Genomic DNA, 138,037 nt, shown 5'->3' with positions numbered 1-138,037 from the left:
CTCATCCTTCTTCTTCTTTCAAACATGGTGAGGGGAGTTTAAAAAAAACCAAAAGCTCTATTTTTGTCTCATCAGACCACATGAACTTCTCCCATTCCTCCTCTGGATCATCCAGATGGTCATTGGCAAACTTCAGACGGGCCTGGACATGCGCTGGCTTGAGCAGGGGACCTTGCGTGTGCTGCAGATTTTATCCATGACGGTGTAATGTGTTTACTAACGGCATGGATTAAAATCCTGCATTTTTTTAAAAAGCTGTGAATGTGGAATGTGTTTTGTTGTTGATTGAAAAACAACTTTTTTTTGTTGAAAGAACATAATAATCTCCAGCACCATCACCTCCAACATCAACATGTGTAAACAACACAATCAACATGTTTAAGCCAGGTATTTATTGCAGTCAAAAAGATAGAAGAAGATGCATGTTACCAATGACAGAAACACTGCCATAATTCTATTGTCCATCATGTCATTGTAATACTGGAGTGGGCGAATCATGGTCACACAGAGTGTTTCTTGTAGTCTTCAAAAATCTACTTCGAAAAACAAAGGTAACACCTCACACAAATGGTTAAACACCTGTACCATGGTCAGATATACAGTTGAAATGTATACCATTTTGAGTTTGCATCCCACACTATATACATCACGACAACTGAGATATAACAAACTTTCTTTTTCTTATTTACTATTGCTACATTGTAGAATTATAGTGAAGACATCAAAAACTATGATTAACACATGGAATCATGTACTAACCAAAAAACTGTTAAACAAATGAAAATATATGTTTTAGATTTTAGATTCTTCAAAGTAGCCAACCCTTGCCTTGATGACAGCTTTGCAAACTTGGCATGCTCCTCAACCAGCGTCACCTGTAGTGCTTTCCCCAACAGTCCTTGAAGGAGTTCCCACATATACTGAGCACTTGATTGCTACTTTTCCTTCACTCTGCAGTCCACGCATCCCAAAACCATCTCAACTGGGTTAGGTTGAGTGATTGTTGATGCAGGTCATCTGATGCAGCACTCCATCACTCTCCTTCTTGGTCAAATAGCTCTTACACAGTCGGGAGGTGTGTTGGTCATATTCTGTTGAAAAACAAATGATAGTCCCACTAAGCGCAAACCAGATGAGATGGCGTATCGCTGCAGAATGCTGTGGTAGCCATGCTGGTTAAGTGTGCCTTGAATTGTAAATAAATCACTGACAGTGTCAGCAGCAAAGCACCATCACACCTCCCCCATGCTTCACGGTGGGAACCACACATGCGGAGATCGTCGGTTCATCTACTCTGCGTCTCACAAAAGAAGCGTTGGTTGGAACCAGAAAATCTCACATTTGGACTCATCAGACCGGTCTAATGTCCATTGCTTATGTTGCTTGGCCCAGCAGTCTTTTCTTCTTATTGGTGTCCTTTAGAAGTGGTTTCTTTGCAGCAATTCGACCATGAATGCCTGATTCACACAGTCTCCTCTGACCAGTTGATGTTGAGATGTGACTGTTTCTTGACTGCAAAAGGGCTGCAATCTAAGGCTGGTAACTCTAATGAACTTATCCTCTGCAGGAGAGGTAACTCTAGGTCTTCCTTTCCTGTGGTGGTCCTCATGGGAGCGGTTTCATCATAGCTCTTGATGGCTTTTGCGACTGCACTTGAAGAAACTTTCAAAGTTCTTTACATTTTCAGAATGACTTACCTTCAGGTCTTAAGTAATGATGGACTGTCGTTTATCTTTGCTTATTGGAGCTGTTCTTGCCATAATATGGACTTGGTCGATTACCAAATAGTGCTATATTCTGTATACCCCATCTACCTTGTCACAACACAACTGATTGGATCAAACACATTAAGAAAGAAAGAAATTCCACAAATGAACTTTTAACAAGGCACACCTGTTTAATGTAAGCATTCCAGTTCCTCATGAATCTGGTTGAGAGAATGCCAAGTGTGTGCAAAGCTGTCTTCAAGGCAAAGGGTGGCTACTTTGAAGAATCTAGTATATACACTTTTTGGTTACATAATGATTCCATATGTGTTAATTCATGTAGAAAATAGTAAAAACAAAGAACAACCCTGGAATGAGTAGGTGTGTCCAAACTTTTGACTGGTACTGTGTATATATATATATATATATATATGTCATGCAATAAAATGCAAATTAAATACTTAAAAATCATACCATGTGAGTTTCTGGATTTTTGTTTAGATTCCGTCTCTCACAGTTGAAGTGTACCTATGATTTAAAAAATTATAGACCTCTACATGCTTTGTAAGTAGGAAACACTGCCGATTTTGCAGGTTATCAAATACTTGTTCTCCCCACTGTATATACAGTGCCTTGCGAAAGTATTCAGCCCCCTTGAACTTTGCGACCTTTTGCCACATTTCAGGCTTCAAACATAAAGATATAAAACTGTATTTTTTTGTGAAGAATCAACAACAAGTGGGACACAATCATGAAGTGGAACGACATTTATTGGATATTTCAAACTTTTTTAACAAATCAAAAACTGAAAAATTGGGCGTGCAAAATTATTCAGCCCCTTTACTTCAGTGCAGCAAACTCTCTCCAGAAGTTCAGTGAGGATCTCTGAATGAGCCAATGTTGACCTAAATGACTAATGATGATAAATACAATCCACCTGTGTGTAATCAAGTCTCCGTATAAATGCACCTGCACTGTGATAGTCTCAGAGGTCCGTTAAAAGCGCAGAGAGCATCATGGTGGCCAAGGTGGCATAGCAGTTCAGACGTCTTTTGTCCTCGTCTTGTCGTGTCCTGTATATATATATATTTACAACTTTTTCACATACATTTTATTTTTATTTTCCATCAACTCATCTTCAAAACACTCTCCTGCAACCCGCCTCACCAATGTATATTTATAAAAAAGTATTATTTACCTCAGATCTGTAATCCTCCAAGAAGCTAGCCAGAAACTCCAAGAAGCTAGCCTGAAACTAGCCAGAAGCTAATCCAGAAGCTAGTTCAGAAGCTAGTTAGCTCCTTTACTGGCAAATCGTTAATATTCAGCTAACCACGGTTTGTGGTCATCAGCTATCCTTTAGCTCGAAAATCTATCGCCAGTTCTGTACGGCGCAGCGCGGCTCGGAACGGAACATACCGGACCAATTTTTCTCTCCATGTCCCTGGATTTCGACTGCTCTCTGGACATTCATACCCGGATCTCACAGCTAGCTAGCTGCTATCCGTGTGACTATCGGCCTTCGTCGATTCCGGAGCAAACATCAATTATTCCGGAGCTAGCAAGCTCCGTCAATCACTCCTGAGTTCCATCAATCACACCTGGGCTGCAGTCACCTATCCGGACCCGTTTTACTGCCTTCGCGGAGCCCCACCGGGCCTTCACAACTGGACTGCCGACGTTATCTACCCGAAGGAGTTATTCGGCTGGCTCCTCCGTCGCGACGTTACCTGAACGCCCATCTGCGGCCTGCTAACCGTTAGCTGTCTTACCGGCTGCTATCTGAATAGACAATCGGACAATTTTTTATAATTTTTTTTATTTTATTTTTTATTATTATGTTTTCTTCTTGGGCCTCTATAACTATATCTATTGTTTTTATTTTTGTTGTTGTTGTGTGATTTGGATTAATCCCCTCTACCACACGGAACCCCACTAATCTACTGACGGAACGTAAGGGGTGGCTAACAGACCTCCATCCTATGCTAGCTTGCTACCGATGCCCTGGCTAGCTGTCTAAATCACCAACCAACCTCTCCACTCACCGGACCCTTTTGATCACTCGACTAAGCATGCCTATCCTTAATGTCAATATGTCTTGTCCATTTCTGTTCTGGTTAGTGTTTATTGGCTTATTTCACTGTAGAGCCTCTAGTCCTGCTCACTATACCTTATCCAACCTATTAGTTCCACCACCCACACATGCAATGACATCTCCTGGTTTCAACGATGTTTCTAGAGACAATATCTCTCTCTTCATCACTCAATACCTAGGTTTACCTCCACTGTATTCACATCCTACCATACATTTGTCTGTACATTATACCTTGATGCTATTTTATCGCCCCCAGAAACCTCCTTTTACTCTATGTTCCAGACGTTCTAGACGACCAATTCTCATAGCTTTTAGCCGTACCCTTATTCTACTCCTCCTATGTTCCTCTGGCGATGTAGAGGTGAATCCAGGCCCTGCAGTGCCTAGCTCCACTCCTATTCCCCAGGCGCTCTCTTTTGACGACTTCTGTAACCGTAATAGCCTTGGTTTCATGCATGTTAACATTAGAAGCCTCCTCCCTAAGTTTGTTCTATTCACTGCTTTAGCACACTCTGCCAACCCGGATGTTCTAGCTGTGTCTGAATCCTGGCTTAGGAAGACCACCAAAAACTCAGACATTTTAATTCCAAACTACAACATTTTCAGACAAGATAGAACTGCCAAAGGGGGCGGTGTTGCAATCTACTGCAAAGATAGCCTGCAGAGTTCTGTCCTACTATCCAGGTCTGTACCCAAACAATTTGAACTTCTACTTTTAAAAATCCACCTCTCTAAAAACAAGTCTCTCACCGTTGCCGCCTGCTATAGACCACCCTCTGCCCCCAGCTGTGCTCTGGACACCATATGTGAACTGATTGCCCCCCATCTATCTTCAGAGTTCGTGCTGCTAGGCGACCTAAACTGGAACATGCTTAACACCCCAGCCATCCTACAATCTAAACTTGATGCCCTCAATCTCACACAAATAATCAATGAACCTACCAGGTACCTCCCCAAAACCTTAAACACGGGCACCCTCATAGATATCATCCTAACCAACTTCCCCTCTAAATACACCTCTGCTGTCTTCAACCAAGATCTCAGCGATCACTGCTTCATTGCCTGCATCCGTAATGGGTCAGCGGTCAAACGACCTCCACTCATCACTGTAAAACGCTCCCTGAAACACTTCTGCGAGCAGGCCTTTCTAATCGACCTGGCCGGGGTATCCTGGAAGGATATTGATCTCATCCCGTCAGTAGAGGATGCCTGGATATTTTTTTTAAATGCCTTCCTAACCATCTTAAATAAACATGCCCCATTCAAGAAATTTAGAACCAGGAACAGATATAGCCCTTGGTTCTCCCCAGACCTGACTGCCCTTAACCAACACAAAAACATCCTATGGCGTTCTGCATTAGCATCGAACAGCCCCCGTGATATGCAGCTGTTCAGGGAAGCTAGAAATCATTATACACAGGCAGTTAGAAAAGCCAAGGCTAGCTTTTTCAAGCAGAAATTTGCTTCCTGCAACACTAACTCAAAAAAGTTCTGGGACACTGTAAAGTCCATGGAGAATAAGAACACCTCCTCCCAGCTGCCCACTGCACTGAAGATAGGAAACACTGTCACCACTGATAAATCCACCATAATTGAGAATTTCAATAAGCATTTTTCTACGGCTGGCCATGCTTTCCACCTGGCTACTCCTACCCCGGACAACAGCACTGCACCCCCAACAGCAACTCGCCCAAGCCTTCCCCATTTCTCCTTCTCCCAAATCCATTCAGCTGATGTTCTGAAAGAGCTGCAAAATCTGGACCCCTACAAATCAGCCGGGCTAGACAATCTGGACCCTTTCTTTCTAAAATTATCTGCCGAAATTGTTGCCACCCCTATTACTAGCCTGTTCAACCTCTCTTTCGTGTCGTCTGAGATTCCCAAAGATTGGAAAGCAGCTGCGGTCATCCCCCTCTTCAAAGGGGGGGACACTCTTGACCCAAACTGCTACAGACCTATATCTATCCTACCGTGCCTTTCTAAGGTCTTCGAAAGCCAAGTCAACAAACAGATTACCGACCATTTCGAATCTCACCATACCTTCTCTGCTATGCAATCTGGTTTCAGAGCTGGTCATGGGTGCACCTCAGCCACGCTCAAGGTCCTAAACGATATCTTAACCGCCATCGATAAGAAACATTACTGTGCAGCCGTATTCATTGATCTGGCCAAGGCTTTCGACTCTGTCAATCACCATATCCTCATCGGCAGACTCGACAGCCTTGGTTTCTCAAATGATTGCCTCGCCTGGTTCACCAACTACTTCTCTGATAGAGTTCAGTGTGTCAAATCGGAGGGTCTGCTGTCCGGACCTCTGGCAGTCTCTATGGGGGTGCCACAGGGTTCAATTCTTGGACCGACTCTCTTCTCTGTATACATCAATGAGGTCGCTCTTGCTGCTGGTGAGTCCCTGATCCACCTCTACGCAGACGACACCATTCTGTATACTTCCGGCCCTTCTTTGGACACTGTGTTAACAACCCTCCAGGCAAGCTTCAATGCCATACAACTCTCCTTCCGTGGCCTCCAATTGCTCTTAAATACAAGTAAAACTAAATGCATGCTCTTCAACCAATCGCTACCTGCACCTACCCGCCTGTCCAACATCACTACTCTGGACGGCTCTGACTTAGAATACGTGGACAACTACAAATACTTAGGTGTCTGGTTAGACTGTAAACTCTCCTTCCAGACCCATATCAAACATCTCCAATCCAAAGTTAAATCTAGAATTGGCTTCCTATTTCGCAAACAAAGCATCCTTCACTCATGCTGCCAAACATACCCTTGTAAAACTGACCATCCTACCAATCCTCGACTTTGGAGATGTCATTTACAAAATAGCCTCCAATACCCTACTCAACAAATTGGATGCAGTCTATCACAGTGCAATCCGTTTTATCACCAAAGCCCCATATACTACCCACCATTGCGACCTGTACGCTCTCGTTGGCTGGCCCTCGCTTCATACTCGTCGCCAAACCCACTGGCTCCATGTCATCTACAAGACCCTGCTAGGTAAAGTCCCCCCTTATCTCAGCTCGCTGGTCACCATAGCATCTCCCACCTGTAGCACACGCTCCAGCAGGTATATCTCTCTAGTCACCCCCAAAACCAATTCTTTCTTTGGCCGCCTCTCCTTCCAGTTCTCTGCTGCCAATGACTGGAACGAACTACAAAAATCTCTGAAACTGGAAACACTTATCTCCCTCACTAGCTTTAAGCACCAACTGTCAGAGCAGCTCACAGATTACTGCACCTGTACATAGCCCACCTATAATTTAGCCCAAACAACTACCTCTTTCCCAACTGTATTTAATTTTTATTTATTTATTTATTTTGCTCCTTTGCACCCCATTATTTTTTATTTCTACTTTGCACATTCTTCCATTGCAAAACTACCATTCCAGTATTTTACTTGCTATATTGTATTTACTTTGCCATCATGGACTTTTTTGCCTTTACCTCCCTTCTCACCTCATTTGCTCACATTGTGTATAGACTTGTTTATACTGCATTATTGACTGTATGTTTGTTTTTACTCCATGTGTAACTCTGTGTCGTTTTATCTGTCGAACTGCTTTGCTTTATCTTGGCCAGGTCGCAATTGTAAATGAGAACTTGTTCTCAACTTGCCTACCTGGTTAAATAAAGGTAAAATTAAAAAAATTAAAAAAATGAAGAACAAGGAACACACCAGGCAGGTCCGAGATACTGTTGTGAAGAAGTTTAAAGCCGGTTTTATATCTTTATGTTTGAAGCCTGAAATGTGGCAAAAGGTCGCAAAGTTCAAGGGGGCAGAATACTTTCGCAAGGCACTGTATACACTGCTCCAAAAAAGAAAAGGAACACTAAAATAACACATCCTGGATCTGAATGAATGAAATATTCTTATTAAATACTTTTTTCTTTACATAGTTGAATGTTCTGACAACAAAATCACACAAAAATTATCAATGGAAATCAAATTTATCAACCCATGGAGGTCTGGATTTGGTGTCACACTCAAAATTAAAGTGGAAAACCACACTACAGGCTAATCCAACTTTGATGTAATGTCCTTAAAACAAGTCAAAATGAGGCTCAGTAGTGTGTGTGGCCTCCACGTGCCTGTATGACCTCCCTACAACGCCTGCGCATGCTCCTGATGAGGTGGCAGGTGGTCTCCTGAGGGATCTCCTCCCAGACCTGGACTAAAGCATCCGCCAACTCCTGGACAGTCTATGGTGCAATGTGGCGTTGGTGGATGGAGTGAGACATGATGTCCCAGATGTGCTCAATTGGATTCAGGTCTGGGGAACGGCAGTCCATAACATCAATGCCTTCCTCTTGCAGGAACTGCTGACACACTCCAGCCACATGAGGTCTAGCATTGTCTTGCATTAGGAGGAACCCAGGGCCAAATGCACCAGCATATGGTCTCATAAGGTGTCTGAGGATCTCATCTCGGTACCTAATGGCAGTCATGCTACCTCAGGCGAGCACATTGAGGGCTGTGCGGCCCCCCAAAGAAATGCCACCGCACACCATGACTGACCCACCGCCAAACCGGTCATGCTGGAGGATGTTGCAGGTAGCCGAACGTTCTCCACGGCGTCTCCAGACTCTGTCACGTATGTCACATGTGCTCAGTGTGAACCTGCTTTCATCTGTGAAGAGCACAGGGCGCCAGTGGCGAATTTGCCAATCTTGGTGTTCTCTGGCAAATGCCAAACGTCCTGCACGGTGTTGGGCTGTAAGCACAACCCCCACCTATTGACGTCGGGCCCTCATACCACCCTCATGGAGTCTGTTTCTGACCGTTTGAGCAGACACATGCACATTTGTGGCCTGCTGGAGCTAATTTTGCTGGGCTCTGGCAGTGCTCCTCCTGCAGGGCTCTGGCAGTGCTCCTCCTGCTCTTCCTTGCGGAGGTAGCGGTCCTGCTGCTGGGTTGTTGCCCTCCTACGGTCTCCTCCACGTCTCCTGATGTACCGACCTGTCTCCTGGTAGCGCCTCCATGCTCTGGACACTACGCTGACAGACACAGCAAACCTTTTTGCCACAGCTCGCATTGATGTGCCATCCTGGATGAGCTGCACTACCTGAGCCACTTGTGGGTTGTAGACTCCGTCTCATGCTACCACAAGAGTGAAAGCACCGCCAGCATTCAAAAGTGACCAAAGCATCAGCCAGGAAGCATAGGAACTGAGAAGTGGTCTGTGGTCACCACCTGCAGAACCACTCCTTTATTGGGGGTGTCTTGCTAATTGCCTATAATTTCCAGCTGTTGTCTATTCCATTTGCACAACAGCATGTGGAATTTATTGTCAATCAGTGTTGCTTCCCCCCCCTTTGCCCCCAACAGCCTCAATTTGTGGTGACATGGACTCTGGATACATCAAAGGTACCCCAGTAAGAACATTGGGGGCAGAAAGTAAGAACAAGTAGACATAGATGTTTACTGCAGGGTGTGATGAAATCTTTCAACTTTCACTTTATTCCTGACTAGCTTCACTAGAATAAACTGTGGCTGCTGTTCAGAATTCTCTGGAAGCCTCTTCCTGTTGGCAAACAGTCTGAAGCTTGTGAGGGATTCTCTACATTACATACAGTCTCTGCCCTAGCCTAGTCATTCAGCTGCCCAGAGATCAGGTTACTCTGCTGAATTTGAGTGATGAATGGAGAAATAGTGCTTGTTTAAAGGCCCAGTGCAGTGAAAAACATGAATTACCTGTGTTTTATATACATTTCCACGCTATGAGGTTGGAATAATACTGGCCCCTAAGACTTAAACAAATGTTTACAGATTTGATTTGATTCTATGCACCATTGAGAGAAATTTCGACACTGAATAGCTGTCTACCACCCGGTTACTCAAACCTGCACCTTAGAGGCTGTTGCCCTATGTGCATAGACATAGAACACTGGTCACTTTAATAATGCTGCATACTATTCTACCTACTTCATATGAATATACTGTATTCTAGTCAAGGCCTATCCAATAGCTGTACAAATACTATTCTATCCTACGTATTCTTCAGATATACCACATTCTATCCATACACTGTCCATAAGGTCTTTACATCCCATCATATATACACTACCGTTCAAAAGTTTGGGGTCACTTAGAAATGTATTGTTTTGAAAGAAAAGCACATTTTTTGTCCATTAAAATAACTAAATTACTATTGTAGCTGGAAACGGCTGATTTTTTAAAATGGAATATCTACATAGGCGTACAGAGGCCCATTATCAGCAACCATCACTCCTGTGTTCCAATGCCACATTGTGTTAGCTAATACAAGTTTATCATTTTAAAAGGCTAGTTGGTCATTAGAAAACCCTTTTGCAATTATGTTAACACCACTAAAAACTGTTGTTCTGAATAATAAAGAAGCAATAAAACTGGCCTTCTTTAGACTAGTTGAGTATCTGGAGCATCAGCATTTGTGGGATCGATTACAGGCTCAAAATGGCCAGAAACAGGAAGCAGGTGAGCTGGATGTTTTGTGGTGGAAGAAAATAGCCGGTCAAGCAGAACACGTCAACACTGTTACCCATTGATAGACAGGATAGAAATGTTTTAACGTACATTTTTTGGGTGAAGCTTGATTTCAATTGCCCCTCCCTGTGCACATAACAAGCATCCATTCCTTCTGTCACAAGGGAATTCATGGCTGATTTAAGATTAAATCGTCAACCCTGTTACGGTCAACACAAGTTACCGTCAACCCTGTTACGGTCAACACAAGTTACCGTCAACCCTGTTACGGTCAACACAAGTTACCGTCAACCCTGTTACGGTCAACACAAGTTACCGTCAACCCTGTTACGGTCAACACAAGTTACCGTCAACCCTGTTACGGTCAACACAAGTTACCGTCAACCCTGTTACGGTCAACACAAGTTACCGTCAACCCTGTTACTTTATTTGACACATAAGATGTAGTTTTTTCTTGAGGTGAGAAAACAACATGTTTTTTCTTTTAGTTGAACATGTGCTCTTTATGACAATGTGAAAGTGTGAAATAAAAACATTTGAGGACCAAGTTACACCACCCAAAAGGCACTCAACTGGTGGACCGACCCAATTATCATAGGAATAGCCTACAATAATTTACATAACATATTCAAAACCAATTATATTTTCCCATTTAAATGTACAGAAAATACACATTTCAGAAAACCATGTGGCTCCAAATGTGTTAATTGCGTAACTTAAATGTCCTTTTGATTTAACATGGGATGTGAAGTTGACGCTTCAATCTTTATATGTGAAAAAACAAAAGTACAATTTTACAAAATCACGTGCTTTTAAATGTCTGAAAGTGGCTTCACATATTTAGTTTACATTTGACCTTTCCATTAGGACAATGAAAATAAATGAGGGTTGTTATTTCATAATAGTATATCTTATAAACAACCTTATTGTAACGTTCGTCGTCTTCCTCTGATGAGGAGTAAGAGAGGTCGGACCAATTTGCAGCGTGGTAAGTGTCCATTTTAATAAGACAAACTGAACACTACAAAAATACAAAGTGAAACAAACAAAACGGTCCCGTGTGGTAACAAACACTAACACGGAAAATAATCACCCACCACTCAAGAGTGAACCCAGGCTACCTAAATATGGTTCTCAATCGGGGACAACGATAAACAGCTGCCTCTGATTGAGAACCATACCAGGCCAAACACAGAAATCCCAAAACATAGAAAAAGGAACATAGACAACCCACCCAACTCACGCCCTGACCATACTAAAACAAAGACATAATAAAAGAACTACGGTCAGAACATGACACTTATGTCTTTGATGTCAGTATGCACATTAACCTGTATAATTTGTGGAAAAACAAGTGAACATGAATAAAACTTACCCTCCTCTGTCCGGAACCACACAACTGCTCTTTGTCCATTTGAGACTTCAACTAGACAATCACCACCGTTGGACTTTTTACTCTGGAAATATTTGATCAACTTGTTTTGTACTTTGGGGACATCATGGTTTCCTAGCTCAACAAGCAGAGAGAACGAGTATGCTTCTGCCATTGCTGCTGGCCATCAAAGAATGAACAAATATGTAGGCTGCTGTAGAGATAGACAGCGCATTCACTGCAGGGTGAGGTGTGTTCTTTCTGGTTTCACTTTCGCTTATGTTTTTGTGAAAAAAGATCTTATTTGACAATGAAACATTATATTGCAGCAACATAACAAACAGTAGATTACAAATAAACAGATCACAGACATGATTCATTCAAGACAATGAAAAAACAACAACTAAGGGCTGTGTAGTAAATCCTTTATTTTCAGGAACGCACAAAAATGTGTGATACTTGGTGACAAAACTGCTGCAGACAGAATTTGTCAGCAGAATTCGTCAAGACTTAATTTTGCCATGTGGTGCCTTATCTTAGCTGTAAATCAAACTCTACACAAAGTGAAACTAAAATGTCATTTTAGGCATTAATCCTGAATGGTTAGGGATAGGGTTAAGGGATAGTTTAGGTATAAGGTTTGTGAAAGGCTTAAAACAAAAAACAGTATGTAATACTAATCTATTTATATGAGAGAACTCGTTTTTTTTATCACCTTTTTATTTCATTTTATTTACCTTGTGTTGATGAATAAGTATATGAGAAACGAGACCAAGTCGAGACGCTGGACAAGGCGGATACGGTATAGTAAAGGCAGTTTATTCAAGAGTAATGATATCTGGCAAAACGTGCACGGCTCCGTTTCGTCAAGTTCTCATGCGAACCATTGGAAAAAAAGAGACCGGACACATATCGTACAGTTCATTTTATACATTGAAATGACGTAGGTAGATTCTGGTAGTCCTGGCTTCTGGTAGGTTGTTTGTAGATGATAGACAGTCTCCTCCAGCCTGGTGTCAGTATCCCATTGGTTCTCGACAGAGTTCTTTGTCTTTGGAGCCCATCCAGAAGGGGAGGGGCTGCGTGTGTGTAAGTGTGTGCGTTCCTGTCTTGGCAAGTCTGTGTGTCTTTTCAGTGAGTGTGTGTGTGAGAGATATCCTGTATGGGCCCTACCATGTTTTACTGTGAAAATACGTTGCTATGTGTTGTCTCAGTTATAGCAATGCAATAGCAGTAAGCTGGTCATTTGCATAGGAAATAGCACTTCATTACACTTGTCAAATTGAACTAAGATAAAAGGAAAGAGTTGTATGCTAAACATCCAGCAGTGGTTCGCAAATGGTTTTGTTTTGGTCTGGAAAATTCACCTGTGTCACGTTCTGACCTTTATTTCCTTTGTTTTGTATTTATTTAGTATGGTCAGGGCGTGAGTTGGGTGGGCAGTCTATGTTTGTTTTTCTATCATTTGGGTATTTCTATGTTTCGGCCTAGTATGGTTCTCAATCAGAGGCAGGTGTCATTAGTTGTCTCTGATTGAGAATCATACTTAGGTAGCCTGGGTTTCACTGTGTTTGTGGGTGATTGTTCCTGTCTTTGTGTTTTGCACCAGATGGGACTGTTTTAGGTTTTCTCACATTTGTTGTTTTTGTTAGTTCTCGTGTAGTTTCTTTATAAATTAAAGAATATGAATAACCACCACGCTGCGCTTTGGTCCGCCTCTCCTTCAGATGAAGAAAACCATTACAGAATCACCCACCAACCAAGGACCAAGCGGCGTGGTAACGGGCAACGGCAAAAGCAGCAGCAGGAGAAGCAACAGAGGCAGCAGCAGCAGGAGCAGCAGCAGTGGGAGAGGTTGCACTATTTGGAGAGATGGACTTGGGAGGAGATTCTAGACGGTAAAGGACCCTGGGCAGAGCCAGGAGAATATTGCCGCCCCAAGGCCGAGCTGGAGGCAGCAAAAGCAGAGAGGCGGCATTATGAGGAACTAGCACGGCAGAGCGGATGGAAGCCCGAGAGTCAGCCCCAAAAATTTCTTGGGGGGGGGCTCACAGGGAGTATGGCTATGCCAGGTAGGAGACCTGTGCAAACTCCCTGTGGTTACCGGGGGGCAAGAGAGACCGGGCAGGCACTGTGTTATGCGGTGGAGCGCACGGTGTCCCCAGTGCGGGTGCACAGCCCGGTGCGGTACATTCCAGCTCCGCGTATCGGCCGGGCTAGAGTGGGCATCGAGCCAAGTGCCATGAAGCCGGCTCTACGCATCTGGTCTCCAGTGCGTCTCCTTGGGCCGGCTTACATGGCACCAACCTTGCGCACGGTGTCCCCGGTTTGCCTGCATAGCCCAGTGCGGGCTATTCCACCTCGCCGCACTGGCAGGGCGACCGGGACCATTCAACCGGGTAAGGTTGGGTAGGCTCGGTGCTCAAGAGCTCCAGTGCGCCTGCACGGCCCGGTCTATCCGTCACCACCTCCACGCACCAGCCCTCCGGTGGCAGCCCCCCGCACCAGGCTGTCTCTCCGGCCCATCCTTACAGGGGCTCCCTCCTCTCCAGCGCTGCCGGAGCCTCCCGCCTGTCCGGCGCCGCTGCCGGAGCCTCCCGCCTGTCCGGCGCCGCTGCCGGAGCCTCCCGCCTGTCCGGCGCCTCTGCCGGAGCCTCCCGCCTGTCCGGCGCCTCTACCGGAGCCTCCCGCCTGTCCGGCGCCTCTGCCGGAGCCTCCCGCCTGTCCGGCGCCGCTGCCGGAGCCTCCCGCCTGTCCGGCGCCGCTGCCGGAGTCTCCCGCCTGTCCGGCGCCGCTGCCGGAGTCTCCCGCCTGTCCCCGGTTTGCCTGCATAGCCCAGTGCGGGCTATTCCACCTCGCCGCACTGGCAGGGCGACCGGGACCATTCAACCGGGTAAGGTTGGGTAGGCTCGGTGCTCAAGAGCTCCAGTGCGCCTGCACGGCCCGGTCTATCCGTCACCACCTCCACGCACCAGCCCTCCGGTGGCAGCCCCCCGCACCAGGCTGTCTCTCCGGCCCATCCTTACAGGGGCTCCCTCCTCTCCAGCGCTGCCGGAGCCTCCCGCCTGTCCGGCGCCGCTGCCGGAGCCTCCCGCCTGTCCGGCGCCGCTGCCGGAGCCTCCCGCCTGTCCGGCGCCGCTGCCGGAGCCACCCGCCTGTCCGGCGCCGCTGCCGGAGTCTCCCGCCTGTCTGGCGCCGCTGCCGGAGCCTCCAGCCTGTCCGGCGCCTCTGCCGGAGCCTCCCGCCTGTCCGGCGCCTCTGCCGGAGCCTCCCGCCTGTCCGGCGCCTCTGCCGGAGCCTCCCGCCTGTCCGGCGCCGCTGCCGGAGTCTCCCGCCTGTCCGGCGCCGCTGCCGGAGTCTCCCGCCTGTCCGGCGCCGCTGCCGGAGTCTCCCGCCTGTCCGGCGCCGCTGCCGGAGCCTCCCGCCTGTCCGGCGCCTCTGCCGGAGCCTCCCGCCTGTCCGGCGCCTCTGCCGGAGCCTCCCGCCTGTCCGGCGCCTCTGCCGGAGCCTCCCGCCTGTCCGGCGCCGCTGCCGGAGCCTCCCGCCTGTCCGGCGCCGCTGCCGGAGCCTCCCGCCTGTCCGGCGCCGCTGCCGGAGTCTCCCGCCTGTCCGGCGCCGCTGCCGGAGCCTCCCGCCTGTCCGGAGCCTCCCGCCTGTCCGGCGCCGCTGCCGGAGCCTCCCGCCTGTCCGGCGCCGCTGCCGGAGCCTCCCGCCTGTCCGGCGCCTCTGCCGGAGCCTCCCGCCTGTCCGGCGCCGCTGCCGGAGCCTCCCGCCTGTCCGGCGCCTCTGCCGGAGCCTCCCGCCTGTCCGGCGCCGCTGCCGGAGCCTCCCGCCTGTCCGGCGCCGCTGCCGGAGCCTCCCGCCTGTCCGGCGCCGCTGCCGGAGCCTCCCGCCTGTCCGGCGCCGCTGCCGGAGTCTCCCGCCTGTCCGGCGCCGCTGCCGGAGTCTCCCGCCTGTCCGGCGCCGCTGCCGGAGTCTGAGGCGCCAGAGCCCCTCAGCCCAGAGGCGCCAGAGCTTCCGCCCCTCTGTCCAGAGCTTCCGCCCCTCTGTCCAGAGCTTCCGCCCTTCTGTCCAGAGCTTCCGCCCCTCTGTCCAGAGCTTCCGCCCCTCTGTCCCGAGCTGCCCCTCTGTCCAGTGGGGTCATTGAGAGGGGTGGCCATGGTTAGAAAGCCACGGAGGCGGACAATGAGGCGGACTAAGACAATGGTTAAGTGGGGTCCGCGTCCCGCGCCAGAGCCGCCACCGCGGACAGACGCCCACCCAGACCCTCCCCTATAGGTCAAGGTTTTGCGGCCGGAGTCCGCACCTTTGGGGGGGGGGGGTACTGTCACGTTCTGACCTTTATTTCCTTTGTTTTGTATTTATTTAGTATGGTCAGGGCATGAGTTGGGTGGGCAGTCTATGTTTGTTTTTCTATCATTTGGGTATTTCTATGTTTCGGCCTAGTATGGTTCTCAATCAGAGGCAGGTGTCATTAGTTGTCTCTGATTGAGAATCATACTTAGGTAGCCTGGGTTTCACTGTGTTTGTGGGTGATTGTTCCTGTCTTTGTGTTTTGCACCAGATGGGACTGTTTTAGGTTCTCACATTTGTTGTTTTTGTTAGTTCTCGTGTAGTTTCTTTATAAATTAAAGAATATGAATAACCACCACGCTGCGCTTTGGTCCGCCTCTCCTTCAGATGAAGAAAACCATTACAACCTGGTCGCCTCAGTCGCCACCCGATATTCATATTGCGGGTGGGAAAAATCCAGTAAAATGCAACATGGGAAATTATTTACTGAAAAATATATAAATGCAACATTTAAAGTGTTGGTCATGTTTCATGAGCTGAAATACAAGTTCCCAGAAATGTTCCTTATGCACAAAAAGCTTATTTCTCTCAAATTTTGTGCACAAATTTGTTTATCCCTGTTAGTGAGCATTTCTCCTTTGCCAAGATAATCCATCTACCCGACAGGTGTGGCATATCAAGAGGCTGATTAAACAGCATGATCATTGCACAGATGCACCCTGTGCTGGGGACAATAAAAGGCCACTCTAAAATGTAAAGTTGTCACCAGAACAATGCCACAGATGTCTCAAGTTTTGAGGGAGTGTGCAATTGGCATGCTGACTGCAGAAATGTCCACCAGAGCTGTTGCCAGATATTTAAATGTAACTTTTTCTACCATAAGCCTCCCCCAACGTCATTTTAGAGAATTTGGAAGCACATCCAACCGGCCTCACAAGCGCAGACCACGTGAAACCACTCAAGCCCAGGACCTCCACATAGGGCTTCTTCACCTGCGGGATCATCTGAAACCAGCCACCTGGAAAGCTGATGAAACTGAGGAGTATTTCTGTCTGTAATAATGTCCTTTTGTGGGGAAAAACTCAATCTGATTGGCTGGGCCTGGCTCCCCAGTGGGTGGGCCTGGCTCCCAAGTGGGTGGGCCTATGCAAATGTATTATATAAAAACAGAAATATCACATTTACATAAGTATTCAGGCCCTTTGCTATGAGACTCGAAATTGAGCTTAGGTGCATCCTGTTTCCGTTGATCATCCTTGAGATGTTTCTGCAATTTGATTGGATTCCACCTGTGGTAAAATTCAATTGATTGGACATTATTTGGAAAGGCACACACCTGTCTTTATAATGTCCCACAGTTGACAGTGCATGTCAGAGCAAAAACCAAGCCATTAGGTCGAAAGAATTGTTTGTAGAGTGCCGAGACAGGATTGTGTCAGGGTACAGAACTTGGGAATGGTACCCAAATATTTCTGCAGCATTTATGGTCCCCAAGAATACAGTGGCCTCCATCATTCTTAAATTGAAGAAGTTTGGAACCACCAAGACTTCCTAGAGCTGGCCACCCGGTCAAACTGAGCAATCGGGGGAGAAGGGCCTTGGTCAGGGAGGTGACCCAATGGTCACTATGACAGTGCTCTAGAGTTCTTCTGTGGTGATGGGAGAACCTTCCAGAAGGACAACCATCTCTGCAGCACTCCACCAATCATGCCTTTATGGTAGAGTGGCCAGACGGAAGCCACTCCTCTTTAAAAGGCACATGGCAGTCCACTTGGAGTTTGCCAAAAGGCACCTCAAGACTCTCAGACCATGAGAAACAAGATTCTCTGGTCTGATGAGACCAAGATTAAAGTCTTTGGCCTGAATGCCAACCGTCATGTCGGAAGGAAACCTGTCCCCATCCCCAAGGTGAAGCATGGTGGTGGCAGCATCATGCTGTGGGGGTAATCAAATGGTTACTCAGACTACCTGCATTGACCATTTTTTACACTGACTTTATGCCCACACAATGGACTCTACCCACACACACACTCACACATGCATACACTGACACCCCAACACGCGCACACATGCATACTGACGCCATACACACATTGACACACACTTTCACACTCACCACATACGCTGCTGCTACTGTCTTATCTATCCTGTTGCCTAGTCACTTTACCCCTACCTATATGTACATAACTACTTCAATGACCTTGTAAACCTGCACGTCGACTCGGTACTGCTACTTCCTGTATATAGCCATGCTATATTTACTTGTTTTTGTTATTCACTGTGTAATTGACTCTGCACACTGTGCTACAATGTAGATGGGTGAATGGGTAGGCTGCTTGTGGAGTGAACTGTACTGGCCTCACAGGTCAGGTCTATGCTTAATATTTGCCTTCCAATTTATAGAATGAAAAGCGGCATGACTGATAAGTGTAGCATTTTTTGAAGTGTGTATTGACATCTAGTTCCGCTTGCTAGGATACATTTATTGGACTCTGCCGACACCTCGTGTGTGACTGGTGTCTTGCTCAGAAGCACGAGAGGCTTCCACGTCATCTTTACTGGGGTGGTGTTTATAACACATATACCAGGAAATTGCACTTTTTGTCAACTCACGAAGCATGGAAAAGTAGCTAGTTGGAGCTGTGGTGACATTGAAACGCATAATTAGAGGACTATAGAGTCACCAATACGTTTAGAAATGGATGACGATGTTACCATTGAGGACGAAGGTGGACCAGAAATACAGAAGACACCCCTTGGAAACCAGGATTTAAGTTTCCTGCAACAAACTGGTAAATTGGCTAGCTAATATCAGCTGCACATCTGTCAGTTTTCTGGCTTGTTTACCAAGCCTAGCTGGCCTGGCTAGATATCCTTAAAGCTAATAATGCAGCTAGCTAACGTTGTAGCAGTGGTTGTAGCTAGTTTAGCTAGTGTAGGCTAGGATGGCTAGCTACAGTAGCTCGCTAGCAAAATAACCAGATACAGAGACGCCTCATTCATTGACAGGGCTGCCAACTTTTGAAGAAAGCAAATCTAACTCCGAGCTATGTGCATTTAATTTCCCCTGGCACACTCCTAGATGGGAGAACGTTTTACTGTTTTAAAGCTCTTTCCTGCAATTCGACGTATTTTCACATGGTTTAGGCCCATGACCAGGGTAACAAATAACACCGGTTCGGTGTATTCAGGAATCAGGATGCTTAGAAAATTGAATGAACAGTCAACATTTTACGACTAAAGTAGGCAAATATATATATTTTTTAATAAAAAAATTGTTTGACACTATTCAGACAGTAATAAGATGGGGAGACAGTGGAGAGGTTGGAAGCAGGAGATTGGAAGCAGGGATTGATCCCTGTTCTCAGGTGGAAAGTACGGGAGTGTTATCACTACACTAAAGCTTTGCACAGGAAATTCTAATGTTGATGGCAGTGGGTAACCAAATCCTAGATTGTAGTCTCCTTGTCCATAGACTGCCTTCAAGGTAAGGACACAAACGTTTTCAGTATTTTGTAATTTGGGTGAATTCTCTTTAAAATATGTCTCGAATAAATTCCTGCTTCATTTCTCCTGCTTCAATCACCCAACCTTCAAGGAAACATCTAATAAATATCAATATGGGTTCTGGCCATCATCTTACTCTATGTAGACAAAATATGTGTTTATGAGTTGAGTCCCCCTACCATCTCTGCCTAGCATGTGCACCATACTAGAATGTGACATGTATTTGATTCCTGGAACATTTCATAACAATGCTTTTTTTGTATGATCTATTCAAGACTGTCCATGAATGGCTGCAAAAATACATAGCCTCGTACAATTCATTTTCAAAGACCCAAGTAGTCATATCAGATTTTGAATCTGTGATTACACTGGCAACATTGGGAAGAAGTGGAATAATAAAATAATTGTTGGGAATGACATTTGTGTTATTGCTGACATCACATTAATTACCCTGTATTTTAGCCCATTGTTAAGAATGAGAATTTTTACACTGATCAGTCTATATAAAGTAAGTAGATAATCAAATCACCTGAAAACAAGATTACATTAATCTGCCCCCACACCCTAACCAAATATGGGTTTTATTTATTGTCCCCCCTCTAGAACCAAATTTACACATTTGGGTTCACAATCTGTTACACTCTTTTTTTTTTTTGTTTTTTTTTTTTTTTGTATCGTTCCAAATCAGGTCACCCTACCAAACCTCCCTGCTAAAACATAATGTAGGTCTGTCTGCTGTCACAGCCTCAATACTCAGGGCTGGCTCTAGCCTTTTGAGAACCCTAAGCAAGATTTGATTGGGGGGGGCCAACGCGTGAAAAAATTTGTGGTCCCCCTTTTGATGTTGGAGAAAAAAATGTAGCGTTTTAAGTTAATTTCCTGCAGTTCTACACATTTTGCCGTAGAGGGGCCGTAGAGCGAATGTTGCCGCTTTAAAGCAAGTTTTCTGCCATTCTACGCTTTGGTATGGAGAGAACTTTGCAATGTTACAACACATTTCATGCAACATTTTTCCCCTGCAATTATACACATTTTGTAATGAATTATGCCATGTTAATAAAATATGAGTGTGCATGACTAACCAAATCAATAGGGGCCCCCTGTAGGTCAGGGCCCCTGGGCATGTTCCCTTCATGCCCGGTCCGTATTCGGCCAGGATTACTACTTGTTTCGATAGATAGATAGATTGGTTGGTAGTTAGCTTAAACTAAAAATTGTTAGCTGACATGGCTAAAAGAGAAAAGCTGATGAATTCTACTGTTTTTACACTCAATAGTAAGTTGAGACCTCAACATAATTTCCCTTCCTGTCCACAGTCGGACCATTGGTGGCAGAATATGGATGGTATCTGTTGTTCATGTGTGTGGGGGTCTACCTGGTGGTCCAGCACCTGAGCAAGAGGAGAGCCAGCCAGGGACAGAGCAGCTCGGCGTCTGGAGCAGTGCAAGGTGAGTGGCCGTAACCAATAGTTTTTTATTTAACCAAGGAAGTCACTGAGTTTGACAAGTACATTTAGTCTCTTATGCATACACACCGTCAGACACACACGTGCACACACACACCTAGGACATGAGCATTCTTGTTGCAGCTCCAACAATGCCACATATTCTCAAGACAATGACAAGCTTGCTGAAGCAGAAACCAACTGGCACTCACAGGCTAGAGCCAGCTCTCATTCCATCCAGGCGTCTGACACATCAGGAACGGAATCTCGGAATGCCATGGAATTAATGGAGTCAGTAATATCACCCAATAATTTTTTTTTATCTGGCAGATCCCAATGCAGTAGTGAGGAGACAAGAGGCACTGGAGGCGTCCAGGAGAAGAATGCAGGAGGAGCTGGATGCCAAGGCGGCCCTCTTCAGGCTGAAACAACAACAGGTATAAAGTGACACCTTTCACATAGACGAACCGTACATAGACCATGGACGGACCGTACATAGACCATGGACGGACCGTACATAGACCATGGACGGACCGTACATAGACCATGGGCGGACCGTACATAGACCATGGGCGGACCGTACATAGACCATGGGCGGACCGTACATAGACCATGGGCGGACCGTACATAGACCATGGGCGGACCGTACATAGACCATGGGCGGACCGGTCCGTACATAGACCATGGGCGGACCGGTCCGTACATAGACCATGGGCGGACCGGTCCGTACATAGACCATGGGCGGACCGGTCCGTACATAGACCATGGGCGGACCGGTCCGTACATAGACCATGGGCGGACCGGTCCGTACATAGACCATGGGCGGACCGGTCCGTACATAGACCATGGGCGGACCGGTCCGTACATAGACCATGGGCGGACCGGTCCGTACATAGACCATGGGCGGACCGGTCCGTACATAGACCATGGGCGGACCGGTCCGTACATAGACCATGGGCGGACCGGTCCGTACATACACCATGGGCGGACCGGTCCGTACATAGACCATGGGCGGACCGGTCCGTACATACACCATGGGCGGACCGGTCCGTACATAGACCATGGGCGGACCGGTCCGTACATAGACCATGGGCGGACCGGTCCGTACATAGACCATGGGCGGACCGGTCCGTACATAGACCATGGGCGGACCGGTCCGTACATAGACCATGGGCGGACCGGTCCGTACATAGACCATGGGCGGACCGGTCCGTACATAGACCATGGGCGGACCGGTCCGTACATAGACCATGGCTTCTTAGCAAAGAGCAATTTCTCAAGTAAGAATTTTGCTAGGACTGTCTTGAGTTGGGAGGGGAAAACCATCTGTTATTGGCAGAGAGGTTTGGAACTCTTTCTTATTGGCCTATTAACTAATTTAACGCCTGGTGATGTCACCAGACAGGCCAAAATGCCGTCCCACCAAAACAGGCGGAAATTTCAGGTGGATGTTTCAAACAGCTCTCACACTAAAAGGGAAATATCATCGTTTTCACAGTATTATTCTAACCTCATAGTGTGGAAATAAATATGTAAAGCACAGGAAAGTCACGTTTTTGACTGCACTGGGCCTTTAACACCGATCTGAAACCCCAGGCACCATAACCAAGTTTGCCCATTGTCCCTGCCAAATCTGATCTTGAAGACTTTTTGGTACTTGTCTTTTGTTTGATAGCTGGAGGAGGAGAAGAGACAACAGAAAATTGAGATGTATGACAGCATGAAAGAGGGGAGGAGTTACAGAGGAAAAGCAAAGACAGCCCAGGTAAGATGCCTTCTCTATCATAGGCCTACATACCATATGCCATTTAGCAGACTCTTTTATCCAAAGCAACTTGTATGCATTTCACATATGTGTGGGCCTGGGAATTGAACACAGCCCTGGCATTGCAAGCGCCATGCTCTACCAACTGATTCATACAGGACCACCATACATAAAATGCGAAGTAAATGCATCATTTGATATATATTATGGCAGAGTCAGGAGTTTTTTTACGGGCAGGTCACAGGGTCAGAAAAATCTCTTGGCAGTGATAAGTCGTGATTAGCACCCAGAGTTTTCCCTGACCATGTCCGTCCTGACCATGAAGAAACTCCTCTCTCAGACATATTACATAAGTCGTAGTGCTTACATGAAACCCATGAACAAATCTGAGGTTTCTTGTCTGTACATGAAACTAGCTCATAATTATTATTATGATGTAACATTTCAGAACACTGAAGAGGCCAGCACATCGACTACAGTGTTGAAACCAAAGACTGACAAGAAGCCCCTACGGAGCAGTGGTATGTTGACATATTTGATGACGAGAGCAGTATTGTAATTTGGGGCTTCCAGAGGTATGTTTGTAATGGCTGGGAGGGTGTGTAAGCAACACAAAAAGGGGGTTAAGTGTAATTACATTTTTATGATTGTATTTCCCTTGTGACCCAATAATAAAACGTAAGACATCATGCTCACTGTTAAAGTAATTAAACAGGTTCTGAATCCTACTAGATCTGTTTCTGCCTCCATGCAATGATGAGCCACTTTCATAGTGATGCAAGGCACTAATCTTACTGTAAATTAAAAGCTCTGCTATTCTTACTGAAACCTATTCATATGTTATACATTTAACATTTACACCTGCAAATGGTGACAAATATAAAGTACATACCAGTAGTAACGAAGGAATGAAATCCACAAAAGAAAAACAATTGAACACTGTGCAACGCACCTTTGTACTGCAACTAGTTGGTCTTGCTAGTTATGTACATCTGTCTGGATTATGATGCAGGAAAACCGATAATAGTGCTAATATTTTGTACTTTAGCGATACAAAATGTCCATCCTTGCAACTGATGTTTTTTGGATTATGATCCGGTAAGAAGTAGTACTAAGCTTTTTTTTGGGGGGGGGGGATATCCAAACAATGTCTTTAAAAAAACAATGGCTAAACTGTGACGTTGCTCCTTTAAGGAATAAGTAGTAGGTAGGTGACTCTGGCGTCCTCCATCTCCTCTCTGTTCCAGTAACCTACATTCTGCTCTGCTGTGTGTATTTCAGGCTTTAATCCCCTGAGCGGAGAGGGAGGTGGATCCTGTGCGTGGAGACCAGGAAGGAGAGGGCCATCAGCTGGCGGCGGATGAGGTTAAAGGAGGTCAGAGACACAGGCTCAGGGTAGACATCTCCCCCTTAACCCGGATCTAGGATCAGAATATCCTACTATCGTGCCTAACATGAACTATTAGGAGGATGGAAGAAATATCTGACCCTGTATCTGTGGCTAGGTGTGACTTGTGCCTACTCTGAGGTGACCTGTGAACTCTGATATTTGACCCATCCGAGTCACACACACTGACTCACTGAAGGAAGCTGCCAGCAATCTCAAAGCCCTCTTAGTTATTGATCTAAATCAATCTGTTATTTGTTTGGGTTTAGGGATTGGTTTCACAACGGTCTGTGTTTTAGATCATGTTGCCTCAGTAATATTAGCATTATCAAAAAATACAATGTGTTGCCATAACGATGGATCCTTTCTGTTTTAATGCCTTTGGACAACTTCTAACTAACCAGTGGTTGAAAACGATTGTCTTGTTTCCACATTCAAATTGACACCTGAGAAGGACTTCTGAGTACGACAGTTTCTAATGATGCTATTCCTGTAAATGGCACCTGTGCCAGTGGGTTTGGCTGATGACTTTCAGTGTAACTGTGTGTATGTGTGTTTTCTTGTCTTCTTTTGGGGTTGGCATCTGTGTAAACTTTCAAATGTGCGCTGCCTACCAAGGCTTCATGTTGCGAGAGTAGATGCTAGCCAGATGGCTTTAGTAGTGCTGTGCACCGTACTGCTTTTTATACAATTACATAAATCAGATGTAAATCAAATCAAATCAACCGTTAGTAACCGTTAGTCATCGTGTTATTTATTGGAATATCAATGATCATCAAGCAATTTTAGTTACTGAGAAATAAACTGACCTGCACCTTTTTATCACAATAAAGATATTATAGATAAGTTGTCTACGTATCTGTGAAGTTTGCTGGGGAGGCTGACTGTGACGACACACAATAGCTAATGTAATGGTCCAGTGGCGTAATCATACACCTGCCAACTCCATGTTGCCCACTAGATGGCGGCAGTGTAATGTAAATGAAGCCACAATCATAACGGTATAGTTACATATTCTCTAAACTGTATTGCACTGATTTCTATTGCTGTCATATACATTATTGTTGTAGTCTTGCTCTTAAATTGATAAGAATTTTATACAATCATTATAAACTTTATGTTAATTTTCTGCACACCATTTACATTAATTGAGTTCTAGAGCATTTTGTGGTTGGCCTAGTCGGTTATGATGTCTCAGAAATTGCTTTTTCATTTCACTATCAGTGCCGCATATTAACTCGGCTGACGTTTAATTTCAAGGTTCAACAATGCTTGCTCTACTTTTTTGCATGTCTGCATGCATGGTCTTTCACTTTCACCGGCTCATCACCAGGGCATTCTCAGCTTGTGATCAGACTTGCACGTCAAATACTGGAAGGAAAAAAAGCTGAGACCACTGCGTAATCACACACCCCAGCCAGTCAGAGCGCTCCTACGGAGTATCCACTAGGTCAAATCACACAGTTAAGCCGCGTTGCTGCTAAAGCGTTTTCGACATTCTCACAATGGCGAGGTAGTGGAAAGAATGGGTTGGCTACGCGTCTCTGGGCGAAGAAGAAACCATACATTTTGTTGAAGGTCGCAGTTTTTTGTCATTTATTGATAGCGACGGAATGCTTGCTGATTAGTAGGGCCACATGAAGAGAGGAGTGTACGTTCAGGTGGTGGGTTTATGGAGACTGCTACGTATGCAGCAGCCAGCTTACATCGGGACCAAAAGCGGGTTGGAGAAGAAAGAGGCTTTCCTACCATGAGAGCGAGTTAACCCCGTTTTTTTTATGAGGGAGAAACAATTGAACCAATATTGCTTTACAAAGACGCTGTGTTGGCAACAGCGAGAATAGGCTACGAGGCAAATCGGAGTTGGGTCAAGTTTTGGGGAATGGCAGGTCGAAGCCGAAGAGCATGGTTTAGTGTTCTGTTGGGGCTGGTTGTCGGGTTCACCCTGGCTTCCAGACTCATATTACCGAAGGCTACGGAGTTGAAGAAATCCGGTCAGAAACGCAAGGCGAACCCAGCCGGTTGCGGGTTGAACGGGGGTCTGAGGAGAGAATTCGGTGGGATATTATGGCCCCCGCAAGATAACGGATTTTCGGCGACCGAGAAGCCAGTTCCGAGGTCCAACAATTTCCTTTACGTCGGCGTCATGACTGCCCAAAAGTACCTGAATAACCGCGCCATCGCGGCACATAGGTAAGTTATGTGTAGAAATAGAAGGAATGTTGCTTTTTCTCTTTAACAAGATACCATTTTCAGCTATTAGTTTTCTGTCCCAGGGTTTCAGTACGCATCAGTTCTGTTCATTCCTCTCCCCATTCTGAAATTGTCAGCCTACATTTTACATAGGCACTTAAAGATACATATTGTTGCTAGTTTTCTGCCAAATAGGGATACCGAATTTCAACAATGTTGCCTACACTCTTAAGTCTTATGCAAAATTGTTATTAATCTAATCGATACAAATGTTGCTAGTCGCCATTTAACAGTGTATCAATGCCATGTGTGGCTGTGGCCTGTATTATGATAGACCTTTTTCTTGTGAGCTATTAAACACCTCAACGTTAGGCAGATCATGTCCTATAAGTTGGCAAGACAAAACCTTGTTGGATATACTATTATAGATGATATACAGTCACTTTAACGTGTCCTAAGTGACATTTAGAAGTCTTTGTTACAGGGTCTATGTTATAACATGCTCTCAACATTCACATTCACACCCACATTTACCCTACAAACATCATACTTCAATAGGCAAACTCTTCTGTTCAGTTTTTCAGGCCTTTGCCAACTCTGAACACATTCGCTTCACAATTGAGCTGTATCATTCTGTGGTGATGGTTTTGCCATCAGATGAGCTGCGTGGGCTCTTTGGTAGGATAGTTTTTAATTAGATTTAGTAGGCAATGGCTCCATCCAAGATATCTCCAATTGTGAGGGGTTTCTGTAGGTGTTTCGTTGTAGACTAGCACTGATGCTATTAGTATAGCTCTAAATGTAGAGATGTCTGTTTGGAAAGAGTAAATGTTAATGTCATTAGCCTTGAAATGTCTTTCATCTAGGCCCGACTGAAATGCAGTGAATGTGAAGCTGAAGGTTTTATGAAATGATGGGTTGGACCGAGAAGACAGCCTGCAGACTCAACAGTGCTATCTTTTCATTTGTCCAGTCATGTGGAAGATTCAATATAATTCAGGGGAAATGTGTTTGCACATCTGCAAACACATACAAGTATATCTGTATTCAATCAGATTAATTAGTAGAGTAGTTTATTTAGTCTCCCTCGAATGTCCTTTCAATGGACCGATCATGATGAACGTCTAGAGACCTGAGAAGGAGATATCTATCACAGTATTTTACATCCACTCCCATGTCTTTATTTTGGACCCAAAGTAAAGTCCCATTTAGTTTATTTTCAGTGCAGTGTCTCAGTTGTTAGTTAATTACTAGATTCCCCATTCAAATACAGTTCTTTATCCTAATGAAACATTACTGGTGCTCAGTTGGGTAGGGCTCAAGTCAGTGGGCTCAGTGGGCTCAAGTCAGTGGGCTCAAGTCAGTGGGCTCAAGTCAGTGGGCTCAGTGGGCTCAAGTCTGTGAACCTCTTGTAAATACAGGTTATAACACATGTTGTGCTGTGTTATTACATGACGTTCCTCCATCTATTTGACATTTTAGTCATTTATTAGACTCTTACAGTAGTGAATATTAGAGGTCGGCCGATTATGATTTTTCAACGCCGATACCGATTATTGGAGGACCCAAAAAGCAGATACCGATTAATCGGCCGATTTAAAAAAATAAAATAAATAAAAATATTTTTTTTATTTATTAATAAAAAATAAATATATATATTTGTAATAATGACAATTACAACAATACTGAATTAACACTTATTTGAACTTAATATAATACATCAATAAAATCTATTTAGCCTCAAGTAAATAATAAAACATGTTAAATTTGGTTTAAATAATGCAAAAACAAAGTGTTGGAGAAGAACGTAAAAGTGTAATATGTGCTATGTAAGAAAGCTAACGTTTCAGTTCCTTGCTCAGAACATGAGAACATATGAAAGCTGGTGGTTCCTTTTAACATGAGTCTTCAATATTCCCAGGTAAGAAGTTTTAGGTTGTAGTTATTAATAGGACTATTTCCCTCTATTCCATTTGTATTTAATTAACCTTTGACTATTGGATGTTCTTATTGGCACTTTAGTATTGCCAGGCTAACAGTATAGCTTCTGTCCCTCTCCTTGCTCCTCCCTGGGCTCGAACCAGCAACACAACGACAACAGCCACCACACCGAAGCAGCGTTACCCATGCAGAGCAAGGGAAACAACCACCCCAAGGCTCAGAGCGAGTGAAGTTTGAAACGCTATTAGCGCGCGCTAACTAGCCAGCCATTTCACTTTGGTCACACAAGCCTCATCTCGGGAGTTGATAGGTTTGAAGTCATAAACAGCGCAATGCTTGACGCACAACGAAGAGCTGCTGGCAAAACGCACGAAAGTGCTGTTTGAATGAATGTTTATGCGCCTGCTTCTGCCTACCACCAGTCAGATTGTATGCAACGCAGGACACGCTAGATAATATCTAGTAATATCATCAACCATGTGTAGTTAACTAGTGATTATGATTGATTGTTTTTTATAAGATAAGTTTAATGCTAGCTAGCAACTTACCTTGGCTTACTGCATTTGCGTAACAGGCAGTCTCCTTGTGGAGTGCAACGAGAGAGAGGCAGGTCGTTATTGCATTGGACAAGTTAACTGTAGATTGCAGGATTGGATCCCCCGAGCGGACAAGGTGAAAATCTGTCTTTCTGCCCCTGAACAAGGCAGTTAACCCACCGTTCCTAGGCCATCATTGAAAATAAGAATATGTTCTTAACTGACTTGCCTGGTTAAATAAATATTAAATAACAAATAATACATATAAAAAATCGGCAAATCGGCGCCCAAAAATACCAATTTCAGATTGTTATGAAAACTTGAAATCGTCCCTAATTAATCGGTCGACCTCTAGTGAATATATATATATAAACGTTTTCCCCCGTGGGAATTGAACCCACAACCCTGGCGTTGCAAGCACCATGTTTTACCAACTGAACCACATTGGACCATCTATCTATGTCCTTTGTGGGCCCAGACTTGTGTGTGTGTGTTAGTACTCTTACCCACTCTCCATCCTATAGAGTACCTGACCTCTGCCTGTGTCTCTCTCTGTAGAACGTGGGCTCAGACCATCCCGGGCCATGTGGAGTTCTTCTCCAGCGAGGGTTCGGACACCACCATCCCCATCCCCATCGTGGCGCTGCACAACGTGGACGACTCCTACCCACCGCAGAAGAAGTCCTTCATGATGCTCAAGTACATGCACGATCACTACCTGGACCAATATGAGTGGTTCATGCGGGCCGACGATGATGTGTACATCAAGAGCGAGCGCCTGGAGGGCTTCCTGCGCTCGCTCAACAGCAGCGAGGCCCTCTTCCTGGGCCAGACGGGCATGGGTGCCCGCGACGAGCTGGGCAAGCTGGCGCTGGAGCCAGGTGAGAACTTCTGCATGGGTGGCCCCGGCGTGATCATGAGCCGCGAGGTGCTGCGCCGGATGGTTCCTCACATCGGCCAGTGCCTGCAGGAGATGTACACCACGCATGAAGACGTTGAGGTGGGCCGCTGCGTGCGGAGGTTTGCCGGCGTGCAGTGTGTCTGGTCCTACGAGGTAAGAGCAAAGATGGCGGCTGGTCGTATTGTATACTGCAGTTAGTCCATCTATCACTGCTTTTGAAGGTTTATTTTTAATTGGTGTTATACAATAGAAGGCTGGGTAGAAAACCATCTGAGAATGAGGATGTAGTCGGTAGAAATGTCCTTCAATGTAGTCCGTCTGAAGTGTACTAAAATGTGAGGGGAATCGCCAACAAGACGCCTATCTTGGTTTGAAGTACTCTGTGAAGTGAAAGACATCATGCAGTGGATTTCCCACACACCACAGTAGTGTCAAGGGCATAAGTTGATAGTCAGTAGATCTGGCACCTTCAGCAGGCAGTCCTTAGACTATCTCCTGGCAGATTTACTATTCACAATATATTTATGTGACCATATGATTGCTTGACAGTTCAAAGAAAGGTACAATTCCATTAAATGATGCTGAGACCAGGGCTCTGAAGTGCCATTTTGGTTGCATATGCTCCCACTGTATATATTTCTCTGTGTGACCTGACATGTTATTTTGGGAGCCCCAGTGCATCTAGGAGAAAAATGAGTCCGATATGAATTGCTGTAATGATTAGGGTTTGCTGTACCGTCGTTCCCCAGTGACCTACTGTAGAGTAAAAACCGAGCACATATTCGTTACTGTCATGGCTGCACCTTTACAACAGAGAAGATGGACTGTTTCAAACACAAACAGGTAAAACGATGTGACCCATACTACTGGCGAAATATTTGTTTCTTCCTGTGGTGGGATTGGTGGGCTGCATTCGTAAACCATGAATGTTTACACCTTGTTCCGTCATGTTACCTCATTATCTAGCGAGCTAACAGCCTGGTTACTTCACCATTCTATCCACTACACATTAGAGGCACAGAAAGAAAGGAAAGGGGTGGCTTCTTCAGCAGAGCAAGGATCACACCAATGAGTGAATGACTGATCTCTTGCATGTCGTCACCCACAAACTCGACGTTTTTAAAGAGACCCTGTACAATTCTAATGTTTTGCATCTCAATAGGTATACAATGTAGAACCCAAATTTTTCAATGGCGGGTTTTTGTTTCAACATTTAGCTTTTTATAATAAACAAATGTCTTTACACTGTTAAATATTCATTTACATAGCACAACGTGTGCTTCATATATACTGTATCTCAATCAATTTAAACTTTATTTTCTGGCCAAACAATATTTTTTTCCCCCGCTTATACGGCAATCAAACTTCCTTGTTTCAGACTTTTGCTTTCTAACGTGCGTTGTTCTAAAATCAACCCCATTTAAGGTTCTGCAGGCGTAATTTAACAAGGTTCTGCAGGCGTAATTTAACAAGGATCTGCAGGCGTAATTTAACAAGGATCTGCAGGCGTAATTTAACAAGGATCTGCGGGCGTAATTTAACAAGGTTCTGCAGGCGTAATTTAACAAGGTTCTGCAGGCGTAATTTAACAAGGATCTGCAGGCGTAATTTAACAAGGATCTGCAGGCGTAATTTAACAAGGTTCTGCAGGCGTAATTTAACAGGGTTCTGCAGGCGTAATTTAACAAGGTTCTGCAAGCGTAATTTAACAAGGTTCTGCAGGCGTAATTTAACAAGGTTCTGCAGGCGTAATTTAACAAGGTTCTGCAGGGGTAATTTCGGCTATCAGAGATTATGGGTTGCAGCCTGGCAAAAGGTGTCCGTTTTCTGACTGACAGCCTTTGTTAGTGTGTTCATCTCACAGTAACTGTGGAGCTTTCGTGCTGCTGTCCTCCTCACAAGCATTAGACAGAGACTAGAGAGGGAACTGTCAGAGTCTTAATTAAACTGTCGATCAATTCATGTCTTTATTCATTAGGACCACTTGATCTGACGTGTGCGTTTGCTTACGCCCCGGCGCCCCGCTGGTCCTTTGATATCAAGGTTATTATGACCCAGAGTCACTTCGGTGTGTGTGTGTGTGTGTTTATTGACCAGTTTGTAAACCATAACAAGACATGTTCTGTTTGCAGTTGTCCACTGGGTTCCTTTGCCAACTACCAGAAACAGTATGTTGTGTATTTTGGCAGCAGACACAAGGCCCGGGACCCACCCACCATACGGTTGACTTGGCATTCTTCATTTCAGTTAGTCATTTAGCCATAAATCAAGTCACGGGTTCCATAGTCACTGTTGAGACATGCAGCTAAATGCACATTTCCCCCATCCAAATAAATCTGCATATAATATCAGGCCTGTGAACAAATTGGTAAAACACAGCATCTGTTCAGTTTTTAAAGCTGCTAATTAATCTGGTTTGGCAGGTGGAATGAGACAGACATGTCTACTGTCTCATATACAGAGTTCAGTCCCAGCCACCTTTACGACCTGCCTGGGGCCACTTTTAAACAGCCATTTGATGTGAGTTTTAATTACAGCTTATTGTTTATCTAGTTACAGAGAGCAGAGCCAAGCAACTGCATCATTAATATCAGTGAGAGTGTGTGTGTGTGTCTCCGTCTCTCTGTCCTCTTCCTCCTAAGTGTGTGTGTCTGTGTGTGTGTCTCTGTCTCTCTCTCCTCTTCCTCCTAAGTGTGTGTGTGTGTGTCTCTCTGTCCTCTTCCTCCTAAGTGTGTGTGTCTGTGTCTGGCTGTCCGTCCGTCCCTTCCTCTCTCCTCATCACATCTCCATGGTGAATCTAAATGACTGTTTAACATGACATTGTCTGAAATCTCAGACAATTTCCACATTTTGATGATTCAGTCCATTGGTAGGAAAACATGCTGACATCACAGTGGAGGACTTTACTACTAAAATACAGATGAAAAGTCTCTTCTGAAGATGTATTCCTTCAATAAGAGGCAGTTGTTTGGTCAGCCAAGCCATCAACAGTGTGTTATGTGGGAGCGTTTGAATGAATGTCTGTTCATTAGTCTATTTAATGTGGTGAAGGAAGAGAAAGAGGTGTGACCCAAACCAAGGCTTATTATTCATCTAGGAGTCCAGTCTTAGATGTGAGACACAAAGCCTCTCTTTGTGGTACTGCTAATAAAACACATCCCACTAACTAGTTGAGGGGTGGGATGGATGGATGCAGGGGTGGGATGGAGGGGATGGATGGATGGAGGGGATGGGTGGGGTGGATGGAGGGGTTGATGGAGGGGATGGATGGAGGGGTGGATGGAGGGGTGGATGGATGGATGCAGGGGTGGGATGGAGGGGATGGATGGAGGGGTGGATGGAGGGGTGGATGGATGGATGCAGGGGTGGGATGGAGGGGATGGATGGATGGAGGGGATGGATGGATGCAGGGGTGGGATGGAGGGATGGAGGGGTTGATGGATGGAGGGGTTGATGGATGGAGGGGTGGATGGATGGATGCAGGGGTGGGATGGAGGGGATGGATGGATGGAGGGGTGGGATGGAGGGGTTGATGGATGGAGGGGATGGATGGAGGGGTTGATGGATGGAGGGGTGGATGGATGGATGCAGGGGTGGGATGGAGGGGATGGATGGATGGAGGGGTGGGATGGAGGGGTTGATGGATGGAGGGGTGGATGGATGGATGCAGGGGTGGGATGGAGGGGATGGATGGATGGATGGAGGGGTGGGATGGAGGGGATGGAGGGGATGGATGGATGCAAATAATCACATGGGCTCACAGTGAAATATGGTCACGTGATTGTGTCTGTATAGGCCCAGGTCTCACTCCCTGACCAAAGGACCATATCTGGTTTCCTCAGTAATGCCTGCCTGTGGAGTTAGTTGCTATGGTAGCTGTGCATCCATGTCTCCCTTCACTACGAGTGAGTCAGTGTTGAGAGTCATTATCCAAATGGTGTTTTAGAAGAGCCCTCCAGTGATTCAGAAAGAGCAGCAGAACCGCCATCACTGGGCTTTGAGTCTATTGATCCTCTATCACAGCCACAGAACCCAGGGGTTTCTGTCAGACTAGCTGTTATCATACACTACAAGTATGTGGACACCTGCTCCTCGAACATCTCATTCCAGAATCATGGGCATTAATATGGAGTTGGTCCCCCCTTTGCTGCTATAAAAGCCTTCACTCTTCTGGGAAGGATTTCCACTAGATGTTGGAACAATGCTGTGGGGATTTGCTTCCAGTCAGCCACAAGCATTAGTGAGGTCAGGCATTGATGTTGGGCGATTTGGCCTGGCTCGCAGTCAGCATTTCAATTCATCCCAAAGGTGTTTGATGGGGTTGTGGTCAGGGCTCTGTGCAGGCCAGTCAAGTTCTTCCACACCGATCTCGACAAACCATTTCTGTATGAACCTTGCTTTGTGCACAGGGGCATTGTCATGCTGAAACAGGAAAGGGCCTTTCCCAAACAGAACTGTCTAGAATGTCATTGCTGTAGAATTAAGAGTTCCCTTCACTGGAACTAAGGAGCGTAGGGTTGTTGGTGACCATATTACTGCCACAACCTGCGGTCACCAGTCATGAAGGCAGTCAAATTCCACGTGACCATTTAGTCACAGTAGTTAGGCTTCTCCAAGCTCAGATGCTGCTGCTGGTCATTAGTAACCTACCAAACTTGCTAACTGCCTGGTTCTCAGCACTCTATTGTCCCTCTAATCACTCAGACATCAATGTAAATGTAATGGAAGATCTAATGATACTCTTCATTAGAGCTCATGTTCACAACATTTCTATAGGCTATGCAACTGTGTGAGAAAACATTAAATAGAGAAGGATCCCATCAGCTTTCTAAAGGCCAGGCCTACTATATTCTCAACGTTCCTGATATGAAGCACATTGCTTCTCTTTACAACAGGAGTACAGCCTACCTGGCTGGCATGAAAAACAAAGCAGAGATCATGACTTTTCGCTTCATGCAGCCTTACAATGTATTAAAAATCCAAACATATAGCCCAACGTTTGTAGAACAACTATAGTTACATGAATAACTCTACATTAAGCCTATAGGAGGACCTATTTCTTTGTTAACCACTCAACACAGAATAGCTGCATGTGGCCACTCCCCCATATCGTTTGGAGAAAATATTATATTTTATTCAGCTTTGTTCAATTGTATTCTTCATACTATAAAATAGTGCCATGGAATTCTAAGCAAACCTTGTCTGCTAAATGAACTAGTGTAGCCCACAGCCATTTGGGATGGCCAGATCAGGGCCTAACATCAGCACAACTCAGAGTATGTTATTCTGTTCTTCTGAAATAGACTCCACTCCAGCTGACGCTTGGCATTGCACATGGTGATCTTAGGCTTGTGTGGGGCTGCTCAGCCTTGGAAACCCATTTCATGTATCTCCTGTTGCAGCTCGGCAGTCCCGTTTTGTGAGCTTGTGTGGCCTACCACTTTGGTTGAGCCGTTGTTGCTAATAAACGTTTCCACTTCACAATAGCAAAAAAAAAAGAGACTTGTTGGAAAGGTGCCATCCGATGACAGTGACACGTTGAAAGCTCTTCAGTTCGGGCTATTCTACTGCCAATGTTTGTCTATGGAGATTGCATGGCGGTGTGCTCGATTTTATACACCTGGTTGCCGCAAGTGGATCTTCCATCGAGACAATAACCTCAAGCACACATCAAAATCCCCAAAGAAATGGTTCATTGGCACAAAATCTACATGTTGCAATGCCCATCTCAGTCTCCGGACTTGAACCCCTTTAAAAACCAGTGGTTTGAATTGAAGAGGACAGTCCATAAGTACAGATGAAGGATATCAAGGATCTGGAAGGATTCTGTATGGAGGAATGGTCTAAGATCCCTCCCAATGTGTTCTCCAACTCAAACATTTTAGAAATAGACTCAGTGCCGTAGTACTCACAAGGTGAGGTATTGATAACTCGGGTGTAAATAATTGACCCCTACCTTTTTTTCTTTCTTTTTTTTATTACTTGTTAAAGAATTGTATTAGTATTACATGTCATTTCCCTCCAACATTTCTGCATACAGTAATTTTTGCACATCTTATAATAATCCTTTTGGACGACACTATTTGGTTTGTGGCACATGCAAGGAGTTAACCCTGGTGTTACAAGCGTTATGCTCCAATCAAATGCGCCATTGAAATGATGTTAGGAAGGTCAAAGGGTGTCCTGCCAAGGGGAGAGAGGGAGGTTCTAACTTGAACATCCACACCTTCCAAGTCTTCCATTGATGATACGACTGCATGATTTACACAATCTCACGTTAGGGTTCATCCCAGAGAGGCAGCAAGTGGGAGGGAAGGGAGGGCTCTTGGATTTCACAACATGTTTGTTGGTTCTTTAGTCTGTTTTTCTTTCGGAGGAGAACCAGTATTTCAGAGTATTTCAAGATAAGGCAGGACTTCTCCTCCTGCCAGATGAATCCACAGGAAGTCAAACGCCCACATCTGTACTTTACTGTACAATGCCTCAACATGCTCTCTCTCATACTGTCCCATGCTCTCTCTCTCATACTGTCCCATGCTCTCTCTCATACTGTCCCATGCTCTCTCTCATACTGTCCCATGCTCTCTCTCATACTGTCCCATGCTCTCTCTCATACTGTCCCATGCTCTCTCTCATACTGTCCCATGCTCTCTCTCATACTGTACCATGCTCTCTCTCTCATACTGTCCCATGCTCTCTCTCATACTGTACCATGCTCTCTCTCATACTGTCCCATGCTCTCTCTCATACTGTCCCATGCTCTCTCTCATACTGTCCCATGCTCTCTCTCTCATACTGTCCCATGCTCTCTCTCATACTGTCCCATGCTCTCTCTCATACTGTCCCATGCTCTCTCTCTCATACTGTCCCATGCTCTCTCTCTCATACTGTCCCATGCTCTCTCTCTCATACTGTCCCATGCTCTCTCTCTCATACTGTCCCATGCTCTCTCTCATACTGTCCCATGCTCTCTCTCATACTGTCCCATGCTCTCTCTCATACTGTCCCATGCTCTCTCTCATACTGTCCCATGCTCTCTCTCTCATACTGTCCCATGCTCTCTCTCTCATACTGTCCCATGCTCTCTCTCTCATACTGTCCCATGCTCTCTCTCATACTGTCCCATGCTCTCTCTCTCATACTGTCCCATGCTCTCTCTCTCATACTGTCCCATGCTCTCTCTCTCATACTGTCCCATGCTCTCTCTCTCATACTGTCCCATGCTCTCTCTCATACTGTCCCATGCTCTCTCTCATACTGTCCCATGCTCTCTCTCATACTGTCCCATGCTCTCTCATACTGTCCCATGCTCTCTCTCCTACTGTCCCATGCTCTCTCTCCTACTGTCCCATGCTCTCTCTCCTACTGTCCCATGCTCTCTCTCTCATACTGTCCCATGCTCTCTCTCTCTCATACTGTCCCATGCTCTCTCTCATACTGCCCCATGCTCTCTCTCATACTGTCCCATGCTCTCTCTCATACTGTCCCATGCTCTCTCTCATACTGCCCCATGCTCTCTCTCATACTGTCCCATGCTCTCTCTCATACTGTCCCATGCTCTCTCATACTGTCCCATGCTCTCTCATACTGTCCCATGCTCTCTCTCCTACTGTCCCATGCTCTCTCTCCTACTGTCCCATGCTCTCTCATACTGTCCCATGCTCTCTCTCATACTGTCCCATGCTCTCTCTCTCATACTGTCCCATGCTCTCTCTCATACTGTACCATGCTCTCTCTCTTTCATACTGTACCATGCTCTCTCTCATACTGCCCCATGCTCTCTCTCATACTGTCCCATGCTCTCTCTCATACTGTCCCATGCTCTCTCTCATACTGCCCCATGCTCTCTCTCATACTGTCCCATGCTCTCTCTCATACTGTCCCATGCTCTCTCTCATACTGCCCCATGCTAGCTCATACTGTCCCATGCTCTCTCTCAAACTGTCCCATGCTCTCTCTCATACTGCCCCATGCTCTCTCTCATACTGCCCCATGCTCTCTCTCATACTGTCCCATGCTCTCTCTCATACTGTCCCATGCTCTCTCTCATACTGTCCCATGCTCTCTCTCATACTGTCCCATGCTCTCTCATACTGTCCCAAGCTCTCTCATACTGTCCCATGCTCTCTCTCATACTGCCCCATGCTCTCTCATACTGTCCCATGCTCTCTCTCATACTGTCCCATGCTCTCTCTCATACTGCCCCATGCTCTCTTTAGCTCACTCTGTATCAGATAGTACCAACTGAAATACCCAACAAGTCTTCAACAATCTCTCTTTTTCTCACTGTCCTTCTGTCCTCTTTCTCCTTGTCTGTTGTTTGTCTCTCTCCGACTCTTCCTAACTCTCCATCTTTCTCAATTCAATTTCAATTTAAGGGCTTTATTGGCATGGGAAACATGTTAACATTGCCAAATCAAGTGAAGTAGATAATAAACTATGAAAATTAACAGTAAACATTACACTCACGAAAGTTCCAAAATAATAAAGACATTTCAGATGTGTTGTACAGTGTTGTGACGATGTGCATATAGTAAGTACAAAAGGGGAAAATAAATAAACACATGGTTTGTATTTATAGTGGTATCTTTTCTTATGTCAACAGATCTGTGATATCTCTCTCTCACACTGGTCTTTGAGACCTAGCCTATAGCATCTAGATTTAGTTGTCTTCACAGGCTCAAGTTATTACAAGGGGTTTTTCACACAGAAAATGACTGCCGTGAACAGCCTGCCTAAAGTGTAATCATATCACTGCTAGAAGAAGAATGGTAGTTCCAGCTGTAACCAACATGATCTTCCATCCTACCACTGGACTTCATCACCTTCTGGTGTGTCATGAGTTCAGAAGGTTGACCGGGCCAAATGCCATAAGACAATGCCACACCCAGTGAGCAGAGTCAGTCACCTGTTGTACGTCTGATTTAGGTTGATTTGGCCACGTTAGCCAGTTCTCCTACGGTAAGGTCCCTGTTCATGTCTTCAGTAGCATGTCCTCTATCAGACAGAGCGTTATTAGGGTTGCTAGTCTAGTGGATATCTGTAGGTAGGGCCTTCACAGCTTGGCACAATCTAAAGAGCTCCTGGTAGGATGTATCACTGCTAACCTCTTGGGCCATGTTCAGTTGGGCAAACTGTAGCAAAAATGAAACTATTTTTTACTTGAGAAGCCATTCCACTTCAAACCGTTTTCTCCCTAGTGAACATAACACTTCTCTGGATTTCTCTAGAAGCACGTGTGAGCTGTGGAGTGGATTAAGCGTCCTAGTATGGTAAGAGTCCTCTCAGACAGAGGGTTTCATCGTACTGTGTAGGAGGCTTAGCCTGGTGTCCCAGATCAGTTCCTGTTGTATAGGCTAGCCAACTCCTTGTCAGTGACAGTTGTAAAGCCTCTCTCTCTCCTCCTCTATCTCCGTCTCTCTATCCCTCTGGGGTTTTTCTCTCTCTCAGATGGCAGGGAATGTGGCGAACCTTGTGTATTTCTAGACATCCTGTGGCTGCTGGTGTATGTGTGTTCTCTCTTTTCAGCGTTGCCTCGCACCACGCTAAACTTAGACCCCAAACAAGCAAATAAATGTTGACAGAAATAAACACAAACAGTGGCCAAAAGAGATGGATTTTGCATGAATTACAGTGGGTTTTCTCGACATAAAATGCACCCTCTGTCTAGCTTCAGGAGATGCTAATGATAAGCATGGCAGTGACATGACTACTTTTGGGAGAAAATTACTTAGAATTAGATTTGATCTGCTTTAGTGAATCAAGAGTCTGTCTGTCTGAGGGCTGTTGGTCTGTCTGAGGGCTGTTGGTCTGTCTGTCAGTCTGAGGGCTGTTGGTCTGTCTGTCTGTCTGTCTGAGGGCTGTTGGTCTGTCTGAGGGCTGTTGGTCTGTCTGTCTGAGGGCTGTTGGTCTGTCTCTGTCTGTCTGAGGGCTGTTGGTCTGTCTGAGGGCTGTTGGTCTGTCTGTCTCTGTCTGAGGGCTGTTGGTCTGTCTGTCTCTGTCTGAGGGCTGTTGGTCTGTCTGTCTCTGTCTGAGGGCTGTTGGTCTGTCTGTCTCTGTCTGAGGGCTGTTGGTCTGTCTGTCTCTGTTTGAGGGCTGTTGGTCTGGCTGTCGGTCTGAGGGCTGTTGGTCTGTCTGTCTCTGTCTGAGGGCTGTTGGTCTGTCTGTCTCTGTCTGAGGGCTGTTGGTCTGTCTGTCTCTGTCTGAGGGCTGTTGGTCTGTCTGTCTCTGTCTGAGGGCTGTTGGTCTGTCTGTCTCTGTCTGAGGGCTGTTGGTCTGTCTGTCTCTGTTTGAGGGCTGTTGGTCTGGCTGTCGGTCTGAGGGCTGTTGGTCTGTGTCTGTCTGAGGGCTGTTGGTCTGGCTGTCGGTCTGAGGGCTGTTGGTTGGTCTGAGGGCTTTTGGTCTGTCTGTCTGAGGTCTGTTGGTCTAGCTGTCTGTTTGAGGGCTGTTGATCGGTCTGTCTCTCTGAGGGCTTTTGGTCTGTCTGTCTGAGGTCTGTTGGTCTAGCTGTCTGTTTGAGGGCTGTTGATCGGTCTGTCTCTCTGAGGGCCTTTGGTCTGTCTGTCTGTCTGAGGGCTGTTGGTCAGTCTGTCTGTCTGAGGGCTGTTGGTCTAGCTGTCTGTCTGAGGGCTGTTGGTCTAGCTGTCTGTCTGAGGGCTGTTGGTCTGGCTGTCTGTCTGATGGCTGTTGGTCTAGCTGTCTGTCTGAGGGCTGTTGGTCTGGCTGTCTGTCTGAGGGCTGCAGCTGAAGGATCTAGGCTGTGCAGTGTGTACCCATCCCCACCCTGCGAGAGAGAGAGAGAGAATTACACTGTCATTTGTTTGGAGACGTGTGCTGGGTGATTCTTGTTTTACACTCTCCTGTATACATGAGCTCTCTCAGCAGTCCCCTTACTCTCGCTTGCTCTCTCGCATTTAAACTAAGACTTGGTTTACATTAGGATGCATTTGAGCACTGTGTTGTTGAAGAAAACCGTCAGTGATTGTAAACCGTCACCCATTATTATGGAGCCTTGAGAGTCCTTCTTTATAATAGTCTGTTGTAACCATGTGGTTGTTGACCTCTGGACTTCCTCTCTGCCTCTTGTTGTACAGTTGTCATTCACATTTGCTCAGGCCTAAATCATGCATCGGGAGATACAAGATTTATGGGAAAATGGGAGTGGGCCTTGTCCAACCACAGTCAGTCAATCACTCAAAATGGGATCTGATCTCCTGTATGTAAGAGAACAGCTCTGTGTGTATCCAGTAAGTGAATTCCCATACCTTGTGTCAGCAGTAGCAGCTTTCCTTTCATACCAACAGAGAAACCTGCAAGAACAGGGCTGATGGGAATCACAAGCATCCCCTGCTGCGTGGTATGAACCCACCGTTTTAATCCGAATTTCTCCTGAGTGGCCTGCCTTCCTCGGGGTCCTTCCTACCTTCCTCTGGGTCCTTCCTGCCTTCCTCGGGGTCCTTCCTACCTTCCTCGGGCTCCTTCCTACCTTCCTCTGGGTCCTTCCTACCTTCCTCTGGGTCCTTCCTACCTTCCTCTGGGTCCTTCCTACCTTCCTTGTGGTCCTGTCTACCTTCCTCGGGGTCCTTCCTGCCTTCCTCTGGGTCCTTCCTACCTTCCTCTGGGTCCTTCCTACCTTCCTCTGGGTCCTTCCTACCTTCCTCGTGGTCCTGTCTACCTTCCTCTGGGTCCTTCCTACCTTCCTCTGGGTCCTTCCTACCTTCCTCGTGGTCCTGTCTACCTTCCTCTGGGTCCTTCCTACCTTCCTCGGGGTCCTTCCTACCTTCCTCTGGGTCCTTCCTACCTTCCTCTGGGTCCTTCCTACCTTCCTCTGGGTCCTTCCTGCCTTCCTCGTGGTCCTGCCTGCCTTCCTCGTGGTCCTTCCTACCTTCCTCGGGGTCCTTCCTACCTTCCTCTGTGTCCTTCCTACCTTCCTCTGGGTCCTTCCTACCTTCCTCTGGGTCCTTCCTACCTTCCTCTGGGTCCTTCCTACCTTCCTCTGGGTCCTTCCTACCTTCCACTGGGTCCTTCCTACCTTCCTCTGGGTCCTTCCTACCTTCCTCTGGGTCCTTCCTACCTTCCTCTGGGTCCTTCCTACCTTCCTCTGGGTCCTTCCTACCTTCCTCTGGGTCCTTCCTACCTTCCTCGGGGTCCTTCCTACCTTCCTCTGAGTCCTGCCTACCTTCCACTGGGTCCTTCCTACCTTCCTCAGGGTCCTTCCTACCTTCCTCTGGGTCCTTCCTACCTTCCACTGGGTCCTTCCTACCTTCCTCGGGGTCCTTCCTACCATCCTCGGGGTCCTTCCTACCATCCTCGGGGTCCTGCCTACCTTCCTCGGGGTCCTGCCTACCTTCCTCGGGGGCCTGCCTACCTTCCTCGGGGTCCTGCCTGCCTTCCCTCGGGATCCTGCCTGCCTTCCTCTGGGTCCTTCCTACCTTCCACTGGGTCCTTCCTACCTTCCTCGGGGTCCTTCCTACCTTCCTCGGGGTCCTTCCTACCATCCTCGGGGTCCTGCCTAGCTTCCCCGGGGGCCTGCCTACCTTCCTCGGGGTCCTGCCTGCCTTCCCTCGGGATCCTGCCTGCCTTCCTCGGGGGCCTGCCTGCCTTCCTCGGGGGCCTGCCTGCTCCCGTACACTAGGAACAAGAGAGCCCGTGTACTGGGGCTCTAGTAGGTATTTTCTTCAGGCCCCACTACTGCCGTTCCCCTACCTTACTTCAACTCAATTAGTCATTATTAATATGTCACTTTGTTCACGCCGTGTTGCACACGGTTCAGGTTTAATCTGATAAATGTGGTGGTTAGGGACGCTCTTCCTCTTCCTGTCAGAGGTAGATGTGGGGGGATGGAAAGTAAAAGCTGATTGGCCATGCGCGCACACACACACACACACGGCTGTCACTCTCTCTCTCGTTTTCTTTCTCACGTCTCTGAGCCCATGTAATGAATAGGTCTTCAAACAACAAAGAAGGTAATGGTTGGAGTTATTCATGTAGTCAGCCACTTTAAAGCTGCTACCATGTTTACTGATTCAACTGAAATGGTGTGGCTGTCACAGGAAATCAAAGTCCTCAATTACACGTTTTCAGGACCGGGAGTTGGAGCTTTAAGCCAGACGTGACTAAGGACAGGTCATGTGACTCAGGAAGAGTGTTTGGGTAGCAGCCTGGCTGAACTGCTTGTATTTCAGGCCTGTGGATCCGGTCCCCTTGTCCCCAGCATCAGCCTCTGGGAGATCACCTTGAACAACACAACGCAGCACAGCGATACATCACGCATCACAACATGCAGCACAACAGCAGACAAGGCGCGTGTACCTTCACAAGGCCCATAAATGAACATGGACATGGCCTTCCTGCTATGTCAGTTCTAGAGGAAACCCAGACTCCTCAGACCAACCGAAGCTGTGGAGACGAAAGCGTGTCATTAGCCCCTGTCTTACCGCCTTACCCTGTGTGCTCGGCTGATCCAGTACGGGGAATTATTGTCGACAAGGTGTCACATTCTCCCCCTGCCTCCAGGGCCCAGAGAACAGGGCCGGGGTTAACTCGGGCGCTCAGAGAACAGGGCCGGGGTTAACTCGGGCTCTCAGAGAACAGAGCCCCCCCACAGGGGCCCTCTGCACCACACAGACAAAGAGAGATGGTATGGCCAAGCCACACAGCCTGGAGGCTGGTTGAAGTGAATAAGGCTTGCCAGCCATGATTTTAGACTGATAGCGTTGATAGTAACTGCAGGTGGACAGCCATGCTAACTGGTGCTGTGATGGGCTAACTGGCTTTGTGCTAACTAGCCCTGTGCTAACTAGCTCTGTGCTAAATTGGCCTGTTAAACAGGCACTTTTGGCGAACCAGCTCTGTGCTAGCTATGTACTAACTAAGCTAACTAGCTCTAACTTAACTAGATTTGTGCTAACCAGCTCTGTGGCACAGGTCATGCGCATCAAAAGCAGTGCTTAGGTAGCACAGAGCTGCAGCCGTACGATCTGTTCTGGCTGTCACAGGGCCAAGAGGAGATATTATCTCTGCAATCAGTGATTTCTCTCACACCCTCTGGGTTTTGTTCAGGGACGGCATTAGCCGGTGCGGAGCTAACTGGCTGCTGCGATGCTGTTCAGGCGTTATGATCTGAGGAGATATTATCAGGAAGCAGCATCAGTTAGCCTATCAAACACCCCACTGGTTTATCTGAGGTGAGCAGAAGTTCTCTCACTACTGGATCACCTTCTCAGTGGTAGTTCAGCTATGAGGCTACTTGATTTCCTGTTTGTCTGAATCGACTTGACTGAATGATCGCTGTCTCTGTGGTTAGGCTAGTTGTTATCGTCAAGGTCTTCATTAGGTTTCTTTGTCACCTAACTTCTGACTTGCCTAGTTAAATGAAGGTTCAATCAAACATGTATAGAAATGTATTTATTTACCAAAGTAAGTTTAGTAATGATGGAAGGCAATTGAAACTCAATTCATGAATTGAGAATCCCTCATGGAAAGCATAGTCCATAGTGCTTTTCAATTCATGAATTGAGAATCCCTCATGGAAAGCATAGTCCATAGTGCTTTTCAATTCATTTCCTGAATGGACTTAATTGAAATGGAATTGGTCCTGGTTGAGATATACCTTGGTACAACACAGTGCTACACAATTGCCCAATTGTACCCACTAATCGCCCAAGCGATTAGTCTTTTGTCGTATCAACAAGGGTTCTGCTTTACCCTGTTTTGTCATGTAACTCTTGCTAAGTCATGTATTGACTTGAAAAATGAACAGTAAACATTACACTTATAAAAGTTCTCTCTTTCTCTGTCCACTTCTGCCTCTATCCTTTCTCTCTCTTCTGCACTTCCTCTCTCTGCCCACTTCTGCCTCTATCCTTTCTCTCTCTTCTGCACCTCCTCTCTCTGCCCACTTCTGCCTCTATCCTTTCTCTCTCTTCTGCACCTCCTCTCTCTGCCCACTTCTGCCTCTATCCTTTCTCTCTCTTCTGCACCTCCTCTCTCTGCCCACTTCTGCCTCTATCCTTTCTCTCTCTTCTGCACCTCCTCTCTCTGCCCACTTCTGCCTCTATCCTTTCTCTCTCTTCTGCACCTCCTCTCCTTTCTCTTTCTTTGTGTATCTGGCAGTTTGACACAGTCTGACAGGAAGTTGATTAGCTTGTCTGTTTGACGTGTCACTTCCACGACAGCCTCATCAAGTGATTCTGGACAAACCATTAGAGTAAGAGGCCTTTCCTGTTTAGGTTCTTGTTGTATTTTATAGCCCTTCAGCTCGTCTTTGGCTATGAGTCGGTGGGTGTTTACACAAGTCATTCTGTTTACCATGGCTACTCAATACTGCCACTCTGTCTGATATCATCATCAAGAGATGAATCATGTTTGTGTATTTTTTGTTGTTGTGATTTCACAACTTTTCCTTTGTACAAACAAATGTATGAATCACCCACTTCTAACTGAGACAGATGAAGTACAGTGTGTGTGTTGGGCACAGTCTTAACTGAATGAATGCACACGACCTTGACTCCCACGTCTCATGAGAAATGGGAAAGTTGTCATCGCAAAGACTCTTCACCTCTCTCTCACCCGCTATCTCTCTAGCTCTCTAGTCTGCTGTCCCCTCTCCTCTCCTCTCCCTGCCTCACCCAATCTTTTTTTACCAGTGTCTGTCTGTTTCTCTCTCTACATCTCCAGTCTGCTGCCCCCTCTCCTCTGTCTGTTTCTCAGATGACCGGTCTCTCTCTGATCCTCATGGGAACACCTGTACTGTGAGGTGAAGGGGCTGGCCATGCTTAAAGGAAAATTCCACTCAAACTCAAAATCTTTTGGAATTTATTTTGTTAGTCTACTGTTTATACAGTCATGTTTTTCATGTCAGCAATCAAGTTTTCAAGATCAAGAACTTTCAAAATACAGAAAGTGTCACAGTATGATGCATGTGTGAGTGTTTTAACATCACTGCTCCTCTGTCTCCCCCCTCCCCCGCCATGCCCTATGCCTGTGTGTCTGTGCTCCTGTCTGTGTCTATCCCTGTCTGTCTGTCTGTCTGTCTGTCTGTGCCTATCCCTGTCTGTGTCTATCCCTGTCTGTGTCTATCCTTGTCTGTGTCTATCCCTGTCGGTGTCCCTGTCTGTGTGTGTCTGTGTCTGTGTGTGTGTCTGTGTCCCTGTCTGTGTCTATCCCTGTCTGTGTCTGTGTCTATCCCTGTCTGTGTCTGTGTCTATCCCTGTCTGTGTCTGTGTCTATCCCTGTCTGTGTCTGTGTCTATCCCTGTCTGTGTCTGTGTCTATCCCTGTCTGTGTCTGTGTCTATCCCTGTCTGTGTCTGTGTCTATCCCTGTCTGTGTCTGTGTCTATCCCTGTCTGTCTGTGTCTGTGTCTATCCCTGTCTGTCTGTCTGTCTGTGTCTATCCCTGTCTGTCTGTCTGTATCTATCCCTGTCTGTCTGTCTGTATCTATCCCTGTCTGTCTGTCTCTGTCTGTCTGTCTGTATCTATCCCTGTCTGTGTCTGTCTGTCTGTATCTATCCCTGTCTGTCTGTGTCCGTGTCCCAAATGTTTCATGTTTGACACAATTAGGGTTACATCCCAAATGGCACCCTAGTCCCTATATAGTGTATTATATTTGAGCAGGGCACATAGGGATAGTGTTTCTAATAGGGGGCCGTTAATTACACACTAGAATATAACCTGTGTAGATAGTGGTCATTTTAACCACGTACCACTAGTCCTAACTTGTCTGAAACATCCGGCACTTCCTGCTTCTCACAGAGACAACAGTCCGTGTGGGTCTGTGTAAAGTACTGCAGGAGTAATACAACAGCACATACCCACCCGCTCTGCTAGAGTTTGGGAGAGATATCCACCCTAAATCAATCCTGATTGGGACAGCTATAAATACACTGGTGACATTGATTTGTTGTGGACAGTGGAAAGTGAGGCGGTGGTGGTGATTGAATGCAGACTGGCCTCTTTAACACGCTGTATGAAGTGGTTTATTAGATCAGAGGCTCTGTTCGGACGTGTCCTGTTTTATTACGTGGGCTGGCTGCTTCCTGTGACTAACAACTCTATTCAGTCTGTATTGCAGAAGGTCAGCGTTACAGCATGATCCACATTTGATGGCAATGTTCCCACGGAGACTACTACATTCACGGTAAACTCTGCATACTGTATGTCGGCTCAGGGAACACTAAAATAACACATCCTGGATCTGAATGAATGAAATATTCTTATTAAATACTTTTTTCTTTACATAGTTGAATGTGCTGACAACAATATCACACAAAAATGATCAATGGAAATCAGATTTATCAACCCATGGAGGTCTGGATTTGGAGTCACACTCAAAATTAAAGTGGAAAACCACACTACAAGTTTATCAATATCCCCTGCATCTGTGGAGCCACAGGATCTCTGTTGATTTTCTCTGTCTGCTGCTAGCCCAGTCACAGCCCCAGCTCACCAGCCCCCTGTCTTCCCAGCCTCAGCCCCAGCTCACCAGCCCCCTGTCTTCCCAGCCTCAGCCCCAGCTCACCAGCCCCCTGTCTTCCCAGTCACAGCCCCAGCTCACCAGCCCCCTGTCTTCCCAGTCACAGCCCCAGCTCACCAGCCCCCTGTCTTCCCAGTCACAGCCCCAGCTCACCAGCCCCCTGTCTTCCCAGTCACAGCCCCAGCTCACCAGCCCCCTGTCTTCCCAGTCACAGCCCCAGCTCACCAGCCCCCTGTCTTCCCAGTCACAGCCCCAGCTCACCAGCCCCCTGTATTCCCAGCCTCAGCCCCAGTTCACCAGCCCCCTGTCTTCCCAGCCTCAGCTCCAGTTCACCAGCCCCCTGTCTTCCCAGCCACAGCCCCAGTTCACCAGCCCCCTGTCTTCCCAGCCACAGCCCCAGCTCACCAGCCCCCTGTCTTCCAAACCTGCTAGCCCAGCCTCAGCTCCAGCTCACCAGCCCCCTGTCTTCCCAGTCACAGCCCCAGCTCACCAGCCCCCTGTCTTCCCAGCCTCAGCTCCAGTTCACCAGCCCCCTGTCTTCCAAACCTGCTAGCTCAGCCTCAGCTCCAGTTCACCAGCCCCCTGTCTTCCAAACCTGCTAGCTCACCCTCAGCTCCAGTTCACCAGCCCCCTCTCTTCCAAACCTGCTAGCCCAGCCTCAGCCTCCTTGTGCACGTCCAACCAACATGGCCTCCATTCAGTCCCAGCTTCAGCCCCTATCCAGTCAAAGCCTCCTCTCTCCTGCACCGCCACGGTGCACTGCAGGGCCCTCCACCGGCCTGCCAACTCACTCGTCTTGGTTTCCTTATTCTCGTTGGCTTTATTCCCCTCTTTAATTGTCTCCTCCCTCACCCGCCCTGCCAGGAATCGTTTAGCAGGCGGCGGCCAGGAGCTTTCTTCCTCCTCCTCCCCCTCCCTTTCCTTTCCTTCCACCCTTGTTCAGTCTCAGTCCTCTTCTCTCTCTGTCTGACAGCCTGGACAGTGCTGGCAGACGTCTTGTCCTCTCCCTTCCCTGTACATTTGTCCCTCATGTCTCTCTCTCTCTGTCCTATTCTAACCACAGTGCCCTTCTCAGCCTTTTCTCTTTTCTGTCTTTACTTCTGTCTGTCTGCCTGGTCAGCGCTGGGACACTCCTCTTCTGTCTGTCTGCCTGGTCAGCGCTGGGACACTCCTCTTCTGTCTGTCTGCCTGGTCAGCGCTGGGACACTCCTCTTCTGTCCGTCTGCCTGGTCAGCACTGGGATACTACTCTCTTCTGTCTGTCGGCCTGGTCAGCACTGGGACACTCCTCTCTCCTGTTCGTCTGCCTGGTCAGCACTGGGACACTCCTCTTCTCTTCTGTCCGTCTGCCTGGTCAGCACTGGGACACTACTCTCCTCTTCTGTCTGTCTGCCTGGTCAGCACTGGGACACTCCTCTTCTGTCCGTCTGCCTGGTCAGCACTGGGACACTACTCTCCTCTTCTGTCTGTCTGCCTGGACAGCACTGGGACACTCCTCTCCTCTTCTGTCCGTCTGCCTGGTCAGCACTGGGACACTCCTCTTCTGTCCGTCTGCCTGGTCAGCGCTGGGACACTCCTCTTCTCTTCTCTGTCTGCCTGGTCAGCACTGGGACACTCCTCTCCTCATCCTTCTGCCCTCCTTCTCTCCTTCTCTGCTCAGTAGCCCACCACCACTCCTCTCCACGCAGTCTGTCTGTCTGGCTGGGCAGTGCTGGCATCCTCTGGCTATCCTTCCTCTCTGAGCCAGCGTAGTCCTCGTCATGCTCCTGGTGTCAGTCTGTCTGTCTGGCTGTGCAGTGCTGGCATCCTCTGGCTATCCGCCCTCTCTGAGCCAGCGTAGTCCTCGTCATGCTCCTGGTGTCAGTCTGTCTGTCTGGCTGGGCAGTGCTGGCATCCTCTGGCTATCCTTCCTCTCTGAGCCAGCGTAGTCCTCGTCATGCTCCTGGTGTCAGTCTGTCTGTCTGGCTGGGCAGTGCTGGCATCCTCTGGATATCCTTCCTCTCTGAGCCAGCGTAGTCCTCGTCATGCTCCTGGTGTCAGTCTGTCTGTCTGGCTGGGCAGTGCTGGCATCCTCTGGATATCCTTCCTCTCTGAGCCAGCGTAGTCCTCGTCATGCTCCTGGTGTCAGTCTGTCTGTCTGGCTGGGCAGTGCTGGCAACCTCTGGCTATCCTTCCTCTCTGAGCCAGCGAAGTCCTCGTCATGCTCCTGGTGTCAGTCTGTCTGTCTGGCTGGGCAGTGCTGGCATCCTCTGGCTATCCTTCCTCTCTGAGCCAGCGTAGTCCTCGTCATGCTCCTGGTGTCAGTCTGTCTGTCTGTCTGGGCAGTGCTGGCATCCTCTGGCTATCCTTCCTCTCTGAGCCAGCGTAGTCCTCGTCATGCTCCTGGTGTCTGTCTCCCTCCAGCCTTCTCTCTTTTCTTCTTTATCCTTTTAGGTTCATTCAGTTCATGTCTACATTTTAGGGACATATTGAAGCCTAGATCCTTCCCGTCCCTGCAGTGGTGTGTTGTGTGTGTTGTCAGGCCATGTGTCACTCACTCTGTCTGTACTGTATTGATGTTCCTGCTGCTAGTACATTGCTCTTGTATTGTAGGCTAGTCTCTCATGTAATAGTATCTCATTTCTCTTTCAACAAAATATATGCACTAACGAGCAACACTCCTTTGGTGCATGAACAACTATCTGCCCGTTCCATGCAAGGCATGGTTCCCTGTCAACGATGAATAGATAAGTAAATGGCCGACAGCTAGGTTTTTAAACTTTTTGTCAATGTCAGCTTCTGTCCAGGGCCATGTCCATTAGTCACCAAACTGATAAAAACAGACTGAAACCGTGAGGGACTACCTGGACCCGACCAAATCACAAATGCTCATTTACATTTTTTCTGTAGCAAAACATAAAAAGTTGTGCCATACTGAACACAACCCAGGTGGCCTCAGGCAGGCCCAGTGTTGTCTGTCTGTAGGGGGTGTGCTCCTCTCTGCTATGCCTTTTTACCTTGACCCAAACACACGTTTGAACAGGCTAGGATAAGTGGAGCCGTTAATACCCTGGGTAGTACCCTCTGTCTGGCTGTAGGGGACAGGCCTTCTGTAAGCCATCTGGTGCCTGGACTGGATAGGAGAGGCTGCACTAGTTATGAGATGATTCCCAAATGGCCCCCTATTCCCTATATAGTGCACTACTTTTGACCAGGGTGTATAGGGCTATGGTCTAAGTAGTGCACTATATAAGAAATAGGGTGACATTTGGTACATGTCCATGGTCATCACTGCACTGTGCTAGGAAGGACGTACCTAGAACCGCAAATAAAATGTTTAACCTTAACTCTGAATGAGCAACGAATAGGTTAGCCCATGTAGAAATAAATATGCTGCTCTTCTGTTGAGATTGTTCTTGCATGGCTACCTGGTACTGACCGGGTCCAGACTAGTGGCCTACAGTCAACTTGACTCCTGAGATTTGCACTGTGGATAAACAGTTTTGATCATAAATGCTCTTGATATCTGCACTCTGGTTTGGCTCGGGCATATTGTCACGATGGTCATTACATTTCTCAGTAGTCCAATGTATTTGACTGTAGGCTCAAGCTATATGTCTGTGTTGCTATAGTTACTCATTGAGGCCTGCTCCAAGCCTCCAGCCTGGCAACTATCCTACCTACCTCACTCACTCACACACACACACAGGCCCAATGGCCACAGCCCATGATTTAGACAGAGATGTCTACGTTTATTCACTCCCTGCTGTTTCTCTTGTGTCCCAGTCCATAGCCAGCCCCTCTCCATGTCTGCCATCTTGGCTGCTTTCCTCAAATCCAGGAAGGAATTAGGAAAAGAGAACTGCTCACATAATAATCCCTCACCACGGCTTTTTTTTCTTTCAATAATGTTTCAGAGACGGGCTAAGTATGCCTGCCAGCAAGACTATTATGTGTTCATATTTAGGTTGCATCCCAAATCACACCCTATTCCCTATAAAGTGCACAGCTTTTGACCAGGGCCCTATGTTAAAAGGAATGCAGTATGTGGGGATAGGGTACCATTTTGGACTTAACCTTAGTGTGAAAAGGCAGGCTTAGAGTATACTGTTACTGCAGCTAATGGTTTGGGGCAGCAGATTGTTATTGGTGGACCTGGTCTTCATTATGGTCTCTATGTGTTTGTTGATGTCTCCAGGACCATGTATATCATAGTATCACAGTATTGTGCCAGATGTATTGGCTATAATAGGCCAAGCTAGTAGGCTACATACACCAATGACATAAACCTAAAACCCTGGGCATTACACATCATGGAGTGGTCTCTAGTATCAATGACATAAACCTAAAACCCTGGGCATTACACATGGAGTGGTCTCTAGTATCAATGACATAAACCTAAAACCCTGGGCATTACACATCATGGAGTGGTCTCTAGTATCAATGACATAAACCTAAAACCCTGGGCATTAAACATCATGGAGTGGTCTCTAGTGTCAATGGCATAAACCTAAAACCATGGGCATTACACATCATGGAGTGGTCTCTAGTATCAATGGCATAAACCTAAAACCCTGGGCATTAAACATCATGGAGTGGTCTCTAGTGTCAATGGCATAAACCTAAAACCATGGGCATTACACATCATGGAGTGGTCTCTAGTATCAATGGCATAAACCTAAAACCCTGGGCATTACACATCATGGAGTGGTCTCTAGTACCAATGACATAAACCTAAAACCCTGGGCATTACACATCATGGAGTGGTCTCTAGTGTCAATGACATAAACCTAAAACCCTGGGCACTACACATCATGACAGAACAGAGAATACAATACTCCAATCTGGGCACCAGGTGCGCATGTCTAGCCTGATCACAGATGTGTTTGTGATCCTTACTCCATTGCTGTTTGGCATGACAATGAATGACAACGATTTGGCATGACGGCACATACCGACTGGCACTCAGGCTAGCATGGGTCAGATTGCGACAGATGCTATCATAGGGCTTCCATCCCTTTCCATTCCTCCCATCCCCCTCCTTCCCTCTCTCCTTCCCTCCATTCCCGGTGGACCTGATGCCCAGACGGCTCCACCTGGTTAATGATGTCATGGCTCTTTATTGGGTTGGATTAAATGATTCACTGGCAGATCGTATTTATTGGCATTCTGCTGTGGGACTGATGGAGAGGGCTAACAGCTACTACAGCGCTTTGCTGGGACAGATGGGCACAGCTGGTGTGTGTGTATAATCACACATCTGCTGGCTGGCCTGGTTGCTGCTGTAGGCCATGCTAGTGAGAGGACGTGTCAGCGACGTGGCCCGGTGGTGATGGATTCACATCCCTCTGTTTACTCTGGGGAGACGTCTGTCAGGGAGAGACCTGCTCTGTCACTGCAGGGTGGAGTGGGACTGTGTGCGTGCTGGGGATGGAGGTTACTGGACTAGTGAGGATGTCTGACAGGTGACCACAAGAAGGGGGTATGCCATGGATGTGTTCATCTCCCTGTAGCTCAGTCAGTAGAGCATGGTGCTTACAACACCAGGGTTGTGGGTTCGATTCCCACAGGGGACCAGGATGAAAAAAGGATGTATCACTACTTACTGTAAGTTGCTCTGGATAAGAGCGTCTGCTAATGACTAAGATATCAAATGTGTGTGGTTCTGCTAGTACTGCTCAGTGCCACTCAATCTCAGTAGCCGGCACAAAAACCACATACACACACTGACATAACCTGACTTTATCTGCATGACTCATGCTCTGTTTTGGAACCGCTTCCCTTGAACAGCTTTGTTTGGGAACTGTCTCAAATTCTTTCTGAGAGAGACCCATGTTAGGGAAAAATAGTCTGGTTTATTCACACAAGCTCACCATTTCCGTTTCCACAAACATACTTTGGCAGTTGACTTTAAAATGCTTCTATTGGATGCCTGTTCTGTTGGGGGTGAAAGTAAGCCGGTAAAACATATAGTGGAGGGTAATACGTCGTACCGGTAAAACATGAGCCTACAATAATTAAAACGAAGAAGCCAAGAAAAGAATAGGCAATTACACCATTATGTAACTTTACCGCATGTCAGCTGCATGAAAATGAGCAAACTTCATTTGAAAACGGGCGGTATGCACTCCAAATTGCGTTGTGGTTCGACAAGAACACAACATTTAGCCAAGGCGGAGATAAGTGGCCGAGACGCTTGTAGCCTACAGCAGACTATAAGTATAGTGGTCCGAATAGAGGTCGACCGAATAAGATTTTTCAATGCCGGTACCGATTATTGGAGGACCAAAAAAAGCCGATACCGATTAATCGGACGATTTAAATGTATTTTTTATTTGTAATAATGACAATTACAACAATACTGAATGAACGCTTATATTAACTGAATATAATACATCAATAAAATCAATTTAGCCTCAAATAAAATGAAACATGTTCAATTCGGTTTAAATAATGCAAAAACAAAGTGTTGGAGAAGAAAGTGAAAGTGCAATATGTGCCATGTAAGAAAGCTAACGTTTAAGTTCCTTGCTCAGCACATGAGAACATATGAAAGCTGGTGGTTCCTTTTAACAGGAGTCTTCAATATTCCCAGGTAAGAAGTTTTAGGTTGTAGTTATTATAGGAATTATAGGACAATTTCTCTCTATACAATTTGTATTTCATATATCTTTGACTATTGGATGTTCTTATAGGCACTTTAGTATTGCCAGTGTAACAGTATAGCTTCCGTCCCTCTCCTCGCCCCTACCTGGGCTCGAACCAGGAACACATCGACAGCCACCCTCGAAGCAGCGTTACCCATGCAGAGCAAGGGGAACAACCACTCCAAGTCTCAGAGCGAGTGACGTTTGAAACGCTATTAGCGCGCACCTCTCTAACTAGCTAGCCATTTCACATCAGTTACACCAGCCTAATCTCGGGAGTTGATAGGCTTGAAGTCATAAACAGCTCAATGCTTGAAGCACAGCGATGAGCTGCTGGCAAAACGCACGAAAGTGCTGTTTGAATGAATGCTTACGAGCCGGCTGGTGCCTACCACCGCTCAGTCAGACTCAGTCAGACCCGTATGAAGATTAAACCATCCAAGTCACGCAGCATCTCGATTGTGAAGGGAGTACTCTCTGACCTGAAATTCTTCATCGGAGATGACCAAATCCCAACAGTGTCTGAGCAGCCGGTAAAAAGCCTTGGAAGGTGGTATGATGCAAGCCTGAAGGACAAAGACCAGGTGCAACAGCTGCGTAAAGACATCAGTAGTAGCCTACAGTCCATCGACAACACCCAGCTACCTGGAAAGTTAAAGGCCTGGTGTCTGCAGTTTGGTCTCCTACCCCGGGTGTTGTGGCCCTTAGCAGTGTATGAGGTTCCAATCTCAACAGTGGAGAAGATGGAAAGAGGAGTCACAGGCTACTTAAAGAAGTGGCTCGGAGTTCCACGATGCCTTACCACCATCGGCCTCTATGGAGATGGTGTCATCAAGCTGCCCCTCACCAGTCTAACAGAGGAATTCAAGTGTTCAAAAACCAGGCTCCAGATGACACTGAATGAATCTCGAGACCCAGTGGTGAGCAACAACGCGCCGAACTTGGCAACTGGGCGCAAATGGAGGCCAGGAAAAGCAGTCCAGGAGGCAACAGCAGCTCTCAGACATGCTGACATTGTGGGTCATGTTCAGCAAGGGAGAGGAGGCCTTGGGCTAACTAGCCGTGCTGCTTGGAGTAAGGCCACTGCACCAGAGCGGCGGAAGATGGTAGTGCAGGAAGTACGCCATCAGGAGGAGGCTGCAAGGTGGGCCAAGGCAGTCTCTCTTTCCAAACAGGGACAGTGGACTCGATGGGACAGTGTGGAGAAGAGGAAGATCAGCTGGAAGGATCTGTGGGCCATGGAAGCGAGGCGGTTGAGCTTTTCCATCAGAGCAACATATGACGTCCTTCCAACTCCAGTTAATCTTCACCAATGGTATGGTGAAGATCCGGACTGTGCCCTCTGTTCCATGCCAGCCAACCTCAGGCACATTCTCACGGGGTGTAAAACAAGCCTCACCCAAGGACGCTACACTTGGCGTCACAACCAAGTCCTTAAAAACCTTGCGTCCGCCCTGGAGGACAAGCGAGCTGCCACCAACTCCCTACCACCCCCAGCAGCATCACACCCCTTACGGACAAACTTTGTCCGCGAAGGGGCTAAACCACCGAAGCGCGGCTCGACACCATTAGAGCGAGACCAGCTGCGCTTGGCCCGCGACTGGAAAATGCTAGCTGACATTGGCCGGCAACTTGTGTTTCCTCCGGAGATTGCAACCACCACCCTAAGACCTGACATGGTGCTCTGGTCCCGTTCGCTCAAGAAGGTCTTCATCATTGAGCTCACAGTACCCTGGGAGGACTCAGTAGATGAGGCTTATGAGCGAAAACATCTGCGCTATGCCGATCTAGCTGCCGAAGCACGGCATCATGGCTGGAACACAGAAGTCCGACCAGTGGAGGTGGGCTGCAGAGGTTTTGTGGCAACATCTACAACCAGACTGCTTAGAGACCTTGGAATTAAGGGCCAGAGCCAGCGTTCGGCAATCAAAGCTGTATCGGAGGTGGCAGAAGGCAGCAGTCAGTGGCTCTGGATGAAGAGGAAAGACCCCAGCTGGGCCCCGAAGTGAGAGGGCCAGGAGGTATGCGGTCAACAATGCTTGACTCAGGGAGGAGGACGCCCCTGCCATGCATAGTCCCATAGGATGTTGGCTATCATCAACAAGGCAACTCCTATGACTAATTGGGAATGGGACGCAAGCGTAGGATTGATCACCCTGTCGCTGGCCGCCTTTGGGGAGGGTGTATAGTGTGAAAGGCCGAAACACCCTAGGAACCAAAGGTACACTACTGACGATGCGCTCCCCAAATTTCACCAGGCTCACTGTTCATTAACTCTTGGAAGTGCTTGCACAAAGGATAGTAACATCTCATCCTGTGTTCTTGGAATCAGACTGCTCTATCAAATCATAGACTTAATTATAACATAATAACACACAGAAATACGAGCCTTCGGTCAATATGGTCGAATCCGGAAACTATCATCTCGAAAACGAGACGTTTATTCTTTCAGCGAAATACGGAACCGTTCCGTATTTTATCTAACGGGTGGCATCCATAAGTCTAAATATTCCTGTTACATTGCACAACCTTCAATGTTATGTCATAATTACGTAAAATTCTGGCAAATTAGGCGGCCCAAACTGTTGCATATACACTGACTCTGCGTGCAATGAACGCAAGAGAAGTGACACAATTTCACCTGGTTAATATTGCCTGCTAACCTGGATTTCTTTTAGCTAAATATGCAGGTTTAAAAATATATACTTCTGTGTATTGATTTTAAGAAAGGCATTGATGTTTATGGTTAGGTACAGTCGTGCAACGATTGTGCTTTTTTTCCCGCAAATGCGCTTTTGTTAAATCGTCCCCCGTTTGGCGAAGTCTTTGTTAGGAAGAAATAGTCTTCACAGAGTTTGCAACGAGCCAGGTTAGCAGGCTATATTAACTAAATATGCAGGTTTAAAAATATATACTTGTGTACTGATTTTAAGAAAGGTATTGATGTTTATGGTTAGGTACACATTGGAGCAACAGTCCTTTTTAGCGAATACGCACCGCATTGATTATATGCAACGCAGGACACGCTAAATAAACTAGTAATATCATCAACCATGTGTAGGTTAACTAGTGATTATGATTGATTGATTGTTTTTTATAAGATAAGTTTAATGCTAGCTAGCAACTTACCTTGGCTTCTACTGCATTTGCGTAACAGGCAGGCTCCTCGTGGAGTGCAATGTAATCAGGTGGTTAGAGCGATGGACTAGTTAACTGTAAGGTTGCAAGATTGAATCCCCGAGCTGACAAGGTAAAAATCTGTCGTTCTGCCCCTGAACGAGGCAGTTAACCCAATGTTCCTAGGCCGTCATTGAAAATAAGAAGGCGTTCTTAACTGACTTGCCTAGTTAAAGAAAGGTGTACAACAAAAAAAATCTGCCAAATCGGTGTCCAGAGTTACCGATTTCCAATTGTTATGAAAACTTGAAATCGGCCCCAATTAGTCGGCCATTCCGATTAATCGGTCGACCTCTAGGTCCTAATGACCATATCTGAAATTCATTACATTTTTTGTTTTTTTGAAACTCTCTTTCCATTCATCAAATTGCGGGTGCACCAGAGGTGTCACCCGGGGTCCAGCATGCTGTGCACCAGAGGTGGCACCCGGGGTCCCAGAGTGCTGTGCACCAGAGGTGGCACCCGGGGTCCCAGCATGCTGTGCACCAGAGGTGGCACCCGGGGTCCCAGAGTGCTGTGCACCAGAGGTGGCACCGTGGGTCCCAGCGTGCTGTGCACCAGAGGTGGCACCGTGGGTCCCAGCGTGCTGTGCACCAGAGGTGGCACCGTGGGTCCCAGCGTGCTGTGCACCAGAGGTGGCACCGTGGGTCCCAGCGTGCTGTGCACCAGAGGTGGCACCGTGGGTCCCAGCGTGCTGTGCACCAGAGGTGGCACCGTGGGTCCCAGAGTGGTGGGCCCATTTTCTTTCTCTAGATGGTAACCAGGTAAACTCCTGAACCTGGTTGTAGCAGAGACCTAAATGTTGCTCTATTGGCTGTGTCAAGTAAACTGAGCAGTCGTGCTAGTTGAGCCTGCTATAAAGTTGAGCCTGCTATAAAGTTGAGCCTGCTATAAAGTTGGGCCTGCTATAAAGTTGAGCCTGCTATAAAGTTGGGCCTGCTATAAAGTTGAGCCTGCTATAAAGTTGGGCCTGCTATAAAGTTGAGCCTGCTATAAAGTTGAGCCTGCTATAAAGTTGAGCCTGCTATAAAGTTGAGCCTGCTATAAAGTTGGGCCTGCTCTAAAGTTGGGCCTGCTATAAAGTTGGGCCTGCTATAAAGTTGAGCCTGCTATAAAGTTGGGCCTGCTATAAAGTTGAGCCTGCTATAAAGTTGAGCCTGCTATAAAGTTTCCCCCGGTGAGTTAGATTTACTGATGAAGGCAACAGCCCTGAACTGTCACCGGCCCAACAGCTCAAGGTCATCTCTCTGTTACTCCTCTTGCTTGCAGGCACAAGCTGCAGAGTGTGTGTGTGTGTGTGTGTGTGTGCACGCGCACTATTGGAATGGCTTCTCCTCTCTCTCGCTCAGGGGTCAGGTGTCTGGTTGTATGGCAGTAAGCTGTTATTCTGGCTGCTCCACTACACACCACGGCTTCTCCTCCCCTCCATCCCCCTCTCCTCTTCTGACACCACACCACAGCTTCTCCTCTCCTTTTCTGACACCACACCACAGCTTCTCCTCCCTTCCATCCCCCTCTCCTCTTCTGACACCATACCACAGCTTCTCCTCCCTTCCATCCCCCTCTCCTCTTCTGACACCACACCACAGCTTCTCCTCCCCTCCATCCCCCTCTCCTCTCCTCTTCTGACACCACACCACAGCTTCTCCTCCCTTCCATCCCCCTCTCCTCTCCTCTTCTGACAACACACCACAGCTTCTCCTCCCTTCCATCCCCCTCTCCTCTCCTCTTCTGACACCACACCACAGCTTCTCCTCCCTTCCATCCCCCTCTCCTCTCCTCATCTGACACCACACCACAGCTTCTCCTCCCTTCCATCCCCCTCTCCTCTTCTGACACCACACCACAGCTTCTCCTCCCTTCCATCCCCCTCTCCTCATCTGACACCACACCACAGCTTCTCCTCCCTTCCATCCCCCTCTCCTCTCCTCATCTGACACCACACCACAGCTTCTCCTCCCTTCCATCCCCCTCTCCTCTTCTGACACCACACCACAGCTTCTCCTCCCCTCTCCATCCCCTTCTGACACCACACCACAGCTTCTTCTCCCCTCTCCATCCCCTTCTGACACCACACCACGGCTTCTCCTCTCCCTCTCCATCCCCTTCTGACACCACACCACGGCTTCTCCTCTCCCTCTCCATCCCCTTCTGACACAACACCACGGCTTCTCCTCTCCCTCTCCATCCCCTTCTGACACCACACCACAACTTCTCCACTCTCCATCCCCCTCTCCTCTCCTCATCTGACACCACATCTTCTCCATCCCCCTCAACCTCTCCTCGTCTGACACCACACCACAGCTTCTCCTCCCCTCTTCATCCTCCTCTCCTCTTGAAGCTAGTGATGCACCGATATGACCTTTTTGGCCGATATCCGATATTTTCCTTGCCCCCCAAAAAAACGATACAGATTTTAAGCATTTAAACATTTCATTTGCCAGTGTGGTCCAGTAAAATCCTCCACCTCATCGGTGAAAGGAGCCATCTTCACTAGAAACTAGTCAGCACTAACATCGCATGCTAGCTGCTAGCTAACTGGTTAGCTTAGCATTGACGAAATCAGAATGGGCATGCGCACTCCAATGTTATGTGACAGAATCAGTGACATTAGAATTAGGAATTAGAATACAAACACTAAACATATAAATCAACATGTAAAGTGTTTGTCCCATGTTTCATGAGCTGAAATAAAGATTCCAGATAGTTTCCATACGCACAGAAAGCTGATCTCAAATGTTGTGCACATCTGTTTACATGCCTGTCAGTTTTGTTGAGCAGTCGTTTCAATGCCACGACAGAGGGTATCACGTCTGCTGCAGGCACAGTTGATGAGCTTATTTCTCGAGTCAGTTGTTTTGAATGGAGCTAGCTACTGTGTTCATGTTTCAAACATGTTCTCAAATGCCATTGAAATGGCAGCAGCGGTATGACAACCAGCATGTTCATGAGCATCCAATATGACTTTCCTCAGTACGAAATCCTCAACGACCCACTGTGCTGTCAGACGCGGCATGCTCATGGGGCTGATATCGCTGGTCCAAATGTCAGTCGTAAAGCTAATAGCATTGACGCTATTACTGTGTAACTCCGGTAGGGAACCATCTGGAATAATAGTTTAAAAATCTATATTAAAAAAGTGTAACCAGTGCTCGACCAGTCAGCGAAATCCAACATCACCCACGACGGAGAACAGTTGATTGTCAAGGGCAATGAATTCCATTATCTTGGCGTAATGGATTTAGCCTTTAAGTTGTCTCGCTGAAATTTCCTTACTCTTTCAAATGACTGCTCGGCAACAATGTCGCCTACGGGCACAAACCCACCGTCGCTGGACCAGACAGGACTGGCAAAAAGTGCTCTTCACTGACGAGTCACGGTTTTGTCTCACCAGGGGTGATGGTCGGATTCGTGTTTATCGTCAAAGGAATGAACATTACACCGAGGCCTGTACTCTGGAGCGGGGTCGATTTGGAGGTGGAGGGTCTGTCATGGTCTGGGGTGGTGTGTCACAGCGTCATCGGACTGAGCTTGTTGTCATTGCAGGCAATCTCAATGCTGTGCGTTACAGGGAAGGCATCCTCCTCCCTCATGTGGTACCTGTCCTGCAGGCTCATCCTGACATGACCCTCCAGCATGACAATGCCACCAGCCATACTGATCATTCTGTGCGTGATTTCCTGCAAGACAGGAATTCCCCCTAGAAATGTCCAGGAACTTGCAGGTGCCTTTGTGGAAGAGTGGGGTAACATCTCACAGAAAGAACTGGCAAATCTGGTGCAGTCCATGAGGAGGAGATGCACTGCAGTACTTAATGCAGCTGGTGGCCACACCAGATACTGACCGTTACTTTGTTCAGGGACACATTTTTCAATTTCTGTTAGTCACATGTCTGTGGAACTTGTTCAGTTTATGTCTCAGTTGTTGAGTCTTATGTTCATACACATATTTACACATGTTAAGTTTGCTGAAAATAAACGCAGTTGACAGTGAGAGGACGTTTCTTTGTTTGCTGAGATATATATATATTATTTATTTACAAAAAAATCTAAGGGGGTTTGGAAATAAAGCAGACAACTACATTGATGGAAGCTACAATCTACCTGCAATATTAAAGCTGATCTACCCCTAAAAGAAAAGAGCACCTCTCCTCACCTGTCTCCCAACTACTTCTCACAGGAAAGGCACAAGTTAACTTCTTTCCTCTCGTCAACAAACACCAATTGATGTGTAATAAAATGTGACAATGTATGTTTTGTTTTTACTACTCTACAATAACTAATCTAAAACACTACAACGTTTCTGTGAGTTTTCCCTCCAAATATGGGATTTCCCCACTGAATCTAGGAATATGTTCAAGGAAATAGTTGACTCCCTTTAAATAAGTTTGTCTTCTCTGTAAAGACATTTGTCATTTCTTTCAAGGTACATAGAAACAGTAGCCTGATGGCCCAGATCCCAGCTCTAGTAATCCTCAGTAAGAGTCCCACGCTAAGACCTCAGCCTGATGGCCCAGATCCCAGCTCTAGTAATCCTCAGTAAGAGTCCCACGCTAAGACCTCAGCCTGATGGCCCAGATCCCAGCTCTAGTAATCCTCAGTAAGAGTCCCACGCTAAGACCTCAGCCTGATGGCCCAGATCCCAGCTCTAGTAATCCTCAGTAAGAGTCCCACGCTAAGACCTCAGCCTGACGGCCCAGATCCCAGCTCTAGTAATCCTCAGTAAGAGTCCCACGCTAAGACCTCAGCCTGATGGCCCAGATCCCAGCTCTAGTAATCCTCAGTAAGAGTCCCACGCTACGACCTCAGCCTGATGGCCCAGATCCCAGCTCTAGTAATCCTCAGTAAGAGTCCCACGCTAAGACCTCAGCCTGATGGCCCAGATCCCAGCTCTAGTAATCCTCAGTAAGAGTCCCACGCTAAGACCTCAGCCTGACGGCCCAGATCCCAGCTCTAGTAATCCTCAGTAAGAGTCCCACGCTAAGACCTCAGCCTGATGGCCCAGATCCCAGCTCTAGTAATCCTCAGTAAGAGTCCCACGCTAAGACCTCAGCCTGATGGCCCAGATCCCAGCTCTAGTAATCCTCAGTAAGAGTCCCACGCTAAGACCTCAGCCTGATGGCCCAGATCCCAGCTCTAGTAATCCTCAGTAAGAGTCCCACGCTAAGACCTCAGCCTGACGGCCCAGATCCCAGCTCTAGTAATCCTCAGTAAGAGTCCCACGCTAAGACCTCAGCCTGACGGCCCAGATCCCAGCTCTAGTAATCCTCAGTAAGAGTCCCACGCTAAGACCTCAGCCTGACGGCCCAGATCCCAGCTCTAGTAATCCTCAGTAAGAGTCCCACGCTAAGACCTCAGCCTGACGGCCCAGATCCCAGCTCTAGTAATCCTCAGTAAGAGTCCCACGCTAAGACCTCAGCCTGTTGGCCCAGATCCCAGCTCTAGTAATCCTCAGTAAGAGTCCCACGCTAAGACCTCAGCCTGATGGCCCAGATCCCAGCTCTAGTAATCCTCAGTAAGAGTCCCACGCTAAGACCTCAGCCTGATGGCCCAGATCCCAGCTCTAGTTATCCTCAGTAAGAGTCCCACGCTAAGACCTCAGCCTGATGGCCCAGATCCCAGCTCTAGTAATCCTCAGTAAGAGTCCCACGCTAAGACCTCAGCCTGACGGCCCAGATCCCAGCTCTAGTAATCCTCAGTAAGAGTCCCACGCTAAGACCTCAGCCTGATGGCCCAGATCCCAGCTCTAGTAATCCTCAGTAAGAGTCCCACGCTAAGACCTCAGCCTAATGGCACAGTCTCCTGCCACGCACACACACACACACACCCCCATCCCCACCTCTAATTGACCTAAGCCCCTGTGGTTTACTCTAGGAGGAAGGATGTAGGTGGGTAGCCTAGCTGTACCCCATGGACCTCCAGACCACCCTGTTCTCCTCTGGCCACCTGGCCTGGCCTGCCCCTGGCTGGGGGGTTAATTATTTCACCATGTCCTTTAATCCACGAGTTGGTCCCCTCTCTTTCTCTATGGCTGACCACCCACTGGACTGAGATCGTGTTCTAAATGTCACCATATAGCCTTTCTAGGTCACTACTTTTGACCAAGGCCCATAAGACTCTGGTCAGAAGTAGTGCATTCTATAGGGTGCCATTTTAGAATGCCTTCTCAGTCTCTCTTTCTACCTCTCAAGGCTCTTGTGATAAAGATACTACTATTACTGCTACTATTACTAGTACTGCTATTACTGCTACTACTATTAGTGCTACTACTATTACTGCCAGTGCTATTACTGCTACTATTAGTGCTACTACTATTACTGCCAGTGCTATTACTGCTACTACTATTAGTGCTACTACTATTACTGCTACTACTATTACTGCCAGTGCTATTACTGCTACTACTATTACTGCCAGTGCTATTACTGCTACTACTATTACTGCTACTACTATTACTGCTACTACTATTACTGCCAGTGCTATTACTGCTACTACTATTACTGCTACTACTATTACTGCCAGTGCTATTACTGCTACTACTATTACTGCTACTACTATTACTGCCAGTGCTATTACTGCTACTACTATTAGTGCTACTACTATTACTGCTACTAATATTACTGCCAGTGCTATTACTGCTACTACTATTAGTGCTACTACTATTACTGCTACTACTATTAGTGCTACTACTATTACTGCTACTACTATTAGTGCTACTACTATTACTGCTACTACTATTACTGCTACTACTATTACTGCCAGTGCTATTACTGCTACTACTATTAGTGCTACTACTATTACTGCTCCTACTATTACTGCTACTACTATTACTGCCAGTGCTATTACTGCTACTACTATTACTGCTACTACTATTACTGCTACTACTATTAGTGCTACTACTATTACTGCCAGTGCTATTACTGCTACTACTATTACTGCTACTACTATTAGTGCTACCTCTACTTCTATAACATCTATATTCTGTAAAATGTTTAAGCTTTTGAGGATTTTAAGGATTTAGGCTAATGTATGTATTCACCCTGTGTTGCATGCGATGTATGTGGAGGATATGTGGCTGTAACCTGGTTAATACCTTAATTGCCCCAGGGGGGATTGATTAAGTCCCATTGAATTAAATGTAATTGTCTTCAGCAATTAGGGGAAAGACACAAAAGCAAAAATGGCAAACAACATGCAGCGCAGTTAACTGCGTCTCGATTCAACGGCTGAGCCCCCGTCCAGGCCATTACTCAGGATTAGTCTGAGGAGGAGCGGAGGATGTGGTTCACCATGTTTATCCAACCTATTGAGAATACTTCCTGTCTATATATGATGTTGTGATATGTACACATTGATGTTGTATGAGGGTCTGACACCGCCGTGTCAGATCTGCATTGGTGAAGTCAGCTTATCGGCTCCAAGCGGGGGACTCGAAAGCAGAATATGACCAATCTTGTTTAAGGTTGATCAGTGTGTGTGTATAGGTCTTGAGGTTTGAGGTGTCATTGTAGCCCAACGGTGAAGTCACAGAAAATGTATTCATTGAAGATGAGCCTATAGCAACATAACTAATAGTAACTATCTTCATAAACATATTAATTAGGAACTAACCTGTAACAAACTTCATGAAGGTGACCTTTGAACATCTTGTCATGGGATGTACTGGTCAATGAATCGATTGCACATATGATCAATGAGTTGTGGTGTGTTGAGCGTTCCCATGACGACCTGTCAGTCTGTCTGGACGTATGAAGGTTAGTGGCAAGATGATTCTGAGAATGTCTAAGTTGCCCCTTAATGGTTAAAGTTGGGTTTGGTCGAAGGGAAGCTGATCCTAGATCTGTATGTATGGGAAACTTCACCCTGGGGCGCCCACATTGATGAATGAGGTCACCGTTGTGGTCCTATAGACAAAACCTAAAGTCCTAGTCGCCATAAACATGTTTTGTGAAATGGAAAAACGTTGAACATATCCTAAATCTCTCAATTATGTGAGGACAACATCCACAAAACATGTTGGGAATGATGAGAATTCGTCCTCCTCCTCAGACAAACCAGAGCAGAGTCGTTTCAAGGTCTTAGTCTCCAATGGAACCCCATTTTCCTTTATAGTGCACTAATGTAGACGAGGGCACACTAGGGTTCTGGTCAAAAGTAGTGCACTATAGAGGCAGCTAGTCAACCTGCAACAAGCGCTTCTAAAAACCAAACAGCCTAAAAACAGCACAGTCGATCTCTGGCCTTCCAACACCAACCACATGATTGTTCTCCATTGTACACATTTATATTTAGCAGAAATAATAGTTTTTACCACTGTGGTATGTATGCTAGTCTGTCAGCTAGTCTGTAGTAGACAGGCTTTTACCACTGTGGTATGTATGCTAGTCTGTCAGCTAGTCTGTAGTAGACATGCTTTTACCACTGTGGTATGTATGCTAGTCTGTCAGCTAGTCTGTAGTAGACAGGCTTTTACCACTGTGGTATGTATGCTAGTCTGTCAGCTGGTCATGGGTGCACCTCAGCCACACTCAAGGTACTAAACGACATCATAACCGCCATCGATAAAAGACAGTACTGTGCAGCCGTCTTCATCGACCTCGCCAAGGCTTTCGACTCTGTCAATCACCATATTCTTATCGGCAGACTCAGTAGCCTCGGTTTTTCGGATGACTGCCTTGCCTGGTTCACCAATTACTTTGCAGACAGAGTTCAGTGTGTCAAATCGGAGGGCATGCTGTCCGGTCCTCTGGCAGTCTCTATGGGGGTGCCACAGGGTTCAATTCTCAGGCCGACTCTTTTCTCTGTGTATATCAATGATGTTGCTCTTGCTGCGGGCGATTCCCTGATCCACCTCTACGCAGACGACACCATTCTATATACTTTCGGCCCGTCTTTGGACACTGTGCTATCTAACCTCCAAACAAGCTTCAATGCCATACAACACTCCTTCCGTGGCCTCCAACTGCTCTTAAACGCTAGTAAAACCAAATGCATGCTTTTCAACCGGTCGCTGCCTGCACCTGCATGCCCGACTAGCATCACCACCCTGGATGGTTCCGACCTAGAATATGTGGACGTCTATAAGTACCTAGGTGTCTGGCTAGACTGCAAACTCTCCTTCCAGACTCATATCAAACATCTCCAATCGAAAATCAAATCAAGAGTCGGCTTTCTATTCCGCAACAAAGCCTCCTTCACTCAAGCCGCCAAGCTTACCCTAGTAAAACTGACTATCCTACCGATCCTCGACTTCGGCGATGTCATCTACAAAATGGCTTCCAACACTCTACTCAGCAAACTGGATGCAGTCTATCACAGTGCCATCCGTTTTGTCACTAAAGCACCTTATACTACCCACCACTGCGACTTGTATGCTCTAGTCGGCTGGCCCTCGCTACATATTCGTCGCCAGACCCACTGGCTCCAGGTCATCTACAAGTCTATGCTAGGTAAAGCTCCGCCTTATCTCAGCTCACTGGTCACGATGGCAACACCCATCCGTAGCACGCGCTCCAGCAGGTGTATCTCACTGATCATCCCTAAAGCCAACACCTCATTTGGCCGCCTTTCGTTCCAGTACTCTGCTGCCTGTGACTGGAACGAATTGCAAAAATCGCTGAAGTTGGAGACTTTCATCTCCCTCACCAACTTCAAACATCAGCTATCTGAGCAGCTAACCGATCGCTGCAGCTGTACATAGTCTATTGGTAAATAGCCCACCCTTTTCACCTACCTCATCCCCGTACTGTTTTTATTTATTTACTTTTCTGCTCTTCTGCACACCAATATCTCTACCTGTACATGACCATCTGATCTTTTATCACTCCAGTGTTAATCTGCAAAATTGTAATTATTTGCCTACCTCCTCATGCCTTTTGCACACATTGTATATAGACCCCCCCTTCGTTTTCTACTGTGTTATTGACTTGTTAATTGTTTACTCCATGTGTAACTCTTTGTTGTATGCTCACACTGCTATGCTTTATCTTGGCCAGGTCGCAGTTGCAAATGAGAACTTGTTCTCAACTAGCCTACCTGGTTAAATAAAGGTGAAATAAATAAAATAAAATAAAATAGTCTGTAGTAGACAGGCTTTTACCACTGTGGTATGTATGCTAGTCTGTCAGCTAGTCTGTAGTAGACAGGCTTTTACCACTGTGGTATGTATGCTAGTCTGTCAGCTAGTCTGTAGTAGACAGGCTTTTACCACTGTGGTATGTATGCTAGTCTGTCAGCTAGTCTGTAGTAGACAGGCTTTTACCACTGTGGTATGTATGCTAGTCTGTCAGCTAGTCTGTAGTAGACAGGCTTTTACCACTGTGGTATGTATGCTAGTCTGTCAGCTAGTCTGTAGTAGACAGGCTTTTACCACTGTGGTATGTATGCTAGTCTGTCAGCTAGTCTGTAGTAGACAGGCTTTTACCACTGTGGTATGTATGCTAGTCTGTCAGCTAGTCTGTAGTAGACAGGCTTTTACCACTGTGGTATGTATGCTAGTCTGTCAGCTAGTCTGTAGTAGACAGGCTTTTACCACTGTGGTATGTATGCTAGTCTGTCAGCTAGTCTGTAGTAGACAGGCTTTTACCACTGTGGTATGTATGCTAGTCTGTCAGCTAGTCTGTAGTAGACAGGCTTTTACCACTGTGGTATGTATGCTAGTCTGTCAGCTAGTCTGTAGTAGACATGCTTTTACCACTGTGGTATGTATGCTAGTCTGTCAGCTAGTCTGTAGTAGACAGGCTTTTACCACTGTGGTATGTATGCTAGTCTGTCAGCTAGTCTGTAGTAGACAGGCTTTTACCACTGTGGTATGTATGCTAGTCTGTCAGCTAGTCTGTAGTAGACAGGCTTTTACCACTCTGGTATGTATGCTACTCTGTCAGCTAGTCTGTAGTCTGTCAGCTAGTCTGTAGTAGACAGGCTTTTATCACTGTGGTATGTATGCTAGTCTGTAGTAGACAGGGTTTTACCACTGTGGTATGTATGCTAGTCTGTAGTAGACAGGCTTTTACCACTGTTGTATGTATGCTAGTCTGTCAGCTAGTCTGTAGTAGACAGGCTTTTACCACTGTGGTATGTATGCTAGTCTGTAGTAGACATGGTTTGCTGTCATCTTGTCAGGCCGTGTCGCTCCTGAGCTCTGCTGAGAATTAGTTTGTCTACTTCTGATCAGGGATCAATTTTCCAGAGTCCTGTTGGGGCTGTAACTTCTCCCCCTCCCAGTTCCTCTGTAGATTAGCTACGGTCTTAGCCGGGCTGATAGAGGATAACCTTGTCTGATCCGAGAGGAGGTGGGGGGGTGTAGGTGTGTGACAGCTGAGCTGTTGACAGCAGAGAGAGCCCCAGAGAGGGGTGATTTTTCAGATGGCTGGCTAATGGAGTTGGTCATATTTAGAACAGAGTACCCCTTCACTGTTTCAGAACTGGATGGAGGTGTGTGCGAGTGAATGTGTGTTACTGTCGAGGGGGTCTTCTGAGTACCTCTTAGACCCCATTCCAGAGAGGTGTGTGTGTGAGAAGCTCTGGTTAGAATGATATCTTTGTTCCTAAGCTCAGGCAGGTTAAGACTCCATGGCTCAGGTTGCTGCTGTCTGTAGACTGGAGTAGAGTGAAGTGTTGTGGAGATTGGCAGACGGTGCTGAGTGGGGTGTGAGCCAAGGCTGTCCTGTATGCCCACTCTACCGCTACCTTCTGCTGACATATCTCATGGTTCCCCCACTGTTACCTCTGACAGGGATGGAGAACGCTGTCCAGGGCTGTGCACGGTATAGAATAACTATCTTCAAAGTAATGACTCGGGACGTCGGGTTTGAAATGAAAGCTTCTTTTAGTAATAATACTTGTTCACATTACATTTAACTTTAGATTCTACAAAACAATAAAATAAAGTTGCTAGCGAAAGTCAGGATAATCACTTGTCACTTGTACATAACTGGTGCGTTCTCCCCTCTTCCTACTACCTGTCGCAAGGCATTCTGGAACTTGCAGTCAATAGCGTAATCCAATACAACAGGAATATGTATGTAGTTCTCTCAATCTCCATCACAATAATTCTATTACAATTACGTATGTAAATAACTGTGAAGAAAATATCTTTAGATACAGCTCAATGAATTAACTGTAAACATGAACTCTGTAACCCATTAAAAGTTACAACACACGGAGAACCAACAGGGCTGTAGCGGTAGGTATGGCCTTCTCTAATAGTAGGACAAGTTCAATTCAGTGAACTTGATTTGTTCTCTAAGGACTATTCTACCCAGACTAACCGTAACGGTACAAACAGCAGCAGACCACGTGAGAAATAGATAACCAATGTCAAATTAGACTACAGTAGATGAATGATGATGGACCCTATAGGCCTCCATTAACATGCTCTGGGTTGTCTTCTGCTGGTATCTTAGCCCTGCGTTACAAATACTACGGGGGAAGTTTGCCCTAGGTACAGATCCAGGATCAGCAAAAAAATATATACCGATTGGAATACAGGAGAATTGTGTTGGAACCAACCCTTTTCACTTTTTTTCCCTGTCTTCCAAATGCCATGGAGTCCAGCCACATCAAACATCTTAAATTATTAACCTAGCTCTCAATGACCCACCATTTAATAATTCACCGCCTTGGTCATAGTCAGTCGTCTAGCCAGCCAGCTCGGCTGTACCTGGTTCTGTACTGAGACTGTAGAGCCTGGCTACTCCAGGACGCATAGACTAATAACTGAGACTGTAGAGACAGCCTGGCTACTCCTGGACTAATAACTGAGACTGTAGAGACAGCCTGGCTACTCCAGGACTCCTAGACTAATAACTGAGACTGTAGAGACAGCCTGGCTACTCCAGGACTCCTAGACTAATAACTGAGACTGTAGAGACAGCCTGGCTACTCCAGGACTCCTAGACTAATAACTGAGACTGTATAGAGACAGCCTGGCTACTCCTGGACTCCTAGACTAATATCTGAGACTGTAGAGACAGCCTGGCTACTCCAGGACTCCTAGACTAATAACTGAGACTGTATAGAGACAGCCTGGCTACTCCAGGACTCCTAGACTAATAACTGAGACTGTATAGAGACAGCCTGGCTACTCCAGGACTCCTAGACTAATAACTGAGACCGTATAGAGACAGCCTGGCTACTCCAGGACTCCTAGACTAATAACTGAGACTGTATAGAGACAGCCTGGCTACTCCAGGACTCCTAGACTAATAACTGAGACTGTATAGAGACAGCCTGGCTACTCCTAGATTCATATCGAAGTAATATCTTGGTTGGAGATTTGTTCAATATGTGTTTTGGGACTACGGGAATGAATCCTTGTCTTATAGCAACTGTCTAACAGTTGTTAATTAAAGTAAAGTAAAGTACCTGCCCACCCTTGTCTAGTAGTAGGACTCAGCCAGAGGAACAACCACAGAATCAAACTCAACACAACACAGGCTGGACTATGCCTAAATGTCACTCAAACGAGGAGTGATTTATTTGTTTCTTCTTCTTCCCAGTCAGTGTCATGATGACATACAGTAGGACGTTTTTAGCTCTTCCATTCTCGGTCGTCTACCTTCTGAACCAGTTAGCCTAAATAAAGACTTCCAATAGGACATCCACCCAAACCAGTAGAGAGACTGTTGTCTGGAAGCTCTTCACTATTTCCATCTCCTCACTCCTCCCTGCTGCAGTCAGCGAAAAGAGCTGTCTCACCAAATCCCCTGGTTAAGATGAGGCAAAACCTTGTAGCTTCCTATACTTTCCCTCCACTCTTCTCCCTCGCCCCTTTTCCACCAACATCCATGACATGTCCTCCAGGCACACTGGACACTCCAGGATCCAGGAAGGACCTCCCTTCCCTGGCCTGCAGTAATAACTGCTTGAGCAAAGTAAAGGTAGGCCTAGCCCCAGCACAGATCTAAAATCAGATTACCCTTGTTCAAGTTGCTATCCTTTACCATTAGCAGGGTCAACTGTCCTTAGCTCAGTGTATAGAGAGACTATTCCGGAAGAGCCTGAGTCTACAGCCACTGTTAGGAAAGAAAGCAGCGATGGTGAAGCATCTCAAATGACCAAGGAAATGTTTTGATTTATTATTCTTCATTTTCACGTGCTTCTTTTGGAAATTAGCGTGAAGTAAATCTTGATTCGGGGTTCTTTTAGTTTTTTCTGTTCACCAGACGAGCTACTTCCATTATTGAAAATGTAACTTGGTATTGAGTGGAAAGACTAAGTCATTTGTGCTGAACTGTTATTTTTAAAGCTGCTCTTGCAGTTACCATATTTGTTCCCCTCTATGGTTTGTGTCACATCAAGGCTGCAATGGCTCACAGCCGGCCAAAATCTAGGCTGCTTCCCAAAAAGCACCCTATTCACTATATAATGCACTACTGTTGAGCCCTGGGTGCCATTTGGGATGCAAAGCTACTCACCACAGCATGGTGGAAGGTTCCCTATGCTGTGTGTTTAAACAGCAGTTAAGTCTTTTTATATAGATGATGGAAAAAGCATTTAAATTCGCCTTTTTCCATCTTTATGTGCATCTGCCTCGGCATGAAACATCAAGTTTCCCTCTGTAATCTTTCATTTCACCCACAAACTCTGTTACTGTGGTATTGGGTCTAGAATCTAGAATCTACAGCAGCGTATAATGTCTTTACATCTCACAGCAGGAGCCTATTAATCCATGGAGTTTGATGTGATGAAATGCGCTGTCTATTTCAATTACTGTACAATGTCATTATGATCATGTATATATTTTTTTAAAGTTGTATTTATGGAGTTATCATAAATAAGTGTTTTAGTTTGATTTATTTTAGATTTGTTTTTATTTTATAAATTGCACAGGATCTTTTTATCTGGGGGATGGTAGGTCTATAATGTTGTATCCTATAATGTTGTATCCTATAATGTAGGTCTATAATGTTGTATCCTATAATGTAGGTCTATAATGTTGTATCCTATAATGTAGGTCTATAATGTTGTATCCTATAATGTAGGTCTATAATGTTGTATCCTATAATGTAGGTCTATAATGTTGTATCCTATAATGTTGTATCCTATAATGTAGGTCTATAATGTTGTATCCTATAATGTAGGTCTATAATGTTGTATCCTATAATGTAGGTCTATAATGTTGTATCCTATAATGTAGGTCTATAAATGTTGTATCCTATAATGTAGGTCTATAATGTTGTATCCTATAATGTAGGTCTATAATGTTGTATCCTATAATGTTGTATCCTATAATGTAGGTCTATAATGTTGTATCCTATAATGTAGGTCTATAATGGTGTATCCTATAATGTAGGTCTATAATGTTGTATCCTATAATGTAGGTCTATAATGTTGTATCCTATAATGTAGGTCTATAATGGTGTATCCTATAATGTAGGTCTATAATGTTGTATCCTATAATGTAGGTCTATAATGTTGTATCCTATAATGTAGGTCTATAATGTTGTATCCTATAATGTAGGTCTATAATGTAGGTCTATAATGTTGTATCCTATAATGTAGGTCTATAATGTTGTATCCTATAATGTAGGTCTATAATGTTGTATCCTATAATGTAGGTCTATAATGTTGTATCCTATAATGTAGGTCTATAATGTTGTATCCTATAATGTAGGTCTATAATGTTGTATCCTATAATGTAGGTCTATAATGGTGTATCCTATAATGTAGGTCTATATGTTGTATCCTATAATGTAGGTCTATAATGTTGTATCCTATAATGTAGGTCTATAATGTTGTATCCTATAATGTAGGTCTATAATGTTGTATCCTATAATGTAGGTCTATAATGTTGTATCCTATAATGTAGGTCTATAATGTTGTATCCTATATGTAGGTCTATAATGTGTATCCTATAATGTAGGTCTATAATGTGTATCCTTACATGTTAGGTCTATAATGTTGTATCCTATAATGTAGGTCTATAATGTTGTATCCTATAATGTAGGTCTATAATGTTGTATCCTATAATGTAGGTCTATAATGTTGTATCCTATATGTAGGTCTATATGTTGTATCCTATAATGTAGTCTATAATGTTGTATCCTATAATGTAGTCTATAATGTTGTATCCTATAATGTAGGTCTATAATGTTGTATCCTATAATGTAGGTCTATAATGTAGGTCTATAATGTTGTAGCCTATAATGTAGGTCTATAATGTTGTATCCTATAATGTAGGTCTATAATGTTGTATCCTATAATGTTGTATCCTATAATGTAGGTCTATAATATTATATCCTATAATGTAGGTCTATAATGTTGTATCCTATAATGTAGGTCTATAATGTTGTATCCTATAATGTAGGTCTGTAATGTTGTATCCTATATGTAAGGTATATAATGTAGGTCTATAATGTTGTATCCTATATGTAGGTCTATAATGTTGTATCCTATAATGTAGGTCTATAATGTAGGTCTATAATGTTGTATCCTATAATGTAGGTCTATAATGTTGTATCCTATAATGTAGGTCTATAATGTTATATCTATAATGTAGGTCTATAATGTTGTATCCTATAATGTAGGTCTATAATGTAGGTCTATAATGTAGGTCTATAATGTTGTAGTCTATAATGTAGGTCTATAATGTTGTATCCTATAATGTAGGTCTATAATGTTGTATCCTATAATGTGGTATCCTATAATGTAGGTCTATAATGTTGTATCTTAATGTAGGTCTATAATGTAGGTCTATAATGTAGGTCTATAATGTAGGTCTATAATGTTGTATCCTATAATGTAGGTCTATAATGTTGTATCCTATAATGTAGGTCTATAATGTTGTATCCTATAATGTAGGTCTATAATGTTGTATCCTATAATGTAGGTCTGTAATGTTGTATCCTATAATGTAGGTATATAATGTAGGTCTATAATGTTGTATCCTATAATGTAGGTCTATAATGTTGTATCCTATAATGTAGGTCTATAATGTAGGTCTATAATGTAGGTCTATAATGTTGTAGGTCTATAATGTAGGTCTATAATGTTGTAGGTCTATAATGTAGGTCTATAATGTTGTAGGTCTATAATGTTGTATCCTATAATGTAGGTCTATAATGTTGTATCCTATAATGTAGGTCTATAATGTTGTATCCTATAATGTAGGTCTATAATGTAGGTCTATAATGTAGGTCTATAATGTTGTATCCTATAATGTAGGTCTATAATGTTGTATCCTATAATGTAGGTCTATAATGTTGTATCCTATAAGGTAGGTCTATAATGTTGTATCCTATAATGTTGTATCCTATAATGTAGGTCTATAATGTTGTATCCTATAATGTAGGTCTATAATGTTGTATCCTATAATGTAGGTCTATAATGTTGTATCCTATAATGTTGTATCCTATAATGTAGGTCTAAAATGTTGTATCCTATAATGTAGGTCTATAATGTTGTATCCTATAATGTTGTATCCTATAATGTAGGTCTATAATGTTGTATCCTATAATGTTGTATCCTATAATGTAGGTCTATAATGTAGGTCTATAATGTTGTATCCTATAATGTAGGTCTATAATGTAGGTATATAATGTTGTATCCTATAATGTAGGTCTATAATGTTGTATCCTATAATGTAGGTCTATAATGTTGTATCCTATAATGTAGGTCTATAATGTAGGTCTATAATGTTGTATCCTATAATGTAGGTCTATAATGTAGGTCTATAATGTTGTATCCTATAATGTAGGTCTATAATGTTGTATCCTATAATGTAGGTCTATAATGTAGGTCTATAATGTTGTATCCTATAATGTAGGTCTATAATGTTGTATCCTATAATGTAGGTCTAATGTTTTTGGACAGATTTCTCCTCAACAGGTGTTATTCCCCTGCAGAAGATATTCAGTGCCATATATGCTGGCAATTATATGGTAGTTTAATGTTCCCACGGTGCAAGTATAAACACCATGGGACCACGCAGCCGTCATACCGCTCAGGAAGGAGACGTGTTCTGTCCCTTAGAGATGAACGTACTTTGGTGTGAAAAGTGCAAATCAATCCCAGAACAACAGCAAAGGACCTTGTGAAGATGCTGGAGGAATCGGGTACAAAAGTATTTATATCCACAGTAAAACGAGTCCGATATCAACATAACCTGAAAGGCCGCTCAGCAAGGAAGAAGTCACTGCTCCAAAACCGCCATAAAAAAGCCAGACTACTGTTTTGCAACTGCACATGGGGACAAATATTGTACTTTTTGGAGAAATGTCCTCTGGTCTGATGAAACAAAAATAGAACTGTTTGGCCATAATGACCATCGTTATGCTTGGAGGAAAAAGGGGGAGGCTTGCAAGCCGAAGAACACCATCCCAACCGTGAAGCACAGGGGTGGCAGCATCATGTTGTAGGGATGCTTTGCTGCAGGAGGGACTGGTGCACTTCACAAAATAGATGGCATCATGAGGGTGGGAAATTGTGGATATATTGAAGCAACATCTCAAGACATCATCTTATAGAACATTTGTAGGCAGAACTGACAAGGCGTGTGCGAGCAAGGAGGCCTACATACCTGACTCAGTTACACCAGCTCTGTCAAGAGGAATGGGACAAAATTCACCCAACTTATTGTGGGAAGCTTGTGGAAGGCGCAACGTTTGACCCAAGTTGAACCATTTTCAGGCAATGGTACCAAATACTCAATTAGTATATGTAAACTTCTGACCCACTGGGAATGGGATAAATCATTTTTCTCTCTACTATTATTCTGACATTTCACATTCTTAAAATAAAGTAGTGATCCTAACTGACCTAAAACAGGGAATTTTTACTAGGATTAAATGTCAGGAATTGTGAAAAACTGAGTTTAAATGTATTTGGCTAAGGTGTATGTACATGTTTAACTTCAACTGTATGTGGTAATGAAATCTTTATCAGTTCTCAGTAGTCTGCCTGCCTGTCTGTCCCTCAGTAGCCAGGAAACATTGGTTTTCTTGTCCCAATCTGCCTGGTGAGTCATTGTTTTAATTGGAGAGGGACGTGAATATTGTCATGGGAAAGTATCACACTACCACTTCTCTTTTTCCCACTGCTGCTAGCTAGGCTACTTAAAGACTTTATAAAGCATTTGATTTCAATGGCTCACTGCAGTCAAACGTTACCCTGACAATGAACAACTCCTACTTCTTTAGAAGAGTCAAGGGATGCTTTCCCGTTCACACATTAAGCCTAGGCCTGGACAAAACATCATCAATGGAGATTCTCCCTTGAAAAAGCTTTTTAGTCCAGGATTAGGATTTATCTGTGTCCGGGAAACCAGGCCAAAGAGTTCAGGGAGTTTAATCAAACGGTTCACACTTCCAAATGTCTCTCTGTCTCTGTGTGTGTGAATGGGAGGTTACTCAGCACTTTTTGGGGCATGAGTGTGTGTATAAAGCTCATACAGTTGAAATATTCCTCCACTGTGTAGGCTGTATGAGGCTGTATAGACCCAGATATCCTGCCTGGAACTCCCAATAAAACTCTGACTGTTCCATTAAAGCACCAAATCTGGAACCTCTGTTCTATTCTCTGTCAGTGCCTCCCCCCCAGCGCTGGTTTCTATTGCCTTTATGTTCTCCACGACTCTCCCTTGTTGATGGAAATAAGTGTCATGGTTTTGCTCTGGAGGCACACGAGTGCATAGCAAGCGGATGGGCACACTGATTAGTGTTCATTGTGACAGTGTCCCGTATGTGTGGAATGACCGGCAGGTCTTAGACTGTCTCCTCTGGCTCTGCCAGCTCTGACCATCAAACTCTGCTATGGGCAGCCTATGGGAAGTGACCTCGCTGTGGAGGGAGAGGGGGAGGGAGGGAAAGCCCTTCAGTCTGTGTCCCAAATGGCACCATATCCCCTATACAGTGCACTACTTTTGCCCAGAGCCCTATTGGCCTGCACTTAATATGTTGCTATTAGAGACGCTGCTCTAGTTTCCATCTGAGGACAGGGAGAGGAGGGTTCCATCTGAGGACAGGGAGAGGAGGGTTCCATCTGAGGACAGGGAGAGGAGGGTTCCATCTGAGGACAGGGAGAGGAGGGTTCCATCTGAGGACAGGGAGAGGAGGGCTCCATCTGAGGACAGGGAGAGGAGGGTTCCATCTGAGGACAGGGAGAGGAGGGCTCCATCTGAGGACAGGGAGAGGAGGGTTCCATCTGAGGACAGGGAGAGGAGGGTTCCATCTGAGGACAGGGAGAGGAGGGCTCCATCTGAGGACAGGGAGAGGAGGGCTCCATCTGAGGACAGGGAGAGGAGGGTTCCATCTGAGGACAGGGAGAGGAGGGTTCCATCTGAGGACAGGGAGAGGAGGGCTCCATCTGAGGACAGGGAGAGGAGGGTTCCATCTGAGGACAGGGAGAGGAGGGCTCCATCTGAGGACAGGGAGAGGAGGGCTCCATCTGAGGACAAGGAGAGGAGAGTTCCATCTGAGGACAGGGAGAGGAGGGCTCCATCTGAGGACAGGGAGAGGAGGGTTCCATCTGAGGACAGGGAGAGGAGGGCTCCATCTGAGGACAGGGAGAGGAGGGTTCCATCTGAGGACAGGGAGAGGAGGGTGGTCCTGTATCCAGGTGATGTGGTGTAGAAATGGGGTCAGCTTAAGCATGTTTTAAAGGGACAGCTCAACCACATTCCACTGTAACAGCTGGCTCACGTGGCATCAGGGGCGAGAGGACAGGGGAGACAATGGGGCTCTGTTTTTGATATGCAGTTAGAATCATTTGCCTTTCAGGACACTCAAGGACACCATACATTAAAAGTACATTAGTTCATTGGTTAGTTGACAAAGGCTTGTTAAAGATTTAAAATGGCCGAGTGGGCAGTCTGATAGCATCTATGCTTTGTTCACAGTTGCTGAAAGTTCATGTCTGTGGAGCTATTTCATCCTTTTCCCTTCACATTCCATTCCATCCAGACAACTTGGTTTCAGCTGTATGTCTGTGGGACAGGGCAGAGGTGTGTGTGTGTGTGTGTGTGTGTGTGTGTGTGTGTGTGTGGGGGGGGGGGGGGGGGGAAGGGTGTGTTCCGTCACGTCTGCTTCCTGACAGAAAGATGGATGAAAGGGGTGCTCTGCCACATCTCTGGGACTTCCAGATGAGGAAAGAAGAGGGAGGAGGAGAGAAAGAAGGAGGAGGAGGGAGAGAGAGGGAATAACACATCTCTGGGACCTCCAGATGAGGAAAGAAGAGGGAGGAGGAGAGAAAGAAGGAGGAGGGAGAGAGAGAGAGGGAATAACACATCTCTGGGACCTCCAGATGAGGAAAGAAGAGGGAGGAGGAGAGAAAGAAGGAGGAGGGAGAGAGAGAGAGGGAATAACACATCTCTGGGACCTCCAGATGAGGGAGGAGGAGAGAAAGAAGGAGGAGGAGGGAGAGAGAGAGGGAATAACACATCTCTGGGACCTCCAGATGAGGAAAGAAGAAGGAGGAGGAGAGAAAGAAGGAGGAGGAGGGAGAGAGAGAGGGAATAACACATCTCTGGGACCTCCAGATGAGGAAAGAAGAGGGAGGAGGAGAGAAAGAAGGAGGAGGGAGAGAGAGAGAGGGAATAACACATCTCTGGGACCTCCAGATGAGGGAGGAGGAGAGAAAGAAGGAGGAGGAGGGAGAGAGAGAGGGAATAACACATCTCTGGGACCTCCAGATGAGGAAAGAAGAAGGAGGAGGAGAGAAAGAAGGAGGAGGAGGGAGAGAGAGAGGGAATAACACATCTCTGGGACCTCCAGATGAGGAAAGAAGAGGGAGGAGGAGAGAAAGAAGGAGGAGGGAGAGAGAGAGAGGGAATAACACATCTCTGGGACCTCCAGATGAGGAAAGAAGAGGGAGGAGGAGAGAAAGAAGGAGGAGGAGGGAGAGAGAGAGGGAATAACACATCTCTGGGACCTCCAGATGAGGAAAGAAGAGGGAGGAGGAGAGAAAGAAGGAGGAGGAGGGAGAGAGAGGGAAAACACATCTCTGGGACCTCCAGATGAGGAAAGAAGAGGGAGGAGGAGAGAAAGAAGGAGGAGGGAGAGAGAGAGAGGGAATAACACATCTCTGGGACCTCCAGATGAGGAAAGAAGAGGGAGGAGGAGAGAAAGGAGGAGGGAGAGAGAGAGGGAATAACACACCATTTACATGACGGGAACTGGCCTTACAGTTTACTGTTTATGTCTGACACACACCCTTACGGTTTATGTCTGAGACAGTGACAGGGCTTCTTCCTCAGCGGGTGTTAATGGACTCTGGCACCAGACTCCCTCTCACAGGTACTTCATCTATATCCTCTCCTTCTCTGCAAAGAGAACAATGCTTCATTAGGATACACACACACAGGCAGGCACACATGTTCTCTCACACACACACACACACACACACACACACACACACACACACACACACACACACACAGGCAGGCACACATGTTCTCTCTCTCACACACACACACACACACACACACACACACACATATACATACACGTGTGCACACTCTTACACACCCACAATCAGTGTCTTATTTACCTTAAAGGCCTCTGCATTACTCCAACCCAGTCTGACGTTCCCTAATCAGAATAATGCTGTGGACCCCCTGGGGTGTAAAGACCTACTCTCCCTGTGCGTTGTGTGGAAATGGGTTTACGGTCAAAATATAAGCCGCCTCTTTCCTCCCCGTCAGTAGAGGCATGTAGAACTCTGCCCTGCCCCCCCCCCCCCGTCTGTCTGCTCCTGTCTCTCTGTGTTCTCATAACGAGCCCTGGGTTTACCCCCCTTCTGTCTGCTCCTGTCTCTCTGTGTTCTCATAACGAGCCCTGGGTTTACCCCCCTTCTGTCTGCTCCTGTCTCTCTGTGTTCTCATAACGAGCCCTGGGTTTACCCCCCGTCTGTCTGCTCCTGTCTCTCTGTGTTCTCATAACGAGCCCTGGGTTTACCCCCCCCCCCCCCCCCCCCCCCGTCTGTCTGCTCCTGTCTCTCTGTGTTCTCATAACGAGCCAAACCCCTGTGTCTAATCCTGTGTGCGTGTACCTGTGTGCATGCTCATTACCCCCGTAATGTAATCTAATGGTCTGATGGTCTGTAATCTAATGGTGACTGCGAGTGTGTTCCGGCTCATTCTGCCAGCCAGCGTGGCTGATTTTCACTGATGCTGATAGTGCCTTCCATTTCAGAGGGAGTAGGCTGCCAGAGGAGACCCAAATTAAAATTTGGAAAATGTTTCACTGTTGTGAAGGCAGGGCTCTACTAGGTTACGCACACTTCCTACTCACTGGCTGATAACAACACACACACACACACAAAACACCTTGCCAAGTTGATAAAGCCCCCCCCCCCCCCCCCCCATGGTTTCCATTCCCCCAGACATACCAGCCTCTGTTAGATTGAATTAAATTTGCAATTAAACTACTTCCCAAGGTGAAAACCAGGCCAGCAGCGCACCAAGGAGCTTATCTTGTGGCACGTCAATGCCCATTGTTGCCCACTGACTGGGCACAGCATGGGGCGTACCGTGCCGGCTCTGTGTCTTTAGACCGGCTACCGATCAACACATTTAATTAGGCTTGGTCGTGCTGCAACTGAAGCCCCCATCTCCCAGGTGACCCTAGCAAGGCCGTGGTCCCTGTTGTATATGGTCCTTAGGGAGTCTAGTTGATTAATGACTCATCTGGTAAAATGCTGGTTGTTTCCAGACAGAAGTGAACTAAAGCTGAGGTCATAATTTTGGAAGCGGTTGTAGCAGTTAGGCTAGATTCTCAGGAACCAGAATGGAGCTCCAGTTTCTGGAATCAAAATGGGTTTTTAGTGCCATTGTTGCATCCACTCTACAGCTGTGTGTGTTTACAGATATCACAGAGCCCTGTGTGAGAGTCTGTGAAGCATATGTGTGAAGGAGGCGTAGGTGTTTGTGATGCATAGTGTGAAGCAACCATCTGAAGCTTTCAGCGGGAGCTTTCTGGTGTCCTATACTCTTAACACATAGAGCCTCCTCCTCCTGTTCTGCCCGTGAACATGGCAGTTACCCACAACAACAACTGCTCCCCGGGTGCCGATGACGTGGACGTTGATTAAGGCGAAATGCGGGGGTAACATTTTGGTTGAATCCTCCACTGATTGACAAGGAGAGTGGATGTAGTTTCTCTGTGTTGCTTTCAGCAATAGTGTTTACATAACCACCACCTATCAGAGAGGTCTTGGTCATTCAACGTGGCGTGAGGTACTGCCACTGATATTGGCGGAGCTCCTTGAGTACCAAGTGTTGTTGTACAGAGTCCCTGGTGTAAGCCCAGGTCAGTTACGAGCACGGGATCTCCTCTCTTCCTGCATCAGATCGGCTTGGACGTCTGGAAAGGTAACACTCATTCAGTTAGTTGTGAGTATGGAGGAAAGGCCACACTGATGGAGGAGGATTCCAACCAAGTGCCACTGCTCCTGTTCTCATTCACCCTCATCACCAGCCTGACCAGGGGAACCCTTCACACACAGCATCCTCTCCGTGGGCCATTTCACTCGTTGGGTGATGAGAGGAGAGTAGGAGAGAGAAGAGCTCAGCATAGCAGAGTGGCAGTATCCCAGGTAGTTTTCTCTACTCTCTCTGAGTGTTGACATCTGGACTCTGGAGCAGAAACCCAGGGAGACGTGGAGCAGAAACCCAGGGAGACGTGGAGCAGAAACCCAGGGAGACGTGGAGCAGAAACCCAGGGAGACGTGGAGCAGAAACCCAGGGGCCCACAGTTGCTGCTCCCTCTCCCTGAGGGGTCGACTGGCCGTGTCGACGACAGGATCAAATGGGGGGCCGGGGTTGTAATTACTTCCACGTCAACTCCCAGCATAACTAGCCGTACCTCCACCTGTGTGGTACGGAGATGGATGACCTAGCTCCCCGCTAATCTCTGAGGACTTGATCAAGGTTTTCACCTCCATGCGCTGGTCACCTCTCACATTGGGTTTATTCATCATTTAGCCCCAAGTCTTACGAGAAGCAGACCTTTTGTTCTTCCATAGTTGTCTGACATGTTCATTACCGAGGACAATTACATGATTGAAGGAGTTCTTTCCCCTGTCCTCTCTCCTGTTGTTTCCCCTGTCCTCTCTCTCCTGTTGTTTCCCCTGTCCTCTCTCCTGTTGTTTCCCCCTGTCCTCTCTCTCCTGTCCTCTCTCTCCTGTCCTTTCCCCTGTCCTCTCTCTCCTGTCGTTTTCCCTGTCCTCTCTCTCCTGTTGTTTCCCCTGTCCTCTCTCTCCTGTTGTTTCCCCTGTCCTCTCTCTCCTGTTGTTTCCCCTGTCCTCTCTCTCCTGTTGTTTCCCCTGTCCTCTCTCTCCTGTTGTTTCCCCTGTCCTTTCTCTCCTGTTGTTTCCCCTGTCCTCTCTCTCCTGTTGTTTCCCCTGTCCTCTCTCTCCTGTTGTTTCCCCTGTCCTCTCTCTCCTGTCCTTGCCCCTGTCCTCTCTCTCCTGTTGTTTCCCCTGTCCTCTCTCTCCTGTTGTTTCCCCTGTCCTCTCTCTCCTGTCCTTTCCCCTGTCCTCTCTCCTGTTGTTTCCCCTGTCCCCCCTCCTCCTCTTCCAGGCCCCGTTCCATATTGATTCCTCAGTGGCTTCTGGCTCGGGGCCAGTTGTTGCGGCACATTGGAAACACACAGTGGCGCGTGGTCACTTGGTCAGGAGCCTAGCTCTCGCTCTCTGTCTCTGTGTGTGTGTTAAACAGGGTTGAAGAGAAAGGCTGAAGGCTAAAGAAAGATCTCCTGGAGAGATCCCCACGGGCTGGGCAGGTTGTTCTAGCCCAGCGCTACCACACCTGGTTTCAGTCAATCATTCCAAGTCATTTAGTAGTGAGAAGTGTCCATCTATTTTAGTGTGGGATGTTTTAGTGATCAGTGATGGAAGTGTCTGGCGTGTTTAGGACGCGGCCTGAATGGCGATCCTCAGAGTGTCTGGTGAAGAGTAGTGAACTCTGCTACGGCCTGTGGCTGGAGAGGATGGAACAGTGACCTTAGGGCTGCTCCCATAATGCTGTGTGTTCTCAACCACCACACCCTTAGCCTGGGTTGTGTTCATTAGGGCACAACACTTGCAACAGAAAATGAAAACAGGTGTTTCTTATTGGACACAACATGTAGTCCCTGTTTCAGTCTGTTTTCTTCTATTTGATGCCTAATGAACATGACTAGTGTTCCAGTTTATTTGTGCTTTAGACAACTCCTCTGTGCGGGTTCATTTTCACACCAAACATCTGGCATATTGTACATGTATCAGGCATTGTGTGGCAAAACAACAGTGGAAGATTTGACCACAGCACATAGAAAATACTGGACCAGGCTATTAATTCCTAGGATGTTGCTGTAAGTTAGGCTACCTAACCCTTCAGACGACTAGCGGACACTGATTTAGGCCTTTTTCAACTAAAAGGTCCTCCCAAGGAGGAACACCATAGATTGCCAGACTCCGGCACAAGAAAAGGTTCAGAAAGCAAGCGTGCCATAAGGCCCTTCAACAGGAAGCTCTTAGTCAGTAAACATCACCACTGACTGAAATAGAGGTGTTGAGGAGCCAGTGTTGATGTTTATGTGAATGTCTGGAAGCAGTCATTTACAGTATGACTTTGATCACTTCTACCCCACCTGTATTTAAACCAGGAAGTCAGTTCCATTGAGCTGCATATCTGCCATTTTGCATCCCTCACTTAGTTTACGTTTGTCAATAAATCCGTAAACACAGTGAGGTCACCAGTTCCACTTCAAAGGACTCGAGGCCTGACATTTCCAGGATTGTTTAGGGCAGAGACGCAGCAAAAAGATTATACTTCTACCTTGTTTTGCTCTCAATCATGGAGAGTTTGTGTGTAAATGTTTGTCTCAGAGAAACCAACGCCCACAGTTCAGTTGGCGTCCCTTCCTTCCCACCACCTCCCTACAGCTTCCCCAGGACGGCACTCTCTAATGCTATCCCCATGGACCAGTCCACCACCTCCCTGCAGCTTCCCCAGGGCAGCACTCTCTAATGCTATCCCCATGGACCAGTCCACCACCTCCCTACAGCTTCCCCAGGGCAGCACTCTCTAATGCTATCCCCATGGACCAGTCCACCACCTCCCTGCAGCTTCCCCAGGACGGCACTCTCTAATGCTATCCCCATGGACCAGTCCACCACCTCCCTGCAGCTTCCCCAGGGCGGCACTCTCTAATGCTATCCCCATGGACCAGTCCACCACCTCCCCTAGGGCAGCACTCTCTAATGCTATCCCCATGGACTAGTCCACCACCTCCCTACAGCTTCCCCAGGGCAGCACTCTCTAATGCTATCCCCATGGACCAGTACACCACCTCCCTACAGCTTCCCTAGGGCAGCACTCTCTAATGCTATCCCCATGGACTAGTCCACCACCTCCCTACAGCTTCCCTAGGGCAGCACTCTCTAATGCTATCCCCATGGACTAGTCCACCACCTCCCTACAACTTCCCCAGGGCAGCACTCTCTAATGCTATCCCCATGGACTAGTCCACCACCTCCCTACAACTTCCCCAGCGCAGCACTCTCTAATGCTATCCCCATGGACTAGTCCACCACCTCCCTACAGCTTCCCTAGGGCAGCACTCTCTAATGCTATCCCCATGGACTAGTCCACCACCTCCCTACAGCTTCCCTAGGGCAGCACTCTCTAATGCTATCCCCATGGACTAGTCCACCACCTCCCTACAGCTTCCCCAGGGCAGCACTCTCTAATGCTATCCCCATGGACTAGTCCACCACCTCCCTACAACTTCCCCAGGGCAGCACTCTCTAATGCTATCCCCATGGACTAGTCCACCACCTCCCTACAACTTCCCCAGGGCAGCACTCTCTAATGCTATCCCCATGGACTAGTCCACCACCTCCCTACAACTTCCCCAGCGCAGCACTCTCTAATGCTATCCCCATGGACTAGTCCACCACCTCCCTACAGCTTCCCTAGGGCAGCACTCTCTAATGCTATCCCCATGGACTAGTCCACCACCTCCCTACAGCTTCCCCAGGGCAGCACTCTCTAATGCTATCCCCATGGACTAGTCCACCACCTCCCTGCAGCTTCCCCAGGGCAGCACTCTCTAATGCTATCCCCATGGACTAGTCCACCACCTCCCTACAGCTTCCCCAGGGCAGCACTCTCTAATGCTATCCCCATGGACTAGTCCACCACCTCCCTACAGCTTCCCCAGGGCAGCACTCTCTAATGCTATCCCCATGGACTAGTCCACCACCTCCCTACAACTTCCCCAGGGCAGCACTCTCTAATGCTATCCCCATGGACTAGTCCACCACCTCCCTACAGCTTCCACAGGGCAGCACTCTCTAATGCTATCCCCATGGACTAGTCCACCACCTCCCTACAACTTCCCCAGGGCAGCACTCTCTAATGCTATCCCCATGGACTAGTCCACCACCTCCCTACAACTTCCCCAGGGCAGCACTCTCTAATTCTATCCCCATGGACTAGTCCACCACCTCCCTACAGCTTCCCCAGGGCAGCACTCTCTAATGCTATCCCCATGGACTAGTCCACCACCTCCCTACAGCTTCCCCAGGGCAGCACTCTCTAATGCTATCCCCATGGACTAGTCCACCACCTCCCTACAGCTTCCCTAGGGCAGCACTCTCTAATGCTATCCCCATGGACTAGTCCACCACCTCCCTACAGCTTCCCCAGGGCAGCACTCTCTAATGCTATCCCCATGGACTAGTCCACCACCTCCCTACAACTTCCCCAGGGCAGCACTCTCTAATGCTATCCCCATGGACCAGTCCACCACCTCCCTACAACTTCCCCAGGGCAGCACTCTCTAATGCTATCCCCATGGACTAGTCCACCACCTCCCTACAACTTCCCCAGGGCAGCACTCTCTAATGCTATCCCCATGGACTAGTCCACCACCTCCCTACAGCTTCCCCAGGGCAGCACTCTCTAATGCTATCCCCATGGACTAGTCCACCACCTCCCTACAACTTCCCCAGGGCAGCACTCTCTAATTCTATCCCCATGGACTAGTCCACCACCTCCCTACAGCTTCCCCAGGGCAGCACTCTCTAATGCTATCCCCATGGACTAGTCCACCACCTCCCTACAGCTTCCCCAGGGCAGCACTCTCTAATGCTATCCCCATGGACTAGTCCACCACCTCCCTACAGCTTCCCTAGGGCAGCACTCTCTAATGCTATCCCCATGGACTAGTCCACCACCTCCCTACAGCTTCCCCAGGGCAGCACTCTCTAATGCTATCCCCATGGACTAGTCCACCACCTCCCTACAACTTCCCCAGGGCAGCACTCTCTAATGCTATCCCCATGGACCAGTACACCACCTCCCTACAACTTCCCTAGGGCAGCACTCTCTAATGCTATCCCCATGGACTAGTCCACCACCTCCCTACAGCTTCCCCAGGGCAGCACTCTCTAATGCTATCCCCATGGACCAGTACACCACCTCCCCTAGGGCAGCACTCTCTAATGCTATCCCCATGGACTAGTCCACCACCTCCCTACAACTTCCCCAGGGCAGCACTCTCTAATGCTATCCCCATGGACTAGTCCACCAGTACGCTGCAACCCAGGCCGCAACGCTGTAATTACTTTCAGCTGTAAATAAAAACACAACCGACATCGGCTACATTCTGTAACTCATGGTTACAGTTAAAGGGGAAATGGTAACAGTTAAAGGGGAAATGGTAACAGTTAAAGGGGAAATGGTAGCAGTTAACAGTTAAAGGGGAAATGGTAACAGTTAAAGGGGAAATGGTAACAGTTAAAGGGGAAATGGTAGCAGTTAAAGGAGAAATGGTAACAGTTAAAGGGGAAATGGTAACAGTTAAAGGGGAAATGGTAGCAGTTAAAGGGGAAATGGTAACAGTTAAAGGGGAAATGGTAGCAGTTAAAGGAGAAATGGTAACAGTTAAAGGGGAAATGGTAACAGTTAAAGGGGAAATGGTAGCAGTTAAAGGAGAAATGGTAACAGTTAAAGGGGAAATGGTAACAGTTAAAGGGGAAATGGTAGCAGTTAAAGGAGAAATGGTAACAGTTAAAGGGGAAATGGTAACAGTTAAAGGGGAAATGGTAACAGTTAAAGGGGAAATGGTAACAGTTAAAGGGGAAATGGTAACAGTTAAAGGAGAAATGGTAACAGTTAAAGGGGAAATGGTAACAGTTAAAGGGGAAATGGTAACAGTTAAAGGAGAAATGGTAACAGTTAAAGGGGAAATGGTAACAGTTAAAGGGGAAATGGTAACAGTTAAAGGGGAAATGGTAACAGTTAAAGGGGAAATGGTAACAGTTAAAGGGGAAATGGTAACAGTTAAAGGGGAAATGGTAACAGTTAAAGGGGAAATGGTAACAGTTAAAGGAGAAATGGTAACAGTTAAAGGGGAAATGGTAACAGTTAAAGGGGAAATGGTAGCAGTTGCTTTTTTTCTGCAGTTTATCCACCCTCCTCTGAGGGCAGCTCAGCTCCTCTATCTTCTAGTTTGGGACAATGAATGATTCAGGGGCCCAGGGTGAGACCTTGACAGACAGGCCCTCTTCTATAAATCACACCCTATCAAACAGCAACACTAATTTGATATTACACTCGATCGCAGCGGTATGTTTTTCACGCTGAGCTAAAGATAGACGTCTGTCGCTAAGAGTTCTCCTATCAGGTTATGTTGACGTTTCTCGCTCTTTTCTGATCAAACACCACGTGTGGGAATGACCCTATATACACAAAGCCCTATTCTAGTTTATTCATGCCTGTAGTGTTTGTAAACCTGATGAAAGGATGCGTGTGTGTTAATATAAAGGTGATGATTGCAGTGGAAGCATGAGAAGATATTTGTGTGTGTTCATTTCTGTTCCTGAGTTGGTGCATTAGTATATTTTCAGTTCAGCAGAAGTACATCAGCCATGGCATAGATGGAGATAGCAGTCCAGAACAGTACTCTGCTGTAACACCTAAACCGGCCTGTCTTTGAATGCACCGCTTCCGCCCGTCTTCCTCTCTGCCCTGTATTTGTAGTGCCGTTCCCCTTGCACGGGTCCGGGTCATGCCCCTCTGTCCAACTGTGTGAAGGAGGGAGGAGACAGGAAAGAGAGGGAGCCTGTGGAGGGCGCATCTCTGTGTTCTCCTGCCAGGTCCCAGGCCTCCTCTCCTCCGCCCAGATCCCATCCATATCAAACTCTCAGCGGACACATCAGACACACGCATCCCTGGCTTGTCCCAGTCTATGGTAGGCTCTCCTCTCTTCAGCAGCACAATAACATGGTTGTTTAGGATAGACCACTGTAACCTCCCTCCCCCAGTCCAAGGCTACACTACAGTACTTGAGAACTGAAGAGCCCCCCCAAAGTCTCTTCAAATACTTGGCACACCTTCCTTTCAACTTCAACTTCCACTCCTCGCCGGGCCACTTTGTCTGCTTTTTTCTTCTGTTCTGTGTATAAAGACAGACGAGGGGAGTCTGGACTCAGGACAGACACATGTTTCTGGTAGTGGTGAACGGTGAAGGGAGAAATCAGGGAACATGCTGATATTAATAGCTGGACTGAAATGAATGGAAAGCATGTGTTTGATACGGCTTCATTCCATTCCAACCATTACAATGGGCCCTTCCAGGGTCACCAGGGTCGTATTCACTAGGGACCAAATGGAAGCCAATGGGTTGAAACGGGGAGGGACCGAACTAAATCTGTCCAATAAAAAAACATGTTTTTAGTTTTCTGTTGCAAATCATTTTGCTGTGGTGTGCACTAATGAATATGACCCAGCCTCCACTGGTGGTGACTGGTTCTAAAGACCTGTGACCGTCTGACTGGTGATGAGCGCTGCCCAGTCTTCTGTGACCGTCTGACTAGTGATGAGCGCTGCCCAGTCTTCTGGGACCGTCTGACTGGTGATGAGCGCTGCCCAGTCTTCTGGGACCGTCTGACTGGTGATGAGCGCTGCCCAGTCTTCTGTGACCGTCTGACTGGTGATGAGCGCTGCCCAGTCTTCTGGGACCGTCTGACTGGTGATGAGCGCTGCCCAGTCTTCTGGGACCGTCTGACTGGTGATGAGCACTGCACAGTCTTCTATGACCGTCTGACTGGTGATGAGCGCTGCCCAGTCTTCTGTGACCGTCTGACTGGTGATGAGCGCTGCCCAGTCTTCTGGGACCGTCTGACTGGTGATGAGCGCTGCCCAGTCTTCTGGGACCGTCTGACTGGTGATGAGCGCTGCCCAGTCTTCTGTGACCGTCTGACTGGTGATGAGCGCTGCCCAGTCTTCTGGGACCGTCTGACTGGTGATGAGCGCTGCCCAGTCTTCTGGGACCGTCTGACTGGTGATGAGCGCAGCCCAGTCTCTCAAGAGAAGAACCTGTACTCCGGTCTACCAGTGAGGGTCATCTGCTCAGGGATTTTCTTACAACGGTTCTTTTTAAATGTAATTTATTAATGGTAAATGAATGCCCTTGATACTTGTTTGATAGTTTTCTCCCTCCCCAAGTCAGCCCATTTTGAAAGAATGCATTGATCAGCAGGTGAATCGAGCCGCTTGTGTGGTATGATGGATTGTTTGTGCACATCGTATCCCGTAGAAATCAAACAGCATCTATCTTTGTCATTCTATCTCCACTGTGAATGGACTATCACTTGTTCCACCCTAATGGGTCTTATCAGTCCCACTGTGAATTGACTATCACTTGTTCCACCCTAATGGGTCTTATCAGTCCCACTGTGAATTGACTATCACTTAGTCCACCCTAATGGGTCATATCAGTCCCACTGTGAATTGACTATCACTTAGTCCACCCTAATGGGTCATATCAGTCCCACTGTGAATTGACTATCAGTTAGTCCACCCTAATGGGTCATATCAGTCCCACTGTGAATTGACTATCACTTAGTCCACCCTAATGGGTCATATCAGTCCCACTGTGAAAACCGTCTGAACACGTCATGAAAATGAAATGGGTTTATTTCTAGAACTGTCACTGTAATGTGTGCTGTAACCTTCTATGTGCCATTTGTACACATTTCGAATGGGGGTGTACAATACATTGGCATTTGAGGAAGCTTTTGGTCTTACAAAGATATCATAGTGACCTTTTACACCATCATCACACACACATACACACAATAATAATAATCAGTGACTTGAATTACCCCAGCTTCAGCTTCAGGCATTGTGAGTACATCTGGGACTGTCATTCAGCTACTGTGGTTGTGTATCAAGTGTTGTTTCTCGTCCCCATGTTGATCTGAGCTGCTGTTAGGAAAGCACTGACACCTGCTGGGTCATTTCCCCTATATTGCTTTGAACCAGATTCAACATATTCACGTATGATACACTGAATTCTTTCTTTCTGAAACACTGAATTTCATGAGTGTCAGTCAGACTATTAATATCCAGCCTCCTGTACAGTGTGATGAGTGTCAGACTGTTAATATCCCGCCTCCTGTACAGTGTGATGAGTGTCAGACTGTTAATATCCCGCCTCCTGTACAGTGTGATGAGTGTCAGACTGTTAATTTCCAGCCTCCTGTACAGTCTGTGATATAGAATAGTAGCATCCGGCACACACTGACCTCTGAGAACTCAGCAGGGGTTTGTACTTCTGCTATCCTCAGCTGTGAGCTGTGTTGATGTCATATCCTCTCTGTAGATGAGTCTCCAGGTGTCTGAAATAAACATGTTTCTATGGTTCTGAGGTGTCTGGCAGGCTGACTGACTAGCCCTATGTTCTGTATGGCTGACTGACTAGCCCTATGTTCTGTATGGCTGACTGACTAGCCCTATGTTCTGTATGGCTGACTGACTAGCCCTATGTTCTGTATGGCTGACTGACTAGCCCTATGTTCTGTATGGCTGACTGACTAGCCCTATGTTCTGTATGGCTGACTGACTAGCCCTATGTTCTGTATGGCTGACTGACTAGCCTTATGGTCTGTATGGCTGACTGACTAGCCCTATGGTCTGTATGGCTGACTGACTAGCCCTATGTTCTGTATGGCTGACTGACTAGCCCTATGTTCTGTATGGCTGCTACTGCATCAGTGTTCTTCACTACTGGTCCTGTAGAGCCACAGTGTATGCAAGGCTGACTGTCTGTATGGCTGACTGACTAGCCCTATGTTCTGTATGGCTGACTAACTAGCCTTATGGTCTGTATGGCTGACTGACTAGCCCTATGGTCTGTATGGCTGACTGACTAGCCCTGTAGTCTGTATGGCTGACTGACTAGCCCTATGGTCTGTATGGCTGACTGACTAGCCCTGTAGTCTGTATGGCTGACTGACTAGCCCTGTAGTCTGTATGGCTGACTGACTAGCCCTGTAGTCTGTATGGCTGACTGACTAGCCCTGTAGTCTGTATGGCTGACTGACTAGCCCTATGGTCTGTATGGCTGACTGACTAGCCCTGTGGTCTGTATGGCTGACTGACTAGCCCTATGCTCTGTATGGCTGACTGACTAGCCCTATGCTCTGTATGGCTGACTGACTAGCCCTGTAGTCTGTATGCCTGACTGACTAGCCTTATGGTCTGTATGGCTGACTGACTAGCCCTGTAGTCTGTATGGCTGACTGACTAGCCCTGTAGTCTGTATGGCTGACTGACTAGCCTTGTGGTTTGTATGGCTGACTGACTAGCCCTGTAGTCTGTATGCCTGACTGACTAGCCCTGTAGTCTGTATGGCTGACTGACTAGCCTTATGGTCTGTATGGCTGACTGACTAGCCCTGTAGTCTGTATGGCTGACTGACTAGCCTTGTGGTTTGTATGGCTGACTGACTAGCCCTGTAGTCTGTATGGCTGACTGACTAGCCCTGTAGTCTGTATGGCTGACTGACTAGCCTTATGGTCTGTATGGCTGACTGACTAGCCCTGTAGTCTGTATGGCTGACTGACTAGCCTTGTGATTTGTATGTGTTCTTCACTACTGGTCCTGTAGAGCCACAGTGTATGCAGGCTTTTGTTCCAACATGAACACACAATCCCTGATTTAACTAAACCAACTAATCGTCAAGACCTCAATTATTCTGATTTGGATGTGTTCATGCTGGGCTGGAACAAAAGGTCCAATCGCTCTTCAGGACCAGGAGTGAAAAAAAACTATCAGAGCGTCAGCCATACCAAAGAGCAGTCACTCTGGTCGATACAGTCCGTCTATCGGTTCCCTCCTCTGCCCCTCTGTTCACATGAGAAAATGGAACGTTGTTGTTTCAGCCACATGGGAGATACTCATCACGTGCTGTGTGATTGGGCCAGCTCAGGGGTGCTGTGTGATTGGGCCAGCTCAGGGGTGCTGTGTGATTGGGCCAGCTCAGGGGTGCTGTGTGATTGGGCCAGCTCAGGGGTGCTGTGTGATTGGCCCATCTCAGGGGTGCTGAGTGATTGGGCCAGCTCAGGGGTTAGTGTGATTGGGCCAGCTCAGGGGTGCTGTGTGATTGGGCCAGCTCAGGGGTTAGTGTGATTGGGCCAGCTCAGGGGTGCTGTGTGATTGGGCCAGCTCAGGGGTGCTGTGTGATTGGGCCAGCTCAGGGGTGCTGTGGGATTGGGCCCGCTCAGGGGTGCTGTGGGATTGGGCCAGCTCAGGGGTGCTGTGGGATTGGGCCAGCTCGGGAGTGCTGTGTGATTGGGCCAGCTCGGGAGTGCTGTGTGATTGGGCCAGCTCAGGGGTGCTGTGTGATTGGGCCAGCTCAGGGGTGCTGTGTGATTGGGGAAGCTCAGGGGTTAGTGTGCAGTTTATTTTGGCAAGATGTATAAGCCCCCTTGCTGATTTATGGGTTCCGGTCTGGCATGGAGGAGTGGTGAGAGGAATTCTGGGAATCAGTGACCCGTAGTGGCCCTGTACATTAGCGAGGTAGTTACCGTGGCTACTGTTCTCAACTTCCCAGGCAGCTTGAACATAAGCCTCTCAGTCTATAGGAGAACGTACTTACGGAATGTCCAATGTGTTTTTTTTTCTTCTTTCCAGACTTCCCGATGGATTTTGAGAGGGTTTTCCCTCTTCCTCTTCTGCCCATTCGATTCTTCTGTCCGGTCTTTGGCAGTTAACAGCGCTTTGTCTGTGGCTGGTCCACTGCCAAGAGTAGAAATTCAACACTAGGCTTTTAGGGATCTGCATTCACCTCTCCTCCTAGGAGCAATTCTGACTTTATTAAAGAATAAGTGAGAGGTCTTGAGACGTAATTACAGCCAGACAATGGGGTCTCTTTATGCCGAGGTTATCGTTTTCCGTCTGTAAGACTACACTGTTTGGTATCCTAATTACAGCCAGACAATGGGGTCTCTTAATGCTGAGGTTATCGTTTTCCGTCTGTAAGACTACACTGTTTGGTATCCTAATTACAGCCAGACAATGGGGTCTCTTAATGCTGAGGTTATCGTTTTCCGTCTGTAAGACTACACTGTTTGGTATCCTAATTACAGCCAGACAATGGGGTCTCTTAATGCCGAGGTTATCGTTTTCCGTCTGTAAGACTACACTGTTTGGTATCCTAATTACAGCCAGACAATGGGGTCTCTTAATGCCGAGGTTATCGTTTTCCGTCTGTAAGACTACACTGTTTGGTATCCTAATTACAGCCAGACAATGGGGTCTCTTAATGCTGAGGTTATCGTTTTCCGTCTGTAAGACTACACTGTTTGGTATCCTAATTACAGCCAGACAATGGGGTCTCTTAATGCTGAGGTTATCGTTTTCCGTCTGTAAGACTACACTGTTTGGTATCCTAATTACAGCCAGACAATGGGGTCTCTTAATGCCGAGGTTATCGTTTTCCGTCTGTAAGACTACACTGTTTGGTATCCTAATTACAGCCAGACAATGGGGTCTCTTAATGCCGAGGTTATCGTTTTCCGTCTGTAAGACTACACTGTTTGGTATCTAATTACAGCCAGACAATGGGGTCTCTTAATGCCGAGGTTATCGTTTTCCGTCTGTAAGACTACACTGTTTGGTATCCTAATTACAGCCAGACAATGGGGTCTCTTAATGCTGAGGTTATCGTTTTCCGTCTGTAAGACTACACTGTTTGGTATCCTAATTACAGCCAGACAATGGGGTCTCTTAATGCTGAGGTTATCGTTTTCCGTCTGTAAGACTACACTGTTTGGTATCCTAATTACAGCCAGACAATGGGGTCTCTTAATGCCGAGGTTATCACAGACAATGATGAGACAGCCTATAGGGAGGAGGACAAAGACATGACAAATGACCTTGCCTAACCTGTACCTCCGTACATTGACTCGGTACCGGTGCCCCCTGTATAAAGCCTCGGGATTTTAATGTCATTTTCTTTTTACTTTGTTTTCTTGGAATGTTTTTTCACTTTTTAGTTTATTTAGTAAATATTTTCTTTACTCTATTTATTGAACTGCATTGTTGGTTAAGAGCTTGTAAGTAAGTATTTCACTGTAAGGTTGCAAGTGACAAATCAAATTTGATTTAGATTTTCTACATCTGCAGATGTGTTGGTTTAGTGTAACGTGCACTGTACACTGATGATGGAGCGCAGCAATGCAATGGACTCCTCTCTTCTCCACATAGCCACCAGGTACTTATTTTAGGTCCATTGTACATGTTGTGCTTTTTCAAACCTCTCCCGGCATGTTGAAATATGCTATCAGGAGTCTCCCAGCCACCCAGGGATATCCGGCCGCTATGTCCCAAGGAGGGGGTTATGTGTGGGCGTGTGATATCAGGAGAGTCCCAGGCTTGTCAAGGCCTAGCTCGGGGGTGGAGGCCACAGCTTGAGCTAAGCCAGATAACTGCTCCATTGTATTGACTTTAACGTATCTGATAGCCACCATGGAACAAGATTAGAGATTGATTTGTTTTTCTTGCCTTGCCACCTGTATCCTAAATCGGCCTACTCTTACTGGCATACGATTTAGCCCCCGCAACTCTCATACCTCTAACGACGTCCTTGGATACCACAATGGCTTTGTAAACTACATATCTATGGGGAAAATGGCCCAGACAGGCAAATCTTATTCTCAATATGAAATGAGCCACCTTGTTCACATTGACAGTTTGACTCCAATTCTATTCATTTGCTTATCTGATCCGAATCTGTTCTTTTTCCTGCAGTCTGAACTGCCAAAAATAACATGAAATCGGATATTACAAGCCACATTTCAAACCACCTTCGTAAGTGGTTTGAAGTCACATACAAATCTGATTTCTGGCCATGTGACTTGTCTGAATTGATTTGCCCTCAAGTGGTTTTTAGACTTATTTGGCATATCGTGTTGCTTGCTAACTATTCAGTTGACAGTGTGACAAAATCATGTGATAGCTAACTAGCTTGTTAATTGTTTACAAAAACATTAGTGAATGTGCTAGAGAGCTGAACAGCCATCTAGCTAGGACTCATTTAGAAAGCTAAACAGCTACAGTTGAAGTCGGAAGTTTACATACACTTAGGTTGGAGTCATTAAAACTCGTTTTTCAACCACACCACAAATTTCTTGTTAACAAACTATAGTTTTGGCAAGTTGGTTAGGACATCTACTGTGTGCATGACACAAGTAATTTTTCCAACAGTTGTTAACATACACTAAGTTGACTGTGCCTTTAAACTGCTTGGAAAATTCCAGAAAATTATGTCATGGCTTTAGAAGCTTCTGATAGGCTAATTGACATCATTTGAGTCAATTGGAGGTGTACCTGTGGATGTATTTCAAGGCCAACCTTCAAACTCAGTGCCTCTTTGCTTGACATCATGGGAAAATCAAAAGAAATCAGCGGAGACCTCAGAAAAAAATGTTAGACCACCACAAGTCTGGTTGATCCATGGGAGTAATTTACAAACGCCTGAAGGTACCACATTCATCTGTACAAACAATAGTATGCAAGTATAAACACCATGGGACCACGCAGTCGTCATACCGCTCGGGAAGGAGACTCATTCTATATCCTAGAGATTAATGTACTTTGGTTCGAAAAGTGCAAATCAATCCCAGAACAACAGCAGAGGAACTTGTGAAGATGCTGGAGGAAATGGGTACAAAAGTATCTATATCCACAGTAAAATGAGTCCTATATCGACATAACCTGAAAGGCCGCTCAGCAAGGAAGAAGCCACTGCTCCAAAACCGCCATAAAAAAGCCAGACTACTGTTTGCAACTGCACATGGGGACAAATATTGTACTTTTTGGAGAAATGTCCTCTGGTCTGATGAAACAAAAATAGAACTGTTTGGCCATAATGACCATCGTTATGTTTGGAGGAAAAAGGGGGAGGCTTGCAAGCCGAAGAACACCATCCCAACTGTGAAGCACAGGGGTGGCAGCATCATGTTGTAGGGGTGCTTTGCTGCAGGAGGGACTGGTGCACTTCACTAAATAGATGGCATCATGAGGTAGGGAAATTGTGGATATATTGAAGCAACATCGCAAGACATCAGTCAGGAAGTTAAAGCTTGGTAGCAAAAGCGTCTTCCAAATCGACAATGACCCCAAGCATTGTAGCATTTGCTACTTCCAAAGTTGTAGCAAAATGGCTTAAGGACAACAAAGTCAAGGTTTTGGAGTGGCCATCACAAAGCCCTGACCTCAATACCATAGAACAATTGTGGGCAGAATTGAAAAAGCGTGTGAGAGCAAGGAGGCCTACAGACCTGACTCAGTTGCACCAGCTCTGTCAGGAAGAATGGGCCAAAATTCCCCCAACTTATTGTGGGAAGCTTGTGGAAGGCTAGTTAAACAATTTTAAGGCAATGCTACCAAATACTAATTGAGTGTATGTAGACTTCTGACCCACTGGGAATGTGATGAAAGAAACAAAAGCTGAAATAAATAATTTTCTCTACTATTTTTCTGACATTTCACATTCTTAAAATAAAGTAGTGATCCTAACTGACCTAAGACAGGGAATTTTTACTAGGATTAAATGTCAGGAATTGTGAAAAACTGAGTTTAAATGTATTTGGCTAAGGTGTATGTAAACTTCTGACTTCAACTGTACCTAGCTAGGACTCATTTAGAAAGCGGAACAGCTACCTAGCTAGGACACATTTCGAAAGCATAACTCCTTCCTTGCCTAGTACTCATTTTGAAATCTGGGGAAACGTCCATGGCAGGCATTGGGGAAACGTCCATGGCAGGCACTGGGGAAACGTCCATGGCAGGCACTGGGGAAACGTCCATGGCAGGCTTTGGGGAAACGTCCATGGCAGGCACTGGGGAAACGTCCATGGCAGGCACTGGGGAAACGTCCATGGCAGGCACTGGGGAAACGTCCATGGCAGGCACTGGGGAAACGTCCATGGCAGGCACTGGGGAAACGTCCATGGCAGGCACTGGGGAAACGTCCATGGCAGGCATTGGGGAAACGTCCATGGAAGGCACTGGGGAAACGTCCATGGCAGGCATTGGGGAAACGTCCATGGCAGGCACTGGGGAAACGTCCATGGCAGGCACTGGGGAAACGTCCATTGCAGGCACTGGGGAAACGTCCATGGCAGGCATTGGGGAAACGTCCATGGCAGGCACTGGGGAAACGTCCATGGCAGGCACTGGGGAAACGTCCATGGCAGGCATTGGGGAAACGTCCATGGCAGGCATTGGGGAAACGTCCATGGCAGGCACTGGGGAAACGTCCATGGCAGGCATTGGCGAAACGTCCATGGCAGGCATTGGGGAAACGTCCATGGCAGGCATTGGGGAAACGTCCATGGCAGGCACTGGGGAAACGTCCATGGCAAGCACTGGGGAAACGTCCATGGCAGGCACTGGGGAAACGTCCATGGCAGGCATTGGGGAAACGTCCATGGCAGGCACTGGGGAAACGTCCATGGCAGGCACTGGGGAAACGTCCATGGCAGGCACTGGGGAAACGTCCATGGCAGGGATTGTTGTCACCTTGGCAGAATTGGTTCATGGTGGGTTTTGCCAGCCAGGTTTTGTAGGATGTAGTGATTATGTTCTGCTTTGGGTCTAGGATTGTATTATCCTCCCCTAATCCTAACCTTAACCAATTGTGGGGGAAACTCAATTGACGTTATATCAGGGTATTAGGGCAACCTGATCCTATCTATGCATTTGGGCTTGGCCTGGCAAAGCTGTTGGCACCAAACATTTTATGACAATAGCATTCTAATTCAGAACTCTGACTAGAAGCAGTTGTCTTTGAACTTTTGGTGCCAACATGCAGGCTTTTAAAATCCTAACTCTCAAAACAAGTTTGCCATGTATTGGCCTGGGTAGGGTGTTGTCTGTTTTAGGTTTAGAATTAGAGCTGTGGTGAAGGAAACACCTTCACCGGAGAGAGGACTAAATGCTGACTGACTGACTAAATGGCACTGTGAGCCTGTGGTCACCAACATGTTAATTTCCCCACTTGCTCAACTACAGGGTGGAAGAAAAGATGTCAGAATGGCAACGACAATAAAACCAGAAGGAGCTGACGACTCATTTCCTCACCTCATGCCTTTCATTGGGGTTTTGCCCTGCAGAATCCCCTTCCCCTTTCTAAACGTCATGTTTTAGAATTACAGCACTCTACCCTGTGGTTAAGATCAACTACATGGAATATCTGGGGAAAGGGAGTACAGGAATTCCATCACTTTGTTGTTACTTGTCAACCTTCCCTATCTCTGCTAGGCTGGTCCTAGATCTGTTATGTGATTTCTGGCCAACTCCTCTGACTAGAAGGCATGATGAAGGGTAGTTGGAGAAGTTAGCTAAAGCACACCCAGATCTGGGACCAGGCTATAGACTCCCCACCTCTCCCTCTAGGCCCTGGACATTCGGGAAAGACGACATCTGGATAGAGGGATGTCGATGGTAGTGGGAACAAGATAGCAGAAAGGGTGTCTCTTGTCTCTCACCCAGGCCTGCTGTTGTCCTCAGCATAGTGCGGGGCCAAACTAATGGCAGTTTTTCAGATTCTACCCCTCGTTAGTGCTCCCAAGAATAACCAGAACCTAACTCGTATGGCAGCACACTGACTGACAAGGCCCTTATCAAGATGGACGTCCGGGTTGTGCTGCGTTCTGAACAAGGGTGTCAAATGTCCTTCCTTTCCTCCATTACTTACCACACTGATCTGAAAGGAGGTGACAGACTGACAGGGGAAAACAGTATGCAGCTAATCTAGCCTATCCCTCCTGTCAGTTTGTGTCAGACCCCAGTAAGACTAGCCTATCCCTCCTGTCAGTTTGTGTCAGACCCCAGTAAGACTAGCCTATCCCTCCTGTCAGTTTGTGTCAGACCCCAGTAAGACTAGCCTGTCCCTCCTGTCAGTTTGTGTCAGACCCCAGTAAGACTAGCCTATCCCTCCTGTCAGTTTGTGTCAGACCCCAGTAAGACTAGCCTGTCCCTCCTGTCAGTTTGTGTCAGACCCCAGTAAGACTAGCCTATCCCTCCTGTCAGTTTGTGTCAGACCCCAGTAAGACTAGCCTATCCCTCCTGTCAGTTTGTGTCAGACCCCAGTAAGACTAGCCTGTCCCTCCTGTCAGTTTGTGTCAGACCCCAGTAAGACTAGCCTATCCCTCCTGTCAGTTTGTGTCAGACCCCAGTAAGACTAGCCTATCCCTCCTGTCAGTTTGTGTCAGACCCCAGTAAGACTAGCCTATCCCTCCTGTCAGTTTGTGTCAGACCCCAGTAAGACTAGCCTATCCCTCCTGTCAGTTTGTGTCAGACCCCAGTAAGACTAGCCTATCCCTCCTGTCAGTTTGTGTCAGACCCCAGTAAGACTAGCCAGTCCCTCCTGTCAGTTTGTGTCAGACCCCAGTAAGACTAGCCTATCCCTCCTGTCAGTTTGTGTCAGACCCCAGTAAGACTAGCCTATGCCTCCTGTCAGTTTGTGTCAGACCCCAGTAAGACTAGCCTATCCCTCCTGTCAGTTTGTGTCAGACCCCAGTAAGACTAGCCTATCCCTCCTGTCAGTTTGTGTCAGACCCCAGTAAGACTAGCCTATCCCTCCTGTCAGTTTGTGTCAGACCCCAGTAAGACTAGCCTATCCCTCCTGTCAGTTTGTGTCAGACCCCAGTAAGACTAGCCTATCCCTCCTGTCAGTTTGTGTCAGACCCCAGTAAGACTAGCCTATCCCTCCTGTCAGTTTGTGTCAGACCCCAGTAAGACTAGCCAGTCCCTCCTGTCAGTTTGTGTCAGACCCCAGTAAGACTAGCCTATCCCTCCTGTCAGTTTGTGTCAGACCCCAGTAAGACTAGCCTATGCCTCCTGTCAGTTTGTGTCAGACCCCAGTAAGACTAGCCTATCCCTCCTGTCAGTTTGTGTCAGACCCCAGTAAGACTAGCCTATCCCTCCTGTCAGTTTGTGTCAGACCCCAGTAAGACTAGCCTATCCCTCCTGTCAGTTTGTGTCAGACCCCAGTAAGACTAGCCTATCCCTCCTGTCAGTTTGTGTCAGACCCCAGTAAGACTAGCCTATCCCTCCTGTCAGTTTGTGTCAGACCCCAGTAAGACTAGCCTATCCCTCCTGTCAGTTTGTGTCAGACCCCAGTAAGACTAGCCTATCCCTCCTGTCAGTTTGTGTCAGACCCCAGTAAGACTAGCCTATCCCTCCTGTCAGTTTGTGTCAGACCCCAGTAAGACTAGCCTATCCCTCCTGTCAGTTTGTGTCAGACCCCAGTAAGACTAGCCTATCCCTCCTGTCAGTTTGTGTCAGACCCCAGTAAGACTAGCCTATCCCTCCTGTCAGTTTGTGTCAGACCCCAGTAAGACTAGCCTATCCCTCCTGTCAGTTTGTGTCAGACCCCAGTAAGACTAGCCTATCCCTCCTGTCAGTTTGTGTCAGACCCCAGTAAGACTAGCTGTCGCTAATGGAGATCTTAATAAATCTAATCAAAATCAAATGAGACACAAGTTTAAACAGTCAATCTGGCCAAACGTAACTTTTTTCTCTGATCCATCGTATTAGTTCTGCACCACTCAGTTCCTTTAGGATGGTATTACCATGTTCTGTGCACGCTCTCCTTGAGCTTAATGAAGGATGCATTCAGTCCACATGATATGATTGCTGTTGACTTTGAGCCATCACAGAGATGTAGTTAGGGTCCATATTGACCATTGCCTAGCTTTATGCCATCCATTGCATTTAATAGCTTGTGTTATTGTTTTTCTATTGAGCTGTGCACTTTAAATGAAAGAGCATAAGGGATGAAGCAGTCCATTCTCAACCCCCTGTAACTGACTTTCGACTGCAGTAGAATTACAAAAATGTAGTCTGGAGAAGAGCTATGTAGTCCCATTCAGATTCCATATGGCTGAACTCATCAAGTCTAATCAAACTATTACAAGCAGCATGTGTGAAAAAACCTCTGCTCAGTGACTGATGTCCATTCAGGCCTGCAGCACAGTTCCAATACTCTACCCTGCCTGCATCTGAAAACTCTCACAAAGGAGACGAAGAGAAGAGGCTGTTTTTAGATTGTTGGGACAGGGTCCGTGTAGGGATCACTGCAAGAGATTTATAGTGGTACTGTAGGAAAGAAGACTAGGAATCTGTGTTAGAATTGGGAGAGGGCCCAGCATTAGCTGAACAATAGTTATACACTGAGTGTACAAAACATTAGGAACACCTTCCTAATATTGAGTTGCACCCCCTTTTGCCCTCAGAAGAGCCTCAATTTGTCAAGGCATGGACACCACAAGGTGTTGAAAGTGTTCCACAGCGATGCTGGCCCATGTTGACGGCATTGCTTCCCACAGTTGTGTCAAGTTGGCTGGATGTCCTTTGGGTGGTGGACCATTCTTGATACACACAGAAAACTGTGTTCCTAATGTTTTGTATACTCTGTGTGTATGCTTAGTAGGGAAGGAGGCTGTGTTGGGGTGTTGGGACAGCCCAGGGATTACTCTAGAGGTGACTAGCAGTCTTTTTCAATAGCAACACTCTGCCAGGCTAATCACTTTGGCGTGCCTCGCTAATTTCCCACAACAGACGCTTGTTAACTCGATTAAACCGGCTAGCACGCAGGTCTCGGAATGGAGGCTATGAATTGTGTTTGTGTGTTTGTTTGGGACATGAGCTTGGGGAGATTCTATGCAAGGCCTCGATCATGTGTTTCTGTTTGTTGCTACCGTGCTATTGAGTAGTGTTACTTTGCAGTTGAAGTAACCAAGCTATCAAAGGACTGTTTACATAGTAAGAATGGGACCTGCACACTCTGCTCAATTTCTCAAACACACACCTTTGTTGAAGGATAAGTTGTAGGACAGTTGGATATGTGAGGGATCTTCCTGTGTGTCAGGTTTAGATTTCTCTCTGAGATAGAGACCTGTAGTATAGTGTGTTGGTTGGCAGAGCGCTGAAGGTAACATGTTAGCACAAGCCCAGGCATCCTCTCTGGACTTTGTTATTTACTTCCTCTGGCAATCACCTGGAAAGCTGTAAGGATAACGCACACTGATTTGAATCACCTGTAAAACCCACCCGTGTGTGTGTGTGTGTGTGTGAGACAGGGTGGTGAGGGAGAACAGGAGTGATGACTGGGCATCTTCTACTGAAAGGCTAAATGCTGGAAGACATTAGACTACTAATCTTTTGGACATGCTTTACAATTCTCTAGAACTCCTGATTTCTTGACAGCCTATCCTAGAATGTCTCCTGCTGTGTCATGTTTTGCTTGGTTGAATGCCGATACAGGCTGGCTCGAAATCCATTAACGCCAAGATAATGGAATTCATTGCCCTTGACAATCAACCGTTCTCTGTCGTGGGTGATGTTGGCTTTCGCGACTGGTCGAGCACCGATACACATTAACATTACCAAGATGTTACCCTACGGGAGTTACACAGTAATAGCGTCACTGCTATTAGCTCACAACATACTATGGAACGCCGTTTGGGTCTTTGCGTGTCAAGAAAGATCCACGTCAAATATCACTTTGAAAATAACATTATTTTACGCCTTAAATAATCGTTTAATTTGACACTTCAAATAACACCGTTCTATTATAGAATGTTGTGTGTTCTGAATTTGCACGTGCAAGCCAAGTGCCACCACTACTATCAGTAGTACTGTCAAAGCTGTACAAAAAAGTCTGCAAACAAACTAACACCGGCCACGAACGATGCGTTTACAATACCGTGTTGGTAATAAATGATTATTTGTTTGACTGCAACTTCTGGGGTAGCTAGCTAGCTTTAGCTTGGTACCTAGCTTCGCCAATACAACCAGCCTGAAATCAATAACCAGTAGAAACTGCAGTCATTTTCACTATTCTTAGCAATGATTTAGGAATCCTTGTGAGTAAGTATTAGCTAGGTTGCCACTTGTTGTTCGCCTATTGAAATTTAACTTCAGTTCATGAAAATAAATAGTTAGCCAGCTACTTAACCCTGTTGCACAAAGCTAACATTATAAGCAGCCAGCTAGCTTCATCTGGCTAGTGAGGCTCGACCTGAACGGGTTATGTGTTGTGGAGCTAGCCATAATAAGGATAAGGCACAATAGCGGAATTTGCGGTTGGCCTTCAAAATAACAGTACCTCTTTGAAAGTGATTCAGAAGGTTACAATTGGTGGAATCATGCCATATTTAGACTAGATAATGTTAAACAAGGTTTGAATGTGAACCAATGAAATGGGGTATAGATCTACTCGGTGACACCCACAGAACACAACTGTGAAGAGTTTACATAAATATTAGCGTTGCAGCTCTTATCGCGGAACTGTGACTGTGTGAAATCACCTTCCCAGTCAGCCTATTGTGTGTGTTGACATTCATATTGCACTGTACAGCTTTACCTAAGGATTGGGGATCAATGAAATGGGGTAACATTCTACTCAATACCCAATATATTTTTTCTCAGAGTTATCAGACTCAAACATCCACGCAGTCTTGCTTATCCTTGGGAATAGTGTTCAATACACATCAAATCAAATCAAATGTATTTATATAGCCCTTCGTACATCAGCTGATATCTCAAAGTGCTGTACAGAAACCCAGCCTAAAACCCCAAACAGCAAGCAATGCAGGTGTAGAAGCACGGTGGCTAGGAAAAACTCCCTAGAAAGGCCAAAACCTAGGAAGAAACCTAGAGAGGAACCAGGCTATGTGGGGTGGCCAGTTCTCTTCTGGCTGTGCCGGGTGGAGATTGTAACAGAACATGGCCAAGATGTTCAAATGTTCATAAATGACCAGCATGGTCCAATAATAATAAGGCAGAACAGTTGAAACTGGAGCAGCAGCACGGTCAGGTGGACTGGGGACAGCAAGGAGTCATCATGTCAGGTAGTCCTGGGGCATGGTCCTAGGGCTCAGGTCCTCCGAGAGAGAGAAAGAAGGAGAGAAGGAGAGAATTAGAGAACGCACACTTAGATTCATACAGGACACCGAATAGGACAGGAGAAGTACTCCAGATATAACAAACTGACCCTAGCCCCCCGACACATAAACTACTGCAGCATAAATACTGGAGGCTGAGACAGGAGGGGTCAGGAGACACTGTGGCCCCATCCGAGGACACCCCCGGACAGGGCCAAACAGGAAGGATATAACACATAGGTTGACAATACATGTGGCTCAATTCACAGTTGTTTCAGAGTCCCGCAATAAGAGCTATGTTCTCTGGGAGTCACTGAGTAGACTGATACCCCATGTAATTGATCCACAATCCATAGGTAAGGCTGTACAATTAAATAAGTATGCCCCCAGTGCAATTCTAAAGTATAATACATCCAGTGTGATTAACAGATTGTCTTTAGTTGATTTTCTATAACATAGAAAGTAAGTGAAAGAAACGCAAGTAAGTGAAAGAAATAGGTTTTTATGATGTTTTACTGGTAATGGGGACATACCTAAATGCCAACAAAATAACTTATTATGTGTGACCTTTATTTAACTAGCCTTGTCAGTTAAGAACAAATTCTTATTTACAATGAAGTCTTACACCGACCAAACCCGGCCGACGCTGGGCCAATTATGTCCCAATAGCGGCCGGATGTGATACAGCCTGGATTCGAACCAGGAACTGTAGTGACGCCTCTTGCACTGAGATGCAGTGCCTTAGACCGCTGCGTCCATGTGTGTGTGTGTTAACTATTTAACTGTACTAGAATGCTTAAAAGGCTGCCAAAATTGTAAATAGCGGTTTATCAGTATCGGGTTTTTGGCAAGGAAAATATCGGATATTGGTATCGGCCACAAATGCCATATCACTACTCTGTACTGTCTTTTCGTCCCAAATGGCACCCTATTCCTTATGTAGTGCACTACTTTTAACAAGGGCCATATGGTGCCATTTGGAACACAGCCACTGCATGTTGGCTTGTGGTATGTTTTATTCAAATGAGCCTCTCTTTCCCCTCTCCTCCTGGTCCAACTCAGGACCTCTCTCCTCTCTTCCTGGTTCAACCCAGAACCACTCCCTTCTCCTCTCTTTCCTCTCTCCTCCTGGTCCAACTCAGGACCTCTCTCCTCTCTTCCTGGTTCAACCCAGAACCACTCCCTTCTCTCTTTTCTTCCTCTGCTGACTCTGCAGATTGTTAGTTATTGAAGGGAGAAAACTACTGACGAGAGATAATAACTAAATGGTTAGTGGAGTGTTACTGAGTACCTCTGAAGCTACAGCTAGGACATGAAGCCACACCGCTAGAGGAATCCAGCTAGTTGTTCATCTTATCGTCTGTGTGTCTCAGATGTGTTGTAGTTGAAGGAAACATGGTTGAATTAATTGTTGGCAAACCAGAAAGCGCTAATGGCTGAAAAGCAGATGTTTAAATCTGTCGATGACTGGAACAGTAGTCGACCACAACATGTGTGCAATATACACCAGAAATACTCTCTCTTTAGGCTCGTAAAAATATTTAGACTCTAGACTAAACCCGGAGTAGAATCTTCAGATGAGATTCTTTGATGTCTCTGATTAGATGAGCAGTAGAGGAAATCTGTTGTCTGTGACATCTGTGGGATCGCAGTTCTTTGGAATTTGGGGGTTTTGTCTCTCCCAGCTGAGAATGCAGATGCACTAAACCAATAGTGTTGGAGTCAATTCAATTCCAACTCACAGAAATGCACTCTGGGCAGTGTTCCGTGTATGAATCAAATTTCAAATAATTTCCTACAGAGATACGAAAGGGCGTTGATCCAACTGCTGTCCAGCATTCTTTTCTATAGCTACAGCCATAGAGTTGGATAGGAGGCTCACTTGGCCCAAATCCCGTCATGGAAGCAGCCATTGCAGAGAGAGGCTCTGTCATCTTTATGGCTACAGCCCACTGCATTCACCACCCAGTATGCTGTCTCCAGTATGCTGTCTCCAGTATGCTGTCTCTATACATCAAAGATATATTGATCTTTAGACTGTCTCTTTCAGCTTGTCTAATAATAGCCCATGGCTGCTGCTGCATGACAATACGTCTGGTGTCACAATGAAGTCATCTGGCCTGTGTCCCAAATGGCACCCTATTCCCTATATGACCGTGGCTCTGTTAAGAAGTAGTGCACTATATAGGGAATAGGGTGCCATTTTGGACACATACACTAAATTAATCTGGTGTCACAATGCTGCTGAAGGGTACACATCCGTATCCCCTCAGAGACTCAATTTCATGGCTATTGTGAGGCTGCCATAGGTGTGAGGAGAGGAGTGGCTATTGTGAGGCTGCCATAGGTGTGAGGAGAGGGTAGGCGGGCAGGGAAATCACTTTGGACAGACCACACTCAGCACAAAGAGGCCAGCTACGCCTGCATAATTAGACCCTCTCCGCTGCGGGCCATGCAAAGCTACTTTCCTTCTGTCACGGATTAAACATAGCCGGTGCCTCCCCTCTTCTCCTCCTTCTACCCTCCCTCCTCTTCTCCTCCTCTCCTCTGTCCTGTACTGCCTGGAACTCCTCTCCTCCTCTCCTCTGTCCTGTGTTCTACTGCCTGGGACTCCTCTCCTCCTCTCCTCTGTCCTGTGTTCTTCTGCCTGGGACTCCTCTCCTCCTTTCCTCTCCTCTGTCATGTGTTCTTCTGCCTGGGACTCCTCTCCTCCTTTCCTCTCCTCTGTCCTGTGTTCTACTGCCTGGAACTCCTCTCCTCCTTTCCTCTCCTCTGTCCTGTGTTCTTCTGCCTGGGACTCCTCTCCTCTGTCCTGTGTTCTACTGCCTGGGACTCCTCTCCTCCTTTCCTCTCCTCTGTCCTGTGTTCTTCTGCCTGGGACTCCTCTCCTCTGTCCTGTGTTCTACTGCCTGGGACTCCTCTCCTCCTTTCCTCTCCTCTGTCCTGTGTTCTACTGCCTGGGACTCCTCTCCTCTGTCCTGTGTTCTTCTGCCTGAGACTCCTCTCCTCCTTTCCTCTCCTCTGTCCTGTGTTCTACTGCCTGAGACTCCTCTCCTCCTTTCCTCTCCTCTGTCCTGTGTTCTACTGCCTGGGACTCCTCTCCTCCTTTCCTCTCCTCTGTCCTGTGTTCTACTGCCTGGGACTCCTCTCCTCTGTCCTGTGTTCTACTGCCTGAGACTCCTCTCCTCCTTTCCTCTCCTCTGTCCTGTGTTCTACTGCCTGAGACTCCTCTCCTTGTCCCCTTTTGTTCATCTATCCACCCTACTATGGTCCCGATCGCCACTCCTCTTTTTTACCCTTCTGTTCATTTTCTTTACTCTTACTCTTTACCCTTTACTCTTGTCAGCTCCCCTCTGGTTGGTCAGCTCCCCTCTGGTTGGTCAGCTCCCCTCTGGTTGGTCAGCTCCCCTCTGGTTGGTCAGCTCCCCTCTGGCTGGTCAGCTCCCCTCTGGTTGGTCAGCTCCCCTCTGGTTGGTCAGCTCCCCTCTGGCTGGTCAGCTCCCCTCTGGTTGGTCAGCTCCCCTCTGGTTGGTCAGCTCCCCTCTGGTTGGTCAGCTCCCCTCTGGTTGGTCAGCTCCCCTCTCTCTCCCTCTCCCCCCTGGTTGGTCAGCTCCCCTCTCTCTCCCTCTCCCCTCTGGCTGGTCAGCTCCCCTCTCTCTCCCTCTCCCCTCTGGCTGGTCAGCTCCCCTCTCTCTCCCTCTCCCCTCTGGTTGGTCAGCTCCCCTCTCTCTCCCTCTCCCCTCTGGCTGGTCAGCTCCCCTCTCTCTCCCTCTCCCCTCTGGTTGGTCAGCTCCCCTCTCTCTCCCTCTCCCCTCTGGTTGGTCAGCTCCCCTCTCTCTCCCTCTCCCCTCTGGTTGGTCAGCTCCCCTCTCTCTCCCTCTCCCCTCTGGTTGGTCAGCTCCCCTCTGGCTGGTCAGCTCCCCTCTCTCTCCCTCTCCCCTCTGGCTGGTCAGCTCCCCTCTCTCTCCCTCTCCCCTCTGGCTGGTCAGCTCCCCTCTCTCTCCCTCTCCCCTCTGGTTGGTCAGCTCCCCTCTCTCTCCCTCTCCCCTCTGGCTGGTCAGCTCCCCTCTCTCTCCCTCTCCCCTCTGGTTGGTCAGCTCCCCTCTCTCTCCCTCTCCCCTCTGGTTGGTCAGCTCCCCTCTCTCTCCCTCTCTCTCCCTCTGGCTGTCAGCTCCCCTCTCTCTCCCTCTCCCCTCTGGCTGGTCAGCTCCCCTCTCTCTCCCTCTCCCCTCTGGCTGGTCAGCTCCCCTCTCTCTCCCTCTCCCCTCTGGCTGGTCAGCTCCCCTCTCTCTCCCTCTCCCCTCTGGTTGGTCAGCTCCCCTCTCTCTCCCTCTCCCCTCTGGCTGGTCAGCTCCCCTCTCTCTCCCTCTCCCCTCGGGTTGGTCAGCTCCCCTCTCTCTCCCTTTCCCCTCTGGCTGGTCAGCTCCCCTCTCTCTCCCTCTCCCCTCTGGTTGGTCAGCTCCCCTCTCTCTCCCTCTTCCCCTCTGGCTGGTCAGCTCCCCTCTCTCTCCCTCTCCCCTCTGGTTGGTCAGCTCCCCTCTCTCTCCCTCTCCCCTCTGGCTGGTCAGCTCCCCTCTCTCTCCCTCTCCCCTCTGGCTGGTCAGCTCCCCTCTCTCTCCCTCTCCCCTCTGGTTGGTCAGCGCCCCTCTCTCTCCCTCTCCCCTCTGGCTGGTCAGCTCCCCTCTCTCTCCCTCTCCCCTCTGGCTGGTCAGCTCCCCTCTCTCTCCCTCTCCCCTCTGGTTGGTCAGCTCCCCTCTCTCTCCCTCTCCCCTCTTGCTGGTCAGCTCCCCTCTCTCTCCCTCTCCCCTCTGGTTGGTCAGCTCCCCTCTCAATTCAATTCAAGGGCTTTATTGGCATGGGAAACATGTGTTAACATTGCCAAAGCAAGTGAGGTAGACAACATACAAAGTGAATATATAAAGTGAAAAACAACAAAAATTAACAGTAAACATTACACATACAGAAGTTTCAAAACAGTAAAGACATTACAAATGTCATATTATATATATATACAGTGTTCTAACAATGTACAAATGGCTAAAGGACACAAGATAAAATAAATAAGCATAAATATGGGTTGTATTTACAATGGTGTTTGTTCTTCACTGGTTGCCCTTTTCTCGTGGCAACAGGTCACAAATCTTGCTGCTGTGATGGCACACTGTGGAATTTCACCCAGTAGATATGGGAGTTTTTCAAAATTGGATTTGTTTTCGAATTCTTTGTGGATCTGTGTAATCTGAGGGAAATATGTCTCTCTAATATGGTCATACATTGGGCAGGAGGTTAGGAAGTGCAGCTCAGTTTCCACCTCATTTTGTGGGCAGTGAGCACATAGCCTGTCTTCTCTTGAGAGCCAAGTCTGCCTACGGCGGCCTTTCTCAATAGCAAGGCTATGCTCACTGAGTCTGTACATAGTCAAGGCTTTCCTTAATTTTGGGTCAGTCACAGTGGTCAGGTATTCTGCCGCTGTGTACTCTCTGTGTAGGGCCAAATAGCATTCTAGTTTGCTCTGTTTTTTTGTTAATTCTTTCCAATGTGTTAAGTAGTTATCTTTTTGTTTTCTCATGATTTGGTTGGGTCTAATTGTGCTGCTGTCCTGCTCTCTCCCTCTCCCCTCTGGCTGGTCAGCTCCCCTCTCTCTCCCTCTCCCCTCTGGCTGGTCAGCTCCCCTCTCTTTCCCTCTCCCCTCTGGCTGGTCAGCTCCCCTCTCTCTCCCTCTCCCCTCTGGCTGGTCAGCTCACCTCTCTCTACCTCTCCCCTCTGGCTGGTCAGCTCCCCCCTCTCTCCCTCTCCCCTCTGGCTGGTCAGCTCCCCTCTCTTTCCCTCTCCCCTCTGGCTGGTCAGCTCCCCTCTCTCTCCCTCTCCCCTCTGGCTGGTCAGCTCCCCTCTCTCTCCCTCTCCCCTCTGGCTGGTCAGCTCCCCTCTCTCTCCCTCTCCCCTCTGGCTGGTCAGCTCCCCTCTCTCTCCCTCTCCCCTCTGGCTGGTCAGCTCCTCTCTCTCTCCCTCTCCCCTCTGGCTGGTCAGCTCCCCTCTCTCTCCCTCTCCCCTCTGGTTGGTCAGCTCCCCCCTCTCTCCCTCTCCCCTCTGGTTGGTCAGCTCCCCCCTCTCTCCCTCTCCCCTCTGGCTGGTCAGCTCCCCTCTCTCTCCCTCTCTCTCCCTCTCCCCTCTGGCTGGTCAGCTCCCCCTTCTCTCCCTCTCCCCTCTGGTTGGTCAGCTCCCCCCTCTCTCCCTCTCCCCTCTGGCTGGTCAGCTCCCCTCTCTCTCCCTCTCTCTCCCTCTCCCCTCTGGCTGGTCAGCTCCCCTCTCTCTCCCTCTCCCCTCTGGCTGGTCAGCTCCCCTCTCTCTCCCTCTCCCCTCTGGCTGGTCAGCTCCCCTCTCTCTCCCTCTCCCCTCTGGTTGGTCAGCTCCCCCCTCTCTCCCTCTCCCCTCTGGCTGGTCAGCTCCCCTCTAGTTGTAGGTAGGGCAGCTCCCCCCTCTCTCCCTCTCCCCTCTGGCTGGTCAGCTCCCCTCTAGTTGTAGGTAGGGCAGCTCCCCTCTAGTTGTAGGTAGGGCAGCTCCCCTCTAGTTAAAGGTAGGGCAGCTCCCCTCTAGTTGTAGGTAGGGCAGCTCCCCTCTAGTTGCAGGTAGGGCAGCTCCCCTGTAGTTGTAGGTAGGGCAGCTCCCCTCTAGTTGTAGGTAGGGCAGCTCCCCTCTAGTTGTAGGTAGGGCAGCTCCCCTCTAGTTGTAGGTAGGGCAGCTCCCCTCTAGTTGTAGGTAGGGCAGCTCCCCTCTAGTTGTAGGTAGGGCAGCTCCCCTCTAGTTGTAGGTAGGGCAGCTCCCCTCTAGTTGTAGGTAGGGCAGCTCCCCTCTAGTTGCAGGTAGGGCAGCTCCCCTCTAGTTGCAGGTAGGGCAGCTCCCCTCTAGTTGCAGGTAGGGCAGCTCCCCTCCCTCTCCCCTCTGGCTGGTCAGCTCCCCTCTAGTTGTAGGTAGGGCAGCTCCCCTCTAGTTGTAGGTAGGGCAGCTCCCCTCCCTCTCCCCTCTGGCTGGTCAGCTCCCCTCTAGTTGTAGGTAGGGCAGCTCCCCTCTAGTTGTAGGTAGGGCAGCTCCCCTCCCTCTCCCCTCTGGCTGGTCAGCTCCCCTCTAGTTGTAGGTAGGTCAGCTCCCCTCTAGTTGTAGGTAGGTCAGCTCCCCTCTAGTTGTAGGTAGGGCAGCTCCCCTCTGGCTGGTCAGCTCCCCTCTAGTTGTAGGTAGGTCAGCTCCCCTCTAGTTGTAGGTAGGGCAGCTCCCCTCCCTCTCCCCTCTGGCTGGTCAGCTCCCCTCTAGTTGTAGGTAGGGCAGCTCCCCTCTAGTTGTAGGTAGGGCAGCTCCCCTCTAGTTGTAGGTAGGGCAGCTCCCCTCTAGTTGTAGGTAGGGCAGCTCCCCTCTAGTTGTAGGTAGGGCAGCTCCCCTCTAGTTGTAGGTAGGGCAGCTCCCCTCTAGTTGTAGGTAGGGCAGCTCCCCTCTAGTTGTAGGTAGGGCAGCTGATGGATGGTAGCTATCTATCTGCAGCAGGGGTGTGTGTTGACAGCGAGAGCCGGTAATGTCACTGGACCATAATCAAATCAAAATCAAATGTATTTATATAGCCCTTCATACATCAGCTGATATCTCAAAGTGCTGTACAGAAACCCAGCCTAAAACCCCAAACAGCAAGCAATGCAGGTGTAGAAGCACGGTGGCTAGGAAAAACTCCCTAGAAAGGCCAAAACCTAGGAAGAAACCTAGAGAGGAACCAGGCTATGTGGGGTGGCCAGTCCTCTTCTGTCTGTGCCGGGTGGAGATTATAACAGCACATGGCCAAGATGTTCAAATGTTCATAAATGACCAGCATGGTCCAATAATAATAAGGCAGAACAGTTGAAACTAATCGAACATTGCATCTCTGAGCTGAAATATACCAGAACTGGCCACCTAGAATTAAGCACCATTTAGACACAGATACACGCAAGCTGTCTCTCTCACATGCACACACAACAGACACACACACATGCACACACAACAGACACACACACATGCACACACAGACACACACAACAGACACACACACATGCACACACAACAGACACACACACACACACACATGCACACACAACAGACACACACACACATGCACACACAACAGACACACACACACGCACACACAACAGACACACACACATGCACACGCAACAGACACACACACATGCGCACACAACAGACACACACACATGCACACACAACAGACACACACACACACAACAGACACACACACATGCACACACAACAGACACACACACAACAAACGCAACAGACACACACACACAACAAACACACACACATTCACACACAACAGACACACACACAACAAACACACACACATTCACACACAACATATTCACACACAACAGACACACACACACACACACACACATTCACACACAACATTCACACACAACAGACACACACACATTCACACACAAATCATAGAACCATAAAAGTCATCAATAAAACAACAGTACATAAAGCCTTTTTATTGTACTTGTAAAGATCAGCAGGTCTGGTGCTGCTTTATCAGGGCCAGAGATGTGTGGCTCGTCCCAGACTGTACCAAACCTGGCACACTGGTGGCACCAATAGACTAGGTTACGGCCCTGTGGGATTCAACTGGTGGCACCAATAGACTAGGTTACAGCCCTGTGGGATTCAACTGGTGGCAGCAATAGATTAGGTTACGGCCCTGTGGGATTCAACTGGTGGCACCAATAGACTAGGTTACAGCCCTGTGGGATTCAACTGGTGGCAGCAATAGATTAGGTTACGGCCCTGTGGGATTCAACTGGTGGCACCAATAGACTAGGTTACAGCCCTGTGGGATTCAACTGGTGGCAGCAATAGATTAGGTTACGGCCCTGTGGGATTCAACTGGTGGCACCAATAGACTAGGTTACGGCCCTGTGGGATTCAACTGGTGGCACCAATAGACTAGGTTACAGCCCTGTGGGATTCAACTGGTGGCACCAATAGACTAGGTTACAGCCCTGTGGGATTCAACTGGTGGCACCAATAGACTAGGTTACAGCCCTGTGGGATTCAACTGGTGGCACCAATAGACTAGGTTACAGCCCTGTGGGATTCAACTGGTGGCAGCAATAGACTAGGTTACAGCCCTGTGGGATTCAACTGGTGGCAGCAATAGACTAGGTTACGGCCCTGTGGGATTCAACTGGTGGCAGCAATAGACTAGGTTACGGCCCTGTGGGATTCAACTGGTGGCAGCAATAGACTAGGTTACGGCCCTGTGGGATTCAACTGGTGGCAGCAATAGACTAGGTTACGGCCCTGTGGGATTCAACTGGTGGCAGCAATAGACTAGGTTACAGCCCTGTGGGATTCAACTGGTGGCACCAATAGACTAGGTTACGGCCCTGTGGGATTCAACTGGTGGCAGCAATAGATTAGGTTACGGCCCTGTGGGATTCAACTGGTGGCAGCAATAGATTAGGTTACGGCCCTGTGGGATTCAACTGGTGGCAGCAATAGACTAGGTTACGGCCCTGTGGGATTCAACTGGTGGCAGCAATAGACTAGGTTACGGCCCTGTGGGATTCAACTGGTGGCACCAATAGACTAGGTTACAGCCCTGTGGGATTCAACTGGTGGCAGCAATAGACTAGGTTACGGCCCTGTGGGATTCAACTGGTGGCAGCAATAGACTAGGTTACAGCCCTGTGGGATTCAACTGGTGGCAGCAATAGACTAGGTTACGGCCCTGTGGGATTCAACTGGTGGCAGCAATAGACTAGGTTACAGCCCTGTGGGATTCAACTGGTGGCACCAATAGACTAGGTTACAGCCCTGTGGGATTCAACTGGTGGCACCAATAGACTGGGTTACAGCCCTGTGGGATTCAACTGGTGGCAGCAATAGACTAGGTTACAACCCTGTGGGATTCTCTGACTGCTTCCGTAATGACACCCTATTCCCTACATTCCCTGTCCCCCCAACTAATGCTAATGACCTAATAATACCTCCATGTTGCCTAGGGCCTGAGTTTTTCCAGTCACATTCCTGCTCCTGATGGTTGCTGATCAGAGGAGCATATATTTCCCTCTGAGTTGCATTCCAACAGCCCTTCACATTCCAACACCTGAGACGTTTTCTGTACGCCAACCTGGCTCTATTCTCACCCTTTAATGGTGATTTCAGACAACTTGTCCCTTGTAATATTCGTAATGAATAGATGGTGTCTGCTGTTGGTGTTTCCCTTGGCCGTGCTGTATGTTCATCACAGATTGACTGGCGTTCAGTTTACGCACGACTCCAGAGGAAGCCTACGCTAGCCAGCGCTAGCCCCAACATGAGCCAGACTGGAACCGTCACTTACCCAGCCAGTGTCCCAAATGGCACACTATTCCCTATGCAGCTCACTACTTTTGACCGGGGTCTCATATGGTTCTGGTCAAAAGTAATGCACTACATGGGGATAGGGTGCCATTTTGGACACCGCCCCAGAGTGCATATCTACTCACATTACTTTGCCGGGTTCTGCCGTCCAGACGTAATGTGTTGATTTAGGCCCAAGTAGCGCGGTCCAAGGAAGACAATTGTATCAACTTGTTTGTTCAGGGGGGATATTTAGTCCCTCTGCGATAGTGTTGTCCTCTTGTAATGGACTTGACAGCACTGTTTGTTTTACCTCTGCTTTGTTTGGAGTGGCGTCCATCTTGACTTTATGGAGGCCAGGAGATAAAGAGTTAGCAGGGAGGGGAGATGAGACGGTGTCATGACTCATTCTACATTTACAACACTGAGCATCTTAATGTGTCCAGATATGATACTTTATGGAGGCCAGGAGATAAAGAGTTAGCAGGGAGGGGAGATGAGACGTTGTCATGACTCATTCTACATTTACAACACTGAGCATCTTAATGTGTCCAGATATGATACTTTATGGAGGCCAGGAGATAAAGAGTTAGCAGGGAGGGGAGATGAGACGTTGTCATGACTCATTCTACATTTACAACACTGAGCATCTTAATGTGTCCAGATATGATACTTTATGGAGGCCAGGAGATAAAGAGTTAGCAGGGAGGGGAGATGAGACGTTGTCATGACTCATTCTACATTTACAACACTGAGCATCTTAATGTGTCCAGATATGATACTTTATGGAGGCCAGGAGATAAAGAGTTAGCAGGGAGGGGAGATGAGACGGTGTCATGACTCATTCTACATTTACAACACTGAGCATCTTAATGTGTCCAGATATGATACTTTATGGAGGCCAGGAGATCAAGAGTTAGCAGGGAGGGGAGATGAGACGGTGTCATGACTCATTCTACATTTACAACACTGAGCATCTTAATGTGTCCAGATATGATACTTTATGGAGGCCAGGAGATAAAGAGTTAGCAGGGAGGGGAGATGAGACGGTGTCATGACTCATTCTACATTTACAACACTGAGCATCTTAATGTGTCCAGATATGATAATTTATGGAGGCTAGGAGATAAAGAGTTAGCAGGGAGGGGAGATGAGACAGTGTCATGACTCATTCTACATTTACAACACTGAGCATCTTAATGTGTCCAGATATGATACTTTATGGAGGCTAGGAGATAAAGAGTTAGCAGGGAGGGGAGATGAGACGGTGTCATGACTCATTCTACATTTACAACACTGAGCATCTTAATGTGTCCAGATATGATACTTTATGGAGGCTAGGAGATAAAGAGTTAGCAGGGAGGGGAGATGAGACGGTGTCATGACTCATTCTACATTTACAACACTGAGCATCTTAATGTGTCCAGATATGATACTTTATGGAGGCTAGGAGATAAAGAGTTAGCAGGGAGGGGAGATGAGACGGTGTCATGACTCATTCTACATTTACAACACTGAGCATCTTAATGTGTCCAGATATGATACTTTATGGAGGCTAGGAGATAAAGAGTTAGCAGGGAGGGGAGATGAGACGGTGTCATGACTCATTCTACATTTACAACACTGAGCATCTTAATGTGTCCAGATATGATACTTTATGGAGGCCAGGAGATAAAGAGTTAGCAGGGAGGGGAGATGAGACGGTGTCATGACTCATTCTACATTTACAACACTGAGCATCTTAATGTGTCCAGATATGATACTTTATGGAGGCCAGGAGATCAAGAGTTAGCAGGGAGGGGAGATGAGACGGTGTCATGACTCATTCTACATTTACAACACTGAGCATCTTAATGTGTCCAGATATGATACTTTATGGAGGCCAGGAGATAAAGAGTTAGCAGGGAGGGGAGATGAGACGGTGTCATGACTCATTCTACATTTACAACACTGAGCATCTTAATGTGTCCAGATATGATAATTTATGGAGGCTAGGAGATAAAGAGTTAGCAGGGAGGGGAGATGAGACAGTGTCATGACTCATTCTACATTTACAACACTGAGCATCTTAATGTGTCCAGATATGATACTTTATGGAGGCTAGGAGATAAAGAGTTAGCAGGGAGGGGAGATGAGACGGTGTCATGACTCATTCTACATTTACAACACTGAGCATCTTAATGTGTCCAGATATGATACTTTATGGAGGCTAGGAGATAAAGAGTTAGCAGGGAGGGGAGATGAGACGGTGTCATGACTCATTCTACATTTACAACACTGAGCATCTTAATGTGTCCAGATATGATACTTTATGGAGGCTAGGAGATAAAGAGTTAGCAGGGAGGGGAGATGAGACGGTGTCATGACTCATTCTACATTTACAACACTGAGCATCTTAATGTGTCCAGATATGATACTTTATGGAGGCTAGGAGATAAAGAGTTAGCAGGGAGGGGAGATGAGACGGTGTCATGACTCATTCTACATTTACAACACTGAGCATCTTAATGTGTCCAGATATGATACTTTATGGAGGCTAGGAGATAAAGAGTTAGCAGGGAGGGGAGATGAGACAGTGTCATGACTCATTCTACATTTACAACACTGAGCATCTTAATGTGTCCAGATATGATACTTTATGGAGGCTAGGAGATAAAGAGTTAGCAGGGAGGGGAGATGAGACAGTGTCATGACTCATTCTACATTTACAACACTGAGCATCTTAATGTGTCCAGATATGATACTTTATGGAGGCCAGGAGATAAAGAGTTAGCAGGGAGGGGAGATGAGACATTGTCATGACTCATTCTACATTTACAACACTGAGCATCTTAATGTGTCCAGATATGATACTTTATGGAGGCCAGGAGATAAAGAGTTAGCAGGGAGGGGAGATGAGACAGTGTCATGACTCATTCTACATTTACAACACTGAGCATCTTAATGTGTCCAGATATGATACTTTATGGAGGCTAGGAGATAAAGAGTTAGCAGGGAGGGGAGATGAGACGGTGTCATGACTCATTCTACATTTACAACACTGAGCATCTTAATGTGTCCAGATATGATACTTTATGGAGGCTAGGAGATAAAGAGTTAGCAGGGAGGGGAGATGAGACGGTGTCATGACTCATTCTACATTTACAACACTGAGCATCTTAATGTGTCCAGATATGATACTTTATGGAGGCTAGGAGATAAAGAGTTAGCAGGGAGGGGAGATGAGACGGTGTCATGACTCATTCTACATTTACAACACTGAGCATCTTAATGTGTCCAGATATGATACTTTATGGAGGCTAGGAGATAAAGAGTTAGCAGGGAGGGGAGATGAGACGGTGTCATGACTCATTCTACATTTACAACACTGAGCATCTTAATGTGTCCAGATATGATACTTTATGGAGGCTAGGAGATAAAGAGTTAGCAGGGAGGGGAGATGAGACAGTGTCATGACTCATTCTACATTTACAACACTGAGCATCTTAATGTGTCCAGATATGATACTTTATGGAGGCCAGGAGATAAAGAGTTAGCAGGGAGGGGAGATGAGACGTTGTCATGACTCATTCTACATTTACAACACTGAGCATCTTAATGTGTCCAGATATGATACTTTATGGAGGCCAGGAGATAAAGAGTTAGCAGGGAGGGGAGATGAGACGGTGTCATGACTCATTCTACATTTACAACACTGAGCATCTTAATGTGTCCAGATATGATACTTTATGGAGGCCAGGAGATAAAGAGTTAGCAGGGAGGGGAGATGAGACAGTGTCATGACTCATTCTACATTTACAACACTGAGCATCTTAATGTGTCCAGATATGATACTTTATGGAGGCCAGGAGATAAAGAGTTAGCAGGGAGGGGAGATGAGACGGTGTCATGACTCATTCTACATTTACAACACTGAGCATCTTAATGTGTCCAGATATGATACTTTATGGAGGCCAGGAGATAAAGAGTTAGCAGGGAGGGGAGATGAGACGTTGTCATGACTCATTCTACATTTACAACACTGAGCATCTTAATGTGTCCAGATATGATACTTTATGGAGGCTAGGAGATAAAGAGTTAGCAGGGAGGGGAGATGAGACGGTGTCATGACTCATTCTACATTTACAACACTGAGCATCTTAATGTGTCCAGATATGATACTTTATGGAGGCTAGGAGATAAAGAGTTAGCAGGGAGGGGAGATGAGACGGTGTCATGACTCATTCTACATTTACAACACTGAGCATCTTAATGTGTCCAGATATGATACTTTATGGAGGCTAGGAGATAAAGAGTTAGCAGGGAGGGGAGATGAGATGGTGTCATGACTCATTCTACATTTACAACACTGAGCATCTTAATGTGTCCAGATATGATACTTTATGGAGGCTAGGAGATAAAGAGTTAGCAGGGAGGGGAGATGAGACGGTGTCATGACTCATTCTACATTTACAACACTGAGCATCTTAATGTGTCCAGATATGATACTTTATGGAGGCTAGGAGATAAAGAGTTAGCAGGGAGGGGAGATGAGACGGTGTCATGACTCATTCTACATTTACAACACTGAGCATCTTAATGTGTCCAGATATGTTACAACACTGAGCTGTCATCTTAATGTGTCCAGATATGATACAACACTGAGCTGTCATCTTAATGTGTCCAGATATGATACAACACTGAGCTGTCATCTTAATGTGTCCAGATATGTTACAACACTGAGCTGTCATCTTAATGTGTCCAGATATGTTACAACACTGAGCTGTCATCTTAATGTGTCCAGATATGATACAACACTGAGCTGTCATCTTAATGTGTCCAGATATGATACAACACTGAGCTGTCATCTTAATGTGTCCAGATATGATACAACACTGAGCTGTCATCTTAATGTGTCCAGATATGATACAACACTGAGCTGTCATCTTAATGTGTCCAGATATGATACAACACTGAGCTGTCATCTTAATGTGTCCAGATATGATACAACACTGAGCTGTCATCTTAATGTGTCCAGATATGATACAACACTGAGCTGTCATCTTAATGTGTCCAGATATGATACAACACTGAGCTGTCATCTTAATGTGTCCAGATATGATCTCCTCCTGATTAAGTGCCTGAAGAGACGGGTGTATATTGGGGAACCTTTTGTCTTCTGTTCCCGAGCCGTCTATTCCGATGCCTCTGCTCTTCCACCAGTTGTTGTGATTACAACAGATTACTACAATCAGACCTGGGTTCAACTAGTATTTGATGTATTTCAAATGCTTTTAGTGTTTGATCTAGCTTGCCTGGAGTGCCAGATGGGCTGGGTTTGCACCATTCCATTGGTTACATGTGAAGTCAATCAAGCACAGATGTTTGAAGCGTTTGAACACAGAAGGTCTGAATAGAATGGGTTGTTAAAACCTGGCATAAAACACATGGGATGTTTTTCAGTGCTTAGTTTCTGTCCATCACTGAGCTTGGGGTTCACCACCTTCTTCACAAAAGCTCTGCTTGATGTGGTTGTGTGTGACACAAGACTTAAAACGCACAGCGATCATTTACCACTGATATTTTTCTTCCTTTTATTTCGTAATGAGCCATTCAGGGTGATTAGATGAAAGTGTGCTGATGTGAGGATTGTGAGCAGTGTGGTATGGAGGCTTAATGAATGTGAAAAATCATTCTAATGAGACTTAACTGCTGAAGGAGACATGGAAGACAAAAGTCAGGTCATTAGAGGTGATAATGATGGGGAAGCCATGGGAGAGAGGGAAGTAAACATCCTGACTGGCTGACTGGCTGCAGTGCTGATGTCTACTGCCTCACAGCTGGGCACTCAGAACAATCTGACTTGGCCTACCTGCTGGGGTACGTCTCAGTACTCTGAAGTGGCTCCTTCTAATCTTCCTCCTTTCATTTGGCCACCTATCAGAGCAGAAGAGATCTTCTTTTGGCCACCTCTCAGAGCAAAGGAGAAGAGATATTAATTTGGCCACCTCTCAGAGCAAAGGAGAGGAGATCTTCATTTGGCCACCTCTCAGAGCAAAGGAGAGGAGATCTTCATTTGGCCACCTCTCAGAGCAAAGGAGAGCAGATCTTCATTTGGCCACCTCTCAGAACAAAGGAGAGCAGATCTTCATTTGGCCACCTCTCAGAACAAAGGAGAGCAGATCTTCATTTGGCCACCTCTCAGAACAAAGGAGAAGAGATCTTCATTTGGCCACCTCTCAGAACAAAGGAGAGCAGATCTTCATTTGGCCACCTCTCAGAACAAAGGAGAAGAGCTCTTCATTTGGCCACCTCTCAGAACAAAGGAGAGCAGATCTTCATTTGGCCACCTCTCAGAACAAAGGAGAAGAGCTCTTCATTTGGCCACCTCTCAGAACAAAGGAGAAGAGATCTTCATTTGGCCACCTCTCAGAACAAAGGAGAGGAGATCTTCATTTGGCCACCTCTCAGAACAAAGGAGAGCAGATCTTCATTTGGCCACCTCTCAGAACAAAGGAGAAGAGATCTTCTCCATGTCCCTGACTTCTCCAATGTATGGAAGGAGATGATGGGAAGGAGAGATGGAGAGGAAGCCACTTTATAATATAAAGATGCACCCGCTGGTTTGGTGTCCAAAGAGGGCTATTTGCCAGTCACTTCTCAGAACCAGTGAAACATGGACACATGTAGGGGTTGACTACTGCAACAATCTTTTTCCTAGATCTTATTTTATATGCTCATTAAATAAATGTGTGTAAGGCTGCCATGCGATAGCCCCCTTGGTTCTGATGTAATAGCCTACCTGACCCCTCACACTCTAAAGCTTGGGGTTTGCTCAAGATTTCCATTGATCAGACTGCTTGATTTTATGGTTGGCCACGTTCCAACTCCTCCTAGGTGCAGGAAGGCAGGGGCAGAGCCCATGGAAAAGCAAAGAGACTTATTCAGTGAGTTCTTGTGACCAGCCGTACTTACACTAGTTAGGTATCGCTTTTATAAAACTATCAGGCCTGGCCTCTATACCGATCCTGTCCGATTCTGTGTATTGCCTTTCCCCCAGGGGACTGGGTTTGTGGCTGCATTCCAGAGCCGTCCTTCTCAAAATTGGAGGCCTTTTTCTGAGCGGTGTCTGTCTTTCGCAAATAGACCTCTGAGGACTCCCTTCATTGGATTGGTCAACAACACAGACCCTTCCTTCTTGGCCACGCTTGAGTCGCTGCCAATAGGGGCCTCAGCAGCTGTCCCACAGTTTACTCACACGGCCCCCTGTGATTGGGGGAACATTAGGTTTGTAAAGCCTCAACAGGTTTGCAGTAAACACTCATGGAACCGTCGAGGCTTACCCACTCCCTGGTCAATATTTGAGGGCTCTGTAAGCTCGGAGCTCACCTCCAGAAGGCATTCCTTGAGCCTGTTCTAATTTGCACTTTGCATTAGCAGCAGGACGTCTGATAAAAATAACATCTCTGTTGGGCTGCAGGAGTTTACATTCATATAGACATCCACCTTTAATAAATCCCCAGTGGAGCAGTATACAAGTACAGGCAGCGGAGAGGGGTCAACAGAGGTCAACTGGGATCAAGCTGTGTTGTGCAACTTGTTTTTTGCTCTTTTCACATTTTAGAGGGCAGAATGTTTTCTGTCCTAGAGCGCGCTCTATGTGTTGTGCTTTTGTACACTCCCACACAGGGCCTAGTCTATATAATGCATGAGTGTTCTATTGTGCCATATTGTGTTTATTGATGTAACCTCAGCCGTTGTCTCCCTCTCTTCTCTCCGCAGATGCAGCAGCTGTTCTACGAGAACTACGAGCCCAACAAGAAGGGATACATCCGCGACCTCCACAATAGCAAGATCCACCGGGCCATCACCCTGCACCCCAACAAGAACCCGCCCTACCAGTACCGCCTGCACAGCTACATGCTCAGCCGCAAGATCGCCCAGCTCCGCCACCGCACCGTCCAGCTCCACCGTGAGATCGTCCAGATGTGCCGCTACGGGGCGGCCGAGCCCAGCCGAGAGGACCTGCAGCTGGGCATGCCTCCATCCTTCATGAGGTTCCACCCTCGGCTCCGCGAGGAGGTCCTGGAGTGGGAGTTCCTGACGGGCAAGTACCTGTTCTCCTCGTCTGACGGCCAACCCCCCCGCCGGGGAATGGACTCCTCCCAGCATCTGGCCCTGGATGACATCATCATGCAGGTGATGGAGATGATTAACGCCAATGCCAAGACGCGGGGACGAGTGATCGACTTCAAGGAGATCCAGTACGGCTACCGGCGGGTCAACCCCATGTACGGGGCGGAGTACGTGCTGGACCTGTTGCTCCTCTACAAGAAGCACAAAGGGAAGACCATGACGGTGCCGGTGAGGAGACATGCCTACCTCCAGCAGACCTTCAGCCAGATCCAGTTCAGAGAGGAAGAGGAGATGGACGACAAGGCTCTCGCCAGCAGCATCAACCAGGACTCAGACTCCCTGTCCTTCCTCTCCAACTCCCTCAAGATGTTCGTGCCCTTCAAGCTGTCCAGCTCTAGCCAGGACCAGAAGGAGCCGAAGGAGCCTAAGGTCAACATACTGGTGCCGCTATCCGGACGCTACGACATCTTTGTCCGCTTCATGACCAATTTAGAACGGGTGTGCCTGATCCCCAACCAGAACGTCAAGCTGCTCATCCTCCTCTTCAGCACCGACAACAACACAGAGCGGGTCAAGCAGGTGGAGCTGATGAGGGAGTACCACATCAAGTACCCCCGTGCCGAGATGGAGATCCAGCCCGTGTCGGGCTCCTTCTCCCGGGCCTTGGCTCTGGAGGTGGGCTCGGCCCACTTCTCCAACGACTCGCTGCTCTTCTATTGCGACGTGGACCTGCTTTTCACAACCGACTTCCTCAAGAGGTGCCGGAGTAACACGGTCCTGGGGGAGCAGACCTACTTCCCCATCATCTTCAGTCAGTACGACCCCAAGGTGGTTTACGCCGGTAAGGTGCCCAGTGAGAACCACTATGTGTTCACCGCTAAGACGGGTCTGTGGCGTCACTACGGCTTCGGCATTGTCTGTGTTTACAAGGGCGACCTGGTCGGGGCCGGGGGCTTCGACACCTCCATCCAAGGGTGGGGTTTGGAGGACGTGGACCTCTTTAACAAGTTTGTCCAATCAGGGATCCGGTTGTTCCGGAGCACGGACCCGGGGATCATACACGTTCACCATCCAGTAGTGTGCGACCCCAACCTGGAGCCCAACCAGTACAAGATGTGCCTGGGCTCCAAAGCCTCGTCGTACGGCTCGACACAGCAGCTGGCTGAACTGTGGCTCGAGAAGAACGACCACGGCTTCCGGAAGGTCGGGAGCTCAAATAATGAATCCCTCAGGACAGCGTGAGAAAGCACTCCGGCCAGGACTGACAAAAGCAGTATGTGGAGTCCCCCAGGCCTGGGTGTCTTTCCTGGGGAGTCCCCCAGGCCTGGGTGTCTTTCCTGGGGGTCCCCCAGGGCTGGGTGTCTTTCACTCTTCCCATTTGTCTTAGCAGCATTTTTAACGACCTAATTTATTTTTTACAGAAACAAAAAAGACTTGGATATATTTTGGAAATCTGCTTTTTTTAAAGAAAACACATGAACGTTGAACTGACTGAGACAAACGAGACTGTAGAAGATGTTTTCATTAATACTGAAAAAGAAAGCATCTCGATGAGGAATATTCCTTTGGATGAGCCTACCATAACTCTGGACACAAGAACAACGTGCTCTGATGTCTTATTCTACCAGTCTAGTAATAAAGACCATTCTGTGTTATTTGTACAGTAACCTTGTCTCCAGGTTGTTGCACATATAAGCCTGGGATTTCAACAATTCAAAGTTTGCCTTAGTGGGAGTGACCATAGAATTATATGGCAGTGACCTACTGAGTCAAGTACCTGTCATCATTTCATTTGAGCAAATCACACGACTGTGAGGTGTGTTATGGGAGATGATTGGTTGGTAGATTAAGCCAATGCGCCAGGAGTTTCTCACAGTCATTCTGTATTGACTAACGAAGGCCAAGTTTGATGCGTTGGTCCACCAGACTCTTCCCATTTGGGAGAAAGTGTCTGGGAACTACATGTTCACAGTGTCTGGGAACTACATGTTCTATAAAGAGAGTATGGGGGGGATGGTGATGTTCGGGGTTATATTATGTGTACCTCAGCTCTTTAAAAGGTGTAGCGTTTGTCTTGTGCGTGGATGTTGTCATCTTCACAGACCAGCAGGGCTCTAAATGGAACTGTCCTCTTGATTGTGAATGTTTACAGCAGGTTGATATGAACAAACATTTCATCATTGAAGAAGGTTGACTTAGATGAAAAGCAATTTGAATTAAGACTAAAGGACCATTTTGATTCCTTTTGATTTGTTTATAGTACAGAATAACACTGTTGTTTTTTTCAATTGATTTTAGATTTTCTTTTTATTTACTTCTGTGAACACAACTGCTGGATTTAATATCTGCAATTCATCCTCCGCTGTCTAATTTATTGAATTTGCAGTCTCCATTCTGTGTTACCTGACTGTTGGAATATGTATATTAGAAAAATTGTATACCCATCTGTTGTTGGATTATTGTTTTTCCATTTTCCTTTTGTTTCTCTCTCAAACTCATCTGATTACCAAAGAGTTTTTGCACAGTGTGTTTTAGGTATTGTGTGTCATGTTGTTTTCTAGGAGGTGCAGGCACAAACATGACATGTCCCGTAGATGAAGAGGTATAGTGAGTGAGGAAGCACCTTCCTGGCTCCACCTCTTTGCTCTCATGAGGAATCTAAGGCCTATATCAAACTAGTCATCCAGATTTAGGAACAAAGGAATGGGAAGGGCAGGGAATGCTGTGCTCCTTCATAGAACTGAAAGGAATTCTAAATAATTTTAGAACCCTTGGAGTGAATTCCAGAACCTTCTCAGCACCCATTGGTACAATGAATTAGAATAGAACTCTTAGAATGAAATCTGATTTTATACTGAACAAAAATATAAATGCAACAATTTCAAAGATTTTACTGAGTTACAATTCATATGAAGAAATCAGTCAATTTAAATGAATTAATGAATCTACGGATTTCACATGACTGGGAATACAGATCTGTTGGTCAAAGAAATGGGCCTCACAATGGTCCTCAGGATCTCGCCACGGTATTTCTGTGCATTCAAATTGCCATCGATAAAATGCAATTGTGCTTGTTGTCCGTAGCTTATGCCTGTCCATACCATAATCCCATCGCCACCATGGGGCACTCTGTTCATAATGTTATCAGCAAACCGCTCGCACACATGATGCCATTACAAGTGGTCTGCGGTTGTGAGGCCGGTTTGACGTACTGCCAAATTCTCTAAAACGATGTTGGAGTCGGCTTATGGCAACAGTCAGCATGCCAACTGCATGTTCCCCAAAACTTGGGATATCTGTGGCATTGTGTTGTGTGACAAAACTGCACATTTTAGAGTGGCCTTTTATTGTCCCCAGCACAAGGTACACATGTGTAATGATCCTGCTGTTTAATCAGCTTCTTGACATGCCACACCTGTCAGGTGGATGGATTATCTGGAAAGGGAGAAATGCTCACTAACAGGGAAGTAACCTTTTTGTGAGTATGGAACATTTCTAGGATATTTTATTTCAGTTCATGAACCCACATTTTACATGTTGCGTTTCTATTTCTGTTCAGTGTAGAACTCTGAGAATGAATTATAATTCTATGAATTATCTGGTCCCTGTCCATATAGCTGTCTATTTAGGAGAATGTCTTCTGTGCAGCAGCACTCCCCTGGTTTAAAGGTCTCCTCTACTCCACACAGTCTTTAAGCCCAAGAGAAGACGGGGTCAGCTACACTTGGAGCAGGAGGGACAACTGTGCTCTATCATAATAGTCTTGGTTTTCTGGGGATTTTTAATATTTCTGTTGTTCATTCAGCCCTGTCCAACTGGGAAAGGTTTTATATTTAAGAAATAAAATGAAAAATGTTTATCAAAAATGCTTTTGTTGTGGTGGTGTACTTGTTTTAGATAGGCATTCATTGGCCATGTGGCCATTTTAAATGATGACCGTTGCATTTTACAGGCAAGACATGTCAAGACATAACAATAGTAGTACTAACTTTGGTGATGACTGTCAAAGCTTGAATTTGACAAATTTACAGTAGGATCCATAAATGTACCCTGGTCCCAGATCTGTATATTCTATCATGTCAACTCCTTGACAATGAGTTGGCATGATGGCATAAACTGATCTGGGACCAGGCTACCATAAATGGGCCTGGACAAGAGATTTGCTCAGCATACGTGTTTGCTTAACATATGAATACTCATATGATAACCCCGGTGTATTAAATTCCCAGCCTGGCTTCATAACATCATGGCCACCTAATCATCTCTTGCCTCCTAATAACCCTCCTCTTCATTAAGAAAGCTGGTGACTGGCATGCTTTCTGGGGCCACATGGCTCCCGTGCATCGCCCAGGTGGGGGCAGCACGTTAATAGTGGATGGGGAGACTTTTGCTTTGAGCACATCTAGAAAAGCAACATAATCAAATCTATTATTTTTGAATTATTATTATTTAGGAGTAAATGTATTATCAAAGTGTACTGTATGTTCTCATGGACAGAAGTGCCCTGGAGTGAGGCTGCCTGGAGGAGACTAGAGTTTGTTTTCTGAATCTCCTCCGAGAGACAACTGAAACCAGGACATTATTAAGCCTATGTTCCAAATGGCACTCTATTCCCTACATAGTGCACTACTTTTGACAAGAGCTCTATGTAGCATGGTCAGAAGTAGTGCACTACATATGAAATAGGGCACCATTTGGGATGCAGGACAACTGCTGAATGGTGGCTGTAGCTGATCTCCTAGACCTAGCTCTATGAAGCATGTGGTGAGCTTTAATAGAACGCAGCCGTATGGCATCCTGTGTCTTCTAGAAGTCAGAGAGGAGAGACCCAGTCTCAGGCCGTTCAGATACACGCTGTGCTCTGCCCTCTTCACAAATCTCCCTCTCAGAAATATAGCTTTTCTAAGGTGGCAAGTGATGTTTTTTACTCTTTCCAGATGTTTGTTAGACCAGTAGCTGTATGGTGACCGGTAGCCTAGTGGTTTAAGAGTGTTTGCCCAGTAACGGGAAGGTCGCTGGTTCAAATCCCAGAGCTGGCAAGGTGGGGAAAATGTGCTGTTCTGCACTTGAGCAAGACAGTTAACCCCCAGCAACAATCTCTCCCCGGACGCCGATTAAGGCAGAGGGGTTGGGCTAAATGTGGAAGACACATTTCATTTGAATGCATTTTATTTAACTAGGCAAGTCAGTTAAGAACATATTCTTATTTACAATGACTGCCTAAGAACAGTGGGTTAACTGCCTTGTTTAAGGGCAGAACAATAGATTTTTACCTTGTCAGCTCCGGTATTCGATCTAGCAACCTTTCGGCGACTGGCCCAATGTTCTAACCAATAGGCTACCTGCCGCCCCAATTATTTGAGTTATTCAGTTGTACAACTGACTAGGTTAGGTTTGCTTTATTTCTTTGAAGGAGTCATGGAGTTTTGTTACTTCTGGTACAGGTATCCATACCTGGGTTCAAATGGTACCAAGAGCATTTGCTTCAGCCTGTCTGGAGTGCCTGATGGGTGGGGCTTTGCTCTTTTGGGACTATTCCATTGGTTCCATTTCAGGTAAGCAACGATCTCAAATACTGTTTGGGGTGGATGACAAATGCTGTGACTGTGTGTCTGTCTGTGAAGGTCTATGAGAATGCCTGTTTGTAGACATTGTGTGTGTGTGTGTGTTTATCATCTGTTCATGTGTACTGCATAAGCCTGAGACATGTCTGACACTCTTTTGTCCCCTTCCCCCATCCCCAGTCTGTGTCTTTATGGTCCCAGAGCAGACACAATATGGGGATATTGACTTATCCTGCTATTTGCATGAGGCCCGGTTTCACTGAGCCCGGTAGGAGCTTCCTGTGGCCCTATAGCAGCCTGTTCCAAATGCACCTATTGCCTTTGTAGTGCACTACTTTTTTTTACCAGTGCCCATAAAAAGGGGATAGGGGGCTTTTTTTGGATACAGACAGAGTCTCTGGTAACACTAGCCGATTAGCTAGGCTGAAATTCAATCAAACCCGCCATAACAATATCTACCTAGTGTTTTGTTTACAAACTTCAACCTGTGTCCACACACTTGTTATTCTGAAAGGTGAAAACATATATCTAAGGGGAGTCTACTGTACCTACCTGGTAGTTGTTTAAAACAGTACTCAAGACCAATAGCTAATGACCTCTCTATTGTCACCATCATGACATCCTTTGTGAGCTCTTTCTCTATTGACAAAAAGGTCTTCTGACCTCGATGCCATTTGGTTCAATTAGGTTCAAAAAAGCCCCATCAAATTAATTGCCCAGATCAAATGCCACCCTAACTGGCCAAGAATACTGCTGGAGAATGTCTTCCCTGCTCCTGTTCTCCATAACGCACCACTGCAGGGCCAGCAGCAGCAACGATCTGCATCAGCAAAAGATTCTGCCAGCACACCTCCCCCTCTCTACCATGTCTCTGACTGTGATCAACTGTTTCTGCCAGCACACCTCCCCCTCTCTGCCATGTCTCTGACTGTGATCGACTGTTTCTGCCAGCACACCTCCCCCTCTCTGCTATGTTTCTGACTGTTATCAACTGTTTCTGCCAGCACACCTCCCCCTCTCTACCATGTCTCTGACTGTGATCAACTGTTTCTGTCAGCACACCTCCCCCTCTCTACCATGTCTCTGACTGTGATCAACTGTTTCTGTCAGCACACCTCCCCCTCTCTACCATGTCTCTGACTGTGATCAACTGTTTCTGCCAGCACACCTCCCCCTCTCTGCCATGTCTCTGACTGTGATCAACTGTTTCTGTCAGCACACCTCCCCCTCTCTACCATGTCTCTGACTGTGATCAACTGTTTCTGCCAGCACACCTCCCCCTCTCTGCCATGTCTCTGACTGTGATCAACTGTTTCTGTCAGCACACCTCCCCCTCTCTACCATGTCTCTGACTGTTATCAACTGTTTCTGCCAGCACACCTCCCCCTCTCTGCCATGTCTCTGACTGTGATCAACTGTTTCTGTCAGCACACCTCCCCCTCTCTACCATGTCTCTGACTGTGATCAACTGTTTCTGCCAGCACACCTCCCCCTCTCTGCCATGTCTCTGACTGTGATCAACTGTTTCTGCCAGCACACCTCCCCCTCTCTACCATGTCTCTGACTGTGATCAACTGTTTCTGCCAGCACACCTCCCCCTCTCTACCATTTCTCTGACTGTGATCGACTGTTTCTGCCAGCACACCTCCCCTCTCTGCCATGTCTCTGACTGTTATCAACTGTTTCTGCCAGCACACCTCCCCCTCTCTACCATGTCTCTGACTGTGATCAACTGTTTCTGCCAGCACACCTCCCCTCTCTGCCATGTCTCTGACTGTTATCAACTGTTTCTTCCAGCACACCTCCCCCTCTCTACCATGTCTCTGACTGTTATCAACTGTTTCTGCCAGCACACCTCCCCCTCTCTGCCATGTCTCTGACTGTGATCAACTGTTTCTGCCAGCACACCTCCCCCTCTCTACCATGTCTCTGACTGTTATCAACTGTTTCTGCCAGCACACCTCCCCCTCTCTGCCATGTCTCTGACTGTGATCAACTGTTTCTGCCAGCACACCTCCCCCTCTCTGCCATGTCTCTGACTGTGATCAACTGTTTCTGCCAGCACACCTCCCCCTCTCTGCCATGTCTCTGACTGTGATCAACTGTTTCTGTCAGCACACCTCCCCCTCTCTGCCATGTCTCTGACTGTGATCAACTGTTTCTGCCAGCACACCTCCCCTCTCTGCCATGTCTCTGACTGATCAACTGTTTCTGCCAGCACAGCTCCCCCTCTCTATCATGTCTCTGACTGTGATCAACTGTTTCTGCCAGCACACCTCCCCTCTCTGCCATGTCTCTGACTGTTATCAACTGTTTCTGCCAGCACACCTCCCCCTCTCTACCATGTCTCTGACTGTGATCAACTGTTTCTGCCAGCACACCTCCCCCTCTCTACCATGTCTCTGACTGTTATCAACTGTTTCTGCCAGCACACCTCCCCCTCTCTACCATGTCTCTGACTGTGATCAACTGTTTCTGCCAGCACACCTCCCCCTCTCTGCTATGTTTCTGACTGTGATGAACTGTTTCTGCCAGCACACCTCCCCCTCTCTACCATGTCTCTGACTGTGATCAACTGTTTCTGCCAGCACACCTCCCCCTCTCTGCTATGTTTCTGACTGTGATGAACTGTTTCTGCCAGCACACCTCCCCCTCTCTACCATGTCTCTGACTGTGATCAACTGTTTCTGCCAGCACACCTCCCCCTCTCTACCATGTCTCTGACTGTGATCAACTGTTTCTGCCAGCACATCTCCCCTCTCTGCCATGTCTCTGACTGTTATCAACTGTTTCTGCCAGCACACCTCCCCCTCTCTGCCATGTCTCTGACTGTGATCAACTGTTTCTGCCAGCACACCTCCCCCTCTCTGCCATGTCTCTGACTGTGATCAACTGTTTCTGCCAGCACACCTCCCCCTCTCTGCCATGTCTCTGACTGTGATCAACTGTTTCTGCCAGCACACCTCCCCCTCTCTGCCATGTCTCTGACTGTGATCAACTGTTTCTGCCAGCACACCTCCCCCTCTCTGCCATGTCTCTGACTGATCAACTGTTTCTGCCAGCACACCTCCCCCTCTCTACCATGTCTCTGACTGTGATCAACTGTTTCTGCCAGCACACCTCCCCTCTCTGCCATGTCTCTGACTGTTATCAACTGTTTCTGCCAGCACACCTCCCCCTCTCTACCATGTCTCTGACTGTGATCAACTGTTTCTGCCAGCACACCTCCCCCTCTCTGCTATGTTTCTGACTGTTATCAACTGTTTCTGCCAGCACACCTCCCCCTCTCTGCCATGTCTCTGACTGTGATCAACTGTTTCTGCCAGCACACCTCCCCCTCTCTGCCATGTCTCTGACTGTGATCAACTGTTTCTGTCAGCACACCTCCCCCTCTCTACCATGTCTCTGACTGTTATCAACTGTTTCTGCCAGCACACCTCCCCCTCTCTACCATGTCTCTGACTGTGATCAACTGTTTCTGCCAGCACACCTCCCCCTCTCTACCATTTCTCTGACTGTGATCGACTGTTTCTGCCAGCACACCTCCCCTCTCTGCCATGTCTCTGACTGTTATCAACTGTTTCTGCCAGCACACCTCCCCCTCTCTACCATGTCTCTGACTGTGATCAACTGTTTCTGCCAGCACACCTCCCCTCTCTGCCATGTCTCTGACTGTTATCAACTGTTTCTGCCAGCACACCTCCCCCTCTCTACCATGTCTCTGACTGTTATCAACTGTTTCTGCCAGCACACCTCCCCCTCTCTGCCATGTCTCTGACTGTGATCAACTGTTTCTGCCAGCACACCTCCCCCTCTCTACCATGTCTCTGACTGTTATCAACTGTTTCTGCCAGCACACCTCCCCCTCTCTGCCATGTCTCTGACTGTGATCAACTGTTTCTGCCAGCACACCTCCCCCTCTCTGCCATGTCTCTGACTGTGATCAACTGTTTCTGCCAGCACACCTCCCCCTCTCTGCCATGTCTCTGACTGTGATCAACTGTTTCTGTCAGCACACCTCCCCCTCTCTGCCATGTCTCTGACTGTGATCAACTGTTTCTGCCAGCACACCTCCCCTCTCTGCCATGTCTCTGACTGATCAACTGTTTCTGCCAGCACACCTCCCCCTCTCTATCATGTCTCTGACTGTGATCAACTGTTTCTGCCAGCACACCTCCCCTCTCTGCCATGTCTCTGACTGTTATCAACTGTTTCTGCCAGCACACCTCCCCCTCTCTACCATGTCTCTGACTGTGATCAACTGTTTCTGCCAGCACACCTCCCCCTCTCTACCATGTCTCTGACTGTTATCAACTGTTTCTGCCAGCACACCTCCCCCTCTCTACCATGTCTCTGACTGTGATCAACTGTTTCTGCCAGCACACCTCCCCCTCTCTGCCATGTCTCTGACTGTGATCAACTGTTTCTGCCAGCACACCTCCCCCTCTCTACCATGTCTCTGACTGTGATCAACTGTTTCTGCCAGCACACCTCCCCCTCTCTACCATTTCTCTGACTGTGATCGACTGTTTCTGCCAGCACACCTCCCCTCTCTGCCATGTCTCTGACTGTTATCAACTGTTTCTGCCAGCACACCTCCCCCTCTCTACCATGTCTCTGACTGTGATCAACTGTTTCTGCCAGCACACCTCCCCTCTCTGCCATGTCTCTGACTGTTATCAACTGTTTCTTCCAGCACACCTCCCCCTCTCTACCATGTCTCTGACTGTTATCAACTGTTTCTGCCAGCACACCTCCCCCTCTCTGCCATGTCTCTGACTGTGATCAACTGTTTCTGCCAGCACACCTCCCCCTCTCTACCATGTCTCTGACTGTTATCAACTGTTTCTGCCAGCACACCTCCCCCTCTCTGCCATGTCTCTGACTGTGATCAACTGTTTCTGCCAGCACACCTCCCCCTCTCTGCCATGTCTCTGACTGTGATCAACTGTTTCTGCCAGCACACCTCCCCCTCTCTGCCATGTCTCTGACTGTGATCAACTGTTTCTGTCAGCACACCTCCCCCTCTCTGCCATGTCTCTGACTGTGATCAACTGTTTCTGCCAGCACACCTCCCCTCTCTGCCATGTCTCTGACTGATCAACTGTTTCTGCCAGCACAGCTCCCCCTCTCTATCATGTCTCTGACTGTGATCAACTGTTTCTGCCAGCACACCTCCCCTCTCTGCCATGTCTCTGACTGTTATCAACTGTTTCTGCCAGCACACCTCCCCCTCTCTACCATGTCTCTGACTGTGATCAACTGTTTCTGCCAGCACACCTCCCCCTCTCTACCATGTCTCTGACTGTTATCAACTGTTTCTGCCAGCACACCTCCCCCTCTCTACCATGTCTCTGACTGTGATCAACTGTTTCTGCCAGCACACCTCCCCCTCTCTGCTATGTTTCTGACTGTGATGAACTGTTTCTGCCAGCACACCTCCCCCTCTCTACCATGTCTCTGACTGTGATCAACTGTTTCTGCCAGCACACCTCCCCCTCTCTGCTATGTTTCTGACTGTGATGAACTGTTTCTGCCAGCACACCTCCCCCTCTCTACCATGTCTCTGACTGTGATCAACTGTTTCTGCCAGCACACCTCCCCCTCTCTACCATGTCTCTGACTGTGATCAACTGTTTCTGCCAGCACATCTCCCCTCTCTGCCATGTCTCTGACTGTTATCAACTGTTTCTGCCAGCACACCTCCCCCTCTCTGCCATGTCTCTGACTGTGATCAACTGTTTCTGCCAGCACACCTCCCCCTCTCTGCCATGTCTCTGACTGTGATCAACTGTTTCTGCCAGCACACCTCCCCCTCTCTGCCATGTCTCTGACTGTGATCAACTGTTTCTGTCAGCACACCTCCCCCTCTCTGCCATGTCTCTGACTGTGATCAACTGTTTCTGCCAGCACACCTCCCCTCTCTGCCATGTCTCTGACTGATCAACTGTTTCTGCCAGCACACCTCCCCCTCTCTATCATGTCTCTGACTGCTGGCAGAAACAGTTGATCACAGTCAGAGTTTCTGCCAGCACACCTCCCCCTCTCTGCCATGTCTCTGACTGTGATCAACTGTTTCTGTCAGCACACCTCCCCCTCTCTGCCATGTCTCTGACTGTGATCAACTGTTTCTGCCAGCACACCTCCCCTCTCTGCCATGTCTCTGACTGTTATCAACTGTTTCTGCCAGCACACCTCCCCCTCTCTACCATGTCTCTGACTGTGATCAACTGTTTCTGCCAGCACACCTCCCCCTCTCTGCTATGTTTCTGACTGTGATGAACTGTTTCTGCCAGCACACCTCCCCCTCTCTACCATGTCTCTGACTGTGATCAACTGTTTCTGCCAGCACACCTCCCCCTCTCTGCTATGTTTCTGACTGTGATGAACTGTTTCTGCCAGCACACCTCCCCCTCTCTACCATGTCTCTGACTGTGATCAACTGTTTCTGCCAGCACATCTCCCCTCTCTGCCATGTCTCTGACTGTTATCAACTGTTTCTGCCAGCACACCTCCCCCTCTCTGCCATGTCTCTGACTGTGATCAACTGTTTCTGCCAGCACACCTCCCCCTCTCTGCCATGTCTCTGACTGTGATCAACTGTTTCTGCCAGCACACCTCCCCCTCTCTGCCATGTCTCTGACTGTGATCAACTGTTTCTGTCAGCACACCTCCCCCTCTCTGCCATGTCTCTGACTGTGATCAACTGTTTCTGCCAGCACACCTCCCCTCTCTGCCATGTCTCTGACTGATCAACTGTTTCTGCCAGCACACCTCCCCCTCTCTATCATGTCTCTGACTGCTGGCAGAAACAGTTGATCACAGTCAGAGTTTCTGCCAGCACACCTCCCCCTCTCTGCCATGTCTCTGACTGTGATCAACTGTTTCTGTCAGCACACCTCCCCCTCTCTGCCATGTCTCTGACTGTGATCAACTGTTTCTGCCAGCACACCGCCCCTCTCTGCCATGTCTCTGACTGTTATCAACTGTTTCTGCCAGCACACCTCCCCCTCTCTACCATGTCTCTGACTGTGATCAACTGTTTCTGCCAGCACACCTCCCCCTCTCTGCTATGTTTCTGACTGTGATCAACTGTTTCTGCCAGCACACCTCCCCCTCTCTACCATGTCTCTGACTGTGATCAACTGTTTCTGCCAGCACACCTCCCCCTCTCTGCTATGTTTCTGACTGTTATCAACTGTTTCTGCCAGCACACCTCCCCCTCTCTACCATGTCTCTGACTGTGATCAACTGTTTCTGCCAGCACACCTCCCCTCTCTGCCATGTCTCTGACTGTTATCAACTGTTTCTGCCAGCACACCTCCCCCTCTCTACCATGTCTCTGACTGTGATCAACTGTTTCTGCCAGCACACCTCCCCCTCTCTGCTATGTTTCTGACTGTTATCAACTGTTTCTGCCAGCACACCTCCCCCTCTCTGCCATGTCTCTGACTGTGATCAACTGTTTCTGCCAGCACACCTCCCCCTCTCTGCCATGTCTCTGACTGTGATCAACTGTTTCTGTCAGCACACCTCCCCCTCTCTACCATGTCTCTGACTGTTATCAACTGTTTCTGCCAGCACACCTCCCCCTCTCTACCATGTCTCTGACTGTGATCAACTGTTTCTGCCAGCACACCTCCCCCTCTCTACCATTTCTCTGACTGTGATCGACTGTTTCTGCCAGCACACCTCCCCTCTCTGCCATGTCTCTGACTGTTATCAACTGTTTCTGCCAGCACACCTCCCCCTCTCTACCATGTCTCTGACTGTGATCAACTGTTTCTGCCAGCACACCTCCCCTCTCTGCCATGTCTCTGACTGTTATCAACTGTTTCTGCCAGCACACCTCCCCCTCTCTACCATGTCTCTGACTGTTATCAACTGTTTCTGCCAGCACACCTCCCCCTCTCTGCCATGTCTCTGACTGTGATCAACTGTTTCTGCCAGCACACCTCCCCCTCTCTACCATGTCTCTGACTGTTATCAACTGTTTCTGCCAGCACACCTCCTCCTCTCTACCATGTCTCTGACTGTGATCAACTGTTTCTGCCAGCACACCTCCCCCTCTCTACCATTTCTCTGACTGTGATCGACTGTTTCTGCCAGCACACCTCCCCTCTCTGCCATGTCTCTGACTGTTATCAACTGTTTCTGCCAGCACACCTCCCCCTCTCTACCATGTCTCTGACTGTGATCAACTGTTTTCTGCCAGCACACCTCCCCTCTCTGCCATGTCTCTGACTGTTATCAACTGTTTCTGCCAGCACACCTCCCCCTCTCTACCATGTCTCTGACTGTTATCAACTGTTTCTGCCAGCACACCTCCCCCTCTCTGCCATGTCTCTGACTGTGATCAACTGTTTCTGCCAGCACACCTCCCCCTCTCTGCCATGTCTCTGACTGTGATCAACTGTTTCTGCCAGCACACCTCCCCCTCTCTGCCATGTCTCTGACTGTGATCAACTGTTTCTGCCAGCACACCTCCCCCTCTCTGCCATGTCTCTGACTGTGATCAACTGTTTCTGTCAGCACACCTCCCCCTCTCTGCCATGTCTCTGACTGTGATCAACTGTTTCTGCCAGCACACCTCCCCTCTCTGCCATGTCTCTGACTGATCAACTGTTTCTGCCAGCACACCTCCCCCTCTCTATCATGTCTCTGACTGTGATCAACTGTTTCTGCCAGCACACCTCCCCTCTCTGCCATGTCTCTGACTGTTATCAACTGTTTCTGCCAGCACACCTCCCCCTCTCTACCATGTCTCTGACTGTGATCAACTGTTTCTGCCAGCACACCTCCCCCTCTCTACCATGTCTCTGACTGTTATCAACTGTTTCTGCCAGCACACCTCCCCCTCTCTACCATGTCTCTGACTGTGATCAACTGTTTCTGCCAGCACACCTCCCCCTCTCTGCTATGTTTCTGACTGTGATGAACTGTTTCTGCCAGCACACCTCCCCCTCTCTACCATGTCTCTGACTGTGATCAACTGTTTCTGCCAGCACACCTCCCCCTCTCTACCATGTCTCTGACTGTGATCAACTGTTTCTGCCAGCACACCTCCCCTCTCTGCCATGTCTCTGACTGTTATCAACTGTTTCTGCCAGCACACCTCCCCCTCTCTACCATGTCTCTGACTGTGATCAACTGTTTCTGCCAGCACACCTCCCCCTCTCTGCTATGTTTCTGACTGTTATCAACTGTTTCTGCCAGCACACCTCCCCCTCTCTGCCATGTCTCTGACTGTGATCAACTGTTTCTGCCAGCACACCTCCCCCTCTCTGCCATGTCTCTGACTGTGATCAACTGTTTCTGTCAGCACACCTCCCCCTCTCTACCATGTCTCTGACTGTTATCAACTGTTTCTGCCCAAAAGAAGAAAACAAAAAACAACCCGTCAACAAGGGATGGATTGTTGTGCAATATTTATCCTCTGGGCAGATGAAACGTTTCGTTGGAATCGCTCCATCTCAGAAGGGTTCCAATTCAATCTTCCTCCCAACCCGTTTGTTGGTTCGGTTCTTTCTGGCCTGGCTCCATCTGGTTTTGATTAGGGCAGTAATGGCCGTCTCTGCCGTTCCCTCAGGGCGAGATGAACTGAAAACAATTTTGAATGGCTTCCTGCAAGGATCTGGATGTGTTTGGGGGCTATTGTTGAAATGGCAAAGGTGCCTTAAGCTGTATTCCAAATGACACCCTATGCCCTTAGTGCACCACTACAATAGGGCTGTGGTTTAAATGTGCCCTATATAGGGAATAAGGTGCCCGTGACAGGTCATGGGGTTTAACACTGTCTGGGAATCGGGCATAGGCAATGACTCAAAGGTAAAGGTACAGGAGATGGGAGCGCAATGCAAACAACAAGGCTTTTATTGAGAAAAGCTCATTAAACCCTGGCTCTTTCAGA

At 47.2% G+C, this 138,037-nt stretch overlaps 2 protein-coding genes across 2 annotated transcripts; both read left to right on the top strand.

The window, feature by feature from the left end:
• The first annotated feature begins 18,263 nt into the window (after window positions 1-18,263).
• On the top strand, window positions 18,264-24,899 carry LOC109882896 (selenoprotein S). The gene is made up of 6 exons (XM_020474986.2): window positions 18,264-18,742; window positions 20,774-20,905; window positions 21,232-21,338; window positions 22,577-22,666; window positions 23,115-23,187; window positions 23,948-24,899. Exons 1-6 carry the CDS (start codon window positions 18,649-18,651, stop codon window positions 24,028-24,030), a joined length of 579 nt encoding a protein of 192 aa, XP_020330575.2. The 5' UTR covers window positions 18,264-18,648; the 3' UTR covers window positions 24,031-24,899.
• Window positions 24,900-25,549: 650 nt separating this feature from the next.
• LOC109887639 (chondroitin sulfate synthase 1) lies at window positions 25,550-126,429 on the top strand. The gene is made up of 3 exons (XM_031822005.1): window positions 25,550-26,246; window positions 29,282-29,777; window positions 122,210-126,429. Exons 1-3 carry the CDS (start codon window positions 25,936-25,938, stop codon window positions 123,803-123,805), a joined length of 2,403 nt encoding a protein of 800 aa, XP_031677865.1. The 5' UTR covers window positions 25,550-25,935; the 3' UTR covers window positions 123,806-126,429.
• Window positions 126,430-138,037: the final 11,608 nt, after the last annotated feature.

This window comes from Oncorhynchus kisutch, unplaced genomic scaffold (genome assembly GCF_002021735.2).
Source record: "Oncorhynchus kisutch isolate 150728-3 unplaced genomic scaffold, Okis_V2 scaffold4044, whole genome shotgun sequence".
Taxonomy (NCBI): Eukaryota; Metazoa; Chordata; class Actinopteri; order Salmoniformes; family Salmonidae; genus Oncorhynchus; species Oncorhynchus kisutch.
The sequence above is the reverse complement of the archived record's forward strand: the minus strand, read 5'-3'. Positions and strand labels throughout refer to the sequence as shown.

Bases quoted from the DNA above. Each gene is read 5' to 3' on its own strand.
- LOC109887639 (XM_031822005.1), top strand. From the start codon at position 25,936: ATGGCAGGTCGAAGCCGAAGAGCATGGTTTAGTGTTCTGTTGGGGCTG. The intron at 26,247-29,281 runs GTAAGTTATGTG...CTCTCTCTGTAG, and splicing joins CGCGCCATCGCGGCACATAG to AACGTGGGCTCAGACCATCC. The intron at 29,778-122,209 runs GTAAGAGCAAAG...TTCTCTCCGCAG, and splicing joins AGTGTGTCTGGTCCTACGAG to ATGCAGCAGCTGTTCTACGA.
- LOC109882896 (XM_020474986.2), top strand. From the start codon at position 18,649: ATGGATGACGATGTTACCATTGAGGACGAAGGTGGACCAGAAATACAG. The intron at 20,906-21,231 runs GTGAGTGGCCGT...TTTATCTGGCAG, and splicing joins GGCGTCTGGAGCAGTGCAAG to ATCCCAATGCAGTAGTGAGG. The intron at 22,667-23,114 runs GTAAGATGCCTT...GTAACATTTCAG, and splicing joins GAAAAGCAAAGACAGCCCAG to AACACTGAAGAGGCCAGCAC.